The sequence below is a fragment of the Musa acuminata genome, chromosome BXJ2-10 (genome assembly GCF_036884655.1).
Source record: "Musa acuminata AAA Group cultivar baxijiao chromosome BXJ2-10, Cavendish_Baxijiao_AAA, whole genome shotgun sequence".
Lineage (NCBI taxonomy): Eukaryota > Viridiplantae > Streptophyta > Magnoliopsida > Zingiberales > Musaceae > Musa > Musa acuminata.
This window is the reverse complement of record NC_088347.1, coordinates 1,265,446-1,409,624: the sequence shown is the minus strand read 5'-3', so window position 1 is coordinate 1,409,624 and position 144,179 is coordinate 1,265,446. Positions and strand designations below refer to the sequence as shown.

At 38.4% G+C, this 144,179-nt stretch overlaps 2 protein-coding genes across 2 annotated transcripts; one reads left to right on the top strand and one right to left on the bottom strand.

The window, feature by feature from the left end:
- The first annotated feature begins 39,077 nt into the window (after nt 1-39,077).
- On the top strand, nt 39,078-99,023 carry LOC135624238 (serine/threonine-protein phosphatase 2A 65 kDa regulatory subunit A beta isoform-like). The gene is made up of 13 exons (XM_065127653.1): nt 39,078-39,254; nt 39,755-40,169; nt 41,815-42,061; nt 84,718-84,830; nt 85,147-85,226; nt 85,305-85,446; nt 85,573-85,653; nt 86,431-86,535; nt 93,627-93,809; nt 96,986-97,078; nt 98,234-98,373; nt 98,458-98,524; nt 98,614-99,023. The coding sequence occupies exons 2-13, from the start codon at nt 39,777-39,779 to the stop codon at nt 98,731-98,733; spliced, it is 1,764 nt and encodes a 587-aa protein (XP_064983725.1). The 5' UTR covers nt 39,078-39,254; nt 39,755-39,776; the 3' UTR covers nt 98,734-99,023.
- Nucleotides 99,024-122,711: 23,688 nt separating this feature from the next.
- Nucleotides 122,712-125,926, bottom strand: LOC135624237 (uncharacterized). The gene is made up of 2 exons (XM_065127652.1): nt 124,700-125,926; nt 122,712-123,491 (listed from the first exon to the last, which is right to left on the bottom strand). The coding sequence occupies exons 1-2, from the start codon at nt 125,789-125,791 to the stop codon at nt 122,880-122,882; spliced, it is 1,704 nt and encodes a 567-aa protein (XP_064983724.1). The 5' UTR covers nt 125,792-125,926; the 3' UTR covers nt 122,712-122,879.
- Between the last annotated feature and the right edge of the window lie 18,253 nt (nt 125,927-144,179).

The following is a 144,179-nucleotide window of genomic DNA, read 5'->3' as shown; positions in this document are numbered from 1 at the left end:
ATCGACACGGGCAGCACTAATAACTTCCTAAACAGTAAGGTTGCTGTCCATATGAACTTACCTATTGAGAATTGCAGCAGGTTTGTCGTTAAGGTCGCCAACGGACGGATTTTGAAGTGTGATCATAGGTGCCTGCAGGTGAAACTGTTGCTGCAGGACCAAGAGATAATTGCAGATTTCTTCCTCCTCCCTCTTGATGATCATGATGCCATACTCAGAATTAAATGGTTGATGACATTATGTGATATTTCTTGGAATTTTATGCAACTATTTATAAAATTTTATAGTAAGGAGAAACAGGTGATACTGCATGGGAAACGTGAGGGCGACGTAACGATGATTTGCACACAACAAATGGAGAAGGTTTTGTATAAAGCATTCAGGGGCTTTTTTGTATAACTTAAGCAGCAAATTAAAGGAGAGCCAATAGAATTTGAAGTTCCAAACCTATTTCCTTTGCTTGCTGAATTTTCAGATATATTTGACGAGCCGCACAACCTACCTCTTACTCGTCGGCATGATCATTATATAATGATTTTTTCAGTCAAATCTCCAGCAAATACTCAGCCATATCGGTATCCACATCTTCAGAATGATGAAATAGAAAGGATTTTAAAAGATATGCTTACAACATGAGTTATTCGGCCAAGTTGCAACCTCTACTTTTCACCGGTGCTACTTGTACACAAGAAGGACGGAACATGGCGAATATGCGTTGATTACCGAGCTCTCAATGGCATAACCATCAAGAACAAATACCTTATTCCAATAGCAAATGAATTGTTAGATGAAAGGGAGCATAAATCTTCACAAAGTTGGACATTCGATCCGGGTATTATCAAATACGAGTGTACGAAGAAGTCATACCGAAAACCGCCTGTCGAACACACAACGGCCACTACGAATTTTTATTTTCTTCAACAAAAGGTGAAATATCTTGGGCATATCATATCAGAGGAAGGTGTGATGGTGGACCCCTTCAAAATTGAAGCAATGCAAAACTAGCCTACCCCGAGGAACATAAAATTGCTACATGGCTTTTTGGGTTTAACAGGCTACTACCGTAAGTTTATGAAAAACTATGGAAAGATCAGTGCACCACTTACTTCCTTACTGGAAAAAGATGTCTTCCAATTATCGGATAAAGCCTCCACTGCCTTCGACAAACTTAAGGCAGCCATAACGATGACGTCGGTGCTAGTGCTACCAGATTTCAACCGACCCTTCATCATTAAGGCCGATGCATCTGGAGACAGAATGGGAGACGTTCTCATGCAAGATGGTCGACCACTCACATACATTAGCAAGACATTATCTCCCCCCTATCAAAACATATTAACATATGATAAGGAGATGCTCGCCATTGTGCACGCAGCAACGAGGTGTGTTGAATCTCGGATTTTGATGATAAAATCAATTGATGGGTTAATTGATCTAATCCATATTATTGAGTTAAGTGTGCAGGAGTAACTATGATAACTAGAAAACATAAAGCAAGAATACCGGAGTCAAGTTTGATGGACGTTTAAGAGTCCGAAGAATCGTTCGAGATGCTGTCGGAACCAACCAAGAAGAAATCGGGAACCTGTCGAAATTTTCGGAAGTTCGCCGAAGAGATCGTTGGAGGTTCACGGAGATCACCGAGAAGGCTCGGCTACTCGTTAAAGTCATCACAAGTTCGGGAGCTTGCTGGGAGTCCGTCGGAAGAAGTTCGTCGGAAAGCTCGCCGAAACAAGACTCGACGTTCGCGGTTGAAAACTTGCTTAGGAAGTGTTTTGTTATGTAGTTCACTTGTAATTAGGATTAGGATTAAGAGATAATCCTATATCCTGGTTAGGGGCCAACTGGGCCCAAAATTAGACTTGGTTTGGGCTAAATTTGAAGCCCAACAAGTGAACCGAACGATCTGGCGGTGGCACCACTAGATCATTACAATTGATTCATTTGGATTTATTTGGACCAATTGACACGACAAGTTTAGGGAGAAGCAAATATACATTTGTAATTGTAGATGACTACACTAGATACACTTGGACCTATTTCTTAGCTCACAAAAGTGATTGCTTCAAGTGTTTCTCTAAATTTTGTAAACTCACTCAAAATGAAAAAGGTTTCATGATTTCATCAATTCGGAGTGATCACGGTGGCGAATTTCAAAACCGTGACTTTCAAAATTTTTGTGAGGTTAATGGATACAATCACAACTTCTCCACTCCGAGGAATCCCCAACAAAATGGAGTAGTTGAAAGAAAAAATAGAAACCTACAAGAAATGGTAAGAACTATGTTGAATGAACATAGTTTACCTAAGTATTTTTGGGCCGAAGCCGTAAATATGGCTTGCTACATCATGAATAGAGTCCTAATAAGACCATCCTTATCAAAAAAAACTTCCTATGAATTATGGAATAACAAAAAACCAAATATTTCCTATTTTAAAGTTTTCGGTTGTAAATGCTTTATTTTGAATGAAAGGGATGCCTTAGGAAAATTTGATGCTAAATTCGATGAAGGCATCTTTCTTGGTTACTCTTCCGTTTCTAAGGTAGTTCGGGTTTTTAACAAAAGAACGTTAGTAATAGAAGAGTCTATTCATGTAGTTTTTAATGAAATTTCTAATTTAAAGAAAAATGATTTTGATGATGATCTTGGTTTTGATAATTTGAATTTAAATGAACCCCCTCCTCAAAATAGCAACTTGGATGCACCTTCTTCCGAAATTTCCTTACCCAAGGAATGGAAGTATATAGATGCTCATCCAAAGGAGCTAATTATAGGAGATACATCAAAAGGAGTTCAAACTCGTTCCTCTTTCAAGAATTTTTGTGCTAACGCCGCCTTCCTTTCGCAAATTGAACCTAAATGCATTGACGAGGCCATAAAAGATGATTTTTGGGTTATTGCAATGCAAGAGGAATTGAATCAATTTGAGAGGAATAAGGTATGGAAGCTTATTCCTAGACCTAGTGACCATTTAGTCATTGGTACTAAATGGGTCTTTATAAACAAGCAAGACGAAAATGGTATCGTGGTTAGAAACAAGGCTAGATTAGTGGCCAAAGGTTTCAACCAAGAAGAAGGTATCGATTACGAAGAAACCTTCGCTCCCATGGCTCGATTAGAAGCCATAAGGATGCTCCTTGCCTATGCTAGTAGTAATAATTTTAAACTATTTCAAATGGATGTCAAAAGTGCTTTCTTGAATGGTTTTATTTCCGAAGAAGTATATGTCGAACAACCTCCCGGATTTGAAAATTCTCTTCTTCCTAACCATGTATTCAAATTGACTAAGGCCCTCTATGGCTTGAAACAAGCTCCTAGAGCTTGGTATGAAAGGCTTAGTTCCTTTCTTATTTTAAATAATTTTACTAAAGGCAAGGTTGATACTACATTGTTTATTAAATATTTTGAAAATAATTTTCTTATTGTGCAAATTTATGTTGACGATATTATTTTTGGCTCTTCGGATGAATCACTATGTGAATCATTTGCCAAATGTATGAGTCATGAATTTGAAATGAGTTTAATGGGCGAATTAACTTTCTTTTTGGGATTACAAATCAAACAACATAGTGATGGTATATTTCTTAACCAATCTAAATATACATTAGAATTTTTAAAACGATTTAACATGGATAATTCAAAAGCAATAAACACCCTTATGAGTACTGCGACTAAGTTAGATATAGATGAAAATAGTGAAAATTTCGATCAAAAAACATATAGGGGAATGATAGGTAGTCTACTCTACCTCACCGCGACTAGACCGGATATTATGTTTAGTGTAGGACTTTGCGTTAGGTTTCAATCAAATCCTAAATTATCTCATCTTAAAAGTGTTAAAAGAATATTTAGGTATCTTAAAGGAACTCCAAATCTAGGACTATGGTATCCAAAATCTGAAAATTTTGATTTAATAGCTTATGCAGATGCCGATTTTGGCGGATGCAGGATAGATAGAAAAAGTACATCTGGAACATGCCAATTTTTAGGACATGCACTTGTTTCTTGGACTTCCAAGAAACAAAATTCAGTTGCACTATCTACGGCGGAAGCCGAATACATTGCTGCAAGTGCATGCTGTGCACAAGTTGTTTGGATGAAAAATACATTAGAAGACTATGGAATTCACTTTAAAAACATTCCCATAAAATGTGATAATACTAGTGCCATATGTCTTACTAAAAATCCAATTCAGCACTCTAGAACTAAGCACATCGACGTTAGGCATCATTTCATACGCGATCATGTCCTTAACAATGATGTTGTTCTAGAATTCATTGACACAAAGCATCAATTAGCAGATATATTTACAAAAGCTTTGAATGAAGACCAATTTGAATTTATTAGAAGGGAATTAGGTATGTTAAATTGTCCCTAAGAATAAACTTGTTTGAATGGATTTTCCGTAAAGTTTTTCATTCTCTCTCCGTTCCTCGGTGAATCTGATCCTTCTCTTTTAATTCTAAATGACTTGTTAAATTATCTTATCCTATCTTGAGTCAAACACCACTTCCATCTGATCAAGATTAATGATTTTATGATATTTTGAATCTCAAAATTGATTTTGATGGCTTGATTATGAGTTTCAAGTTGACGAATTGAATTTGAATAGATTTGTATTCGAATTATGATATTGACTTATTGGAGTTACTACTTGAAACTTTTTTCTTATCCCAATCTCTTCTTTGTACATCTATAATTTTTGTTATTTATAAAAAGAAGAGATTTGATAATATGGATGAATGTTGAATTTTCCTTTAAGATGAACTCTGGGTAAATATTTTAGCATACTTAATTTTGAATGATAAAATCTTTGTATGATCAATGATAATATAGATGAATGATGTATGATCAATGATAAAATCTTTGTATGACAAATTATGTGCTTCAAGTCTCATTCCCTTTTTGTTGATGACAAAGGGGGAGAAAAGTGATGACTTGTATTATTTTAATAGCATGACTTATATGAATTGCAAATGTTTGTGTGATATGAATGTCTTATATGCCTTGCAAAATCCTTGAGAATATCGCAAGATCGATTGATCATATTGAAAGCATGCCTTACATTTAAATCATGAAATTTATGTTGAAAATCTTTATCTCCTGCCATAGTAAAAATTGTCTCTTATCATTCGACTTGAAAATGATTTTCATCGAAGTTTTGTATTTACTATTGCTTAATGAGAATAACGATAAGTCCTACTGTTAGAACTTATCGGTTTATGCTTGAATTCAATGGATGAAATTCAAGTGTTTTCATCTTCTCATAATATGGCATATAGATAGGGGGAGTTATGTTTAACTCCATCATCAATTGATTGTCATCATCAAAAAGGGGGAGATTGTTGAATCTCGGATTTTGATGATAAAATCAATTGATGGGTTAATTGATCTAATCCATATTATTGAGTTAAGTGTGCAGGAGTAACTACGATAACCAGAAAACACAAAGCAAGAATACCGGAGTCAAGTTCGATGGACGTTTAAGAGTCCGAAGAATCGTCGGAGATGCTGCCGGAACCAACCGAGAAGAAATCGGGAACCTGTCGGAATTTTCGGAAGTTCGCCGAAGAGATCGTCGGAGGTTCACGGAGATCACCGAGAAGGCTCGGCTACTCGTTAAAGTCATCACAAGTTCGGGAGCTTGTTGGGAGTCCGTCGGAAGAAGTTCGTCGGAAAGCTCGCCGGAACAAGACTCGACGTTCGCGGTTGAAAACTTGCTTAGGATGTGTTTTGTTATGTAGTTCACTTGTAATTAGGATTAGGATTAAGAGATAATCCTATATCCTGGTTAGGGGCCAATTGGGCCCAAAATTAGACTTGGTTTGGGCTAAATTTGAAGCACAACAAGTGAACCGAAGGGTCTAGCGGTGGCACCGCCCAGCACTATCAATGTCTAACAGTGACAGGCGGTGGCACCGCCACTGACAGGCGGTGGCACTGCCAGCATCGGGAACCCAAAGAGAATTCAAATTTTGGAGCCCAAATTTGAATCCTCTTGAGGCCTATAAATACCCCTCAAATCTCAACTGAGATTACAACTTTTTGAGCAGCAATTATTTGAGAGAAAGGCCTTAGAAAAGTCTTAGCTAGTCTTGTTTTTAATTTGCTAGTGTTCACCTCCTTCTTTCTTGCTGAAAATCTGTAAGAGAGTGAACCGCTTGTAAAAAGTTGTAAGAGGGGTATTCACCCTTTCCTTTCAAGAGATTTGCTAGTGGAAGGTGGGAGCCTCATCGAAGAGGGGCCTCGCAAGTGGATGTAGGTCACTTGACCGAACCACTTTGAAAACGACGTAATCTCTGGTTTGCATTTCATTACTGCTATTTACATTACTGCAAACCCTCTTACTTGCTTTATTTCCTCATTACATTTGCTGCACAACTTTACGAATACGCTTTCAAGTTAAGCACTTCCGATTCCGATTTTTATCGTACGAAAGATTTGTTGAAACCAACGTTTTAAGCCGCTGCACTAATTCACCCCCCCCTCTTAGTGCCGCTCCAATCCTAACAAGGTGGAGATCGTACTTGATCAGGCGATACTTTCAAATCAAGACCGACCATAAAAGCCTAAAATATCTCTTAGAGCAGAAGATATCTTCCCCCGAGCAGCAAAAATGGGTAACAAAACTTATTGGATTTGATTATGAAATAACTTACAAAAGGTGGAAGGAGAATGTTGTTGCAGATGCGCTTTCGCAGCTACATGAGCAAGCTGAATTTTCGGTCGTTTTACTTCCAACCAGCAACTTCCTTGAGGATATTAAGATGGAATGGCGGGAAGATTCGGAGACCAGTAAGATATAAAAAAAATTAGAGGAAGCATCAAGCTCCGTGGCTCATTACAATCGGGACTCAAAAGAATTATGCTATAAGGGACGCACTGTGCTTGTGACAAATTCTACTTGCATCTTCAAGAGCAGATTTTGGACAAAGTTATTCCATAAGCAGGGTACTAAATTGAAAAGGAGTATGGCATATCACCCACAAACCGACGGCCAGATGAAAGTTTTAAATAGGTGCTTGGAGATAGCCCAAAGCCACCCACCAAATATGACTACCCAAAGAGAACTCTAGACCCAACCAAGTGCCATTATTGATCGATGGATCGTGACTCGACGACGATGACCCACTAATGAAGTGCTAATACAGTGGGCGAACCTAACAATAGAAGATGCCACTTGGGAGAACTATGACGACTTGAAGATCAAATTCCCAGAATTCACGAATCATCAGCCTCGAGGACAAGGCTGATTTGAAGAGGGGGCGGGTCTGTTAGGACTCTAGCTTAGAGAGTCCTAACTAAGAGGGACATTCATGTAAAACTGTTAGGACTCTAGCTAGGAGAGTCCTAATTGAGAGGGACATTTTGTTAGGACTCTAGCTAGGAGAGTCCTAATTGAGAGGGGCATTCATGTAGGAGGTGTTTTCTTAGAGAAGAATTAGGAGTTGTAAGGGAATATGAGTCTTGACTAGGAGTCCTACTAGGAGTTGGTTAGAAGTAAGAGTCTTAAGTAGGAGTCCTATTAGGAGTTAGGGTTTAGAAGCCCTATAAATAGCCATGTATTCCTTCTCTTTTCATAAGCAATAAATGAATCTTTTCTGCAGCCTTTGAGCAGCAACTTGGAGGGAGGAACCCCTATAGAGTTCCAAGGAGGCCGATCCCCTAAAGAGATCAACCCCAAGTTTAGAATCTACAAGGGTTCTAACATCGAGCTCCTCTGAAGACGAGGAGAAAATCAAGAAAGGCGAGGTGGCAAACTACGCCTTAACCACTTTCAATGATGAGGTAATCGAAATCCCCCTAATTTATTTTGAAATTACTTAATGCTCTCATGATGTATTTCCTTTTTTAGTTTAGAATTAATTTTCTTAAAAATTACATGTTTAAAAAAAAAAATAATTATGATCATGCCAAGTAATTTCAAAAATGATAATATTGCATATTTTATGATAAACAAATAAAATTATTTTGATTGAAAATATGAAATCATGGTTAAGAAGTAATAATGTGTATTACATTGATTTCCATTGTTATTTCTCGATTTTGATTAACAATTTTATGCATGAGATTTTAAGCTATACATGATGATAAGCATGTGTTATTTTCATGAATGTATTTGAAAAACTATGGCAAAAAATGTGCTCGAATGCATGAACTTGTTAAAATTATTTTTCGGACTTTCTTGATTCAATGTTCAAATCACTTAATTGCCATGTTGATTTTACACTATTACATGCCTTAACAACATGTTGGAAATTAGGTGTTTTGGATACAAAATTTTTTATGATCATGAGCATGTTTTATCTTTAGGATTGAACTTGAAAATCTATAGCAAAAACTTATCCGAATGCATGAAAGTGTTAATTTTATTTTCGGATTCGCTTAACAATTGGTATCCTAACAATCGGATTTTCTCATATACTTATTATGTGAAAAATATTTTTTTCTGAAATGAATTTGATGAAATGATTCCTGCTTATAAATTCCATCTTGAAATATGGATGATAGTGTTCTTACTTGCAAAGATTTGTTTCACATACATATCTCCTATGATTCATGTGTAGAGAAAGAATTTATAAATCATAATACAATGAGATTTCTTATGCAAAAATAAAGTGCTTTTGTGATTCTTTGCTAAAGAAAATAATTATTAAATTCATGGTCTTGATAATTATAACATGAAGTTCTTTATAAATCAAGATCGTTCATTATGCTCCCTACATTTATCAAAAAAGAATTCTTCAAATGAAGTGTAACTTGTCTTTTGATTTCTCAGAATCCAATGAAGTGTCATATTGATATCTTGATACTTGGAATATTTTAAAATGTGATCTTGATGAGAATGTTTCAAGTTGCTCTTTGTGCTATATCTTTTCAAATGAATCATGAGCCTTAATATCATATATTTCATAATATAGAAATAACAAGATTTCTTAGCCTTGTATGTCTTGTGTGATGATTGTACATCAATTTGCTTTATTATGAATTATATAAATCTTGATCGTGAACTTGTTAAGAAGAATTTTAATGAACCATGAATCATGTCTTTGGTATTCACAAATTGATCCTAGCAATTGATCATCATTGATATCTTTCATTGATATGATAAATTATCATCTCATGATATATCGCATAATTATGTCATGCTTTGCGATTGTATCATGTGATCTTTGCTGAATTTTCATATTGATATTCTTCATGACATGATTTCTTTGCATTGTTGTCTTGTATGCTTCATGTGATAATATGAATATATGAAACACTTATGATATGATTTTTATGCAATTCCTTGTATTCATGAAATGTTTATCTCATCACCTAATAATTCTTCTTGATATTCCTTATGTGATGATAAGAATACATGAAATATTCATTAATTTGTTTTGATGTATACAAATAAGAAGTTTCGATCATGTATGGTAGGATGTAATTTGACAAATTTAGTACCATTATGTTGCAAAATAAATGATGATTAGGAATCATGCATTAATGATGATTGATTTATTTTTCGGTATCGTGCATGAAAAATAAGGTTTTTAAAATTGTGTATGTTTTAATTTGAATATATAATGATGCACAAATAAAATTGATACTTACCTTTGTCATAATCTGAAAATTGAATAAAAAGGGTCTTCCCTTCTTTTTGACAATGACAAAGGGGGAGCAAGAATTTCTAGCGTGGACATCACGAAAAGAGGCAAACTAGCTAGCTTACACAATTCAAGATGAAAGCAAAAATTACACTCCTCTAAAGAGAAGATGCAAATGTAACACTTGTCAAATTGTTGCTTGTCTCATGTAAAATATTATCTCTTGCTAGTTTGGCATTTTGCTAGCTTGCACTTTGCAAAGAAAGCAAAAAGACACTTTTCAAAAGAGAAGAAAGAGCTCGTTATCTTGAACATCACAAGCTTGACAAACAAAAATTGCAAAAGTGCTATCTTCCCTATCTCAAGAAGCAAAACTTGCAATTTGCACATTGCAATAGGAAGCAAGAATCATAAGCTTACACAAGAAAGCTATCTTGCACCTTGCAATGGAAGCAAAATTGCGAGCTCAAACATTACAAAGGAAGCAAAAATTTGCTAGCTTGCAACTTGCATATTTCAAGAAGCAAGAGTTGCCTTCTTGAACATCTCTAAATTGCTAGTTTGCAAGTTCTAAAATGTTTTAACATTGCTAGCTTGCATGTCCTAAAAGTGCTATCTTGTATGCTGTAAAACTTGCATATCTAAAACTTGATAGCTTGAATGTTCTAAGCATGATGTAACATTTGCTAAATTTTCTGACTTCAAAACTGCATGATGATAAAACTTGATGTTATTTTTTTCATGCAATAAGTCAAACTAATATTCCAAACACAAGAATAGTTGGACTTCTCCTTTTTGTTGATGACAAAGGGGGAGAAGTATGATGTTATGCATAAGTTTATACATAAGTTCATGATGATGTGTTGCAAGTATTCTTGATGAATATTGCAATGACTTGAATTCAGTTTGAATTCAAGGTTCTATCAATATGGCATATTGATAGGGGGAGTTTGTTTAAACTCCGGGAGTTAAGTTTAACTCCGTCGTCAAGTGGTTGTCATCATAAAAAAGGGGGAGATTGTTGAATCTCGTTTTTTGATGATGAAACTACTTGATATATGTTTATGATTTAATCTGCGTTTTGATTGACACAGGATGCTTCCATCAGGATGAGACAATTAAAGCAGGAAAATCATGTGCCGGAGGAACACGTTAGAAGATTGGACGTCAGCTCGATGGATCGGTCGACGTATCGACAGAAGGCTTCAGGCCGTGGACTCGAGCATCAGGCCAAGAAGAGCATGTATTGTGCCAAGGATATCGGAGTTGTGGAGTCAACTGGCCGATTGGGCAATAGGCTGCAAGAAAGGACGATGAGCCAAAGAATCGGACGAAGCGTCGAGGGACCAATGACATGCGGGACAACTTGGTTAATTACTTAGGATTAATGGTCTCGATCGAAGTTTTGTTTTAAGTGTGCAGGATTAACTACGATGGAAGAAAGATATGCAGTAGGAGTTGTGTCGGAGTCAAGACAATGATCGTATTTCAGTTTGTGCTTATATTCTGGTTTTCATCATAACTGCAAACTGCCTTCATAGATTGACTTTAACGTCATCTCACTTGATCTTAAGTTAAAGTAATCTTAGAATCGGCTTTCATACCGAAATCGTTTTTATCGTTCGAACATTTTTTTATTGTCGAAAGATTTATGCTGCACTAATTCACCCCCCCCCCCCCCCCCCCCCTCTTAGTGCTCTTGATCCTAACAATAACTCGGTCCAAAATTTACTAGTAAAGATCCTGTCACGATTACTTACGATGGACCTTGGCATCCCATGCAATTTAACAATATTTTCTATGACAATATGGGCAATACTAGCAGCAGTGTAGGGATTTCTCGTAGCACAAAAATGAGCATATTTCGTAAGTCGATCAACCACCACGAGAATCGTACTTTAACCTTTGGAAGATGGCAGCCCTTCAATGAAGTCCATGGAGATGTCAGTCCACACTGAGTCTGGTATGGGTAGTGGTTGTAGCTTCCCTGAATTTACCACTGTTTCACCCTTGTGTTGTTGACATACATCACATTATGCCACATATTCAGCAATAATTTTTTTCATCCCTCTCCAATAAAAATTTTGCTTCACTCTTTTGTAGGTTCTTAGGAATCCAGAGTGCCCTGCTGAAGGTATGGAGTGCATTTCATTCAAGATGATTACGATGCAAGGGGAGTCAGGTATAAGCACAATGCGACCTTTGTAGCGTAGATCCCTCGAATCCCAAGTGTAGTGGGCTATTGCACTTGGATCCTCCTCCAATTTTTTTATGATGTTGCTGATCTCTGGATCCTTCTTTCATTCTTCGCTAATGTCCTCGAGGAGATCGGTGGTAGGAAGGGAGATGGCTGAAACCTTAGCATGTTCAGGTAACCGTGAGAGTGCAATTGCAACAACGTTTTCTTTCCCGTTTTTGTAAATAATTTCATAATCAAATCCAAGAAGTTTGGTTACCCATTTTTGCTGCTCAGGGGATGATATTTTTTACTCCAAAAAGTACTTGAGGCTTTTATGGTCAGTTTTAATTTGAAATCGTCGGCCGATCAGGTAGGGTCTCCACCTCGTTACTGCATGTACAATGGCGAGTATCTCCTTATCATATACTGACATGTTTTGATGGGAGGGAGATAATGCCTTGCTAGTGTATGCGAGTGGTCAACCATTTTACATGAGAACGGCTCCAATTCCGACTCCAGATGTGTCGGCCTCAATGACGAAGGGTCTATTGAAATCTGATAGCGCAAGCACCGGCGTCGTTGTCATGGTTGCTTTAAGTTTGTCGAAGGTTGCAGAGGCTTTGTCCGACCATTGGAAAGCATATTTTTTCAGTAAAGAAGTGAGTGGTGCACTGATCTTCCCATAGTCCTTAACAAATTTTCGGTAGTAGCCCATTAGTCCAAGGAACCCCCATAGTAATTTCACGTTTGTAGGTTTCGGCCAGCCTTGCATTGCTTCAATTTTTGTTGGGTCTACCGCCACTCCTTCTTCTGATATTATATGCCCAAGGTACTCTACTTTTTGCTAGAGAAAACTGCACTTTGGTTGCTTAACAAAAAGAGTATTCTCCCGAAGGATCGTCAAAACAATCCGTAAATGCTGAAAGTGAGTCTCAAGAGAAGGGCTGTAAACGAGAATATCATCGAAAAATACCAGCACAAATTTACGAAGAAAGCTCCGAAATATATCATTCATGAGACTTTGAAAGGTTGAAGGAGCATTAGTGAGTCCAAAAGGCATTACCAAGAATTCATAATGGCCAGCATGTGTGCGAAATGCAGTTTTTGGAATGTCATCGTCACATACCCGAATTTGGTGGTAACCGGATCGGAGGTCCAACTTTGTGAAGACTCGAGCTCCTTTCAATTCATCAAGAAGTTCATCCACCACCGGTATTGGGTACTTGTCCTTGATGGTGATGTCATTTAATGCTCGGTAGTCGATGCACATCCGCCAAGTTCTGTCCTTCTTGCGTATAAGTAGCACCGGTGAGGAATAGGGGCTGCAACTTGGCCGAATCACCCCTGTTTCAAGCATCTCCTTTACGATCTTTTTAATTTCATCTTTCTGGTGGTGAGGATATCGGTATGGTCGAGTGTTCGCTGGTGGCTTGCCCGGAAGGATTGGAATTCGATGGTCATGTTGCCGAGAAGGAGGAAGACCGCGCGATTCGGCAAATATGTCGGCAAATTCAGTAAGCAATTGGGCAAGATTTTGATCTTCAATTTCTATTTTCTTCTCTTTTGGTTGTGGCTGGAGATGCATCAAAAAGCCACCATTTACCTTGTGTAAAACTTTCTCCAATCGTTGGGTCGAAACAATGGTAACGTTGCTTCCGCGCTTCCCGCGTAGGATGATCTGTTTGCCCTTACAATAGAATTTCATAATTAATTTAGAAAAGTTCCAAGAGACATCACCTAGTGTAGTCAGCCATTCTATACCAAGCACTGTCTCATAGTCATCGATTGGTAGGAGGAAAAAATCGGTGATAATTTCTTGATCTTACAGTAATAGTTTCACCTGCGGGCATCTTTGGTCGCACTTTAGGATTCTGCTGTCGGCAACCTTTACATCAAACTTGCTGCAACCTTCAATATGCAGTGTCATCTGAGCAGCAACCTTATTATTCAGGAAGTTATTAGTGCTACCCGTGTTGATGAGAACAGTGATCGACTGTTGTTTGAGAAGGCCTCCAACTTTCATCGTTTGCGGATTTGAGTAGCCGGCTAGTGCGTGTATCATAATGTCGGTCGGCTGTGGCTCTTCTTCCATATCTTCTTCTTCATATTCAAGGCTCTCTTCTAGATGTTCAATGACCTCTTCTTCTACTGGTTCAATCATAAGAAGTCTACCTTTTTTACAGCGATGCTCGCGGCTCCACGGCTCGTCGCAATGCCAACATAACCCCTTCGCAGATCACTCCCGAAGTTCTTCTCTTGTTAACCTTTTTGGTGTAGGGACTCGGTTGATAGTAGGGGGGGCTGAGGGCTTTAGTATTGTAGGTCGTGGAGTGATCCTAGTCCTCCAGGCTTCATGGTTTAATTGCTCCTCTTGAAGTCATGCGAAAGAGATGGCTGCCATAAGCGTATATGGTTGTCGTGCGTTAACTTCTCCCCGGATCTCCGGCTTTAAGCCCTCAATAAAAGTCCCCAATATTTGTTTTTCAGACCAATCATGAGTTTGATTAGATAATCTTTCAAACCTAGTTTAGTACTCCTGAATGGTGGAGGTTTGTCGGATCTTTGCTAGTTGTCCGTCAATTTTCTCGTAATAAGTTGGTCTGAAGCGGATCAGTAGTCCTTCTTTGAATTGTTGCCATGAAAGGACTCCATAAGTGTGTTCAAACCAGTCAAACCATTGTATGGCATCCCCTTCAAGATGTATAGCTGCAATTTCCACCATGGATGCATCCGCAATTTTATTGTACCGAAAATATCGCTCCACACGCGAGATCCAACCAATTGGGTCTCCTTCTTCCCATCTAGGGAAGTCCACTCTCATGCGCGAATAGTTGGGGTCAGTCATAGAGCCTCCCCTCTCTTGGAAGTCATCTCTTTGGGCATGATGTGATTGGTTAGAGCTCTCTCCTTGATGTGATTTCTTCGGGCTTGGTGATCGGCCCAAACTGAATTCGGTAAGGAGAGTCTGAATCTTATCCTCCATTCGTGCCTTAAAGGCTTCAAATTTAGCATTGATTGCCTCCTTAGATGCCATAGTATATGACTCCAAATCTGTGAAGTTAAGATCTCTCTTTTGTTGACGGGTTAAAGGCATGTTTAGGTTTGATAGAAATCAGTGAAAGTTTGCTGCAGAATTGTGTTGTCTTGTAAGAGCAGAATTATCGTCGAAGAAACAGCGGTTTCTCGACGAAATCTCCACCAAAAATTTGAGAGATTTGAGGAGGGAATTGATAGTAATATCTTAGTTTATATGACAGAGAAAATATAGTATCAAGATCAAACAAACAATGCTATGCGGCTAATATTCTGCAATGTATCTTTCGTAGTAAAGATGAAAACTTTGTGACGAAAAGTTTATGCAGCAATATAGGAACAAATTTTTTTTTTTTTTTGGATTTTCGGATAGGGATAACTAAATTGCAGCAGTAGTAAGGTAGGAAACCAGAACCTGTTGCAATTCACGGGATGATCCGCGGTGGTGGAGATGATGGCGGAATTTGGCAACAATCTTTTAAGTAATTGTGGGAATTGCTTTGGACAGTTGTGGAGGGTTGATGGATGGCAGTGGAAGGGCAGCGAGATGTCAAGAATGCTGCGCTGATACCAGGTGATAGAACCCTTGCAGATTCTAAACTTGGGGTTGATCTCTTTAGGGGATCGGCCTCCTTGGAACTCTATAGGGGTTCCTCCCTCCAAGTTGCTGCTCAAAGGCTGTAGAAAAGATTCATCTATTGTTTGAGAAAAGAGAAGGAATATATGGCTATTTATAGGGCTTCTAAACCCTAACTCCTAATAGGACTCCTACTTAAGACTCTTACTTCTAACCAACTCCTAATAGGACTCCTACTCAAGACTCCTATTCCCTTACAACTCCTAATTCTTCTCTAAGAAAAAACCTCCTACATGAATGTCCCTCTCAATTAGGACTCTCCTAGCTAGAGTCCTAACAGAATGTCCCTCTCAATTAGGACTCTCCTAGCTAGAGTCCTAACAAAGCTTCCTACATCACTCAAAACGCAGATTAAATCATAAATACTATCAATTGGTTTTATTATCAAAATTTGAGATTTAACAAATAGAGGATCATCCGCTCTTAGTATCATAAGAGGAATATCTTATGTGTTCTTGCTCAAACAAATCCTTAGCCAAGTGTTGAATCTCGTATTTTGATGATGAAACCAATTGATAATTGTGTTTATGTTTTAATCTGCGTTTTGAGTGACGCAGGATGCTTCGATCAGGATGAGATAATTAAAGCAAGAAAAATCATGTTGTGCTGGAGGAACATGTTAGAAGATTGGACTCAGGAATCGGGCCAAGAAGAGCGGGTATTGTGCCAAGGATATCAGAGTTGCGGAGTCAAGTGGCCGATTGGGCAAAAGGTCGCAGGAGATGATGATGCACCGAATAATCGGACAAAGCGTCGAGGGACCAATGACATACCCGACAACTTGGTTAATTGCTTAGGATTAATTGTCTCGATCGAAGTTTTGTTTTACATGTGTATGATTAACTACGATAGAAGTAAGACATGCAACAGGAGTTGCACCGGAGTCAAGACTATGATCACGTTGGGAGTTCGAGAGTTCGACGGAAGTCCGGACGGTCGTCGGAGGTTCTACGGGAACAAATATGAGAAGTCCTAGAGCTTGCCAAAAGAAGCTCGTCGAAACTCGCCAAGTGGATCGTCACAAGTCTAGGAGTTTGCCGGAAGTCCGCAGGAGCATCACCGAGGGTTCATCGGATGATCGATGGAAGTTCGTCGAAAGCTCGCTGGAAGAAGCGATTGACGCACCGGCGCAAGTTGCAGTAAATGTCTTAAGAAATATCGTAGTTAGCACTATGATTAAGTTAGAAATAGGAGGTAATCCCATTAACTTAATCTTGGGGCAATTGGGCCCTTGACAGACCCAAATTGGGCCGAATGGATTAGCCCATTCGGACCCAGATTTCTTAGCCAACGGTGGCACCGCTTGGGTCGGCGGTGGCACCGCCCAGGGCTCAATCTCCGAGCAAGACTGGGTGGTGCAACCGCCACTGACAAGCGGTGGAACCACCTGAGCTCGGTCTCCGAGCTCTGCTAGGTGGTGCAACCGCCCTAGTCAAGCGATGGCACAGCTTGGGCTCAGTCTCCGAGCGAGACTGGGCGGTGCAACCGCCCCTGTCAAGCGGTGGCACCACCTAAAGGCTTAGTCTCCGAGCTCTGCCAAGCGGTGCAATCGCCCTTGACAGGAGTTGGCACCGCCTAGAGGCTTAGTCTCCGAGCTCTGCCAGGCGGTGCTACTGCCCCAGTCAGGTGGTGAAATCGCCAGACCCCGGAATTCCGGGAGATAATAGTTTTAAGCTCATAATTCAAACTGGTCTGGGGCCTATAAATACCCCACCCTTTCCTGCATGAAAGGGCACCGAAAGTTTGATCTTACTCTGTGATTTTAGAGCTAAAAAGTGTTATAAAGTCTAGAAGTTCTCCTCCCTCTTTTCTTCCAAGTTTTGATCTTTCAAGAGAGGAGAGAAAAGTTTGGAAGGGTTGTCTCCTAAGCCCGTCAAAAGGAGTGAAACTATAAAAGGGTGGTTGGCCTTCGCCTATTGAAAGAAGGCCTCTAGTGGATGTCGGTGACCTCATTGGTGGAGGAAGCCAAAAGTGGATGTAGATCAAGACTGACTGAACCACTCTAAATCTCGGTTTGCATTTACTTTGAGCATCTTATATTTACTGCAAACCTCCTCAGTAGCTTACTACCTTCTGCTCATTTACGAACGTGTTTCTTAGTTAAGTATTTTCTGAATCGGCGTTAAGACGAAAATCAGTTTTATAGTACGAACATCATATTTCAGTTTGCGCTTACATTCTGATTTCTATCTTAACTGCAAACTACCTTCCTTACTTTATTTCAAATACGTTTCCGTAAGCTTTCAAAGTTATTATCTGCACGAAATGACTTTTACGTTGGAATCGGATTTCAACGTACAAATGCAGTTTTAATCATCGAAAGTTTTCCACTGCACTAATTCACCCCCCCCCCCATCTTAGTGCTCTTAATCCTAACAATTGGTATCAGAGCCCGGTATTTCTCATTTCGGATTTACACCTAAGAGAAATGGCTCTTCATGGCTTTCAAGAGGGCTTTTCGGTTGTTCGTCCACCATTGTTTAACGGATTGGACTACACTTATTGGATAACTCGAATGAGAGTTTTCTTGATTTCTATGAATTTGGATTTATGGATTATTGTTGAGTACGGTTTTCAACTTCCCTCTAAACCAATGAATGAATGGTCAGATTTGGAGAAGAAGTATTTTTCTTTAAACACAAAGGTTATGAATGCCTTATTTTGTGCTTTGGATAAAACCGAGTTCAATCGGGTTTCTTTGTGCGAAACGACTTTTGATATTTGGCGAACACTTGAAATCATGCACGAGAGAACTAGTAAAGTCAAAGACTCGAAAGTTAATATTTTATTGCATGATTTTGAGCTTTTTCGAATGCAACCAAGCGAGACTATAGGCGACATGTACACCCATTTTATGGATATCGTCAATGGTTTAAAAGCTCTTGGCAAATGTTTCTCGAACTTTGAACTTGTTAGTAAAGTTTTATGATCACTTTCTAAAGCTTGGGAATCAAAAGTAACGGCAATACAAGAAACAAAATATTTAAACATTTCTCCACTTGAAGAACTAATTGGTTCGTTGATGACATATGAAATGGTGCACAATGCATATGATGAACAAAACAATCTTCTAAAGAATATGAAGGATTTTGGACATAGAACATTTGAAGACCACTCGAGCAAAAGCTCAAGTGATGGTGAACAAGAACTATAAATGAAATTTAAAAAATTAAAGAAACAAAAAATTAAGAACAAAAAGAATGGTACTACTTGCTTTGAATGCAAGAAGAAGAACATAAAGCGGGATGAATCGAGCTCCTCCGAAGACGAGGAGAAAATCAAGAAAGGCGAGGTGGCAAACTACGCCTTAATGACATTCAACGATGAGGTAATCGAAACCCCCTTAATTTATTTTAAAATTACTTGATATTTTTAATGATGCATTTTCTTTTTTTGTTTATAATTAATTTTCTAGAAAATTACATGTTTTATAATGAAAATGCAAAAATTAGGAATCATGCTTATCATTCTAGTAATTTTGAAAATAATCATGAAAATTACATGTTTATGATAAACAAAATGATTAAAAATACCTTATGAAATCATGCTATATGTGGTTAAGAAGTAATAATGTGTATCACCTTTGATTAACATTGTTGAATGGTATCATGTTTGATTAACTAATTTTTCGATTTTGATTAAATGAAATCATGTTTGATTTGAAGTAATGCATAATGATGTAATGAAAATATTAAATATTTTTAATACCATGATTGATGATTTTATGCATGAGATTTTAAAGGTTATACATGATGATTTGGTCTTGATGGTTTTTATAATAAAATTTATTTTTTGATCCTAAACGTTGATGCATGTTTTATTTGGCATAAAAGAAAAGAACATGCATGTATGAAATAAATCACATAAATTAAAACAACTAAAAAGTGGAAAGGTTTCTTCTTGAAAAATATATTTTTCTGACTTTATTGATTTTTCAAAAAGGGAAATTAATGAATCTATTTGTATTACTTTTGTGAATCTCTTGAAAATGATTTTGATTTGATGATTTAAATTAGCTTTATCTTGATTTTTTGAAATTTATAAATTGAGATTTCTTATGCTTAAGTCAAGATTTTATATGCATGAATTAATATTTTGTTCTCTTACAAGATTGAATGAATTCTATCTATATCATGATCTCTTAAGAATTCTTTTTATTTTTTATTTAAAGTGGAGATATGTCAAAATGAATCATGTCTTTTGGTATTCAAGTGATTTTATCTTTCATGACATGATGTGATTGTATTTATAGCTTGTATGCCTTGAAATGATTAAAATATTTTACACTATTTTGTTTTTCCCTTCTTCTTTCTTGTTTACAATGATAAAATGGGAAGAAATTTTGATCATGCATGGTAGGATATAATTGCTATAATGAGAAATTTACATAATTACATGCCTTAATAACATGTTGGAAATTATGTGTTTTGGATACAAAAATTTCCATGATAATAAGCATGTTTTATCTTCATGATTGAATTTGAAAATCTATAGCAAAACCTTGTCTGAATGCATGAAAGTGTTAAAGTTTATTTTCGAATCTTCTTGATCCTAACAATCGGATTTTCTCGAAACATTATTCTCTTCCGGACTTAATAAACATATGTCATATCGAGTTTGATTCATATCATTGATTTTTGACATATGGAATCAACTAGCAAATGCATCTCTCATAGACTTATCATGTAAAAAATATCTTTCGAGAAATGGATTTGATGATTCCTTCTTATATCTTTAGAGAAATCGTTTTACGTGCAAGGATTTGATTCACACATATCTTGATCCTTGTAAAAATGAAGTGTGCTTTAATATCTTATCAATTTTAACTTCATTCGAGTAAGCTCACAAGTTACTTTCCTCCTTCATGCAAAAAGATAATAACAAATAAAGAGGAAGAAGTAACGAAAGCTATCTCCATGTCATGTTTTCCTTAAGATGTTTGTATAATTGATATCCTATCACTCATTGTTGAAAAGTGATATAAACCTAGTTATGGCATGAATCATTACCGCACTTATGTTTAAAATTTGCTTATATCGTTCTCCTTTTTGTTGATGATAAAGGGGGAGAAATATATGAATTGATACTATGAGTGCATATTTGAATTTGAATTATGTTAATATATCAAAAGAAGCTTGCAACGAAATATATGGTAAATTGATGATAGAAATGCTATGATTGTCATATGCCATGTTTGCATCATGTTAAGATATCAAGAATTTACATCGTAATTTTACTTGCTGATATATTGCCATGTGATGAAATGCTATGATTTGTTGCTAAAATGATGCATGCAATACTCATGCTTTTTATTATGATGTATGTGATGTATTGCATATGATGTGAATCATGATTAAAATTGCCTTAATTTTAATTCAAGGTTTATCTCAATTATGGAATTTTGAAATAAGAATAATTACTCACCTTTGTCATGATTTAGGAATTGACATAAAGGATCTTCCCTTCTTTAGAAAGGGTCTTCCCTTCTTTTTGACAATGACAAAGGGGGAGATAGCTAGCTTGCACAATTCAAGAAGAAAGCCAAAATTGTACTTCTCAAAAGAGAAGAAATTGCTATCTTGAACATCACCGAGAATTACTAGCTTGAAATCTCAAGAAAATGCAAAAATGTTCTATCTTGCCTATCTCAAGATGCTAAACATGCTAAACTTGCACTTTGCAATGAAAACAAAATTGCGAGCTCAAACATTGCAAAGGAAGCAAGAATCATGTGCTTACACAAGAAAGCTATCTTGCATTAGCTTTCGAAATCTTTGCTAGCTTGTATGTAGTAAAACTTGCATATTGTAAAAATTGCTAGCTTGTAGTTTAAAGAGAAGCAAACGGTTGCTATCCCATGAAAAGCAAAAATGCTAAACTTGCACATCTTTAATTGCTTGATTGCATGATGATAAAATTTGATACTCTGTTTTTCATGCAATGAGTTGAACTTATATCACAAACACAATAATAGTTGTACTTCTCCTTTTTGTTGATGACAAAGGGGGAGAAGTATGTTGATAACATGACATGTTATACATAAGTTTATGATGACATGTTGCTTTGATTTTTGAATCCAAAAGTTTCTATCAATATGGCATATTGATAAGGGAAGTTTGTTTAAACTTTGGGAGTTAAGTTTAACTCCGTCATTAATTGGTTGTCATCATCAAAAAGGGGGAGATTATTGAATCTCGTATTTTGATGATGAAACCAATTGATAATTGTGTTTATATTTTAATCTGCGTTTTGAGTGATGCAGGATGCTTCGATCAGGATGAGACCATTAAAGCAAGAAAAATCATGTTGTGCCGGAGGAACATGTCAGAAGATTGGACTCGGGCATCGGGCCAAGAAGAGCGGGTATTATGCCAAGGATATCGGAGTTGTAGAGTCAACTGGCCGATTGGGCAAAAGGCCGCAGGAGAGGATGATGCGCCGAATAATCGGACGAAGCGTCGAGGGACCAATGATATGCCGGACAAGTTGATTAGATGCTTAGGATTAATTGTCTAGATCGAAGTGTGTTTTCCAAGTGCAGGATTAACTATGATAGCATGAAGGCATAAAGTAAGTTTACCAGAGTCAAGTTCGATGGGTGTTCGAGAGTCGGCCGAAAGTCCGAAGAATCGTCGGAAGTGCTACCGAAACCAACCGAGAAAGAATCAGAGACTTACCAAAGTTTTCGAAAGTCCGCCGGAAAGATCATCAAAGGTTTACGGACATCAATGAGAAGGTTCGGATACTTGTCAAAGACTCGTTAAACTCGCCACAAGACTGGGAGCCTATTGGGAGTCCGCCGAAAGAAACCCAAGGGTGTATTGGAAGTCCGCTGGAAGTTCACCGGAAAGCTCGCCGGAAGGAAACTCGAAGTTACTAGTTAAAAATTTACTTAGGGCTATGTCTTAATTTCATAGTTTACATATAATTTAGGTTAGCATTAAGGGTTAATCCTATAACCTGGTTAGGGGCCAATTGGGCCCGAGTTTGGATTGGTTTGGGGTCAAGTTTGGAGCCCAACCAATGAGTTGGAACAATCCAGGCGATGGCACCACCGGACTGGGCGATGGCACCGCCCAGAACCCAAGAGGTCCGGTGGTGGCACCGCTAGTACACTATCGGGCTAGGCGGTGGCACTGCTAGTACACTATCAGTGTTAGACACTGATAAGCGGTGGCACCGCCAACACCGGGAAACCCAAAAGCAATTTAAATTTGGAGCCCAAATTTAAATCCTCTTGGGGCCTATAAATACCTCTCAATTCTCAGTAGAGAAAATACCTTTTTGAGAAGTTAGAAATTAAAAAAAAGCTTTAGCAAAGTCTTGTTTTCAATAGCTTAAGTGTTCATTGTTAGGATCGGAGCGGCACTAAGAGAGGGGGGTGAATTAGTGCAGCGGATTAAAACATTGGTTTTGACAAATCTTTCGTATGATAATAACCGAACTTGAAGAGCTTAACTTGAACGCGTGTTCGTAAAGATATGCAGCAAAGGTAATGAGGAAATGAAGCACTTAAGAAGGTTTGCAGTAATGTAAATAGCAATAAGAAAATGCAAACCAAAGATCACGTCGATTTTAAAGTGGTTCGGTCAAATGACCTACATCCACTTGTAAAGCCCTCTTCGATGAGGCTCCCACCTTCCACTAGCAAATCTCTTGAAGGGGAAGGGCAAATACCCCTCTTACAACCTTTTACAAGTGGTTCACACTCAAACAATTTTTTAGCAAGAAAGAATGAGGTGAACACTCTAGCAAATTGAAACCAAGACTTGCTAAGACTTTTCTAAGACCTTCTCTCAATCAATTGCTTCTCAAAAAGTTGTTATCTCAGCTGAGAATTAAGGGGTATTTATAGGCATCAAGAGGATTCAAATTTGGGCTCCAAAATTTGAATTCTCTTTAGTTCCCGATGCTGGCGGTGGCACCGTCTATCAGTGTCTGACACTGATAGTGTACTGGCGGTGCCACCGCTTGGCTCTCGGGTGCTGGGCAGTTCCAGCGCCTAGCCAAGCGGTGCCACCGCTTGGTTCTCGGGTTCTAGGCGGTGCCACTGCCTACACTATTTCAGCTCATTGGTTGGGCTCCAAACTTGGCCCAAACCAATTCGAACTCGGGCCCAATTGGCCCCTACTTGAGTTATAGGATTAACACCCAATCCTAACCCTAATTAACATGCTAACTACGAATTTCAAGACATTTTCTAAGCTATTACAAAGTCCGCAAGTCAAGACTTTTTCCGGCGAGCTTCCGGCGAACTTCCGACGGTTTTCCGACGAACTCTCGGAAACCATTCTACGGACTCCCGGCAAGCTCCTAGACTTCACGATTTGATCTTGGCGAGTTCCAATGAGCTTCTTCGGCAAGCTCCGATCTTTCTCGGCAAGCTCCACGAACTTCCAACGAACCTTTCGGCGAGCTTCCGAAAAACCCTTCGGCAAGCTCCCTACTCATTCTCAGCTAGTTCCGGCAGCATTCCCGATGAACCTTCGGAGATTCGTCGAACTCTTGAACTCACAACAAATCCTTTGCGCTTGACTCCGACACTTTGTTTCGCTTTATGTCTTCGTCGTTATCGTAGTTAATCCTGCACACACAAGCCAAAACTCTACTCCGATCAAGACAATTATTACAAAGCGAATTGACATTCTGTTGCCCGGCACGTCATTGGTTGGCGCTTCGTCTGATTCTTCGATGCATCATCCTCTCTTGCGGCTTGTTGCCCAATCGGTGGTTGACCTCCGCAACCCCGATATCCTTGGCGTAATTCCGCTCTTGGCCCGATGCCTGACGTCCGAAGCCTTCTGCCATCTAATATCCTAACGTGATCTCCTCCAGCGCAACGTCAATTCCTCCTGTGTTAACTATCTAATCCTGATCGAGTAGACTTGCATCACTCAAAATGCAGTTAAACATCTAAACACAATCAATTAGTTTCATCATCAAAATCTGAGATTCAACAATCTCCCCCTTTTTGATGATGACAACTAATTGATGACTAACGGAGTTTAACTAAACTCCCCCTATCAATATGTCATTGATAGAACACTTGGATTATCCCAAATCCAAGTAACATTCATCACATGTTATGAAAAACATTTAAACCATTATGCAAATATATGTAAAATATTTAATTCAATGCATGAAGTCATCAATATACTTCTCCCCCTATGTCATCAACAAAAAGGAGAAGTAGCTCTAGCTATTTTAAAAGATATTCAAGTTTTTGTAACATGAAGCTAGATTTTCATCACAACATATAAGCACAAAAGCATAGTAAGATTCTTAAGTTCAATCATGGCAATTCAACACTTGCTTCTTGTGCAAGATTGCACTTTGCTTTTCTTTGCATGTTCTAACTAGCAAAAGCTTTCTCCCCTTTGTTTTTGTCGAAAAGAAGGGAAGAGTACAAGCTAGCTAGCATTTGCCTTGAACTAGCAATCTTTCTCCCCCTATGTCATTGCCGAAAAGAAGGAGAGGAACCAATGATTTAGACTTTTACATAAATTATGAATTTGCATCAATCAATATTTCAATCATCACATGAAATATATAAGACAAAAATGCAAAGAAATCATGTCATGAAAGACATCAATTATTAAACATGATATGATAATAGTCTCAAAATTTTCAATTTGCAATACATGTGATACATTGTGAAACTAAAAAATTTAATGCGATGCTTTTAAGGATATCAACCTAATTTTGATACAAAGCATGGCAAGAGCAATTATATTGCATGTTTTCTAAGTTTTGCATTTTTTGCTTCTTTCGAGATAGCAATTTTTTGCTTCTCTACAAGCTAGCAACTTTTACGATATGCAAGTTTTACTATATACAAGCTAGCAAATTTAAAGATGTGCAAGTTGGCATATTTGCTTTTCTTTGCAATGTGCATGATAGTATTTATTTGTAATGTTCAAGATAGCAAATTGTACATCATGCTAGCTAGCAAATTAAAGATGTTCAAGAAAGCAAGCTCTTTCTTCTCTTTTGAGAAGTGTCATTTTTGCTTCCTTAGCAAAATACCAAACTAGCAAGGGACCATGTTTTACATGAGGCGAGCAAACAATTTGGCAAGTGTTACATTTGTATCTTTTCTTTAGATGTGCAAGAAAGTAAGCAAGTTTTTACATTTTCTTGACTTATGCAAGGTAGCTAATTTATCTTTGAGATTACCCTTTACATCAATTCAAGATAGCACATTAGCAACTCTTTCTCTCCCTTTGTCATCGGCAAAAAGAAAGGAAGATTCAAGTCATGAATATCAAAATAATAATTTTATCATGAATATTTCATCATTGTGTGCATCATTATTGTACATTAAAGTATTGCATACATAATACCAAATCATCATATATATTTTTAAAACATATAAACTCATCATTATATGCATGATTCCAAATCATCATTCATATTATTTCAATCATTGTTTCAATCATCACTATAACTCATCATGCACAAAATGTAAAATCATCTAACATGATACAAACATTTATTTTCAAAATATTTATCACTATTTTCATGTATGATAATAAAGTATTCATGATACACATTATATGCATATATCATCACAATAAAAAGCAATTGCATGCATAATTTCAAATCATAAATGTTTCATGGTATTAACTTGTCAAATTTCATCCTACCATTCATGATCATAACTTTTCATTTGTATGCATCAAAATAATATCAAGAGTATTTCATGCATAATTTTATATCACCACATAAGGAATATGAAGAATAAAGTAATTAGGTGATGCGATAAACATTTCATGAATACAAGGAATTGCATAAAAATCATATCATGAAAGATTAGAACATGTGAATACCAAAAGGCATGATTTCTTTTTGAAAAACCCACTCATAAATAATCAAAAGAAAATCTTAGGAGATCGATTAATGAAAAAATCTTGATTCATAATAAATCTTAATTTGTAAATATCATGGAATCAAGATCATGATTTTGGATAAAACTCATTCAAATTCAAATCACCAAAAATCATTTTTATGGTTCACAAAATTCATAACATAAGTAGATTCATGATTTCATTAATAATATATTTTATCTTTTTTAAGTATTTCATTTTAAGTGATTGATTTCATGTTAGCATGTTTTTTCATTTATGTTAAATAAAAACATGCATCAACGTTTAGGATCGAAAAATGAATTTCATCATAAAACCATCAAGATCAATAGATTCTCATAAATGAATTGTTAGGATCAAGAAAATCCAAAAATAAAATTTAACACTTTCATGCATTCATACATGGTTTTGCTATAGATTTTCAAATTCAATCATGAAGTTAAAAATACTCATGATCATGGATATTTTTGTATCCAAAACACATAATTTCTAACATGTTATTAAGGCATGTAATAGTGTAAAATCATCAAGATACACATGCATGGATTAATCCTAAGCACTATCACATATCGTATAATTGTCATCCCTAATGTTGCATACATCATTCAATATTTCAAAACATAACATGCATAAAACCTTAGCAATATACTTTTCATGATCAAATTTTTAATTTTTCAAAAATGCTAAAAAGAGAAACATGATATAATTTTTGAAAAACCATTTTTTATTTCCTATTCTAAATTAAGCACTCATGAAAGACTTCAAGTAATTTCAAAATAATTCAAGAGAGTTGAATTACTTATCTTGTAGTCGAAGCCCGTCAAAGCCCAATTCGTCGTTTCACCTTTGGAAGTTCTTGATTCATCCTTGGTTGCCTTCCTCTTCTTTGGCCTCTTCCTCCGTTCAAGTTCATTGTTTATTTTAGATTTTTGTTTAATGAACTTATTAAGATTTAGTGTTCGAAGTTCAAGTTCATCATTGTCCTCATCACTTGAGTCATTGCTCAAGTGGTATTCATTTATCCGAAGTTCCAAATCCTTCCTATTCTTTGGAAGGTGATTTTATTCATCATGTTTATCATGTGCATTGTGCACCATTTCATATGTCATTAACAAACCAATTAGTTCTTCAAGTGGAAAAATATTTAAATCTTTTGTTTCTTGTATTGCGATTATTTTAGGATCCCACCTTTTTGTAAGGGATCTTAAGATCTTGCTTACGAGATCAAAATTCGAAAAAGATTTACCAAGAACTCTTAGATTATTGACGACATCCGTGAAATGGGTGTACATGTCGCCTATAGTCTCGCTTGGTTGCATTCGAAAAAACTCAAAATCATGCAATAAAATGTTAACTTTCGAGTCTTTGACTCTACTAGTTCCCTCGTGCGTGATTTCAAGTGTTCGCCAAATATCAAAAGCCATTTCACACGTTGAAATCTGATTGAACTCATTTTTGTCCAAAGCACAAAATAAGGCATTCATAGCCTTTGTGTTTAAAGAAAAATTCTTCTTCTCCAAATCCGACCATTCGTTCATTGGTTTAGAGGGAAGTTGAAAATCGTTTTTAATGATATTCCATAAATCCAAATTCATAGAAATCAAGAAAACACTCATTCGAGTTTTCCAATAAGTGTAGTCCAATCCGTTAAACAACGGTGGACGAAAAACCGATAAGCCCTCTTGAAAGCCATGAAGAGCCATTTCTCTCGGGTGTAAATCCGAAATGAGAAATACCGGGCTCTGATACCAATGGTTAGGATCGGAGCGGCACTAAGAGGGGGGGGTGAATTAGTACAGCGGATTAAAACGTTGGTTTTGACAAATCTTTCGTATGATAATAACCGAACTTAAAGAGCTTAACTTGAACGCGTGTTCGTAAAGATATGCAGCAAAGGTAATGAGGAAATGAAGCACTTAAGAAGGTTTGTAGTAATGTAAATAGCAATAAGAAAATGCAAACCAGAGATCACGCCAATTTTAAAGTGGTTCGGTCTAATGACCTACATCCACTTGCGAGGCCCTCTTCGATAAGGCTCCCACCTTCCATTAGCAAATCTCTTGAAAGGGAAGGGAAAATACCCCTCTTACAACCTTTTACAAGCGGTTCACACTCTTACAAATTTTCAGCAAGAAAGAATGAGGTGAACACTCTAGCAAATTGAAAACAAGACTTGCTAAGACTTTTCTAAGATCTTTCTCTCAATCAATTGCCTCTCAAAAAGTTGTTATCTCAGTTGAGAATTGAGGGGTATTTATAGACCTCAAGAGGATTCAAATTTAGGCTCCAAAATTTGAATTCTCTTTTAGTTCCCGATGCTGGCGGTGCCACCGCCTGTTAGTGTCTGACACTGATAGTGTATTAGCGGTGCCACCGCCCAGCCAAGCGGTGCCATCGCTTGGTTCTCGGGTTCTAGGCGGTGCCACCACCTACACTATTTCAGCTCACTGGTTGGGCTCCAAACTTGGCCCAAACCAGTCCAAACTCGGGCCCAATTGGCTCCTACTTGAGTTATAGGATTAACAACTAATCCTAACCCTAATTAACATGCTAACTATGAATTTAATGACATTTTCTAACCTATTACAAAGTCCGCAAGTCAAGACTTTTTCCGGCGAGCTTCTGGCGAACTTCCGACGGTTTTCCGACGAACTCTCGGAAACCATTCTACAGACTCCCGGTAAGCTCCTAGACTTCACGATTTGATCTTGGCGAGTTCCAATGAGCTTCTTTGGCAAGCTCCGATCTTTCTCGGCAAGCTCCGCGAACTTCCAACGAACCTTCCGACGAGCTTCCGAAAAACCCTTTGGCAAGCTCCCTACTCATTCTCGGCTAGTTCTGGCAGCATTCCCGACGAACCTTCGGAGTTTCGTCGAACTCTCGAACTCACAACAAATCCTTCGTGCTTGACTCCGACACTTTGTTTCACTTTATGTCTTTGTCGTTATCGTAGTTAATCCTGCACACACAAGCCAAAACTCTACTCCGATCAAGACAATTATTACAAAGTGAATTGACATTCTGTTGCCCAACACGTCATTGGTTGGCGCTTCATCCGATTCTTCGGCGCATCGTCCTTTCTTGCGGCTTGTTGCCCAATCGGCGGTTGACCTCCGCAACCCCGATATCCTTGGCGCAATTCCGCTCTTGGCTCGATGCCCGACGTCCGAAGCCTTCTGCCATCTAATATCCTAACGTGATCTCCTCCAGCGCAACATCAATTCCTCCTACGTTAACTGTCTAATCTTGATCGAGTAGACCTGCATCACTCAAAATGCAGTTAAACATCTAAACACAATCAATTAGTTTCATCATCAAAATCCGAGATTCAACATTCACCTCCCTCTTTCTCTTTGAAAAATCTATAAGAGTGTGAACCACTTATAAAAAATTGTAAGAGGAATATTTGGTCCTTCCCCTTCAAAGTGATTTGTTGGTGGAAGTTGGAAGCCTCATCGAAGAAGGCTTCGCAAGTGGATGTAGATCATTTGACCAAACCACTTTAATTTACGGTGTTCCTTGAATGTGTGAGTGTTTAACTTTCTGAATCATTTATTTTCTTAGCAGCAAACTTTTGGTTTTTATCTCCTTCCTTTACTCGAGCTATTTTTACTAAATCATCCTTCGTCGAATCGAAATATCTACACATTTACGAAATTGATTTTAAACTTACAAGTTTCAATCCGCTGCACTAATTCACCCCCCCCCCCCCTCTCTTAGTGCCGCTCTGATCCTAACAATTGGTATTAGAGCCATGGTTTTCTACTTTGGTTTAACACCCAAACAGAAATGGCTCTTTTCGGCTTTTAAGAGGGTTATACTTATTGAAAAACTCGACTGAGAGTTTTCTTACTTTATTTGGATTTGAATTTATGGCATATTATCGAATCCGGCTTTAAAAAGTCTTCTCATCCAATGAAAGATTGGAATTATTTAGAGAAGAAGATTTTTTCTTTAAATGCTAGAGCTATGAATGCTCTATTTTGCACCTTAGATAAAATAGAGTTTAATCGGATTTCTTTGTACGAAACGACTTTTAATATTTGGCACTTTCTTGAAACCACACACGAAGGCACAAGTAGTGTTAAGGTTTCAAAGGTAAATCTTTTAATACAGGATTTTGAACTCTTTCGAATGAAACCAAGTGAAACAATTGTTAATATGGACACCCGTTTTACGGATGTCATCAATGGTTTAAAAGCACTTGGTAGAAGTTTTTCGGATTTTGAACTTGTAAATAAGATTTTGCTTTCTCTTTCTAAAAATTGGAATTCAAAAGTAACTGCGATACAATAAGCTAAAAACCTAAACAACTTACCACTTGAAGAACTAATTGGTTCGTTAATGACATATAAAATGGTACACAATGTATATGATAAACATGATGAATAAAACAACCTTCCAAAGAACAGAAAGGATTTAGGACATAGAACACATGAAGACCACTTGAGCATAAGCTCAAGTGATGGTGAATTTGAACTTGTAAAGAAATTTAAAAGTTAATGAAACAAAAATTAAATAATAAAAAGAAGGGAACTACTTGCTTTGAATGCAAGAAGAAGAACACAAATTGGGATAAATCGAGCTCCTTTGAAGATGAGGAGAAAATCAATAAAGGTGAGGTGGCAAACTACGTCTTAACCACTTTCAATGATGAGGTAATAGAAATCCCCCTAATTTACTTCAAAATTATATAATGCTTTTCATAATGCACTTTTTTTTGTAATTTAGTTTTGAATCAATTTTCTTAAAAATTAAATGTTTAAAAATGAAAATACAAAAATATGATCATGCTAGTAATTTTGAAAATGACAATGAAAATTACATGTTTTATGTTAATGCAATAAAATGTTAGATATAAATCTAATGCTTGTACACCTAGTAAGATTAATCTTATGTATGTGCTTGAGAAGCAAGAATGTGTATTTTGATGATTTCCATATTGATTTTCAATGACGATGTATGGCTTTTGTATGGAAGGCTCGATGATTTTTTTATAAACCTTGTCTTTGGTTTTCAAACATAATGTATGGTTTTGGCATAAGAACAAAATTTGAGTATGCTAATATAAAGTCAATCACATAAATTAAAACTAAAGAAGTTTTAGTTATCTATAAAAATCATTCAAAATTATGTTCAATGAAACCAATGCATAATGATGTAATGAAAATATTAAATGTTTTGATACAATGATTGACGATTTTATGCATGAGATTTTAAAAGTTATACATGATAATTTTTGTGATTTTTTTTTTATCCTAAACATTGATGCATGTTTTTATTTGTCATAAAAGAAAAGAACATACATGTATGAAATAAATCACATGAATTAAAACAACTAAAAAGTGGAAAGGTTTCTTCTTAAAAAAATTATTTTTCTGACTTTATCGATTTTTTAAAAAGGGAAATTAATGAATCTATTTGTATCACTTTTGTGAATCTCTTGAAAATGATCTTGATTTGATGATTTAAATGAGCTTTATCTTGATTTTTCAAAATTTGTAAATTAAGATTTCTTATGCTTAAGTCGAGATTCTATATGCATGAGTTAATATCTTGTTCTCTTACAAGATCGAATGAATTCTATCTTTTTCATGATTTCCTAATAATTCTTTACATTATTTATTTAAGAGTAGATTTGTTAAAATGAATCACGGTTTCTCTTGATTTTTCAAAATTATAACTTGAGTATTCATTTTATAAATCAAGATTGTTAATCATGATTCTCTCATTTTATCAAAGAGAACATTTTTCAAAATGAATAATTAAGCTATTTTCTCTTGATTTTTTGATACCCATAATTTGAGAAAATGTACCTTGATGCTTGGAACATTTTATGCATAAATTTATTTTCTTTATGATTCAATACTCTTTTGTAATTATGATATGCTTGTCGCATGATATGATTGAATCACTGTTATAAAAGAAAAAAGAAATTATTAGCTTGCTAGTTGCAAAAATATATGCTAGCTTGAATGATAAAACATGAGATTGTCTATAGTGCAAATCTATTGTGATTGTCTATAGTGCAAATCTATTGTTCGCATGATGTGTAGATTGAAATAATGATTAGAATCTTGATGGTTTTTATGATAAAATTTATTTTTTGATCCTAAATGATTGACGTTATATATATATATATATATATATATATATATATATTGGTATAAAAAGGACAAAGGCATGTATGAAACAACTTAATAGAGAAAAGTACTTTTCTTGAAAATTCTTTTTCTCTATCTTATTGACTTTGATGAATCCATTTGTATTATTTTTACGAATCTCATGGATTAAGAAAATGATTTGAATTTAATGGGTTTGATTGAAATCATGATCTTGATTTCTCGAAATTATAATTTGAATTTTCTATTGAAGGAATCAAGATTGTTTTGTATTTAAAAGGAGATTTGTCAAAATGTTTCATGGTCTTTTAGTATTCATGATCTTGATAATAATGTTTTGAAACTTTATGTAAATCAAGATTGTTCATCATGATTCTCTCTTTGAATATTTAAAGAGGAGAATTTTATAGATGAATCATGATTTTGATAATTGAATATTTGATATGCATGAATTGAGATCTTGCTCGTCTACTATTCTTTTTGCTATTCACAAAAAAGAAGACTAATTATAATAAACCATGATATGCTATATGAATTTTATTGTATTCATAAAGTAATATCTCATCACCAAATTTTTTTTATATTCCTTCATGTGATGATATGAATGCATGAAACACTTATGATATGATTTTTATACAATATCGTGTATTCATAAAATATTTATCTCATTACCCAATTAATTCTTCTTGATATTCCTAATATGATGAAATGAAATTATGCATGAAATACAAATGGGGAGAAGTTTTGATCATGGTAGGATGCAATTTGACAAATTAATACCATCATGATTTGAAACATTTATGATTTAAAATTATGCATGCAATTGCTTTTTATTGTGATGATATTTGTATATAATGTGTATCATGAATGCTTGGTATTATGATCAAAATATTGATAAATACTATGATTTGTTACCAAAATGTTATATCACGTATGATATGCCCACAGTGATTAATTTATTTATTTAATGCATGAAGTAAGGATACAAATGTTAAGTTTTGAAATTGTGCATATTTTAATTTGAAAACATAATGATGCACAAATAAGATTGATACTTACCTTTGTCATGATTTAAAAATTGATGTAAAGGATCTTCCTTTCTTTTTGCCAATGACAAAGGGGGAGAAAGAGTTGCTAATGTGCTATCTTGAATTGATGTAAAGGGCCATCTCAAAGAAAAATTAGCTAGCTTACACAAGTCAAGAAAATAGAAAAACTAGTTTACCTTTTTGCACATCTAAAGAGAAGATGCAAATGTAACACTTGCCAAATTGTTTGCTTGCCTCGTGTAAAACATTGTCTTTTGCTAGTTTAGTATTTTGCTAAAGAAGCAAAAATGACACTTCTCAAAAGAGAAGAAAGAGATTGCTATCTTAAACATCATCAAGGAGTGCTATCTTGCCTATCTCAAGAAGCAAAAAGTTAACTTGCACATCTAGCAAAACTTATATTTCAAGAAGCAAAAGTTGCTTTCTTGAATATCTCAAAATTACTAGCTTGTGTGTCTTAAAATGTTAAAAAAATTTGCTAGCTTGTGTATTGTAAACTTGCTATCGTACTATCATGTATATCTATGATGATAGTAAACTTGCATGATGATAAAAATGAATATTATGTTTTTTACGCAATGAGTTGAACTTGTATATCACAAACATTTGATTGTGGTGTTTCTCCTTTTTGTTGATGATAAAGGAGGAGAAGTATATTGATTATATGTCATGATTTTATCATGACATGTTGCTTGGATTTTTTAATTCAAGAGTTTCTATCAATATGGTATATTGATAGGGGGAGTTTGTTTAAACTCCGGGAGTTAAGGTTAACTCCGTCGTCGATTGGTTGTCATCATCAAAAAGGGGGAGATTGTTGAATCTCAGATTTTGATGATGAAACCAATCAATATGTATTTATGTTTTAATCTGTGTTTTGAGTGACGCATGATGCTTCGATCAGGGTGAGACAATTAAAGTAGAAAAATCATATTGGGCTTGAGGAACATGTCAAAAGATTGGACGTCGGGCCGGTGGATCGGTCGACGTATTGACAAAAGGCTTCGAGCCGTGGATTCAGGCATCGGGCCAAGAAGAGCGAACATTTCGCTAATGATATCGGAGTGGCGGAGTCAACTGGCCGATTGGGCAATAGGTCGTAGGAGATGACGATGCGCTGAAGAATCGGACGAAGCGTCGAGGGACCAATGACATGCCGGACAACTTGATTAGATGCATAGGATTAATTGTCTAGATCAAAGTATATTTTACATATGTAGGATTAACTACAATAGCATGAAGACATAAAGCAAGTTTACCGGAGTCAAGTTCGATGGGTGTTCGAGAGTCCGCCGAAAGTCCGAAGAATCGTCGGAAGTGCTGCCGGAACCAACCGAGAAAGAATCGGGGACTTGTCGAAGTTTTCGGAAGTCTATCGGAAAGATCATCGGAGGTTCGCGAAGATCACCGAGAAGGTTTGGATACTTACCAAAGACTCGTTGAACTCGCCACAAGATTGGGAGCCTGTTGGGAGTCCGTCGGAAGAAACCCGAGGGTGTATCAAAAGTCCACCGGAAGTTTGCCGGAAAGCTCGTCGGAAGGAAACTCGAAGTTGCCGGTTAAAAATTTGCTTAGGGCTATGTCTTAATTTCATAGATTGCATATAATTTTGGTTAGGATTAAGGGTTAATCCTACAACCTAGTTAGGGTCTAAGTGGACCCGAGTTTGGACTGGTTTGAGCCAAGTTTGGAGCCCAACCAATGAGCTAGAACAGTCCAGACGGTGGCACCGCTTAGAACCCGAGAGGTCCGGCGGTGGCATCGCCAACATTGGGAAACCCAAAAGCAATTTAAATTTGGAGCCCAAATCTGAATCCTCTTAGGGTCTATAAATACCCCTCAATTCTCAAAAGGGAAAACACCTTTTTGGAAGTTAGAAATTGAGAAAAAGCTCTAGCAAAGTCTTGTTTTCAATAGCTTAAGTGTTCACCTCTCTTTTTCTCTTTGAATAATATGTAAGAGTATGAACCATTTGTAAAAAGATTGTAAGATGGGTATTTGGTCCTTTCCCTTCAAAGTGATTTGCTAGTGGAAGCTGAGAGCCTCATCAAAGAAGGCTTTGTAAGTAGATGTAGGTCATTTGACCGAACCACTTTAAATTGTGGTGTTCCTTGAATGTGTGAGTGTTTAACTTTCTAAAACATTTATTTACTTAGCAGCAAACTTTCAATTTTTTTTTACTTCCTTTACTCGAGCTATTTTTACTGAGTCATCCTTCGTCGAATCGAAATCTCTACACATTTATGAAATCGATTTCAAACTTACAAGTTTCAATCCGCTGCACTAATTCACCCCCCTCCTCTTAGTGCTGCTCCGATCCTAACAAAACATATTTGAATAAATCAAACTAGTTTAGAATTTCTTTTAATCAATCTAAACCGATCAAATATGATTTGATGCAATCAATATTTGGGTCTAACTCAAATAAAATAAGAGTAATAAACTAGACTACATAATATTAGGTTAGGTTGAGATAATCTATGGATTAGTCATATACGCTACACATAGATTGTGTATTCACGATACCAAATTGGGTTAGCTCAAAACTTATGGATTGGTCATGTGTACCACCTATGATTGCCTATATTAGGCTAGATCGAGTTAACCAATGAGTTGGGGCCTAACCAGGTTAGGTCTAACCTATTGATGAGCCTGGCTTATTAGATGGGCCTAATCTACAAGCTGTGGCCTAGCGTACGGATTGCTGATTTATCTTAATTCAAATTCTAGCTAATTCCCTTAATTTTTAAATTATGACATCATCGAATTATAATCAAAGTATTTATTCATTAGTATTTAGTCATTAAAACATAATAAATTGTAGCAGATTAAAATAATAAAATTACATATATGTTAATCAAGTTTTATTTAAATCTATTAGAAATTATACATCTAAAATAAAAATTTTATAAACTACATATGCCATAAATAATTATCATATATTTTAATCACAAAATAAAATTTTAAATTTTTAAAGGGATAAGAGAAAATTTTAGAAACTTCATATAATATAAATAATTATAACATGTTTTAATCCAACAATAAAATTTTAGACATTTACAAGAATAGAAAAAAAATTTAGAAACCACATAAAATTTGAATAATTATAATATATTTTAATTTAAAAATAAAATTTTAGACATTTAAAGGAATTAAAAAAATACTTTTCAAGAAAGGTAGGAACCTATCTCTCCTCAACATGTTATAACTCCTCGCTCCTCTTATTATTAAACTTAGTTTAGTAAAAATGGAGGAGAGAAATCTTTCCTGGAGATGAACCCTCCATATAATGTAAGATTTTTTATTTTTATATTTTTATTTAATCTTTTTTAATATTAATAGAAATGATGTCATCCTACTTGAAATATTGAATAGTTATTTTCTAAATAACATTATGCCTAAATAGTTCTTTTCTAACTCCAAGATGTCTTTAAAATTTCACTAGTGATCCTGTTATACTATTTTTGAGTTGGCCCCAAAACTAATATAAATGATACATGAGCTTATGTTTTTGAACCAAATGTTTAGGATAGCATTTTCACCTATTTAGAAGCTTCAATGTTAAAGAACATCCCATGGATGGATCGTATTTTGGTAAAAAGATTAAAAAAAGAGAAATTAGATAAATTCCAAACTGTTCATATGCTGAAAATATCAAAAAAATTCTAAAATAGAAAAATATCATATATGTTCATTAATTCAATTGTGTCTTGAGAATTGTACTATATTTTGATTAGGATTTGACCCAATTATATTTTTTTTGAGTTGACTCCGATGTAAGTGATACAAGTGTTTTCTGGACCAAAAAATTAAAATATGTATCTCCCTATTAGAACTTCAAATGTTAAAAAACTACCCATGAATGCATCATATTTTGGTAAAAAATAAAAAAAATTAAATAAATTAAAAAATTTCAAACTGTTCAGATGCTGAAAAATATTTACAATAGAAAAATATCATATATGTTAATCTGTGTGTCATTCAATGATGTCCTATAGGACTATATGTTAAAAAATATCATCTATGTTAAAATTATTTTAGGACATATATGTCTTAAAAATTTCATCATGTTTTGACTTGGATTTCACGCACTTATATTATTTATAAGTTGATCCAAAAAGAATGTAAGTGTGTCAAGGGCCAGGGTATTGTAGACTGAATTTTTATGATAAGTCTCCTATTTATTTAGATGCTCAAATGTTAAAAGAACATGTCATGGATACATCATATTTTTGGTTAAAATAAAAAAATAAAAATTAAAAGAATTTAGATTGTTCCGATGCTAAAAAATAAAAAATAAAAATATCTAAAATATAAAATATATCACATATATCTATCTGTGTGTTATTCAATAGTATCCTAAAGATTTTGATAAGGATTTGCCCACTTACATTATTTTTTTAGTTAACTTAAAAATAGTGTAAGTGAGTGAAGGGCTAGAGTATTTTAGACCAAATCTTAAGATAGATATTCTAGCTATTTAGAAGTTCAAGTGTTAAAAAATATCTCAGATATATTATATTTTGGTAAAAATTTAAAAATAGAGAAATTAAAAAATTGAAAGAGTTGAGATACCAAAAACTCGAAAAATATAAAATTATATATATATATATATATATATATATATATATATATATATATATATCTCTCTCTCTCTCTCTCTCTCCATCCGAGTGCCATTCAATGGCGTCGTAAAAGTTTTATTAAATTTGTTACATTCAATGGTGCCATTCAATGTTTTTGAGTTGACATTAAGAAATAGTATAATTAGGTCAATGACTTAGCCTTTTTTAGTTCAATTTTTTTAAAATATGATGTTTCAAAGAAATATTTGTTTTTTGACATTGGAGCTTTTAAATAGGTAGGAAGCCTATTCCAAAAATTTAATCCAAAAAACCAATGTCTTGAATCACTTATATTATTTGAATTAAAAAAATAAAAAAATAATGTAACTATGTCTTAACCTAGTCAAAACAAGATGAAACTTTTAGAAAATATTTGGGACAAATTTAACTTTTTAAAAGACAAAATTAGTAATTTTTTTAAAAAGTTAAAAAGAAAAATAATTATCATATAGACATTTCAAATTTATTTTAGTTTTTTAGATATTTAAAAAAGTATTACAATTTTACTTTTAAAATATATAAAATATATAATAATATATTCTTTATTTTATAGTTAATAAAATTTATATTTAAATTTATTATTTAATTATAGTATATTTTAATATTTATTTATAATATAATATACTATAATATATATTTATTATTTTAATATATATATTATTTATTATAATTTATTTTAAGCCAATTGAAGTTTTAGACTGATTGACTAGTTCAATTATATATGTTGATTTATTAAAAAAATAAAGAGAGAAGATATTAGTTTTTGAAAAATATAAACAGATCGAACCCTCTGTACATATTTTTAGAAATGCGGCACTCTATATGAAAAATTTTTAAAACGAAAATTATTTTTTCAGGAATTTACCTCTAGCTTTCAAAAAGAGGAATTATTGGGCTTCTATTAGCCCGAGCATTATGGTTGGTCTGCGTACAAAATAACCCGACTCAGAATCATTTGCCTTCTTCCCACATGAGGAAACATCGCAACGTAAACCGATTCCGTGGAGCATTAGACACAAAAGTCGTACCCCACCTGCGGCGGAGAAAGAAGATCGCAGAAATCGAGCGGAGGGTTTCGAGGCTCCGTCTCCGTTCTCTCTCTCAGCCGGTCGCTGCGAAGTGGAGCTAGGGTTTGGTCCGACCCTCCAGGTGCGTGTTCCTTCCTTCCCCTTCCCCTGTTCCCGGTCTGAGATCCTGGATCCTGTGTAATATGAAATGGGGACTTCTTTGGATCTTCTCTCCTCTTGTGTTGTTAGATTCATGAGCTTTAGCCACATTAGGAATTTGGTTGTCGAGTCTCGTTGTTTTTCGTGCTTTTAGACGTTCTTAGTTGGAATATTTGTTCCAAAATTTCGATTTTTTACCCGAGTGTTTTTCGCTGAAAGGGGGGACATCGGTCGTATTTTTTCGTCTTTTGTGTTGTTAGAACATGGAGTTTAGTCCAAATCTAGAGTTTGGTATTCAATTTTGTAGCACTCGTGCCTTTTAGGGTGTTTTCCTTTGGATATTTTTGTGCTAAAGTTTCTATTTTTATCTTAGCCTTTGTGGAATCCGTTGATCCTTTCTGCAGCTGGGCCAATTATATAAGCATAAGTTCTTTTGTGCATGTGCAACAGTACCATCACTATGGATATCCTTTTATTTTGCAGGTTCAACTGGCTTGAAATTACAATGGCTATGATCGATGAGCCACTCTATCCAATCGCTATCTTGATAGACGAGTTGAAAAATGAAGACATTCAGCTGCGCTTAAATTCCATTCGCAGGTTATCTACCATTGCACGGGCTCTTGGTGAAGAAAGAACTAGAAAAGAATTGATTCCTTTTCTTTGTGAAAATAATGATGATGATGACGAAGTGCTTCTTGCCATGGCTGAGGAGTTGGGCGTGTTCATTCCATACGTTGGTGGGATACAGCATGCTCATGTCTTGCTCCCTCCACTGGAAACTTTATGTACTGTGGAAGAAACTTGTGTTAGGGACAAGGCTGTTGAATCTCTTTGTCGGATTGGAGCTCAGATGAAGGAAAGTGATTTGGTAGAGTGGTTCATTCCCTTAGTAAAGGTCAGACAAAGGGGAACTATCTTTTTTTGCTTTCTATTTAAAACTTTTTTACGAACATATTGATTTAATCCTGTTCAAGTATTAGATATCATGTTCACCAGAATCTTATAGCAGGACCCAAACTTCAAACTTTCTGACTGCTACATTGCACCTTAACCGCTAGTATGTCTTCTCGTAGACATATTTGTTTTGCTAGTGCTTCATTGACTTTAATCTTCTTACGATTTTGCCTTCATCTTATCTGTTTTGTTGAGTTTGATCTTTTATTGTGCATGATTTTTATACTAAAGAAACTTGACACTCATTTCTTTTCCTTTTATGCTGTATAACTCAAAAAATATTCCTGTTCTGACTTCAGGTTTCAAATTACCATTCTTGGTTACCACTATCAATGATTATTGAAGTATCAACACCCAAAACTTTTTCAGCCAGTTCTTGATGTATGATAATGTGAACAAGTTATAAGTAAATGTATTCCTGAAGGATTTTTGGAAAGTCAGGTTGCTTTGCATGAGGATCTACTAATTCTAGAATTTGCAATTTTCTAACAATTTCCTTTTTTGTTATGGAGAATACAGTTAACTAGTTTTAATTCGGGCTTGGTTGAAACTAATCCGGACTATTATTGTCATTTTTATTTTTGGCTTCTCTAGAAAACATTTGTTGCTTACTTGCTTATTGAAAGATAACTATTATACTATAATATGCTAGATCTTGGCAGAATTTAAGGTTTTAAAGCTTGATGTAAAAAAAAAGCAAAAATCATTTGCTTAATTCAAGCACATAATTATTCAAATCATTCATGAGAAGCTAGTAGTTTGGATATAAAACAGTGGGTTCTCTAATTTTGCATATCATGTCCTTTATGACCTGAGAGATCAGGATTTGAATCTTGAAAGTAGCATTTCGAAATATAGAGGTAAGGCTACGCACATTAACCATTCTTGTACCCCACATTGGTGAGAATCTTATGCGCCAGGTTTGTCATCTTTTTATGATGTTTATTATCTAATTGGGAAAGTTTTAGTAATTTGACAATCATGCAAGTTAATTTGAAGTTTTCACTGACTACTTTCATAGTTATTTGATCAAATGTGACATCAGCATGAATATTTGATGCTGTGGACTCTCTATTTTGTTCAAAATGTTTATGTAAACTGCACTGTTCTTGAAATGGGTAACATATAGCTTGGATTCAGGCATGATGAAGTTGATGCCCTATTGGCAGGTCTAAGTCTTGTTTACAAATTCAGATCAATAGAACCTAGCTTTACTTTTATTTTTGGTTAATATTTTAATTAATAAAAGTGCAACTTCTTGTTATTGAGGAACTCTATGCCCATGGTCATGTGATTACATTTTTGTAGGAAAATGGTAATTTTGGCATATCCTGCTTGAACTGATCACTTCTAACTTTGAAAAGCCGAAAATGGTAATTAGATCTGATTGTTGAAAGAATGACTGATGTGAGAACTTGTACTTTTAACTGTTTATGGCTAGACTTTTGCCTTGTGGTTGCCTACTTATGTTGATTTCTCTTTTCAGCTGGACTTATGCTTTGTCGCTACCTACTTGTCTTAATTTATTTTAGATTCTTGTTTACCTAATCATTATCTTTGTTCATGCTTTCATATATGTTTTTCAGAGATTAGCAGCAGGTGAGTGGTTTACTGCTAGGGTCTCGTCTTGCGGACTGTTTCATATTGCTTATCCAAGTGCAACAGAGCTGTTGAAGGCAGAGCTGAGGTCTATGTATGGGCACTTGTGTCAAGATGATATGCCTATGGTTAGGAGGTCTGCTGCATCAAATCTTGGGAAATTTGCTGCTACAGTTGAACCAAACACTCTAAAGACAGATGTCATGTCTATATTTGATGATTTAACACTGGATGGTATTCAAATTTATTGTTTTTAGAGAAACTTGCTACTTCTCCAATACTTGTTTGATTCTTTTTTTTGCCTGTTTGATTTTTTGCCTCATTGATTGAACATACAGGCTTGTTAACTTGCTTTTCTATGGCAGATTTTTTCCTTTTGATAATTGATATGATTCTAATATTCCTGCACTACCTTGTCCGTATTTAGAAGATTCCATACTTGCATCTGTTATCATATTGATTCCATATCTATCAATTCCTTGATCAGGTGTAAATATTAGTTTTAATTTAAAAAGAGTATTGTCTGTTTGCATATACCCACTTGGAAAAAGCAATTTGCTGAAATTAAGACAACCCGTCTTTGATTGATCAAGCATTGTCTGTGTTTCACTGAGCTAGACATTTGTTTACTTCTCTTGATCAAACACTACTTGAGCATATTACTGAATTTAGATGTTAGTGTTTTCTTTATTTTTTCCTTTTCAAACTTGAGAGTTATGGAAGAAAATAGACGATAGAGAATTGGACACGAGTACTGCTCATTTCATTGACGATGGTATATGCCGAAGCCAAACCATATATGTCCCAGCTAAAGAAATTCACCATTAATGGACCTAATCAAGGTAGGCAATACCGAATGTTACTGTCCGGTACGGGCGGTATGTACCGGTCCGACGGCATACCGGTACGCGGACCGCTCGCTACGGGGCGGAACGAAAAAAATAATAATATATATATATATATATATATATATATATATATATATATATATATATATATATATATATATATATATATATATATATATATGCGACGTTGCTAACGAGGCGACGTCGCTTTTGTATCGTACCGAGCGAACTGTCACGGACAAACTTCTAAACAAGGTGTTTGATGTAATGCTTATGTATGTCCGTGTCTTTTGGCATATTCATGCCTTGTACAGCATGTAAAGGGGGCCGAAGGCTTAATAGTCCCATTTTAGTTGGGTTGGTGACCTCTAGGCTTGTAAATAAAGGTTGTGTCATGTGAACATGTGTGAGAGATTTTCGGTCTGTAATGGACCATTTAACCCTTTGTTGTGCCACTGTTCAGAGCTTGTAAAGTCTGTTTGTAATTTGCATTGTCTATGAAGTGTTTTTCGGAGATGTTTGCTTGTGGATCCCGATTGAGGCGTTCTCTCTAACCCGTTCTCTCTTTTGGTGGTCCTAAGGGACAATGGGAGGCTTCGGGGAGGCTGACCTTTGCGGACGGACACGCAAGGGTGCCGCACGACTTAGGCAAATCCAGCTAAGTCCGTGACACATGGTATCGGAGCGGGACAAGCATTCATAGAAACACTTAGCATGCAAACGTGGGGAACCTAGCGGGGCTGCGTTGAGGGCAGTCAGCACATGCGCGACCGTTTGGGGGAAAACGGGCATGGAGATGTAGGGAAAAGGAGTCGCTCAGAGGAGCGGGCATCCGAGATTGGCATTCAGAGGAATGGCCAACCCTTCGCGTAAGAGGCACCACGAGAACAGGCAAGCTTGGAAGAATGTGGAGCGCACAAAGGTTGGGATGGCTGAGTTTGAGTTACGGCTCAACGTTGACAACTATACTTGATGGTGCTTAAGGCAAGCGAGGCGCTGGGTAAAGGATGAGACCATCCAAGGTGGAATGAGTTGCTCAACGACCAAAAAGAGTTATGCAAAGCTCACAGAGGTGAGGGAAATTGCTAACTCGAAGAATTTGGTACTCATGCAGGGGCTTGTATGCGGACGATGGAATGTTCGTGGCCATCCGAAGGCGACCGAAACTCGGTGCCATGGAGCATTGAAACTTTCTCTTCGGCATGTGAAGGATACGTCCGTAGGAGGCTGAAGTGTGCAACGAGTTCAGCATGTTGCTAGGCCTTGAGGGGTGCAGTGGCTCCTGTGTGCATGAATTATGAAAACAGAATTGTGGCTGAAGTGTGCAACCCTTGCCAGGCGTAGGAGGCTGAAGTGTCCAACGAGTTCAGCATGTTGCTACGTCCGTAGGAGCCTTACTTGAGCCGTCCTGGACTACCTAACAAGCCATGGCGTAAGAGCTTTGCCAGGTAGGAGGTACTCCACAACAGAAATTCGAGGAAGAGACTGGATGATCCGGCCTACGCAGGTCTCGATTCCCATGCAACCTGTTGAGCTCAGGAGCCGAAACCTGATCGATGGGAGAATTTCGATCAGTTTTGAAAATTACAAAGCTGCATCAACATCCAGTAGGATCCAGTACAACAACGCTGATGATGAAACGTTCAGTGACGAAGAAGAGATACGAAGTCACACAATAGCCGTCAACATTCAACTTTCCAGTGATGAAGAAAACGAGGCAGAAGAACTGCAAAAGGATCTAAACTTTTACTTCCAAAACATCTACACTTCAAATAAGGAAGTAGAAATGCCGTATCCACAAAAACCTCAGAAGGAATTAATTGCGGCAGGGCTAGAAGAGGACCTAGTTATGGAATACCCACAACTAGCAAAACTGTCACATCAGGTATACTCATCATCCGCCATCTCAAATTACAGGCCACCAGCAGACTCAACAATGGGGCCAGTAAACTACCCTCCAGCAGTAAATATTGAATCTACAAGTCAACGACCTGAATACGAAGGAGGCTCGAGACGACCAAGGTTCAAAGCCAAAAGCTTTTCTGAAGCCTGGAACCTTCCCTCAGCTTTTCAGCAACAGGGAGCAATCTTCATAATCCCTTCCCAATTGGGAATGTTTGACGAGGTATTTATGAGATGGGAATCTATAACAAAAAATTTAGTATCTTTACAAGGATTCACAGATCCCCTAGCAAAAATGGAGTTCATAGAAAATCTTCTCGGGGAGGCTGAGAAATTGGCATGGATCCAATGGAGAATGGCATACCCAGAGGAATATCAATTACTCATAGCCAATGCAGATGGAACGGGAGGTACGCAAAATATTCTTTCCCAATTAAGAACAATTTTTATATTAGAAGATCCGTTCCAGGGATCTACCACGGCTCAGGAAGAGGCCTACCGTGATCTTGAAAGGTTGTCATGCACTAACCTCAAATATATCATTCAGTTCTTAAATGATTATATGCGATTGGCATCCAAAACAGGAAGAATGTTCTTAGGACCTGAATTATCTGAAAAATTATGGTCCAAGATGCCAGGAGAATTGGGAAAAAGAATTAAAGAAGCATTCGAAACCAAGTATAGAGGGAACACTATAGGAGTAATCCCAAGGATTTTATTTTCCTACAAATATCTGGAGGCAGAATGCAAAGATGCCGCCTTCAGACGAGCACTGAAAGACCTATCTTTCTGCAGTGAAATCCCTATCCCGGGATATTATAATAAACCGGAAAGGAAATACGGAGTGAGAAGATCAACTACATACAAAGGAAAGCCCCATTCTTCCCATGCAAGGATTGAAAAGAGGAAGCATTTACTAAGAAATAAGAAGTGCAAATGCTATCTCTGTGGCGAAGAAGGACACTTTGCAAGGGAATGTCCTAATGACAGAAAGAACATTAAGAGAGTAGCCATGTTTGAACAAATCAATATCCCTGAAGACTATGAGATATTATCTGTTCAAGAAGGAGAAAATCAAAGCGATGCTATATACTCAATTTCGGAAGGAGAGGACATTGAAGACCTACAACATGGTATTCACTCCTTTACTCATAAAATCTTTGCTTTAATAGAAGATAGTAGGACATGGTGGATTGGACCAGATACAGGCTACAGGGCAAGAATACAAGTTTCCCAGGAACAAGCGGAATGCAGGCATATATGGGAAATCAATACTGAACTACCACCAACACTGGAAGAATGCAAGTGCTGCAAAAGAAAATCACAAAGGAGGCATAGGAGACATTGTCCCCTATGCAAGATAACGTCATGCGGAATGTGCAGTATCTACTATTTTGACAAAAGAACACCCATCATGATGGAGGAACCACCAAGGTATGAACCAAAGAACCTGCTTCAAACTCAGCAAGACTTTATTAATCACTGTGAAGCAGAGATAAGAAGACTCAAGCTAGCAGTCGAGTTTGAACAGCAAAAGTCCAAAGAGCTTGAGGAAATAAATATTCAAGTTATAATAACAGCACAAGAGAATCTTCAGCTGAAAAAGGAGCTTTCAGAACTACAAGAGAAATATGGAAAATTGGAAAAAGAAATACTAGAGGTAGATCAACTACGACTGGAAAAAGTAGATCTACTAAGAGAAATACAAAAACTCGGAAAAAGAAAAGCTGAAGAAAATGAAGAAGATGAAGAGGCCTTTGTCCTCTTAGAAGACGAAACTCAAAAGATCCTCTCTATGGAGACAAGAGAAACAGGAGGATCAAGGAAGTCCAAGAACATGCTCTTCAACCTCAAGGTACAAATGGAAATTTTAAATATTCCTCCTTTTGAAATAAATGCAATACTGGACACAGGAGCCACAACCTGTTGCATAGATGAAAAGGCTGTACCAAAGCTGGCGCTAGAAGAAAATCCCTATGTAGTTTACTTCAGTGGGATTACCTCCAAAACTACCGCCAATAAAAAATTAAGGGGAGGAAAAATGACCATTGGAAATAACAGCTTCAGAATCCCATACACCTATGCGTTCCCAATGAAGCTCGGTGATGACATCCAGATGATAATAGGCTGCAATTTCATAAGAGCCATGCAAGGAGGAGTAAGGATAGAAGGTAACACTGTTACATTCTATAAGAATCTGACGACTATTAACACTCTACCTTACATCTCAGCAGCCCCAGCAATAGAGGAATTGGATTTAGAAGAAGATGATTACATACAAATACAAGAATCAGTGTTATATTCAGCAGAAGCCCAACAAAGTCATGAAATTATAAGGGCTAAATTCGGAAGCCTACTAGACCAATTGAAGGCTCAGGGATATGTTGGGGAAGATCCCCTCAAACACTGGAAGAAAAACAAGATAATGTGCAAACTGGAAATCAAAAATCAGGATTTCACAGTAGAAGACAAACCCCTGAAGCATCTAACACCGCAAGCGAGAGAAGCTTTTTCTAAGCACGTAAAGGCATTACTGGAGATTGGGGTCATCAGACCTAGCAAAAGTAAGCACCGAACAACTGCAATAATTGTCAATTCAGGAACAACGGTGGACCCCATAACAGGAATAGAAAGAAAAGGAAAAGAAAGGATGGTCTTCAATTACAAGAGACTCAATGGTATCACTGAAAAAGACCAATACAGCCTTCCGGGTATCAACACAATTCTCAAAAAGGTTAGCAACAGCAAAATTTATTCAAAATTTGATTTGAAATCTGGATTTCACCAAGTCGCTATGCACCCGGAATCTATTGAATGGACTGCATTCTGGGTCCCTGAGGGATTATATGAATGGTTGGCAATGCCATTCGGCCTTAAAAATGCTCCTGCGGTATTTCAAAGGAAAATGGACAACTGTTTCAAAGGCACTGAGGATTTCATTGCAGTATATATAGATGACATCTTAGTCTTTTCAGAAAATGAAAGGGAGCATGGACAACATCTCGCTAAAATGTTGGAGATATGCCAGGAGAATGGACTCATTTTGAGTCCAACAAAAATGAAGATAGCGGTAAGGGAAATTGAATTCCTCGGAGCAATTTTGGGAAATTCGAAAATAAAGCTCCAGCCCCACATTATCAAGAAGATTGCAGAATACAAAGAAGAAGACTTGACCACAAAGAAAGGCCTTAGGTCATGGCTAGGTATTCTAAACTACGCCAGAAATTATATACCCAATTTGGGCAGACTCCTAAGCCCGTTATATTCAAAAACAAGCCCAACGGGAGAAAAACGAATGAATGAGCAAGATTGGAAGTTGATCAGAAAGATCAAAGGCCTAGTGCAAAACCTTCCGGATTTGGAAGTCCCCCCTGAAAATTGCTTCATAATCTTAGAGACAGATGGATGTATGGAAGGATGGGGAGGGATCTGTAAGTGGAAGAAACAGAAGTATGATCCCAAAAGCACTGAAAAAATATGTGCATATGCTAGTGGCAAGTTCAGCCCGATCAAATCCACCATTGATGCCGAAATGCACGCCGTTATGAAGACTCTAGAAGCTCTGAAGATATACTTCCTAGACAAAAGGGAGATTATTATAAGAACGGATTGTCAGGCCATAATAAGCTTCTTCAACAAGTCATCTCAGAACAAACCTTCCAGAGTCAGGTGGATGGCCTTCGTAGATTATATAACGGGGAGCGGCGTGGACGTCAAATTTGAACACATTGAAGGAGAAAGTAATGTCCTGGCTGATTCATTATCTAGACTAATCAATATTTTGGTTGCAGGATGGCCAAGCGAATCTCTGTTTCTGATCCTAGAAGCCACCCAGGAGGTACAGGCCAAGCCCAATGCTCGGGTATTGGCTCACCTGAGTCAGATGATAAATCAAGTGACCTCCTCCTACAGTACCAACAAGAATTGGATAAGATCACAGCCGGAACACGTGGAGGACTTTCATTCAATAAGATGGGATTATCAGAAAGAAGACTTGGAGCGATCCAGAAAGAAGCCTCCAGACAAGCGGTCAGTGCGCTCCAGCAATTCATCAACATCCACTCAATCAAAACAAAAGAATACAAGAAAAGAAGTGGAGGAAGGGACAATTGGTACAGGGATTGGTTACCGGTCATCATCCAACAACAGCAACAGCTGGAAGATGCCTTATCCCTAGTAAAGGACGTAACGCAGAGGACAACAAACTTCAGCCTCTAAAGATAGCCAGCGCAAAAGCTTTTCTTAGCCGCCAGAAAAAGACAGACCTAGTGGACCAAGCATAGACTTTTTAGCCTCCTTAGTCACTAAGAAAATGAGCTGAGCCTCGGGGAGCCGCTCATAGTGCTAGTAATAATGGCTTGAAGGAATATTCCTTCCTTCTGCAAGAAGTCTAGCAATAATAGAGGAAAGGATAAGAATGCGATGGGGCCCAATGAGTACCCGGTTCTATCCTCTTCTTCTATATATTCGCTAGAACTAAGCTCTTGCAGGGCATCGGTCGATAACACCAGAGCCTTACTTGAGCAAGAAACTTTCCCTGTACTCACCTTTGTGCCCAAACTTTTGTAAGCAATTTAAGCTTTCTCTAGTTCTTTGTGCCCAAACTTTTCATTCAAGTTTCTGCTTTCATTCTGTTAGTTCCTCTCCGCTTTTCATTCATGCTCCGCTTTTCATTCTGTTTTCATAATTCTGGTATCAGAGCCTACTGTTTTGATATAGTCTCTTACTTTGCTTATGATATTAATGCTATATATACATGAAATTGATTTCTCTTGCAATCTGAACTTGTGAGGAGCCCGAGGAAGGCAATTAGGTCAGAGAACCACAGTAAGACCTTTGACGCAAGCCCTCTAAAGTTAAGAAAGTAAGTAGGATTAAGCTCATGCATATCTAGTATATGTCTAAGCTTTGGGAAGAATCTATTCAAAAGTGGTATACCGACTCTCATACCTCCCATCTTGATTACTTAAATCTAGCCGAGACTTCAAAACCTACCCAAAAGGAACTTGCCCACAATATTTCAGTTATTTACGACCGAACTTGTCTCTCAAGTAGAGTAAATCTAAGAAACTTTAAGCTCCTGCTTGAAGAAAACCAAAACCTTGAGCATAGGATTAAAAGGCTTGAATCCTCAGTAAAAACATTAACCTCCTTATTTGTTGAAAATAAGCCTCTCACCCAAACTGAAGTTCAGAAACTGTTGTTTGAAATAACTAAGCAATCCAGGCTTATTGAAGAAGAAGCCTTACGGCTATCACGAAACCTCGATCAAAAACTCCAAAGGATTGAAATCTTACTATCCAAAATAGAAAAGCAAATTTTTGGATGAGCCACATATCCTCAAGGAGTACCGAATCCTACAAAGAAGCTCTTAAAGCCACTGAATCCATTGATCCCCCGTCACTCGGTTTTCTTGAAACCAGTGATTGTCCGGGAACTCTCAGCCACCAGACAGCTGTAATTAAACAGCACAACGTGCAAATACAACTCTTAATACAGATAGCTGAGGACATAAAAGGAATACGAACGGAACTACAGACAATACGGGAGTTGCAACAATCAAAACCCATACAATCCCAAGTAGTACCGGACGAACTCATCTCCAGACTAGCAAACCTCAACTTGGGTCCTTCGGAAAGACCTAAAGAGGCAAAAGGAAAAATTCTGGTCTTCAAAGACCCCATAAAAATTTTCCAAGAAGCAAGGAAATGACTACCAGAACTCAAGAGGTGTCTACATCAACTCCTCTCGTGGAAGACCAAATCAGGAATTACCGGAGAAACCAGAGGAGAATATTCAACGCCAGAAGGCGACTCGGGCAGCTTATCTCCAGAAATACGAACCCAAATATACAAATTCTGGAACAACAGATAGACCCTCAAGCACAACTACAATTATCTATGAGGGAAAGGGCTACAATAGCGCCTGCTGAGGTGCTATATCATTCAAGAAGAGATGATGTACATCATAGGGTCTACACACACAGGTCTGAAGAAGCCATGTTGGTCACAAATAACCAGGAAGACAGGGCTTTTATACAAGAACGAAGTTTTGACCAACTGATCCGGAGTGGGATGAGATACATCCATCTAGGGATCCTTCAAGCAAGGATCCAGACACTCCACCGACAAGAAGAAGGAACACTAGCACTATTGGTGTTCCGCGACAACAGATGGGCTGACGACAGGTCCATCATTGCAACTATGGAAGTAGACCTGACTAGAGGGAGTCAATTAGTCTACGTGGTACCAGACACCATGATGACGGTAGGAGATTTCTACCGTAACATACAACTCTCAATACTAACCCATGGTTATGATACATGGCAGAATGGAGAGGCCAATTTATTAATCACCAGGGGATTGGTAGGGCGACTTTCAAATACCCCGAATGTCGCCTTTGCATATGAAATTTCAGGGGTGGTGGACTACCTAACAAGCCATGGCGTAAGAGCTTTGCCAGGTAGGAGGTACTCCACAACAGAAATTCGAGGAAGAGACTGGATGATCCGGCCTACGCAGGTCTCGATTCCCATGCAACCTGTTGAGCTCAGGAGCCGAAACCTGATCGATGGGAGAATTTCGATCAGTTTTGAAAATTACAAAGCTGCATCAACATCCAGTAGGATCCAGTACAACAACGCTGATGATGAAACGTTCAGTGACGAAGAAGAGATACGAAGTCACACAATAGCCGTCAACATTCAACTTTCCAGTGATGAAGAAAACGAGGCAGAAGAACTGCAAAAGGATCTAAACTTTTACTTCCAAAACATCTACACTTCAAATAAGGAAGTAGAAATGCCGTATCCACAAAAACCTCAGAAGGAATTAATTGCGGCAGGGCTAGAAGAGGACCTAGTTATGGAATACCCACAACTAGCAAAACTGTCACATCAGGTATACTCATCATCCGCCATCTCAAATTACAGGCCACCAGCAGACTCAACAATGGGGCCAGTAAACTACCCTCCAGCAGTAAATATTGAATCTACAAGTCAACGACCTGAATACGAAGGAGGCTCGAGACGACCAAGGTTCAAAGCCAAAAGCTTTTCTGAAGCCTGGAACCTTCCCTCAGCTTTTCAGCAACAGGGAGCAATCTTCATAATCCCTTCCCAATTGGGAATGTTTGACGAGGTATTTATGAGATGGGAATCTATAACAAAAAATTTAGTATCTTTACAAGGATTCACAGATCCCCTAGCAAAAATGGAGTTCATAGAAAATCTTCTCGGGGAGGCTGAGAAATTGGCATGGATCCAATGGAGAATGGCATACCCAGAGGAATATCAATTACTCATAGCCAATGCAGATGGAACGGGAGGTACGCAAAATATTCTTTCCCAATTAAGAACAATTTTTATATTAGAAGATCCGTTCCAGGGATCTACCACGGCTCAGGAAGAGGCCTACCGTGATCTTGAAAGGTTGTCATGCACTAACCTCAAATATATCATTCAGTTCTTAAATGATTATATGCGATTGGCATCCAAAACAGGAAGAATGTTCTTAGGACCTGAATTATCTGAAAAATTATGGTCCAAGATGCCAGGAGAATTGGGAAAAAGAATTAAAGAAGCATTCGAAACCAAGTATAGAGGGAACACTATAGGAGTAATCCCAAGGATTTTATTTTCCTACAAATATCTGGAGGCAGAATGCAAAGATGCCGCCTTCAGACGAGCACTGAAAGACCTATCTTTCTGCAGTGAAATCCCTATCCCGGGATATTATAATAAACCGGAAAGGAAATACGGAGTGAGAAGATCAACTACATACAAAGGAAAGCCCCATTCTTCCCATGCAAGGATTGAAAAGAGGAAGCATTTACTAAGAAATAAGAAGTGCAAATGCTATCTCTGTGGCGAAGAAGGACACTTTGCAAGGGAATGTCCTAATGACAGAAAGAACATTAAGAGAGTAGCCATGTTTGAACAAATCAATATCCCTGAAGACTATGAGATATTATCTGTTCAAGAAGGAGAAAATCAAAGCGATGCTATATACTCAATTTCGGAAGGAGAGGACATTGAAGACCTACAACATGGTATTCACTCCTTTACTCATAAAATCTTTGCTTTAATAGAAGATAGTAGGACATGGTGGATTGGACCAGATACAGGCTACAGGGCAAGAATACAAGTTTCCCAGGAACAAGCGGAATGCAGGCATATATGGGAAATCAATACTGAACTACCACCAACACTGGAAGAATGCAAGTGCTGCAAAAGAAAATCACAAAGGAGGCATAGGAGACATTGTCCCCTATGCAAGATAACGTCATGCGGAATGTGCAGTATCTACTATTTTGACAAAAGAACACCCATCATGATGGAGGAACCACCAAGGTATGAACCAAAGAACCTGCTTCAAACTCAGCAAGACTTTATTAATCACTGTGAAGCAGAGATAAGAAGACTCAAGCTAGCAGTCGAGTTTGAACAGCAAAAGTCCAAAGAGCTTGAGGAAATAAATATTCAAGTTATAATAACAGCACAAGAGAATCTTCAGCTGAAAAAGGAGCTTTCAGAACTACAAGAGAAATATGGAAAATTGGAAAACGAAATACTAGAGGTAGATCAACTACGACTGGAAAAAGTAGATCTACTAAGAGAAATACAAAAACTCGGAAAAAGAAAAGCTGAAGAAAATGAAGAAGATGAAGAGGCCTTTGTCCTCTTAGAAGACGAAACTCAAAAGATCCTCTCTATGGAGACAAGAGAAACAGGAGGATCAAGGAAGTCCAAGAACATGCTCTTCAACCTCAAGATACAAATGGAAATTTTAAATATTCCTCCTTTTGAAATAAATGCAATACTGGACACAGGAGCCACAACCTGTTGCATAGATGAAAAGGCTGTACCAAAGCTGGCGCTAGAAGAAAATCCCTATGTAGTTTACTTCAGTGGGATTACCTCCAAAACTACCGCCAATAAAAAATTAAGGGGAGGAAAAATGACCATTGGAAATAACAGCTTCAGAATCCCATACACCTATGCGTTCCCAATGAAGCTCGGTGATGACATCCAGATGATAATAGGCTGCAATTTCATAAGAGCCATGCAAGGAGGAGTAAGGATAGAAGGTAACACTGTTACATTCTATAAGAATCTGACGACTATTAACACTCTACCTTACATCTCAGCAGCCCCAGCAATAGAGGAATTGGATTTAGAAGAAGATGATTACATACAAATACAAGAATCAGTGTTATATTCAGCAGAAGCCCAACAAAGTCATGAAATTATAAGGGCTAAATTCGGAAGCCTACTAGACCAATTGAAGGCTCAGGGATATGTTGGGGAAGATCCCCTCAAACACTGGAAGAAAAACAAGATAATGTGCAAACTGGAAATCAAAAATCAGGATTTCACAGTAGAAGACAAACCCCTGAAGCATCTAACACCGCAAGCGAGAGAAGCTTTTTCTAAGCACGTAAAGGCATTACTGGAGATTGGGGTCATCAGACCTAGCAAAAGTAAGCACCGAACAACTGCAATAATTGTCAATTCAGGAACAACGGTGGACCCCATAACAGGAATAGAAAGAAAAGGAAAAGAAAGGATGGTCTTCAATTACAAGAGACTCAATGATATCACTGAAAAAGACCAATACAGCCTTCCGGGTATCAACACAATTCTCAAAAAGGTTAGCAATAGCAAAATTTATTCAAAATTTGATTTGAAATCTGGATTTCACCAAGTCGCTATGCACCCGGAATCTATTGAATGGACTGCATTCTGGGTCCCTGAGGGATTATATGAATGGTTGGCAATGCCATTCGGCCTTAAAAATGCTCCTGCGGTATTTCAAAGGAAAATGGACAACTGTTTCAAAGGCACTGAGGATTTCATTGCAGTATATATAGATGACATCTTAGTCTTTTCAGAAAATGAAAGGGAGCATGGACAACATCTCGCTAAAATGTTGGAGATATGCCAGGAGAATGGACTCATTTTGAGTCCAACAAAAATGAAGATAGCGGTAAGGGAAATTGAATTCCTCGGAGCAATTTTGGGAAATTCGAAAATAAAGCTCCAGCCCCACATTATCAAGAAGATTGCAGAATACAAAGAAGAAGACTTGACCACAAAGAAAGGCCTTAGGTCATGGCTAGGTATTCTAAACTACGCCAGAAATTATATACCCAATTTGGGCAGACTCCTAAGCCCGTTATATTCAAAAACAAGCCCAACGGGAGAAAAACGAATGAATGAGCAAGATTGGAAGTTGATCAGAAAGATCAAAGGCCTAGTGCAAAACCTTCCGGATTTGGAAGTCCCCCCTGAAAATTGCTTCATAATCTTAGAGACAGATGGATGTATGGAAGGATGGGGAGGGATCTGTAAGTGGAAGAAACAGAAGTATGATCCCAAAAGCACTGAAAAAATATGTGCATATGCTAGTGGCAAGTTCAGCCCGATCAAATCCACCATTGATGCCGAAATGCACGCCGTTATGAAGACTCTAGAAGCTCTGAAGATATACTTCCTAGACAAAAGGGAGATTATTATAAGAACGGATTGTCAGGCCATAATAAGCTTCTTCAACAAGTCATCTCAGAACAAACCTTCCAGAGTCAGGTGGATGGCCTTCGTAGATTATATAACGGGGAGCGGCGTGGACGTCAAATTTGAACACATTGAAGGAGAAAGTAATGTCCTGGCTGATTCATTATCTAGACTAATCAATATTTTGGTTGCAGGATGGCCAAGCGAATCTCTGTTTCTGATCCTAGAAGCCACCCAGGAGGTACAGGCCAAGCCCAATGCTCGGGTATTGGCTCACCTGAGTCAGATGATAAATCAAGTGACCTCCTCCTACAGTACCAACAAGAATTGGATAAGATCACAGCCGGAACACGTGGAGGACTTTCATTCAATAAGATGGGATTATCAGAAAGAAGACTTGGAGCGATCCAGAAAGAAGCCTCCAGACAAGCGGTCAGTGCGCTCCAGCAATTCATCAACATCCACTCAATCAAAACAAAAGAATACAAGAAAAGAAGTGGAGGAAGGGACAATTGGTACAGGGATTGGTTACCGGTCATCATCCAACAACAGCAACAGCTGGAAGATGCCTTATCCCTAGTAAAGGACGTAACGCAGAGGACAACAAACTTCAGCCTCTAAAGATAGCCAGCGCAAAAGCTTTTCTTAGCCGCCAGAAAAAGACAGACCTAGTGGACCAAGCATAGACTTTTTAGCCTCCTTAGTCACTAAGAAAATGAGCTGAGCCTCGGGGAGCCGCTCATAGTGCTAGTAATAATGGCTTGAAGGAATATTCCTTCCTTCTGCAAGAAGTCTAGCAATAATAGAGGAAAGGATAAGAATGCGATGGGGCCCAATGAGTACCCGGTTCTATCCTCTTCTTCTATATATTCGCTAGAACTAAGCTCTTGCAGGGCATCGGTCGATAACACCAGAGCCTTACTTGAGCAAGAAACTTTCCCTGTACTCACCTTTGTGCCCAAACTTTTGTAAGCAATTTAAGCTTTCTCTAGTTCTTTGTGCCCAAACTTTTCATTCAAGTTTCTGCTTTCATTCTGTTAGTTCCTCTCCGCTTTTCATTCATGCTCCGCTTTTCATTCTGTTTTCATTCCCGCTTTTCATTCATGCTCCGCTTTTCATTCTGTTTTCATAATTCTGGTATCAGAGCCTACTGTTTTGATATAGTCTCTTACTTTGCTTATGATATTAATGCTATATATACATGAAATTGATTTCTCTTGCAATCTGAACTTGTGAGGAGCCCGAGGAAGGCAATTAGGTCAGAGAACCACAGTAAGACCTTTGACGCAAGCCCTCTAAAGTTAAGAAAGTAAGTAGGATTAAGCTCATGCATATCTAGTATATGTCTAAGCTTTGGGAAGAATCTATTCAAAAGTGGTATACCGACTCTCATACCTCCCATCTTGATTACTTAAATCTAGCCGAGACTTCAAAACCTACCCAAAAGGAACTTGCCCACAATATTTCAGTTATTTACGACCGAACTTGTCTCTCAAGTAGAGTAAATCTAAGAAACTTTAAGCTCCTGCTTGAAGAAAACCAAAACCTTGAGCATAGGATTAAAAGGCTTGAATCCTCAGTAAAAACATTAACCTCCTTATTTGTTGAAAATAAGCCTCTCACCCAAACTGAAGTTCAGAAACTGTTGTTTGAAATAACTAAGCAATCCAGGCTTATTGAAGAAGAAGCCTTACGGCTATCACGAAACCTCGATCAAAAACTCCAAAGGATTGAAATCTTACTATCCAAAATAGAAAAGCAAATTTTTGGATGAGCCACATATCCTCAAGGAGTACCGAATCCTACAAAGAAGCTCTTAAAGCCACTGAATCCATTGATCCCCCGTCACTCGGTTTTCTTGAAACCAGTGATTGTCCGGGAACTCTCAGCCACCAGACAGCTGTAATTAAACAGCACAACGTGCAAATACAACTCTTAATACAGATAGCTGAGGACATAAAAGGAATACGAACGGAACTACAGACAATACGGGAGTTGCAACAATCAAAACCCATACAATCCCAAGTAGTACCGGACGAACTCATCTCCAGACTAGCAAACCTCAACTTGGGTCCTTCGGAAAGACCTAAAGAGGCAAAAGGAAAAATTCTGGTCTTCAAAGACCCCATAAAAATTTTCCAAGAAGCAAGGAAATGACTACCAGAACTCAAGAGGTGTCTACATCAACTCCTCTCGTGGAAGACCAAATCAGGAATTACCGGAGAAACCAGAGGAGAATATTCAACGCCAGAAGGCGACTCGGGCAGCTTATCTCCAGAAATACGAACCCAAATATACAAATTCTGGAACAACAGATAGACCCTCAAGCACAACTACAATTATCTATGAGGGAAAGGGCTACAATAGCGCCTGCTGAGGTGCTATATCATTCAAGAAGAGATGATGTACATCATAGGGTCTACACACACAGGTCTGAAGAAGCCATGTTGGTCACAAATAACCAGGAAGACAGGGCTTTTATACAAGAACGAAGTTTTGACCAACTGATCCGGAGTGGGATGAGATACATCCATCTAGGGATCCTTCAAGCAAGGATCCAGACACTCCACCGACAAGAAGAAGGAACACTAGCACTATTGGTGTTCCGCGACAACAGATGGGCTGACGACAGGTCCATCATTGCAACTATGGAAGTAGACCTGACTAGAGGGAGTCAATTAGTCTACGTGGTACCAGACACCATGATGACGGTAGGAGATTTCTACCGTAACATACAACTCTCAATACTAACCCATGGTTATGATACATGGCAGAATGGAGAGGCCAATTTATTAATCACCAGGGGATTGGTAGGGCGACTTTCAAATACCCCGAATGTCGCCTTTGCATATGAAATTTCAGGGGTGGTGGACTACCTAACAAGCCATGGCGTAAGAGCTTTGCCAGGTAGGAGGTACTCCACAACAGAAATTCGAGGAAGAGACTGGATGATCCGGCCTACGCAGGTCTCGATTCCCATGCAACCTGTTGAGCTCAGGAGCCGAAACCTGATCGATGGGAGAATTTCGATCAGTTTTGAAAATTACAAAGCTGCATCAACATCCAGTAGGATCCAGTACAACAACGCTGATGATGAAACGTTCAGTGACGAAGAAGAGATACGAAGTCACACAATAGCCGTCAACATTCAACTTTCCAGTGATGAAGAAAACGAGGCAGAAGAACTGCAAAAGGATCTAAACTTTTACTTCCAAAACATCTACACTTCAAATAAGGAAGTAGAAATGCCGTATCCACAAAAACCTCAACTTGGGTCCTTCGGAAAGACCTAAGTTGAGGTTTGCTAGTCTGGAGATGAGTTCGTCCGGTACTACTTGGGATTGTATGGGTTTTGATTGTTGCAACTCCCGTATTGTCTGTAGTTCCGTTCGTATTCCTTTTATGTCCTCAGCTATCTGTATTAAGAGTTGTATTTGCACGTTGTGCTGTTTAATTACAGCTGTCTGGTGGCTGAGAGTTCCCGGACAATCACTGGTTTCAAGAAAACCGAGTGACGGGGGATCAATGGATTCAGTGGCTTTAAGAGCTTCTTTGTAGGATTCGGTACTCCTTGAGGATATGTGGCTCATCCAAAAATTTGCTTTTCTATTTTGGATAGTAAGATTTCAATCCTTTGGAGTTTTTGATCGAGGTTTCGTGATAGCCGTAAGGCTTCTTCTTCAATAAGCCTGGATTGCTTAGTTATTTCAAACAACAGTTTCTGAACTTCAGTTTGGGTGAGAGGCTTATTTTCAACAAATAAGGAGGTTAATGTTTTTACTGAGGATTCAAGCCTTTTAATCCTATGCTCAAGGTTTTGGTTTTCTTCAAGCAGGAGCTTAAAGTTTCTTAGATTTACTCTACTTGAGAGACAAGTTCGGTCGTAAATAACTGAAATATTGTGGGCAAGTTCCTTTTGGGTAGGTTTTGAAGTCTCGGCTAGATTTAAGTAATCAAGATGGGAGGTATGAGAGTCGGTATACCACTTTTGAATAGATTCTTCCCAAAGCTTAGACATATACTAGATATGCATGAGCTTAATCCTACTTACTTTCTTAACTTTAGAGGGCTTGCGTCAAAGGTCTTACTGTGGTTCTCTGACCTAATTGCCTTCCTCGGGCTCCTCACAAGTTCAGATTGCAAGAGAAATCAATTTCATGTATATATAGCATTAATATCATAAGCAAAGTAAGAGACTATATCAAAACAGTAGGCTCTGATACCAGAATTATGAAAACAGAATGAAAAGCGGAGCATGAATGAAAAGCGGGAATGAAAACAGAATGAAAAGCGGAGCATGAATGAAAAGCGGAGAGGAACTAACAGAATGAAAGCAGAAACTTGAATGAAAAGTTTGGGCACAAAGAACTAGAGAAAGCTTAAATTGCTTACAAAAGTTTGGGCACAAAGGTGAGTACAGGGAAAGTTTCTTGCTCAAGTAAGGCTCTGGTGTTATCGACCGATGCCCTGCAAGAGCTTAGTTCTAGCGAATATATAGAAGAAGAGGATAGAACCGGGTACTCATTGGGCCCCATCGCATTCTTATCCTTTCCTCTATTATTGCTAGACTTCTTGCAGAAGGAAGGAATATTCCTTCAAGCCATTATTACTAGCACTATGAGCGGCTCCCCGAGGCTCAGCTCATTTTCTTAGTGACTAAGGAGGCTAAAAAGTCTATGCTTGGTCCACTAGGTCTGTCTTTTTCTGGCGGCTAAGAAAAGCTTTTGCGCTGGCTATCTTTAGAGGCTGAAGTTTGTTGTCCTCTGCGTTACGTCCTTTACTAGGGATAAGGCATCTTCCAGCTGTTGCTGTTGTTGGATGATGACCGGTAACCAATCCCTGTACCAATTGTCCCTTCCTCCACTTCTTTTCTTGTATTCTTTTGTTTTGATTGAGTGGATGTTGATGAATTGCTGGAGCGCACTGACCGCTTGTCTGGAGGCTTCTTTCTGGATCGCTCCAAGTCTTCTTTCTGATAATCCCATCTTATTGAATGAAAGTCCTCCACGTGTTCCGGCTGTGATCTTATCCAATTCTTGTTGGTACTGTAGGAGGAGGTCACTTGATTTATCATCTGACTCAGGTGAGCCAATACCCGAGCATTGGGCTTGGCCTGTACCTCCTGGGTGGCTTCTAGGATCAGAAACAGAGATTCGCTTGGCCATCCTGCAACCAAAATATTGATTAGTCTAGATAATGAATCAGCCAGGACATTACTTTCTCCTTCAATGTGTTCAAATTTGACGTCCACGCCGCTCCCCGTTATATAATCTACGAAGGCCATCCACCTGACTCTGGAAGGTTTGTTCTGAGATGACTTGTTGAAGAAGCTTATTATGGCCTGACAATCCGTTCTTATAATAATCTCCCTTTTGTCTAGGAAGTATATCTTCAGAGCTTCTAGAGTCTTCATAACGGCGTGCATTTCGGCATCAATGGTGGATTTGATCGGGCTGAACTTGCCACTAGCATATGCACATATTTTTTTAGTGCTTTTGGGATCATACTTCTGTTTCTTCCACTTACAGATCCCTCCCCATCCTTCCATACATCCATCTGTCTCTAAGATTATGAAGCAATTTTCAGGGGGGACTTCCAAATCCGGAAGGTTTTGCACTAGGCCTTTGATCTTTCTGATCAACTTCCAATCTTGCTCATTCATTCGTTTTTCTCCCGTTGGGCTTGTTTTTGAATATAACGGGCTTAGGAGTCTGCCCAAATTGGGTATATAATTTCTGGCGTAGTTTAGAATACCTAGCCATGACCTAAGGCCTTTCTTTGTGGTCAAGTCTTCTTCTTTGTATTCTGCAATCTTCTTGATAATGTGGGGCTGGAGCTTTATTTTCGAATTTCCCAAAATTGCTCCGAGGAATTCAATTTCCCTTACCGCTATCTTCATTTTTGTTGGACTCAAAATGAGTCCATTCTCCTGGCATATCTCCAACATTTTAGCGAGATGTTGTCCATGCTCCCTTTCATTTTCTGAAAAGACTAAGATGTCATCTATATATACTGCAATGAAATCCTCAGTGCCTTTGAAACAGTTGTCCATTTTCCTTTGAAATACCGCAGGAGCATTTTTAAGGCCGAATGGCATTGCCAACCATTCATATAATCCCTCAGGGACCCAGAATGCAGTCCATTCAATAGATTCCGGGTGCATAGCGACTTGGTGAAATCCAGATTTCAAATCAAATTTTGAATAAATTTTGCTGTTGCTAACCTTTTTGAGAATTGTGTTGATACCCGGAAGGCTGTATTGGTCTTTTTCAGTGATATCATTGAGTCTCTTGTAATTGAAGACCATCCTTTCTTTTCCTTTTCTTTCTATTCCTGTTATGGGGTCCACCGTTGTTCCTGAATTGACAATTATTGCAGTTGTTCGGTGCTTACTTTTGCTAGGTCTGATGACCCCAATCTCCAGTAATGCCTTTACGTGCTTAGAAAAAGCTTCTCTCGCTTGCGGTGTTAGATGCTTCAGGGGTTTGTCTTCTACTGTGAAATCCTGATTTTTGATTTCCAGTTTGCACATTATCTTGTTTTTCTTCCAGTGTTTGAGGGGATCTTCCCCAACATATCCCTGAGCCTTCAATTGGTCTAGTAGGCTTCCGAATTTAGCCCTTATAATTTCATGACTTTGTTGGGCTTCTGCTGAATATAACACTGATTCTTGTATTTGTATGTAATCATCTTCTTCTAAATCCAATTCCTCTATTGCTGGGGCTGCTGAGATGTAAGGTAGAGTGTTAATAGTCGTCAGATTCTTATAGAATGTAACAGTGTTACCTTCTATCCTTACTCCTCCTTGCATGGCTCTTATGAAATTGCAGCCTATTATCATCTGGATGTCATCACCGAGCTTCATTGGGAACGCATAGGTGTATGGGATTCTGAAGCTGTTATTTCCAATGGTCATTTTTCCTCCCCTTAATTTTTTATTGGCGGTAGTTTTGGAGGTAATCCCACTGAAGTAAACTACATAGGGATTTTCTTCTAGCGCCAGCTTTGGTACAGCCTTTTCATCTATGCAACAGGTTGTGGCTCCTGTGTCCAGTATTGCATTTATTTCAAAAGGAGGAATATTTAAAATTTCCATTTGTACCTTGAGGTTGAAGAGCATGTTCTTGGACTTCCTTGATCCTCCTGTTTCTCTTGTCTCCATAGAGAGGATCTTTTGAGTTTCGTCTTCTAAGAGGACAAAGGCCTCTTCATCTTCTTCATTTTCTTCAGCTTTTCTTTTTCCGAGTTTTTGTATTTCTCTTAGTAGATCTACTTTTTCCAGTCGTAGTTGATCTACCTCTAGTATTTCTTTTTCCAATTTTCCATATTTCTCTTGTAGTTCTGAAAGCTCCTTTTTCAGCTGAAGATTCTCTTGTGCTGTTATTATAGCTTGAATATTTATTTCCTCAAGCTCTTTGGACTTTTGCTGTTCAAACTCGACTGCTAGCTTGAGTCTTCTTATCTCTGCTTCACAGTGATTAATAAAGTCTTGCTGAGTTTGAAGCAGGTTCTTTGGTTCATACCTTGGTGGTTCCTCCATCATGATGGGTGTTCTTTTGTCAAAATAGTAGATACTGCACATTCCGCATGACGTTATCTTGCATAGGGGACAATGTCTCCTATGCCTCCTTTGTGATTTTCTTTTGCAGCACTTGCATTCTTCCAGTGTTGGTGGTAGTTCAGTATTGATTTCCCATATATGCCTGCATTCCGCTTGTTCCTGGGAAACTTGTATTCTTGCCCTGTAGCCTGTATCTGGTCCAATCCACCATGTCCTACTATCTTCTATTAAAGCAAAGATTTTATGAGTAAAGGAGTGAATACCATGTTGTAGGTCTTCAATGTCCTCTCCTTCCGAAATTGAGTATATAGCATCGCTTTGATTTTCTCCTTCTTGAACAGATAATATCTCATAGTCTTCAGGGATATTGATTTGTTCAAACATGGCTACTCTCTTAATGTTCTTTCTGTCATTAGGACATTCCCTTGCAAAGTGTCCTTCTTCGCCACAGAGATAGCATTTGCACTTCTTATTTCTTAGTAAATGCTTCCTCTTTTCAATCCTTGCATGGGAAGAATGGGGCTTTCCTTTGTATGTAGTTGATCTTCTCACTCCGTATTTCCTTTCCGGTTTATTATAATATCCCGGGATAGGGATTTCACTGCAGAAAGATAGGTCTTTCAGTGCTCGTCTGAAGGCGGCATCTTTGCATTCTGCCTCCAGATATTTGTAGGAAAATAAAATCCTTGGGATTACTCCTATAGTGTTCCCTCTATACTTGGTTTCGAATGCTTCTTTAATTCTTTTTCCCAATTCTCCTGGCATCTTGGACCATAATTTTTCAGATAATTCAGGTCCTAAGAACATTCTTCCTGTTTTGGATGCCAATCGCATATAATCATTTAAGAACTGAATGATATATTTGAGGTTAGTGCATGACAACCTTTCAAGATCACGGTAGGCCTCTTCCTGAGCCGTGGTAGATCCCTGGAACGGATCTTCTAATATAAAAATTGTTCTTAATTGGGAAAGAATATTTTGCGTACCTCCCGTTCCATCTGCATTGGCTATGAGTAATTGATATTCCTCTGGGTATGCCATTCTCCATTGGATCCATGCCAATTTCTCAGCCTCCCCGAGAAGATTTTCTATGAACTCCATTTTTGCTAGGGGATCTGTGAATCCTTGTAAAGATACTAAATTTTTTGTTATAGATTCCCATCTCATAAATACCTCGTCAAACATTCCCAATTGGGAAGGGATTATGAAGATTGCTCCCTGTTGCTGAAAAGCTGAGGGAAGGTTCCAGGCTTCAGAAAAGCTTTTGGCTTTGAACCTTGGTCGTCTCGAGCCTCCTTCGTATTCAGGTCGTTGACTTGTAGATTCAATATTTACTGCTGGAGGGTAGTTTACTGGCCCCATTGTTGAGTCTGCTGGTGGCCTGTAATTTGAGATGGCGGATGATGAGTATACCTGATGTGACAGTTTTGCTAGTTGTGGGTATTCCATAACTAGGTCCTCTTCTAGCCCTGCCGCAATTAATTCCTTCTGAGGTTTTTGTGGATACGGCATTTCTACTTCCTTATTTGAAGTGTAGATGTTTTGGAAGTAAAAGTTTAGATCCTTTTGCAGTTCTTCTGCCTCGTTTTCTTCATCACTGGAAAGTTGAATGTTGACGGCTATTGTGTGACTTCGTATCTCTTCTTCGTCACTGAACGTTTCATCATCAGCGTTGTTGTACTGGATCCTACTGGATGTTGATGCAGCTTTGTAATTTTCAAAACTGATCGAAATTCTCCCATCGATCAGGTTTCGGCTCCTGAGCTCAACAGGTTGCATGGGAATCGAGACCTGCGTAGGCCGGATCATCCAGTCTCTTCCTCGAATTTCTGTTGTGGAGTACCTCCTACCTGGCAAAGCTCTTACGCCATGGCTTGTTAGGTAGTCCACCACCCCTGAAATTTCATATGCAAAGGCGACATTCGGGGTATTTGAAAGTCGCCCTACCAATCCCCTGGTGATTAATAAATTGGCCTCTCCATTCTGCCATGTATCATAACCATGGGTTAGTATTGAGAGTTGTATGTTACGGTAGAAATCTCCTACCGTCATCATGGTGTCTGGTACCACGTAGACTAATTGACTCCCTCTAGTCAGGTCTACTTCCATAGTTGCAATGATGGACCTGTCGTCAGCCCATCTGTTGTCGCGGAACACCAATAGTGCTAGTGTTCCTTCTTCTTGTCGGTGGAGTGTCTGGATCCTTGCTTGAAGGATCCCTAGATGGATGTATCTCATCCCACTCCGGATCAGTTGGTCAAAACTTCGTTCTTGTATAAAAGCCCTGTCTTCCTGGTTATTTGTGACCAACATGGCTTCTTCAGACCTGTGTGTGTAGACCCTATGATGTACATCATCTCTTCTTGAATGATATAGCACCTCAGCAGGCGCTATTGTAGCCCTTTCCCTCATAGATAATTGTAGTTGTGCTTGAGGGTCTATCTGTTGTTCCAGAATTTGTATATTTGGGTTCGTATTTCTGGAGATAAGCTGCCCGAGTCGCCTTCTGGCGTTGAATATTCTCCTCTGGTTTCTCCGGTAATTCCTGATTTGGTCTTCCACGAGAGGAGTTGATGTAGACACCTCTTGAGTTCTGGTAGTCATTTCCTTGCTTCTTGGAAAATTTTTATGGGGTCTTTGAAGACCAGAATTTTTCCTTTTGCCTCTTTAGGTCTTTCCGAAGGACCCAAGTTGAGGTTTGCTAGTCTGGAGATGAGTTCGTCCGGTACTACTTGGGATTGTATGGGTTTTGATTGTTGCAACTCCCGTATTGTCTGTAGTTCCGTTCGTATTCCTTTTATGTCCTCAGCTATCTGTATTAAGAGTTGTATTTGCACGTTGTGCTGTTTAATTACAGCTGTCTGGTGGCTGAGAGTTCCCGGACAATCACTGGTTTCAAGAAAACCGAGTGACGGGGGATCAATGGATTCAGTGGCTTTAAGAGCTTCTTTGTAGGATTCGGTACTCCTTGAGGATATGTGGCTCATCCAAAAATTTGCTTTTCTATTTTGGATAGTAAGATTTCAATCCTTTGGAGTTTTTGATCGAGGTTTCGTGATAGCCGTAAGGCTTCTTCTTCAATAAGCCTGGATTGCTTAGTTATTTCAAACAACAGTTTCTGAACTTCAGTTTGGGTGAGAGGCTTATTTTCAACAAATAAGGAGGTTAATGTTTTTACTGAGGATTCAAGCCTTTTAATCCTATGCTCAAGGTTTTGGTTTTCTTCAAGCAGGAGCTTAAAGTTTCTTAGATTTACTCTACTTGAGAGACAAGTTCGGTCGTAAATAACTGAAATATTGTGGGCAAGTTCCTTTTGGGTAGGTTTTGAAGTCTCGGCTAGATTTAAGTAATCAAGATGGGAGGTATGAGAGTCGGTATACCACTTTTGAATAGATTCTTCCCAAAGCTTAGACATATACTAGATATGCATGAGCTTAATCCTACTTACTTTCTTAACTTTAGAGGGCTTGCGTCAAAGGTCTTACTGTGGTTCTCTGACCTAATTGCCTTCCTCGGGCTCCTCACAAGTTCAGATTGCAAGAGAAATCAATTTCATGTATATATAGCATTAATATCATAAGCAAAGTAAGAGACTATATCAAAACAGTAGGCTCTGATACCAGAATTATGAAAACAGAATGAAAAGCGGAGCATGAATGAAAAGCGGGAATGAAAACAGAATGAAAAGCGGAGCATGAATGAAAAGCGGAGAGGAACTAACAGAATGAAAGCAGAAACTTGAATGAAAAGTTTGGGCACAAAGAACTAGAGAAAGCTTAAATTGCTTACAAAAGTTTGGGCACAAAGGTGAGTACAGGGAAAGTTTCTTGCTCAAGTAAGGCTCTGGTGTTATCGACCGATGCCCTGCAAGAGCTTAGTTCTAGCGAATATATAGAAGAAGAGGATAGAACCGGGTACTCATTGGGCCCCATCGCATTCTTATCCTTTCCTCTATTATTGCTAGACTTCTTGCAGAAGGAAGGAATATTCCTTCAAGCCATTATTACTAGCACTATGAGCGGCTCCCCGAGGCTCAGCTCATTTTCTTAGTGACTAAGGAGGCTAAAAAGTCTATGCTTGGTCCACTAGGTCTGTCTTTTTCTGGCGGCTAAGAAAAGCTTTTGCGCTGGCTATCTTTAGAGGCTGAAGTTTGTTGTCCTCTGCGTTACGTCCTTTACTAGGGATAAGGCATCTTCCAGCTGTTGCTGTTGTTGGATGATGACCGGTAACCAATCCCTGTACCAATTGTCCCTTCCTCCACTTCTTTTCTTGTATTCTTTTGTTTTGATTGAGTGGATGTTGATGAATTGCTGGAGCGCACTGACCGCTTGTCTGGAGGCTTCTTTCTGGATCGCTCCAAGTCTTCTTTCTGATAATCCCATCTTATTGAATGAAAGTCCTCCACGTGTTCCGGCTGTGATCTTATCCAATTCTTGTTGGTACTGTAGGAGGAGGTCACTTGATTTATCATCTGACTCAGGTGAGCCAATACCCGAGCATTGGGCTTGGCCTGTACCTCCTGGGTGGCTTCTAGGATCAGAAACAGAGATTCGCTTGGCCATCCTGCAACCAAAATATTGATTAGTCTAGATAATGAATCAGCCAGGACATTACTTTCTCCTTCAATGTGTTCAAATTTGACGTCCACGCCGCTCCCCGTTATATAATCTACGAAGGCCATCCACCTGACTCTGGAAGGTTTGTTCTGAGATGACTTGTTGAAGAAGCTTATTATGGCCTGACAATCCGTTCTTATAATAATCTCCCTTTTGTCTAGGAAGTATATCTTCAGAGCTTCTAGAGTCTTCATAACGGCGTGCATTTCGGCATCAATGGTGGATTTGATCGGGCTGAACTTGCCACTAGCATATGCACATATTTTTTTAGTGCTTTTGGGATCATACTTCTGTTTCTTCCACTTACAGATCCCTCCCCATCCTTCCATACATCCATCTGTCTCTAAGATTATGAAGCAATTTTCAGGGGGGACTTCCAAATCCGGAAGGTTTTGCACTAGGCCTTTGATCTTTCTGATCAACTTCCAATCTTGCTCATTCATTCGTTTTTCTCCCGTTGGGCTTGTTTTTGAATATAACGGGCTTAGGAGTCTGCCCAAATTGGGTATATAATTTCTGACGTAGTTTAGAATACCTAGCCATGACCTAAGGCCTTTCTTTGTGGTCAAGTCTTCTTCTTTGTATTCTGCAATCTTCTTGATAATGTGGGGCTGGAGCTTTATTTTCTAGACTAATCAATATTTTGATATAGTCTCTTACTTTGCTTATGATATTAATGCTATATATACATGAAATTGATTTCTCTTGCAATCTGAACTTGTGAGGAGCCCGAGGAAGGCAATTAGTACTAGTAATAATGGGGAGTCGCAATCTAGCAAGTGCGTTTGCAGGAGACAGAACAATGCACAGCTTGTTCAACAGATCGGAGTAGTCCAAGGGGATGGTGGTCTCCGAAACGAAGAGAGATGTTGTTCCAATGGGATAGTTATCCAGGAGGGATAAGTCCCGGCTCTCTAGAGGGAGAATCATGTGGGATGGACCTCACATGTTGAGGAGGAGTACCTCAACAAACAACAACTCCACGAAGCTCGATGGACTGAGCAAGCGGCGAGGAGTCGTTGCATGATCTCGCTTGAGAGAATGCATTGGTGGATGCATTGCGAGATCAAGTGGGGGAGCAACCCAAAGCAACTTAAATGAAGGCACACTTGGAGTCGATGTGGAGATCGGACTCAAGGGAGGGCTGACCCGTGGAATGGTGGGCGCGAGGGCCACCATCGACTCAATGCAAAAACGAGGAGCGGAGCAACTTGGGTGTAACTTGGCGAAGTACCCAAGTCGCATGAAGGGAGCCAGCATAGAAGTTGGAACATGGAGCAGAGGCACAGTGCTTTTCTTAGACAGAGGTCAAGGACATGAACTCTTGTAGAGACAAGAGTAGGATCATGTTGTTCCATGGGTCCTTCTTTCTAACGGAGCGGACTCATCTTGCATGGTGCCAAAGACGAAGGGAGCTTCTGGGCACATGCACCTTATCTCGGAGGAGCATTTGATGGAGGAACTAAGGCGACTCAATTTGCGGAGGCGAAGTTGGGTTCAGAAGGCCTTAGCACGGGGCAAGAGGACGTAGAGGCGGGTACTCTTGAAGAATATGCCACAGTGTTGCCATTCAAGTTGCCATGAAGGAAGCAGTGCGGAGCGGAGATTGTGCTGGTAGGGGTAGAGGCCGAGGATCCAGACAATGGTGCACAAATTACAGTGAAGTCGGTGGACTTCGGGAGCTACTAGGCGACGGACTGTCCTAGAGCGGTGCTTCATCTAGGTGTGACTCAAGAGTGGGTGGATGAAGGTCGATTGCCAAAGGAGCGAACAAAATCGAAGGTGGAGGAGTCCCTGCGATGTATTGGCAGAGGCCACACATATGGAGGGTTCACAATTCGAGTTTATTCCACAAGGATCAGAATGCAATAGAGATGTCACCAGGAGGCGACATGGTGCAGCGGATCGTGGTGGAACAGTTCGTGGCAATGCGATACACACGAGTGAGTCCCGGGAGGGACTAGATCATATGGAGGTATGATTAGGAGCTACTGGGAGCTCCACTTCGGTGAACAACACGACGGCAAGAAGGGCTATGGATTCAAGGAGTGAAGGCCATGGTACCGCAGAGGCGGGTCTTCCGGGCGTGTATCGAATTTTGCATCGGATGAAAACCTTGGTCATCAGCATATGGGGGCTGTGTTCCACTAAGGGAAAAGTTCGAATGCAAGTACCAGTGAGTCCCATGGGAGGGACTTGATCATGCAGAGGCATGATCGAAGCAGCTGGAGAGTTGGACTGCTCCAGAGCTCATATTCGCTTAAGGGAGCCTGGCAAGTCAGAGGACAAGGCCGAGTAAGCAAACGTTGCTACTAAGGAAGCTAAGAAGAACAGAATCGGTGCAAACCCTACAACGTGATGGCAGAGGCCATGCATGGGAGTTACAGTCTGTCTTTCCATCGACCAAACAGACTGCTTGGAGAACACAGAGGTGTTGAAGCAGAGAGTCGAAAGGGGCGAGGAAGCAACACGACGAGTCCAGAGGGACTTAGCTACCCAAAGTCAAGCAATCAGTTAGAATGGAGGTGAACTCGGAGGAGTGTCACGGAAACATATCTATTGATTGTGAAGAAAAGGGATGTAGATGCGAGGCGACGGATAGTAGAGCCATGGACATGACAGCGCCATGGGCATGGCAGCGCCATGGTACCGCAGAGGCAGGACTTCCGTGAAAATCATTGATCCCTTGCTCTCATGGAGGGAGAGCGCTTGGTCGTGAAAGGGGCCGAGGAGGTGGAGAATGCAGAGGCAATCTCCAAGTACCGAGACAAGGCTGAAGGGCAGAGGCCGAAGAACTTCGTAAGACCGGTGTCAATGTGCTTCTCATCAAAGATAGCCGAAAGTGAAGGACTTCGGGTCATGCAAGAGTGCATAACCAAGGAACGAAGCAGGCAGTACGCGGTGCTGTACCTTTGCTACTCAGAGGAGTAGGCGGCAGGGTTGATGGAGAAGACGGTACAATCCCAGAGGCGACCAAACCTATGAGAGAATTACTCCAAGTTGGGGTGAAAACTTCCTGCATTCCAGAAGTTCAATGGCATTGAGAAGGTGAATCACAGTAACTAACTCAACGCAAGGAGTGCAAACACTTCAAGTGCTTCAGAAGTGTGAGCAAAGAGCAGGCGAAGGCCAGTAACTAGCTCGATGCATGAAGTACAACCTCGAGGAGGCGGGCGAAGTCAAGTAACTTTTGCCTTCTTAACCCTTAAGAGAATGGGCGAAACCGAGTACCCCAATCCTCTTATCTATCCAGCAGAGGAGCTCTGCACAAGTTCAAAGACCCTTCGAAGATAATGGAAGACAATAGTTGTCAAATCCTCACTAACGGTGATCAGTGCTACTGAGAGTAGATTGTCCGCTTCATTTCCTAACGAAATGCCAATCGAAAGCGGAAGTGATGCGAACCTACTTGGATGTGACAACTAAGTGAAAGAAGAGTCAATGAGCAGATTTTGTGGAGGAAGGACCCAAAACTTCAGAAGTTTACGAGATGATGCTCGTTAAAGCTCCAACAAGCATCCAACCAGTTCTAGCAGCATGAGAAATTTGAGAGACTGGCGCAGTAAGGATGGTCTTTTCCTTCATCTGGGGGATCCGCAGGAATCAACAAGGATCAACACAACTCAGCCAACCCCACACCAGAGTCAGAGTCATTGGTGAGTTGAAGCAGCATGGCGGATCAAAGGTTCGACTACTAAAAAACAACAGCGGAGAGTAGCAAGGAGCCAAGAAGGCGCATTGTAGCTGGAGCAGAAGATTGGAGACTCAGCAAAGGCGAGGAGTTGTAGTGTCGACAAAGGCTTCAACGAGGACGTCGAAGGAATAAGTGGGGGAGAATGTTACGGACAAACTTCTAAACAAGGTGTTTGATGTAATGCTTATGTATGTCCGTGTCTTTTGGCATATTCATGCCTTGTACAGCATGTAAAGGGGGTCGAAGGCTTAATAGTCCCATTTTAGTTGGGTTGGTGGCCTCTTTAGGCTTGTAAATAAAGGTTGTGTCATGTGGACACGTGTGAGAGATTTTCGGTCTGTAATGGACCATTTTACCTTTTGTTGTGCCACTGTTCAGAGCTTGTAAAGTCTGTTTGTAATTTGCATTGTCTATGAAGTGTTTTTCGGAGATGTTTGCTTGTGGATCCCGATTGAGGCGTTCTCTCTAACCCGTTCTCTCTTTTGGTGGTCCTAAGGGACAATGGGAGGCTTCGGGGAGGCTGACCTTTGCGGACGGACACGCAAGGGTGCCGCACGACATAGGCAAATCCAGCTAAGTCCGTGACAGAACGTCGAAACTCCGGTACGGTACAAAATTGCAGACCTTGGACCTAATACCAATTAAGCTTTTGAAAATGTAAATTGACACCTAAAACAAAGATTAATGGAAGAAATGTAGTCATGATCCAACATTTAATGTAAATTGACACAAAGATTGTCTGCTTTAACAATTAATGGACCGGTACTATAACGAACGGTTGTCGCGCACCCGCAACAACTTCGTTCAACGAATTGTTCGTCACTTTTGTATACTTGTACAGATGTTTGGCAGCATATTTTGTGTGTTTTTGCCTGTAAAAATGTAAGCTCGAACAGTTCGTAGCGCTGCAGTGCGATCCAAGGTTCGCCGTACCGTACCGTATCGGCGTTTCGACCCGGGCTCGGTACCGGTACGGTACGGTATACCGCTCGGTACACCCAGGTGTACCGAGCGGTACACTCACACGTACCGTTCGTAGCGCTGCTACAGTGTTACTGTACAGTTCGTAGCGCTGCTACAGTGTTACTGTACACTGCTACACTGCTACAGTGTCGGTACGGTACGGTACGGAGTGTCGCGTACCGCTGGCCTATCGGACCGGTACGTACCGCCCGTACCGGGCGGTACAGTCCGGTACGACAAACCTTGGTGCGATCGCTCGTCGCGCTGGGCAAAATTGCCCCAAAATGGATCCATTTTCATGTGCCACGGTCTGTTTTTTGTAGACCACAACCGCACACGAAATGTCAGCCATCTCAGCACCTTGAAACCCCTTGGGTGGCACTAGGAGGGATGGGGCTTGGGGGTAGTGTCGGGCGTTGAACAATCTTCACAAGTTCGTACGTTAACCTAACGGGAACTTGCCTTCGCGCCTGACACACGATGAGTAGTTGTTTGCGGACTTGCAACTATTCATTCAAGCTTCTAAAGTCCTTGTTTTCTCCTTCCTCTCTTGCACTCAAGGTGCTCGCTGAATTGCTTATAAAGCTTCCCTCTTTGCGAGACGTTAGGACTTGTCCATCGCTCATTTTCAAACTAATCAACTTGCTGTTTCACAGGTCCTTCGAACCTGTACGAGGTTGCAACTAGGCTGACCCTTTGCGAACGCATATATCGCAAGGGCGCTTCATGACTTAGGCAATCTCAGCTAAGTCCGAGAAGTTAGCAGCTTAGCGCAAGGGTGCTTCACGACTTAGGCAACTCCAGCTAAGTCCGTGTGACATGGGAGTGCCTAATTTGCTACAATTAGCTCGTGTGAATCTTGCTTATCCTATGGTATTTTCTACAGCCCACAATGTTGTTTCATAGCCTTTAACCTAGCCCACTCAAATATGACAACTTATGAGTATATTCCTTAGACAAAGTTAAAGCTGTTTTAAGGTGCTTTTCTTCATGACCAAGGAACGCATAAAAGGGTTAGTTACTAGTTGTAAAATACTTAATTTCGTAATTCCCTATGTATGAAGGGTTATTTCATGCACTAGTACTTATTTTAGTGTTTTAGGGTTAGAAAGGAGTTTAGGAACTGATGATATTAGAAGAAGTTCTCTTGGAGTTCTCTCTTAAACTCTGTATCTCTTGAATGTTTCCTTGAGTGGTGAGTATTTTGTTTTCAGTTCTGTATCCTTGTTTATTATCCTTAGGGTGGTGAACTTTTTGTATCTCTTTGTGATTTTAAACTTGGTGGTGAGTTATTTTTTGATTTTATTAAGGTATCATCATGGGTTCGTTCCTTTTCTATCCGAAAAGCTTATTCCAGCAAATACAATTGTACTATCAGCTTTCTTTCAAAATCTATTCTGCATTACCCTTGTATCAGTTTGGTCTCAGAGCTAAAGGTTAGAGAGCATGGTAAGGCGGAATGGAAAAGATGTAATTGGTGAAGGTAGCGACCATGAAGATGATGTTGAGTCCTTGAGGCTGCAACTACGAAGATTGCTACATAGTCTACAAGAAAAAAGTGAAATCATTGAAGAACTTCGAAGTAGAAACAACCAACATGAAGATGATGCCTAAAAGTATATTTCTGATGATGATACACCTCCTCACTCAAGGGAGTCGGGAAGATTTCGAGCAAGGCCTGGAGTCCAAGATGAGTGACAGAATAAATACAACCTAAGATTGGATATTCCGGAATTTGAAGGTAAAATCAATGTTGATGACTTTATTGATTGACTTAATACAGTGGAAAGAATATTCGATTTTCATAAACCACCAGAACAAAAGAAGGTAAAGCTTGTGACACTCAAACTCAGACGACATGCATCTTTTTAGTGGGAAAATATGAAGAAGCAAAAAGAACGTGAGGGGAAGAGTAAGATCGTAACGTAGGAGAAAATGAAAAAGGGAGTTGGAGAGGAAATACTTACCTGATAACTATAGGCAAGAGATCTTTCTCAAAATCTATGATTTCAAGCAAAAAGATCTTAGTGTGGAAGAGTATGCAGTAGAGTTTGATAATCTCATGTTAAAAGGAGAGCTTGTGGAACCAGAAGAGCAAACCATTGCAAGATACTTAGGAGGTTTAAAATATAAGATTGCTAAAATGGTTTAAATGATATGAGCAAGCTGCCTTTAAAAGTTGAAAAACAATTGAAGTTTGAAAAGAGTTCTCGGTACGAGTCAAAAGATGGCTATACGAAAGGAGGAAATTCCAAGCCTACTCTCCAAACTAAGGTGGGTATCAAAGGTGCAAGACAAGGGTAAAGGATCTGCTGGTAGCAAACACCTAATTCTTCTACCCCAAGTGGTTGAAAATGCTTCAAATGTTATGGTTTTGGGCATATTGCTTCAGATTGACCAAATAAGAGGATTGTTACTTTGGTTGAAGTTCATAGTGATGGAGAAGAAGATGAAGCCAACGACGAACCAAAATATGATGATGATGAGGAAGAGGTTACTTATGCCGATCATGGTTTATCTATTGTGTTATAACGTAGTTTACAAGTGTCCTGTGTGGCTGAGGATGAAAGTTGGGTGAGAAAGAACATGTTGGACTCAATCCCTCATCCACATCCTTACCAATTATACTGGCTGCAAAAAGGAAATGACATCAAGGTAATTAAAAGATGTTTAGTTTCGTTTTCTATTGGCAAGCATTATAAAGATGAAATATGGTGTGATGTTGCATCCTATGGATGCTTGTCATTTACTGTTGGGTAGACCTTGACATTAAGATAGGAGGGTGTTGTATGATGGCTACAAACATACTTATTCTTTTAAGGTGAATGAAAAAAAGATTATTTTAGCTCTATTACAACCTTCTGAAATCAGTGCACCAAAGAAGGAAGTTAGTTCTTTTATGTCCTATGGTGAATGCAAGGGAGAATTAGAAAGGGGTGGTCATGTTTTGGCTCTAGTACTAGTAGAGGAGAATGAACAACACAAGGAGATACCAGCAATCATGAAACTAATCCTGTAGGAGTTTCAAGATGTTGTACCGGAAGAGATTCCACATGGCTTTCCACTTTTGAGAGACATTCAACATTATATTGATCTTATTTCGAGGGTTATTCTACCTAATAAAGCAGCATACAGAATGAGTCCCAAGGAGCATGAAGAATTTCAAAGGCAAGTGGATGAGTTGGTAAAAAGGGAGTTAATTCCGGAGAGCATGAGTCCTTGTGCGGTTCCAGCCTTGTTGGTGCCTAAGAAGGATGGTTCTTGGAGAATGTGTGTGGATAGTCGCGCCATCAACAAAATCACAATTGATTATCGTTTTCCCATTCCAAGGTTAGATGATTTACTTGATCAATTGTGTGGTGCTTCTATTTTATCTAAAATTGATTTGAGGAGCGGCTATCATCAAACAAGAACGAGGCCTGGAGATGAGTGGAAAACAACATTTAAAACTAGAGAAGGCTTATATGAATGGTTGGTTATGCCATTTGGGCTATCTAATGCTCTTAGAACTTTCATGAGATTTATTAATCATATACTTAAGCTATACATTGGGACTTTTGTTGTGGTTTACTTTGATGACATATTGGTGTACAATAAGAGTGAAGAGGAGCATATGAATCATCTTAACGAGATATTTTTTATTTTGAGACAATAAAAGCTTTATGCTAATCTGAAGAAGTGTGATTTTTTTACTCCTAGTGTGGTGTTTTTGGGATATGTTGTTTCGAAAAATAGAATTATGATGGGTCAAAGTAAGGTAGAAGCTATTCTTAGTTGGCCAACACCTGCTTCATTGCATGATTTGAGAAGTTTCCATGGCTTAACTTCCTTTTACAGAAGATTCATCAAGGGTTTCGGTTTTATTGTTACTTTAATCACTGAATATCTGAAAGATAATAAATTCAAATGGACTAGTGAGGCTAATGATGCTTTTGAGCTATTAAAAAGAAAGGTGACCGAAGCTCCTATCTTAGTACTACCTAATTTTGACAAGATGTTTGAGATTGAATGTGATGCCTCTAATGTGGGAATTGGTGCTGTTTTGAGTTAAGACGGAAAGCCCATTACTTTGTTTAGTGAGAAGCTGAATGATACAAGAAGGTGTTATTCCACCTATGATAAGGAGTTCATTATTATTTATCAAGCTATATCTCATTGGAGTTAATATCTTCTTGCCAAGCCATTTGTCCTATATTCTGATCATGAGGCATTGAAGTTCATTAATCACTAGTACAAGCCAAACAAGAGGCACACAGCTTGGGTGGAGTTATTGCAATCTTATAACTTTACAATCAAGCACAAATTTAGTGTTCAAAACGTAGTTGCTGATGTATTGAGCAGAAAGCATTCTTTATTATTAGCAATGGAAGTCAAAATGGTTAGATTTGAGACATTCAAATATCTCTATGAGAATGATGTAGATTTCGGTTCAATATGACAAATTACAAATCAGGTTTTTTTCAACAATTTTCTATCTTTGATGGTTTTCTTTTTCGAGCTAATGCCTTGTGTGCTCCATCTTGTTCTTTGAGACAAGTAATTTTAGCTGAAGCTCATGGTGATTTTTTGGGAGGACATATGGCAAAAACAATGTTGAGTGTGTCATATGGCAAAAACAAGAAGTCAAAATTCTGGTTTGTACACTCCATTGCCGGTGCCTAATGCTCTATGGGAGGAAGTGAGTTTTGATTTCGTTTTGGGACTGCCAAGAACTTAAAGGAACAAAGATTCTATCATTGATTGTTGTTGACAGATTTTCAAAGATGTCTCACTTTGTTCTCTACAACAAATCAAACGATGTATCCCATATTGCTGATTTGTATTTCAAGGAGATTGTCAGATTGTATGATATTCCAAGAACTATGGTGTCTGATCGAGATTCAAAATTTCTTAGTCATTTTTAGAGAACTCTTTGGAGGAAGTTGGGTACTTCTTTGAATTTCAGGAGCTCACATCATCCATAAACCGATAGGCAAATTAAGGTAACAAACAAAAGCTTGGGAAACTTGCTTAGAAGTTATGTTGGCAGGAACATTAAACAATGAGATCTCATTCTTCTACAAATTGAGTTTGCCTACAATTATTCCATGCATCATAGCATTGGTAAGAGTCCTTTTGAGGTTGTTTATGGTGCTAATCTTACTGGTCCTTTGGATTTAGTCTCTCATTCTACAACTAAGCAATTTAATGAAGATGCTGATGAGAGGGCTAAGCAAATAAAGAAGCTACATGAGGGTGTTAAAGTAACTATTGAAAAACAAAACGAGAGGTACATGCAAGCTGCCAATAATCATAGAAAACACATGGAGTTTAATGTAGGTGATTTGGTCTGGATTCATCTAAGGAAAGAGAGGTTTTTACCAAGCACATTTGGGAAATTGAAACAAAAGGTTGATGGTCCATTCAAGGTGTTTAAGATAATTGGTAAGAATACTTATGAGATCGAGCTACCTGAAGATTATGGAGTGTCCCTAACATTCAATGTGATTGATTTAAGTCCTTGTCATAATCATGTTGATAAAACAAATGAGGATTTGAGGACAAGTCTTTTTTAACCAGAGGAGATTGACACGGGAGTGCATAATTTGCTACAATCAACTAGTGTGGATCTTGTTTATCCTATGGTATTTTCTACCGCCCACAATGGTGTCTCATAGCCTTTAATCCAACCCACTCAAATATGACAACTTATGAGTATATTCCTTAGACAAAGTTAATGCTGTTTTAAGGTGCTTTTCTTTATGACCAATGAACGCATTAAAGGGTTAGTTACCAGCTGTAAAATACTTAATTTCGTAATTCTATATGCATGAAGGGTTGTTTCATGCACTATTACTTATTTTGGTGTTTTAGGGTTAGAAAGGAGTTTAGGAACTGATGATATTGGAAGTTCTCTGGAGTTCTCTCTTAAACTTTGTATCTCTTGGATGCTTCCTTGAGTGGTGAATCTTTTGTTTTTAGTTCTGTATCCGTGTTTATTATCCTTAGGATGGTGAACTTTTTGTATCCCTTTGTGATTTTAAACTTGGTGGTGAGTTATTTTTCGATTTTATTAAAGTGTTATCGTGAGTTTATTCTTTTTCTATCCGAAAAACTTATTCCAGAAAGTACAATTGTACTATCGGCTTTCTTTTCAAAATCCATTTCGCATTACCCTGGTGTCACTGTGACTTTGCTGCAAGGGTGCCTCACGACTTAGGCAATTCCAGTTAAGTCCGTGACATTGTGGTATCAGAGCAGGCAAGCAATTCGAGCAAGCAGCGAAGAAACTTTGCAATCTCGCCATGGCAAAACATCGTGGCGAATCGAGCAAGACAAGGTAAGCCGAACCATTGCCCTAAGCAGCCGTAGGTGGGTTGCAAGTGCAAACTCGCTCTCATGCTGTTGGAGCCACTTAGGAGGAGCGCAATAACGAACGTGACGAGCGAGAAGTTGGCTGCTCTCCGCGAGTAGAGGAGGCGCAATCTGGAGCACTAACGGAGAAAAAGAACCACAAAGAGAGACTGACAACAGCAGAAACCCGCCTAGATGTTTTGAAAGCGAGCTTGGAGGAACTCTACCAAGGCCAATGAAAGCTTCTTGGGGTAGAGAGCTTGCAAGAAGAAGCTAATCTCGAATTTACAAGGTTGAGTCCCTAGTCGGTCAACCGATGGAAGACACCAAAGACTCCGTGCAACATTTGCACGAAGTCGTGACGTAACTTTCTTCCAAAGTGACATTGCTCACAAGGGCACTAAATGCGGGAGGGAGCAACACCCGCGTTGCACTGCCACAAAACTTGAGGGCACTTGAGCCTCATTGCTACGGGGGTGCCAGGGACGCAAAGGAGCTCGTGAATTTCTTATTTGACATGGACCAGTATTTTTGAGCTACAAGGCCCAATTCTGAAGATACCAAAGTTTCGATAGCAACTATGTATCTGAATGAGGATGCAAAACTTTGGTGGCGAACCCGTTGGGAGGAGATCCAACAAGGTCGGTGTCGAGTGGACATAAAGGAGGACTTGAAGTGGGTGTTGATAACTTAATTCCTACCCGAGAATACTGAGTTCGTTGCAAGGAGGAAGCTGAGACAACTCTGCCAAAGTACTTCTATTCGGGAGTACGTGAACTAATTTTTTGCACTGATGCTAGGCATACAGGACATGTCCGAAAAGGATAAGCTGTTTATCTTCCTCGATAGCCTAAAGCCGTCGGCACAATAGGAATTGCATCGAAGGAATGTCACCGATGTGATTGGGGCAATTATGGTTGCGAAAAGGCTCACTGACTTTGTTTTCTCGGAGGGCTAAGGGAAAAAGAAACAATCTTTAGGAAATCACCCACCGAAATATTCTCGAGGGAAGGAGTCTAGCAGCGAATAGAGGAAGAAGAGTTCCCACAAAGGGCTAAACTCAAAAGGCAAGGCCCCAAAACTTAGTGGATACTTCTTGTGTAGAGGACCGCACATGGTGAGGGAGTGCCCACAGAAACAAGCACTCAACACCTTAACAACTTTAATCCAGCCTCCCAAATCGGACAAGGGCAAGTCCGTCGCTCTTAGTTCAAGTAGTTCGGAATCCAACAACGACGATGAGGAGTAGCAAGCTGTTGAATGTATCGTGGGGTCAAGTGAGGGAGAACATGAAGGCAAAGCCATAGAAAGCAGGGAGTAGCAAGTTGATGTACATGGACATCAAGCTTAATGGCCAAACAACCCGTGCAATGGTGGACACGTGCGTTACCCACAACTTTATTGTCGACCGAGAAGCAAAGCAACTTGGGCTGATCTTGGAGAAGAACTCAAGTCGGATGAAGGCGGTGAAGTTGGAGGCCAAGCGGATCTTCGGGCTAGCAACGGGAGTCCCCATCAAGATCGGAACATGGTGCGGGAGCACAAACATGATGGCGGTGCCATTGGACGACTTTTAAGTGCTTCTCGGAATGGAGTTCATCCGCACGGCGAAGTTAGTGCTAATGTCGTTCCTAAACTCCCTATGTCTGATGGGAGGTGACAACTCCTGTGAGGTTCCTGTCTCTCGGAGAGGAACCAAGGACCCCCAATAAATATCGACATTACAACTGAAGAAAGGGACACGAAAAGAAGAATTAACCTTCGTGGCTGCTGTGAAGCTGGAGCCACTCGACGGGGAGGCCATTTATGAACCTACTATGGTGGTGAACGTTCTGAAGGAGTTCACAGACGTTATGCCACCTGAGTTATCGAAAACTCTGTCGCCACGCAGAGGCGTGGATCATCATATTGAGCTGGAGCCGGGAGTACAACCTCTAGTGAGACCACCATATTGCATGTCCCCTCTAGAGTTGGCAAAGCTCAGAAAGCAGTTAGACGAACTGCTAAGCGGTGGTCTCATCTGTAATTCCAAAGCACCATTCAGAGGTTCAGTTCTCTTCTAAAAGAAACAAGATAGGAGCTTCCGACTATGCGTCGACTATCAGGCCCTCAACAAGGTGACAGTGAAGAATAAGTATCCCATCCCGCTCATCGCGGACTTTTTCGACCAATTGGACAAAGCAAAGTATTTCTTCAAATCCGGCCTTCAGTCGGGGTACTGGCAAGTGCGCATTACTGAAGGCGACGAAGCGAAGACTACCTGTATGACCAGGTATGGAGCGTTTGAGTTCTTGGTGATGCCTTTCGGCTTAACCAACGCTCCAGCCACATTCTGCACTTTTATGAACCAACTATTCAAGGAGTATTTGGATAAGTTTGTGGTCGCCTACTTGGACGATATCATTGTCTACAGCCAAACGCTTGAGGAGTATGTTGAGCACCTTCGGACAATTTTCAAGGTTCTTAGGGAGAACTCTTTGTTCGTGAAAAGGGAGAAGTGCTACTTTACTCAGACGAAGATCTTATTCTTGGGGTATTGAATCAGTGATGGTTCCATTCGGATTGACAAATCAAAGGTGCAAGCTGTTGCGGAATAGCGAACTCCAAAGAAGGTGCCGGAGCTGAGATCCTTTGTTTCGTCAACTATTATTGGCGTTTCATAGCAGGGTATTCGAAGTGCGCAGCTCTACTGACGGAGTTACTGAATGAGCAACCTTGGAGATGGTCCGACAAATGTGAAGCGACATTCCAAGATCTAAAGGCTGCTGTGTTGGAAGAACTGGTATTCAAATTGTTACTATGGGAAGCCCTTTGAAGTCTATACAGATGTTTTAGACTTCGCTATTGAGGGAGTACTCATGCAGGAGGGTCACCTAGTAGCTTACGAGAGCCACAAGCTCAATGAGACCGAGCGACAATATCCGATGCACGAGAAGGAGATGACAGCGGTGGTCCATTATCTACGAGTTTGGCGGCACTACATTCTCGAATCGCGATTTGTGCTGAGGACGAACAACATCGTGTTGAGTTACTTCCAAACTCAAAATAAACTCTCTCCAAAGCAAGCATGATGGTGGGACTTCCTGGCTGAGTTTGATAGGGCAATGAAGTATAAGCCCGGAAGAGCAAATGTCGTGGACGATGCATTGAGCCGGAAAGTAGAGCCGGTGAATGCAATGCATTTGGAGGGCAAAGGCTAAGCAAGTCAGTTGCACTCTAAATTCCTTTCCAAGATCAGGGATGGACTGTACAGTGATCCTTAGGCAGTAACCTTGATGCAACTAATCAAAGAAGGCAAGACACAATGATTTTGGATCCAGGAGGGACTTGTCTACACAAAAGAGAATAGGGTTTATGTTCCTCGAGTGGACAATTTGAGGAGTGAACTCTTGAGAGAGTATCACAATTCCCTTTGGGTTGGATATCTAGGCATTCACGAACATTAGCTCTCGTGGAGAGGGCCTTCTACTGGCTGAAGATGAGGACTGATGTGGAGGAATATGTTTGAACATACTGTACTTGCCAACAAGATAAGGTGGAGCAGCGGAAGTCGGTGAGACTTTTGGAGCCGTTGCTCGTACCAAAAAGGCTATGAGAGAGCATTTCCTTGGACTTCATATCAAGCTTGCTATTAGTAGGGGTACTCGGATCAATACTCGTGGTGGTCGATCGATTTTCGTAGTATAGAACATTCATTGCCGCACCCCTACATTGTTCAATAGAGGAGGCGGCCAAGTTGATGATGAAGAATGTGGTGAAGTATTAGGGAGTACCGCACAATATCATTAGTGATCGAGATGCTCGGTTCTTGGGACGATTTTGTACCGAGCTATTCAAATTGCTAGGGTCTAAGTTATACTTCTCTACAAGCCTCCACCCTCAGACGGATGGCCAAACTAAAAGTTTAAACTCGCTCCTTGAGCAATATCTTCGACACTACGTGAGTGCCAACCAACGAGATTGGGTGAAGTTGTTGGATATAGCCCAATTCTCTTACAACTTGCAACAGAGCTTTGCGTCCAACAAGAGCCCCTTCGAGATTATTACAAGACAACAACTGTCGACTTCTCACACCTTGGCTATCGATTATACTGGGAGTAGTCCGTCAGCATATCACTTTGCAAAAGAATGACATTGAAATGCGGATATTGTGTGGGTTTACTTGGAGAAGACGGTCAAAAAGATGAAGAAGTGGGTAGACTTGGGAAGGCGACCGCAGGAGTTCAAAGTTAATGATTTGGTGTTGGTGAAGCTCCAACCAACGTCACTCCAGTTCTTTAGGCACAAAGTGCACAAAGGATTAGTGCATAAGTATGAAGGGCCCTTCCCAATTATCAGGAGGGTGGGCAATGTCTCCTACAAGTTGCAATTGCCAGCGTGGCTCAAAATTCAGAATGTTTTTCACAGTAGCAACTTGAAAGCCTACCACTCAGATCCGCAATATGCTTCCCGAAGTGTTCCAACTTGGCTATCCCTCACCAGAGCCTTATAAGAGAAGCGAGTTGAAACCATTTTAGTGGATTGTAAGATGAAACTACCCAACGGAGCTGAGCAGACCGAGTACTTGGTGAAGTGGCGAAAGCTTCCCCGAACCGAAGCCAATTAGGAGCCCGAAGACTCCCTATGACATGAAGAAGCAGCTATCAAAGCCTACCAGCAAGCGTCGACGAGGGCATCGACAGTTTAAGTGGGGGAGAATGTCACGAATGGTCGTCGCACACCTACAACAACTTCGTTCAAAGAACCGTTCGTCGCTTTTGCATACTTGTACAGATGCTTGGCAGCAAGTTTTGTCTTGGTTTTGTGTGTTTTTGCTTGTAAAAATGTAAGCTTAAATAGTTCGCAGCGCTGTAGTGCGGTCGCTTGTCATGCCAGGCAAAATTGCCCCAAAATAGCTTCGTTTTCATGTGCCACGGCTTGTTTTTTGCAGACTGCAGCCGCACACGAAATGTCAACCTTCTCAACACCCTGGAACCCCCCGGGTGGCACCAGAGGGGATGGGGCTTTGGGGTAGTGTCGGGCGTTGAACAATCTTCACAAGTTCGCATGTTAACTTGATGGGAACTTGCCTTCGCGCCCCACACCCGCTGAACAGTTGTTTGCGGACTTGCAACTATTCGTTCAACCTTCTAAAGTTCTTGTTTTCTTCTACCTCTTTTTTTTCTCTTGCACTCAAGATGCTTGCTGAATTGCTTGTAAAGCTTCCCACTTCGTGAGACGTCGGGACTTGTCCGTCGCCTATTTTCAAACTAATCAACTTGCTGTTTTACAGGTCCTTCGGGACCTGTACGAGGTTGCAACTAGGTTTTCTCTTTGTGGACGCATATATCGCAAGGGTGCTTCATGACTTAGGCAATCCCAGTTAAGTCCGAGAAGTTGGTGTAAGGATGCTTCACGACTTAGGCAACTCTAGCTAAGTCCATGACTTTACTGCAAGGGTGCCTCATGACTTAGGAAATTCCAGCTAAATCCGTGACAGTACACACCAGATTTATTACTCTACAACATTTGGAATTGAGAATCATGTGTTATTAAATAGAGCCTTGATACAACAGTGAGGTTCTTCATTGTATACTGCACTAATCGGTTCCAGTTGGAAAATAGGTGCCTAGCATGTGGAGAAGGTTATTGCCTTCTTCTCTTCATGTCGTGAGCACCTGTAGTGGTCTGACTTATGTTTGTGACCTTGGTAATAATATTAAGTTTAGGACTTTTCAGTGAAGGTAGCAACTGAGGCCCTTCCTATTGTTGACACCTTGGTGAATATGTTGGCATCTTGGAACTTGTCGTGACCAAATCCAAAGTCTTCAAGCTAGGCTGCCTTGGTGGTTGGGCAAAGAAAATATATTTTTTATGAGATTCAATAGTTGTAGAATAGAGAACAGAATATTTTAGAAAATACAAAAGAAGATAAAACTACTAGACTCACCATCCACTCAAGGTTTTAACTCTCAGAAATGGAGGTCTCTCTCCTCTATACAATGGAATAATATCATCAGAAAAAGAATGTGATATCACACCACTCACACAATATGTGGGAAAAAAGAATTCTTTATTCATTCATTTACCGATTGAGGTCCCAATTATAATCTCTCTCCTCCTCTTTACTCCCCTTTTTATATAGCTTTGGGCTTTAAATCTCATAATGCATAGCATACTCTTGGCCTAGCCCAGCCTGCTGAAATTTGGAGCTTGCCTGTTATAATTTGAAGGAAGTGCAAATTTGAGATTGTGAACCATTTCTTGAGCTGTAGTTGTCTTTTCGTGCACCAATTACTTGTTGTGATAGTCTTATTGTCTGGCCTTTTTATCATCTGAATATAGGTTCTATATCATTATTATCATAGTTTAAATGTTAGCATAATCTAATCTTCTATTCTTTGATTCAAAGTAATCAATAGCCAATAAATTCTTGTATTATTTTGTCTAAGTTTATTTCAGTTACATCTCATCATGTCAGATCAAGATTCAGTGCGCTTGTTGGCTGTTGAGGGTTGTGCTGCTCTTGGGAATTTGCTGGAACCGCAGGATTGTGCATCTCATATTCTTCCAGTGATTGTTAATTTCTCACAGGTATATATGCTTTGTTTCAGGATCATTTGTTCTCTCTCTCTCTCTCTCTCTCTCTTTGTGTGTTTGTTTTCTGTCCTGTCCAATGCTTTCTGCTGTTTGGAGACCCTTCTTTCTAGTTCTTCTAATTGTTTCTCAATGCTGTCTGCTGTTTGGAGACCCTTCTTTCAAATTCTTCTAATTCTTCTAATTGTTTCTTTTATGAACTTCTTTTCACTAACTTGATAGCACATTTTCGAGATACTGAAACAATATCATGTCACTTCTATATTGGGATTACTTCATAGTTTCAAATTGAAATAGTATTTTTTTTTAATAGGATAAATCTTGGAGGGTCCGATATATGGTTGCAAATCAGTTATATGAGCTTTGTGAAGCTGTTGGGCCAGAACCTACGAGGTAGAGAGAATTCAGTTGATCAAAGTAGCATTTCTTTTTTCTTCTAGTTCTTCTGAGATGAGTTTCATGTTGTTGAAGTTCGGATTTGATGCCTGCTTATGTGCGACTTCTTCGTGATAACGAGGCTGAAGTTCGGATAGCAGCTGCTGGAAAAGTGACAAAATTCTGCCGAATTTTGAATCCTCACCTTGCTGTTCAACACATTGTTCCATGTGTGAAGGTATTTGCTATGCACATTTTGGCGATTTTCATTTGACCCATTTGATGTGTTTGTCATTACAGGTCCAACTTTAAGTTTTTTTTTTTTGACTTTTTTGTATAATTTATATGGGTATATCTTCTGCAGGAACTCTCATCAGATTCTTCCCAGCATGTTCGCTCGGCTTTGGCTTCAGTTATCATGGGAATGGCTCCGGTTTTGGGAAAGGTATGAGAATTGTAAGATAGCAAGGGTTTGAATATATTTTGACAATTTCTTAATATTATTATGTTTCTTAACTTTTTCTGTTTAGCCCAAACTTTTGTCATTTGGCACATCATCAGTACAATATGGACTCGGTTCGATGACTTTTTAGAACTTGCCTATCATAGAGCTCTCAGTTAGGAAGTTCAGAGCTGTTAAAGGGGCTATGTAAGAGATAAAACATGGAAGCATTTCTTAGATTTTCTAGTTGGACTCATGGGTGGAAGTTGTTATGTTTGCATTTGTTATCCTTGGCAATACACTATAAATAATTTGGTTCTCTCATCTAAGGTTAGTTTTTTAACCTTCAGATAAACCACCTTACTAACAGAGTAGCATATATTTTGTTACTGTTGCTGTTTTTCCCTTTTATTTTTTTGGAAGTCTATGCACATGCACCTAATTGTTGTTCATTTAAATAATAGAATTTTAATTGTAGTATTGATATGCATTTCACTTGGTCGTGTTTTTTTCTATGGCATGCTTCCATGAAACATGTATTATTTAATCATTATACTGAAACTATTATACTCATTCACTTAATTCAATCAATATATGCCTGTTGATTAGTTTTCTTTTGTCAAGATCCAATGCATGGAGTTCCATATATGATTTAGCTTTAACAAAATATTTGCCATTGTTTCTTGGCCAACTTTTCTGCCCGTTTAGTTCTTTCTATTTTATCTTTTTTATCTGCTATGTTTTCTATGAGTTATTTAACTATTTTTTTGCATTGTGCAGGATGCAACAATTGAACAACTTCTTCCAATCTTTCTTTCTCTCTTAAAAGATGAGTTTCCTGATGTTCGACTTAATATTATTAGCAAGCTTGATCAAGTGAATCAGGTGTGTCAATGTTTAGGTTTTCATGGCTTCTTTCTTGTGCCTTACATATACCCTGAATTAAGTGTTTTCGTTGGATCATATAAAAAATTCAGACAAAATAGAGTTAGCCAAGATGACATCAACAGCCTCTTTACTGCAAACATGTTTCAAAACAAAGAAAAAAACAACATTTTTATATTTAGGTACATACCAATAATTTAATAACTGTGCTACACCAGAGATACTACCTAACATTTACCGAACTGTCACGGACTTAGCTCGTTTTGCCTAAGTCGTGCGGCACCCTTGCGTGTCCGTTCGCAAAGGTCAGCCTCCCCAAAACCTCCCATGGTCCCTTAGGACCTATAAAAGAGAAAACAGGTTAGAGAAACTACCTCACTCGAGATCCACAAGCAAACATTATAAAAAACACTTCATAGTCAATGCAAATTACAAACAGACTTTACAAGCTCTGAACGGTTACACAACAAAGGGTCCAAATGGTCCACTACAGATCGAAATCACTAACAAGTGTCCACATGACACAACCTTTATTTACAAGCCTAAAATGGCTACCAAACCCAACTAAAATGAGGCTTTTAAGCCTTCGGTCGTCCTTCTACATGCTGTGCAAAGCATGAACAAACCAAGGACACGAACATACATAAGCATTACATTAAACACCCCGTTTACAATTTTGTCCGTGATATTCTCCCCCATTTATTCTTTCGACGTCCTCGTCGAAGCTTTTGCTGACACTGCAACTCCTCGCCTTTGCTGAATCTTCATTCTTCTGCTCCAGCTGCAATGCGTTTGTTGGCTCCCAACTGCTCTCAACTATTGTTGTTGAGTAGTCGAACTTTTGATCCGCCATGCTATTTCAACTCGCCAATGACTCTGACTCTAGTGTGGGGTTGGCTGAGTTGTGTTGATCCCTGTTGGTTTCTACGGATCCTTCAGATGAAGGAAAAGATCATCCTTGCTATGCGCCAGTCTCTCAAATGCCTCATGCTACTTGAACTGGGTAAATGCTTGTTGGAGCTTTAATGAGCATCATCTCGTAAACTTTTGAAGTTTTGGTTCCGTCCTCTACAAAATTTTCCTATCGACTCTTATTTCACTTAGTTGTCACTTCCAGTTAGGTTCGCATCACTTCCGCTTTCAATTGGCATTCTCTTGGGAAATGAAGCGGGTAATCTACTCTTAGCAGCACTGATCACCATTGATGAGGATTTGACAACTATTGTCTTTCATTTAGTTTCTTCGAAGGGTCTTTGAACATGTGCAAAGCTCATTTGCTAGATAGATACGAGAATTGGGGTACTCGGTTTCGCCCATTCTCTTTAGAGTTGAGAAGGCAAAGGTTACTTGACTTCGCTTGCCTCCTCAAGGGTTGTACTCCATGCATCGAGTTGGTTACTAGCATTCGTCGGCTCTTTGCTTACACTTATGGAGCACTCGAAGTGTTTGCACTTCTTACGTTGCGTTAGCTACTGTGATTCACCTTCTCAATGCCATTGAACTTCTGGAATGCAAGAAGTTTTCACCCAAACTTGGAGTAAGTCTCTAATAGTTTTGGTCGCATTTGGGATTGTACCGTTTTCTCCATCAACCCTGCCGCCTACTCCACTGAGTAGCAAAGGTACAACATTGCGTATTGTCTATTTCGTTCCTTGGTCATGCACTCTTGCATCGACCCGAAGTCTTTCACTTTCGGCTATCTTGATGAGAAGCTCGTTGACACCGGTCTTACGAAGTTCCCTATTCTCTACCCTTCAGCTTTGTCTCGGTAATTGGAGTTTGCCTCTGCATTCTCCACCTCCTCGGCCCCTTTTACGACTAAGCATTCTCCCTCCATGAGAAGAAGAGATCGATGACTTCACGGAAGTCCTGCCTCTGCGGTACCATGGCGCTACCATGCCCATGGCCCTACTATTCGTCGCCGCGCATCTGCATCCCTTTCTTCACGATCGGTAGATATGCCTCTATGGCACTCCTCCGAGTCCACCTCTATTCTAATCGATGCTTGATTTTGGGTAGCTAAGTCCCTCTGGACTCGTCGTCGCTTCCTCGCCCCTTTCGACCCCCAGCTCCAACACCTCTGTGTTCTCCGAGCAGTTCCCCTTGGTCGATGGAAAGACGGACTGTTACTCTTGTGCATGGCCTTCACCATCTTATTGCAGGGTTCGCACCGATTCTGTTCTCGTTAGCTTCATTGGTAACAACGTTTGCTTACTCGGCCTTGTCCTCTGACTTACTGGGCTCCCTTAAGCGAATATGAGCTCTAGAGCAGTCAAGAAATACAGAATATGTTTATGAGATGAACTTCAATATGTGGTAGATAATACTATATGAGTACTCAGTTGAACACAGGTATTGGATTATTACTTGATGCAATCCAATTGACAAAGAGTTATTAGCCCTTTAGAATAGAGACAGGGCCAATAACTCTATCTAATGAAATTAGTCCTATTCCTAGTTTCTCGGTCACCATATGATGGACTTTCTCATTATTCCTATTGATATAGTACTCCGTATGTCAGGGACTTCCTTATAACGGGAGCAGCCCGTTTTATTGCTGCCGCTATTAATTAGGACTCCGGGCTAAGCAACGGCGTAAGACGTTATACGACAGTCATGAAATAGGAAGTTATTAATAAATTATAACCAAGTCCTATATCTTAGAGTTTATAATACATCTATTTGTTGCTATGTGTTTGTAGTAGTGACTTGGCAGTCTTACGCTGGTGCTTGGTCGACACCCGAACACAGGTATTGTAATAACCACTCATAAACATACTATATGTTGCAATCACAAGTGTTTTTAATAGCATTCCTAATCTCTGTCGGTAAGAAAGTTGCTTGGCTCCATTTTTCATCTTCTATGTCGGCTCCCATCATGCGGCTTGGGTACTTCGCTAAGTTACACCTAAGTTGCTTTGCTCCTCGTTTTGCATTGAGTTGATGGTGGCCCTCGTGCCCACCATTCCATGGGTTAGCCCTTCATTAAGTCTGATCTCCATATCGACTCTAAGTGTGCCTTCATTTGTGTTACCTTTGATCGGTCCCCAACTTGATCTCGCAATGCATCCCCCCAATGCATTATCTCAAGCGAGATCATGCGACGACTCCTCGTCGCTCGCTTGATTCGTTAAGCTTTGTGAAGTTGTTTTTGAGGTACTCTTCCTCAACATGTGTGGTCCGTTGCACTTGGTTCTCACTCTGAAAAGCTGGGACTTATCTCTCTTGGATATCTATCCCGTTGGAGCAACTTCTCTCTTCGTTTCCTTCTCTTTGAATGTTTCGGAGACCACCATCTCCTTGGACTACTCCTCCTTGTTGAACAAACTGTGCATTGTTCTGCCTCCTGCAAACGCACTTGCTAGATTATGACTCCATGTCAATACAGTCCTCGCTGCACCCCTCAAGGCCTAACAACATGCTGAACTCACTGCACACTTCAGCCTCCTACGGACGTATCCTTCTCATGCCGACGAGAAAGTTTCAATGCTCCATGGCGTCGAGCTTCGGTCGCTTTGGGATGGCCATGAACATTCCATCGTTCGCATACAAGCCATTGCATAAGTATCGAATTCTTCGAGTTAACAATTCCCCTCACCTCTGTGAGCTTTGCATAACTCTTTCGGTCGCTGAACAACCTATTCCGCCTTGCATGTTCTCATCCTTTATCAAGCGCCTCGCTTGCCTTGAGCACCATCAAATATGGTTGCTGACGTTGAGCCATGGCTCAAACTCAGCCATCCCAACCTTTGTGTGCTATGCATTCTTCCCAGCTTGCTTGTCCTCGTGGTGCCTCTTGCGTGAAGGGTTGGCCATTCCTCTGAATGCTAATCTCAGATGCCCGCTTCTCTAAGTGACTCCTTTTCCCTACATCTCCATGCCAATTTTCCCCTAAACGGTCGTGCGTGCTGGCTGTCCCGCTCTGATACCATCTGTCACGGACTTAGCTCGTTTTGCTTAAGTCGTGTGGCACCCTTGCGTATCCGTCCGCAAGGTCAGCCTCCCTGAAACCTCTCATAGTCCCTTAGGACCTACAAAAGAGAAAACGAGTTAGAGAAAATGCCTCACTCGGGATCCACAAGCAAACATTTCAAAAAATACTTCATAGTCAATGCAAATTACAAACAGACTTTACAAGCTCAGAACGGTTGCACAACAATGGGTCCAAATGGTCTACTACAGACCAAAATCTCTCACAAGTGTACACATGACACAACCTTTATTTAAAAGCCTAAAATGGCTACCAAACCCAACTAAAATGGGGCTTTTAAGCCTTCGATCGTCCCTCTACATGCTGTGCAAACCATGAACAAACCAAAGGACACGGACATACATAAGCATTACATTAAACACCCTGTTTACAATTTTGTCCGTGATAGAACGAGATTTGGCATGCTTGTGTACCATCTTTGTGGGCGTGCTATACCAGAGTTACTGCCTAGCATTTACTGAACAAGATTTGGCATGCTTGTGTACCATCTTTGTGGGCCAAGTTATGGAACAGAGCCATTCTTTAGTTTATTTTTGTTTCTGCATGGCCTGCTGTCATATTATACTAATGTAAGGACATGTACCTAGCTTTTTAAACATTGGTAATACATAGATAATTACATGACAAACCCAATCCTGAGCTAGAAGAAGGGAGGATTATTGTATTATAGCACAAAACCTCATCAGGAAAAGATTCATCTGCTAGAAGACTTGTGTCTTCTAGCAGAAAACTTTGTTAGGAAAATATATATCCGGACCTTTCTATGTGTTGTTGGTAGGTCATCACTTGAAATATCAGGTTGGATTTAGAACGCCAGCCAGATGCCCATGGTAATGAAGTTTCTCGTACAATTTTTGATTAATGTAGGTATCTGGCTAGTGCAGATTATGTGATTCAGTTCACATAAAATGCTAGAGCAGAAGCTTACACTAATTATTCCAAGTTAACGTCAGAAAAGTTTGATTGGAGTTGATTGATATGAATATTATGAAGAGTAAAGGTATTAATGCCGAGATGATGCTTAAATTTTCTTTTTATTTTAGACTATTGTTGTTTTTATGTTTGATAATCTAAATCAGGGTTTTTAATACCAGTCCGTATTGAGCTTGGTATGGTACGTACTGGTATGTACCGTTGGTATGCTAGGGTGTACTGAATGTACATCCTAAAACCTTCAAAATATCTCCACCTACCATGTCAAGGCATACCGATTGGTTTGCCTCGATAACGGTCAAAATCTGGGTTTGTACCGGTCGGTATGCCTTGGTACTAGTTAAAACATTGATACCATATGGTAGAGGGCGGTTCACAAACTGGTATCCTCTCAGACTGATACGTACCACCCGTACCGGGTGGTACATATCGAAATTGAGAATCCTGATCTAAATGCTTGAAGGTTTGATTACGTGTTTGATCATTGATGTGGACCGTATCATCGTGAGCCTTGACTATCTTGAATTTTAGATTGATGCTCATGCACCTAATCCATAGCAAAGGCTTTTGCCAATTTTTGCATTGCATGAAAGGCTGATGGGCTGAACAGCTATGAGTATGCTTATTTTTAAGGAAATATAAGAGCTAGCAAATAAAGTCACCAGATATCTACTGAAAGCTCATACTTGAATGCTAACACTGTCAATAAATATATATTGTATTAATCATTTCGATTTTGATTTCTTATGTTATGCTCTGGCAACTATCTTCAAAGTTTCATGGCTTTGGCATTTTAATCACATTTATGTGAACTGAATCAAGTCCAGGATTATTGTTCTACTGAGGGTTTAACATGAAATGCTATAGCAAATTTGAACTTAATATACATCTTAGATATCGGTGTTTTTTAATTCTGCATTATCTTTTTTAAGTTAGGTTGTGACTGTGGTGCAAGGTTCGCCGTACTGTATCGTACCGACGTTTCGACCCGGGCTCGGTACCGGTACGGTACGGTATACCGCTCGGTACACCCGGGTGTACCGAGCGGTACACTCATATGTACCGAGCACTGTACACTGCTACAGTGTTACTGTACACTGCTACAGTGTCGGTACGGTACGGAGCGGTCCGCATACCGTTGGCCTGTCGGACCGGTACGTACCGCCCATACCGGGCGGTACAGTCCGGTACGGCAAACCTTGCTGTGGTGATATTTGTTTATTTCCCTAGAACTAAACACAAAGATGTAATTTGGAATTATCATATAAGTTGGTTGATAAAAGTGAATATTATGGAAACAATTATCTGTCTGGAGATGTTTGTTTATTGCTTTTTATTTTTCTTGAGTATACCTGTTGTGTAACTCAGAAGGCTGTATCTTTGTTTGTGCTCTCCTCTATCCAGAACATCCCTTGGTTTCCTTTTTTTCTCTCATGTTCCTTCCTGTTTCAGGTCTCGGACTTGTTTACATGCCTGTATGATATCTGAATTAGAGTCCTTATGTCCATGAAAGAGCTTCACATCATTGTCTGATACTTAAACGTATGGTTAGGCATTATTTCCAGTTTGGTTTAGGATTGTCTGCCCTTATTAGTAAGTATAGTTTATACTTTGATATAGGTTGATTATTTGAGATGAACATAATCAGTTATGGAGTATTGTCTCAAACCCAATACAAGTGATGGGGTCGTCATAGTTGTACCCTCTTGTATAATCTGATTAATATCTATTATTTCCGTTATTTCTTCCAAAACATTCTAATATCTCAGTTCTGTAGCAGTTCTCTTGATGAACTAACAGAAGATGGACTGTTCGTTAATATTAGCAACATTTTGCTCTATCTGATTGGGGAATTTCTTGAACTCTTTCCGATGGAAGTGGTTGCTTGAATCAACAATACCTTTTTGAACAATTTGGATTTTTTTATCTGGCAGAGAGGTTTTGGTTGTTCATATGGATTAGGCACAAGGCTAATATTCCATATATTTAACATACACTGTATAATTCCATTGCTTAGCAATCAATTTGCATGTACTGAGCTTCTATTTGCTTTTCTGGTGTTTTACTAGTTAGGTTCAAGAACATATTGAAAGTAGAACTTAGTTACTTTGTGTTGAAAAATATGTTATAAAAAAATGCTTTTGACCAGAAGCTGCATGTTGTTCAGGTAATTGGAATTGGTCTGCTTTCCCAGTCTCTGCTGCCAGCTATTGTTGAACTTGCGGAAGATAGACATTGGCGTGTTCGACTTGCCATAATTGAGTACATCCCTTTATTGGCCAGTCAGTTGGGTGTTGGCTTTTTTGACGATAAACTTGGTGCTCTTTGCATGCAGTGGTTAGAAGATAAGGTATGCTATTTTCTTTTTTTTCTTTTTTTGCAGAAAGGCAAGAATAGTATTAAGATAAAGAAAAAAATAGTACAGCATAGCATAGACATGTTTCACTATTTCAAGGCATAGGGATGAAGAGAACCCAACTAAGGCCAACAAAACTCAGAGAGCATACATATCAACATCATGCAAGGCCCCAACAACTATCACTAGTGAAAAAATCATGCAGAATGTACCCCAAGCTGAGATCTGAAGGTGTCTTCTAGGCACTATGCTTTTCTACACTGAGGTAAGAAAAAATAACTGGGATCCATGGGTCTCTTGGAGGCTCGATGCTTTTCGACACCGAGTTGAAGGCTGGCAAAACAGAATTAGTATCCTCATCTACCTCTTCAGAATCCTCAACCACGTTTGTACTTGTGAGGGCACCAAATCTGTTAAAGATGATCACTGCTTTGAGACTGTCATGATACATGATTGTACAGGAAAATCACAATCTGAATCCATGTTTTCTGTGAGAGGGCCGATATCACATACATTTGACGTAGTAGAGACCGTCTCCTTAGACACAGGTGGCACAAGAGTCACTGGCACAATAGGGCCAATATCATGTTCAGCTGACACAAAAGTCGTCGCTGACACAGGTGGCACGAAAGTCCCTGGCACGGTAGGGCCAATATCATATACTACTAGCATAGAAGTAGTAGAGGGGATCTTCTACAACATAGGTAGGATAGTAGCCACTTGCTGCTTCGGGACCGATTTAGTAGAAGGTATGTGTTTCATACAATTCCTGGTTTCATACAATGTGAACATCTCATCGGTTTTCAATCGTACTCCAGTCTAATAGCATAGTCTTTGACATCGTTAAGAGTAAAATGCAGAATCAGGAAGATCGGAATCAGCAGAAACTTCAATGCATGCTCTAGTAAATCCAATACTCCTTTTTTCCAGTGAGCTAGTTCCTAAATAAAGGCTTCCCAATGCCACTAGTAATAGAGCTAAGAAATTTAGGAGTCCACATAAATAAATGAAGGTTGAATATTGTTACCCAAATTGGTATTGCTGAAAAATCAATTTTCTCCAATTGACAATCATGTTCCCAAGGTCAAAGGATAAGAAATTTGTTTTGAATATCATGGTCTAGATTCTAACACTTGGATGAGATTATCTCATTCACCAAATTAGAATATAAAGAATCCTGCTTTCATAGAGAGAACATCCAGGAACCTAAGGTCTTCCAAGAAGCATTCACGTGGTTTCTAATGGTGACGAAAGGTGGGTGAGATCCAACAAAATATCCAATAAGTGAATTCTTCCAGTACTCCTCTCCCTTGGAGATTTCTTCATCAGAAGCTTGAATACGAAGAGTGCCATCGTCAGAAAAAGAGGGAGGTTCATAGAATGAATTGAACTGTTTTGGCTATGAAATTGAAGGGAAGAGTGAACTCTCAAGATTTTTGCACTGACAGAGGAGAGTTCCATGGCAAGGAGGAAGCAGATTAGTGCTTCTTACCCCCACCGAAAGCATCTTGCATAGACACACTCAGTACCATAGTTGACAAGGACACCGCAGGGATCAATAATTGTTGTTCAATTGCAATAGGAAGAGCAGTTGACTTTTGTAAGGCAGTGGCAACGCCCACCGATGCAGAGGAACTAGGATGCAAAGCACCGACGAAGAGTGTCGATAAGGAAAAGCCACTAGGGAGGGAACTAGCAGGAGGAATCAATTCCATTTTTGGTGTGGACCCAAGTGTGTGCATTGCATTAACTTGCGCCACACCAATCGAGGTTAGTGTGGCCAGTGGGACCCCGGAGAAATCACCCATGGGGGGAATGCATCGTCGCTAGTGAGGAAGAAGAATCTTTGCCAGCCATCATGGTCCCTAAAGGCGATCGACTTCGTAACCTGCTTGACAATCGTCACAACCCCTTGAAGCCCAATAAACGAAGAAGAGAGGGCCTTTGCAAGGTTCTTGCCCTGCTGCAAAACAGGGATCGAAGCTGCTTTAGATTTACCCATCGATGGGGCTGGTATAGCAACATCCATGCCTTCCGATGTGTCGCTAGTGGTCTCCAACATGATTCTTGTTAGCTTTCGACGACCTCTATTTACCTCGTTGGCGATTCGAAGAGAGGGTAGGAACTGGAGGAATGGCGACGGAGAAGCCCGTCGTAGCAAAGGAGACCCCTTGAATGCTATGCCCCAATACTGACCCATCTAGGGCTCCACCGCTTGCTGCTAGAGAAGTCGAAAAAGCGGCAGTGGCACCAAGGAAACTCACATAGGTAGATTGAGTCGCCCGATCGTCTTGCAACGGAGATGGGGCAACGCTAGGAGAGGAAAAGGGCGCACTCCCTCTTCCAACCCCCACATGTGCAGGCAAGAAAGTGCCTGAACACACCACCGCAGGAGAGGAGGTAGTAGGAGGGTGAGGTGCGGCGGCCATAGGGGGACCTTGACTGGAAACCCTAGCAGAGGTTTTCGGACAGGTATGCTAGTTTTTGTTATATATGAACTCACATACTTATGATTCAATAGGATCTTCTATTTTTATTTCTTGTTCTATTTCTTCTAAGTGTGGGAACATAGCATTTCTAATTGTGGAGATTCTTTATAGAATTCTTTGATCATAGTTGTTATATGATGTTGTTAGAGTGGATATTTTTGGTTGGAGGTGTTCTTCGATCAAAATTTTGTAATTATTCACATTTTCTTAATATTGAAAGTATTTTGATATTAACAATTTTATTTCTTAGACTTGTCTCCATATCTTTTTTATTTTTTCCACTTAGGAATTGGACTCCTGGATATGCATTTGAATGTGATTAATGCATTTATTCCATGAAATAACCATTATGGTTTTCAAGGTTTGTGTGAATCCCCTACACTGCGTACATCTATCACTACATAAATAGTCCAATTGGTTTTTGTCTGGTTTTGTACAATTTGAGGTCTAGAGTTCTTCTTTTACATATAATACTTGTTTCCTGAGGTGATTTGTTAGCTTAGAGTAGGAACTTGTGACCTATTTTATTTCTTGGTTATGTTATAACTTTATTGTTTGTGCACAGGGTTTATGTGACATTTAGCTTAAAATTTAGCAAAGAGAGTCAAAGTTATAAGCCATTTTCTTTTGTATAGCATCAAATGGTCATGGATTACTGTTTGACTTTTGACCATCTTACAGGTTTTCTCTATTCGAGAGGCAGCTACTAATAACTTGAAGCGTCTTGCTGAAGAATTTGGTCCAGAATGGGCAATGCAGCATATAGTGCCACAGGTTTTTTTTTTTTTTGGTTCTCAAACATTGTTTGTTTTTCTGTCCTCATTTTGGTGCTTGCGGCTTTGATTTGTCATTCATGTATATATATTCTTCCAGCAGATTTTCTTTATGGAATACTTGGCGAACTGCAGGGAAACAGCCTCTCTGCTTGCAGGGGTAAGGCTGCATTCTTCTGACGCTCGCCAGACCCCTCAGCGGCAGAAGTTGTGCAATACGCTTAATTTTTTGATAATCAGTTACCTCAAGATTATCCTAGTTCTTTTACAAAATTGTTTGTGGCTCTGAAGCCAGGGAACTGTAGAGGAGTTGATCAATTTAAAATATGAGCAGCATGGCTTGCTACAAACATATTCACAAATGTATAGCATGTAATTGAACAGTTTTCAACTGGTACCGTATGTTGTTGCATGATGCTAATGAATAAACTCTCTTTGGTCTTCAGAAGATGATACAGATTATAATGCAGTAGGGTGCTACCACACCAGCTTATAAAAGTTCTATGAGAATGATTTTGTTGTGTTTTTATGTGCCTTTGACACAAATTGAAATTCAAAATTGATAAGCTACTTGTGCTGTAAACATCTGATGCATGTACTTTGGTTCTTTCAAAGCACCCTCTGAAAAGTATGATTTTGCTTTTTTTTCTCTCTCGCTTTGTGTCCTTTTTGAGTATTTCAATTCTGCACAGCAGGTGGCCAGCTCTTCTGTAAGGTTCTTTCTGAAGCACAATGGATTAGGAGAATTTATATGCTCTGCTTCTAGTCTCGCGGATATGATTTTGGTGTTTTCTCCTTGTGAAACTTTGACATAGTAAAGAAACAATTGATGAGAAAACTTTTCATGCTTTTAGGTGAAAAGTTTAAGTGATAGGAATCTCAACATTTAACTAAGGATGTATAATATTGATATTTGCCCCTTTATCTGAGCTCCATCTTAGAACTCAGAAGCACACGAGGGTACTTGCCTGCCAGCACTACTTGGATGACAAATACGAGTTTCAAATGCACTATAACCATCTCTTCTCATACAAAGCGGCTTCGTGTTAGCTAATGTTTTTGTTTCTCTGTTTAAAGTGTCACAGTTTGGTTGTGCTAATGCTTAAAGATCAGTTTGTTAATTCGATAGTCTGACGTTATACTTGAATTTTGCTAGTTGTTGGAGAAGATAAGTAATCCACATTACCTGCATCGCATGACCATTCTACAAGCTATCTCTCTATTATCTCCTGTCTTGGGTTCAGATATCACTTGCCAAAAGCTACTGCCTGTAATCATTTCTGCCTCAAAGGACAGGTAGGTTGACAAATAAGTATAATTCTATCCTTCTTTGTGTTTATTAAATTTTTAATAAATGCAAATTTGATGTGGTATATTCAGGGTACCAAACATCAAATTCAATGTGGCAAAGGTCCTGCAGTCACTCGTACCCATATTTGACCACTCTGTGAGTACTATAAAACATTAAGAGTCATCCCCTACAATAATCTCCTCAAAGATCTAAATGTGGTAAATTATGCTGGAAACTAATTGCAGGTGGTGGAGCAGACGGTTCGGCCATGTCTTGTTGAGCTTGGCGAGGACCCAGATGTGGACGTCAGATATTTTGCCAGCCAAGCACTTCAGACATGCGACTCAGCAATGATGTCAAACTAGATAATTGTCCTTGTTGAGTCCAATTTTTCCCATGGTTGATACTCAAAAGTTACCATCTCTGCTTTTGTAAGGAGATTGAGTTTACACTGATGGGTCCCTAATCATCGCTGAGTTCTCAAAGAATGTTGGTACCTTTTTTGACACTTATGTGTGTGCTTCTTTTAGTTGTTGACAGGATAATTCACGAACACAATGATTATTTCTATGTAGAAATCTGGTGCTACCAGGTTTCTGATTGATACCCCTTACAAAACATTTACATGTCTATTGATGAAACATTTGGTGGTTTCTGATTGATACCCCTTAAGAATTTTGTTCTGTAGGCATAAATCTGTTTCCTGATTATATCATAGTCCTGCTCACTATTTTTGATTACCCATCTATACATCATTCAGCTTTACCGTTCTTAATCGGAACAAGTTCTTAGAAAGAGTTTGACTATACAATTTAATTCTTTTTCCTGTTTTGTTAGAAGTTTTGTAGAGTAAGATAGTTTGACAAATGATGACTTATCGGAAGTCCATTTTCAATACATTGTCTCCGATCAGAAGTTAGATTTACTGTCATGGTGACTAAATGGAGTTATTTGACTCAAATCTTTAGTCTACTCGCACATTTATTTTGTATAAATATAGCAGCATGCGAGCCATGGTGATGAAGAGCTCAACTTGCTGTTGAGCTACAATGTACTACTGTATTGCCTTCTGTTGCTGTTAGATGTGAAAAGTTGTTTGCACAATTGCTGTCCTTTTGCAGCCCCACCTGGGAAGACATTCTTCGTGACTTGTTTTTACCTGTATTCATGCCAAGTGTTTGTTATGTTGCTCGGCCAGCCTTCCTATAGTGGTGAGATTAGCTGCATGTTGCAATTTTACCAACGTTCAAACGTAAAAAAATTATGTTAAGCTAATTAGTGCTTTTTTTTTTTTGATATAAAATTAATCTGATTAAATATTGGGACTTTGCCCAAAAGTTTGATTAGATGGGATATTTTGTTATGACATTGAGTAAATTTTAGAGGAGTAAAATTAAAAGTCAAACCACAAATCAACCCTAATCAAGAGTTGCTTTGGTACAAAACAAACAGCCAATGACAATCACTACAAGCATCGACACACGAAAAATGCTAGCAATAGAATTACAGAAACACAAAAAACAAAAGAGATTAAAAATAATAATAGGCGATTTGCCTACGCTATTACATATTTTTTTTGCTAGAGTTCTTAGGTTTTTCCTGCCGTTTCTCTACTTTTCCCTATAAACAAAAAGTAACCTTAACCATTTTTATCTTTTTCTTTAATCATCTACCTCTTAATAGAATCGGTTTAACCAACCCCAAACTTAGATCAGTCCAAAATAAATAATATTTATATATTATACAATATTAAGGGCAATTTTTCTCAAAAAGCATCTCCTATTTTCGGTTTGCCCAAATAATACCTCTTAATTCGAATAATACCGAATAGGCAATTCTCAAGATACTCCAAATAGGACCTTATAGACAAACCTAAGATACCCTATGGACTGGTTTAGACCATAGGTATAGTAGTCATGGCAAACTATCATGGCGCAATGTAGTATAAGGTTTAGACCGACCCTTCATCTCCTCTTCCTTGATTCAAAAGCACACTGTCATGGCGCAATGTAGTCAAGGTGTTCAACGCTTATCCATAATACTTTTCAATTCTTTTTTTCCATTGTTTTCTTATATTTTTAAATGTTTTCTTATCGGCAACATGTATGGGACAGAAAACATTACCGTAAGCCCTAGTTTTATTTGTCGTCAATGTTTTTATTTTGTGTTTTCTTTTGAATCTCATATTTTTACGATGAAACCAATTGATAATGTTATAATCTAATCTAGCTTCGATCAGGACAAACAAATTGATTCAAGCAGGAGGAATTGAATGTTGGGCTAGAGTTAGAATATGTCAAGGGATTGGACGTCGGGTCGGATGATCGGTCGATATATTGGCAGAAGGCTTCGAGCTATGAATTCGGGCATCTGGCCGAAAGATCGGACATTGCATCAAGGAGATCGAAAGTTATGAGTGTCAACATGCTGATTGGACAATATGCCGAATGATCGAATGAAGCGTTGTAAGATCCAATGACATGCCCAACAACAAATGATTCATGCTTTATAATAATTTATCTAGATCAAGTTAATTTAGGTCGTAATTGGGTTGATTTAGAATATAATTAAGCCAACTTAATTAGGGGTCAGTGGGCCTCGAATTGGAGTTATTTTGGGCCAAGAGAAAAGCCCATTCAGTGACCCAAAAATTGGGTCAAGTGGTGGCATCGTCGGTCCAAGTAGTGGCACCGTTAGTGGCTTAATCTTCGAGACATAATCTCCAAGACTATATCAGGTGGTAGTATCGTCAGATTAGGTGGTGGTATTGCCCAGTGTCAGGCGATGGTATCACTAGTTTGGGCGGTGATATCGCTTAGACACAGTCTTCTAGACTATGTCAGGCGGTGGTACCGCCCATTGTTAGTGCTACAGGAGATAGTATCGTCCAACACAGGTAGTGGTACTGTATGGACCCGGGAAACCCGGGATGAGACAGTTTTTTGGTCCAATTTTGAAGTTATTTGAGGTCTATAAATACCCTAGCTATTCCTAGAGATGTAAGAATTGAGTATGAGATTGAGTTGAAAAGGGGCAAAGAATACTTGAAATAATTATGTAATCTTTCTTAGGATTTAGAGTCTCTTCTTCCTAGTATTTATAAAGTTATTCTAACGGAAGAAATGAGGTCTAAGAAAGAGAGGTTGTAAAAGTTATCTCCTGAACCCATGAAAAGGAGAAGAGTGTAAAAGGGTAGTTGATCTTTGCCCATTGAAGGAAGATCATTACTGGATGCCCGTGGTATCGACGGAAGAGGAATCGGGAGTAGTTGTAGGTCACAACGACTGAACCACTATAAAACTTAGTTTGCATTTACTTTGAGCTCTTTACTTTCATTGCAAACTGTTTTACTTACTTATTCACTATGCTTCTATACGCTTTCAAGTTAACATCTTTCGAATACAGTTTTTCATTTAATGAAAGTTTTTCAAACCGATGATTTTAACGAAAGCACTAATGCATTCACCCTCTTAGTGCCAACACATTCCTAACATTTTCATCATATAAAAGTTAAAAATAGTTAGGTATATGGTACCAAGGGGAAACTGTGGAAGGAATCATATCATTCCTTTGGTTCAATAGTTGAGAAATATCCAAAGAAACTACAATCGACCTAGAGGAGAAAATTAAGAAGACTTATAATTATCTTTTTATTAATTGAGGTATGATAATTTAGATGACTAAATTTTTATCAGGACGAGGTGTAATATCATTTATTTCTTAATTATTTATGATATTAATAAAATTTTAATTATTTTAATATGATAATTTATTTAATAAAATTTTATATTAAATAATTTTATATTAAAAACTTAGTACTATGGACATAATTATGAATCTTAGAATTTGGTTATAATTTATAAAAATATTCATGTTAAGTTAGTATTAAAAAAAGAAAAAGGGGATGATTTGCAACACTACTTTCAAAAGAGGGTGCCACGCATGCTTGCTTTATGTTCACACCTAAAATAATTTTTGATGCATGCTTGCCACGTTGCATCAATAAGACTAATCTAAACAATTGTAATTGGAGAACAAAAGTTAGAGTTTTACTTGGTTAATCCCTATGCTACCATCCACCTCACACTAGAGAAGAGAAGAATTGAAGAAGAAGAAGAAGAAGAGAAATGTACTTAGTTTGGCTTGACGATTTTGAGCTAATTAAAGATCTTAGGAAATTAGCTTTTTTGGCAAGTGTTTTATCTGATCCTACAGTCTATTTGAGTTTTGATTCCTTCTTATACGAGTAACTAGTAGAGCTTTGCCCTTTTCTAATAGCATCAACTTCAACTAAATTGTAAATTTATAATTCTAAAATTTATAAGAATACTGATCTATCTTCTTTATTTTAACTATAATATTCTATACAAAACTCTAACCAAAATTTTAATTGAATGATTTGAAGTATAAATATCTGTTCAAACATTTATTTCAATTGATTCCTTGAATTCTACTAAACAGAGATAAAATGATCTAACCTATTTGTATTCAATAACCTTCAATAGCAACTCCAATTTATATAAAACTTATTTTATTAGAAACTAGATTTGTATATCTTTCTCACAATGCCTTGAATAATTTGGAGCATAATTGTTTGTTCGGATGTTTACTATAACTTATAGATTATACCAAAATAGATTGTTCTTAAACTTATCAATTCTTTCTTTTACCTTTTAAAATTTAATTTTAGCTAAAATTTGTCCTCAAATGAGTTTTGTTATGATCTTAATGACACTAAAAAGGAAGGTAAATTAGTCTTATAGAAATTTATAATCGATTTTAAAGATCGATCCAAAAATCCATATCGAAAACATGATTAATCAAATATCGAGTGGAAGTAAGGTTTGTGAGTAAAGTAAATGATAATAAGTAAGTAATCATAAACAAAAGTCACAAGCAAGGGAAAAAATATAAACTGATTTATAGTAGTTTGATCTTTCCAACCTACGTTCACTCTCTATTCCTCTTCCGTTGAGGCCACTGACTTTTACTATTAATTTTCTTTTTAACGAATAAAGATTAACTATTCTTGTTACAACTTTTCTCTTTTTTACAGGCTTATAAAAGAGCATCTACACTCACTCTTTTACAAGAGATCTCTCACCTTCTACAACTTAGTATCATAACCAAACTTAAGAGGGAGGAAGAGACTCAAACAATGCTAAAGAGAGAGCTACAACAATTCATAAACTCATGAACGAATGCTCTATTAACCAAGCATAAGTGACATATTTATAGGCCTCAAAAGGCTTAAAAAATGGAGCCAAAAAATTTAAATCCTTGAAATTTTGAGGTATGAATAGTACTACCACTAACATTGGATGGTACTACTATCATAACTTTTGATACTGTAATTCTGAACTCTGATGGTGCTACTATCATAAAATTTGAATTTTGGGTGGTACTACCATCGCTCTAGGTGGTACTATAATCGAAAAGCTTTAAATAGTACTTGTTGATTGACTCTGGTAGTACTATTACTTGGGCATGGTGGTATCACCACTCAAGCCTACTTTAGGCTATATATTTAGCTTTTTAATAGGCTCAATTTAGCCAAACTTCAAGCCCAATGGCTTTCTTGATAAGTTGACATTGTTTCGGTCTAATACTAACTCAAATTGATCCAAAATAATCTCAATCAAGACTTTAACAATTCAATCACATATCTGACATATTTATGAAACTTTTGGCACATTTTATGCTCTTTTGGCATATCATCTGATCTTCTAATACTTTGTTTAAACCTCGGATATATCATCCTTTCCTTCGGTATATCGCTCATTCCACCGGTATATCGACTTTTCCATGACATCTAATCTTCTGACGTAATATCCGATCCTTCCGGCGTGATCTCTGAATGCACAAAGTTCGCTCTCTAGTATATCGACCAATCCTTCAGCTCGACGATTAATTTTTGATATGATAATTTTTTGATATAATGTTCGACTCTCTTGCTCAATGGTTGGCCCTTGGATGATCCAAGTTCATGATTGAAATATTTCTTGTATTACTTATCTCAAAAATATATTTAGTTTAATAAATATATTAATCGATTTCTTGATTAGAATGTCCTTATTGTAGGTTAATTTGTTCCCTTTGCCAAAAATAAAAAAAGGAATTATGTTAAGTTATGGAGTCGTGAAATGCTCTTGTTAGCCCTCATTAAGTTATGGAGTGGTGAATAGAGTTTCCTAGCATAAGAGACTAATATTAATAGCCATCCAAAAAACAATGGATAATGTTATGCTATGATCTAATTTTACTATATATATTCTTCTCATATGATTCCAACAGACATGCTTATGTGTTGCTTACATTTTAATCTTTTGATATGAATGAATTGAATGAAATGTCAAATATGACTCAAGCTCATTTCTGACATTTTGATCTTAATTTACTTATAGGTTGCTTATTATTTATTTGATATAAATAAATTGAATAAAATATTAAATATAATTCATGAGCTCATGCCTTGAATTTGATCTTGATTTGCTTTTATATTATTATTTGCCCCTTTATTATGAATAAATTAAATCAAATGACAAATATGATTCTTGATCCTTATGTTATATGATTTATCATCTTTTATACCATGGATATGATGCTAGTCACAGGTACCCTACAAGCCAATCACGTGAGTAATAACACGTGTGACATGATATATGCTCTTTTTATTTATTATATTATTTGATATTTTATCACTTTATATTGCTTGTTGCATATATATATATATATATATATATATATATATATATATATATATATATATATATATATATATATATATATATATATATATATATATATATATATATATATATATATATATATATATATATATATATATGTATATTACGATGTCCATGAATCTATGCAATAGGAATCAAATCATGATGATATCACATTAATGAGACCGATTCACCTTTAAACACAAACCCTAAATAATTCCGGTCATTGGTTACTCAAGAGAGACATTGAGATAATTGGATAGACTGGTGTACTGTATACTCATCCATATGATGGAGGTGGTTGGTCTCATAGCTGCTCATGTGGGGACATTAGAGATATAGTGTAGGTGCTCATTGGAGAATGAGTTCACTGATTGATCCACTCATGGAATGCTGAATGGTTGATGATGCCTTATTGTTAGACAATGATTCCGTAGATTTAGTGGTGTATCTTGTCCTTGTTAGAACCAAGTTGGCACTAGGGGGAGGGTGAATTAGTGATTTCGATAAAATCACGTTGGTTTGAAAACTTCGTTCGATGAAATCCTATCGGAAAGACGTTTAAAATTAAAATGTTTGCAAGAGTCATAATGAGTAGGTAAAGTAGTTACAAAATAAGTAAATAAGTAGAGAAAGGGAGGCACACCAATTTTTATAGTAGTTCGATTGTCGTAACATACATCCACTCCTGATTCCTATTCAATCGAAGCCACTGGCTTCCACTACTGGTCTTCCTTTAATGGGCAAAGATCTATTACTCTCTTATAACTCTTTCTCCTTTTCATAGGTTCAGGAGATAACCTTTACACCCCTCAAGGTAACCCTCACACACCTCCCTTAGAACAATCTCTAAGCTCAAGGAGGAGAGAACTCAATCTTTTCAACACTTTTACAATTTAGAATTCTTTCCCTTTTTTTTAATTCTTGCTTCTCCATGTAGGAATAGCTGGGGTGTTTACAAACCTCAAATGGTTTCAAAATTAGAGCAAAAAAATATCTCATTTCGGGTTTCCCGGGTCCTGGCGATACCACCGCTTATGCTTTTTGGTACTATTGCCTATAGCATTGATACTGGGTGGTACCACTGCTAGTACCCTTTGACACTAGGTGGTACTACCGCCTAATTTGGTAGTACCATCGTCTGACACAGTTTAGGAGACTATGTCTAGCTAGTACCACCGCTCAGTCTCAGTCTTGAAGACTATGTCTAAGCGGTACCACCACCATACCTTGCTACATGACACTGAATGGGCCAAAAAATAGGCCCAATTTATCCCTGATTCAGGCCCAATGGCTCCCTAATTGAGTTGGCCTAATTCTAACCCAATTATAACTTAAAACTATTTCGATCTAAACAATTATTACAAAGCATTAATCACATGTTGTTTAACATATCATTGGTTCATCATAGCTTCATCCAATCCTTCGACGCATTGTCCTCTTTTACGGCCTTTTGCCCAATCGACATATTAGCCATCGCAACTCCGATCTCCTTGGTGCAATGTCCGCTCTTCTATGCCTAATGCCCGAACTCATAGCACAAAGCTTTATGCCGACACGTCGATCGATCCTTCAACTCGACGTCCAATCTTCTGATATATTCCACTCCGACCCAACATTGATTCTTCCTACTTCAATTTTCTTTTTATGATCGAAGCTAGTCCTATGTCACTCAAAATACAGATTAGATCATAAACTCTATCAATTGGTTTCATTATCAAAATTCGAGATTCAACAATCTCCCCTTTTTGAAGATGACAATTAATTGACGATGAATTTAAACCAAACTCCCCTCATCAATATGCCATATTGATAGAAATATAAATTCAGACATTAATTATGAATCCAAGTAACATGTCATCATAAAATCATGTATAATCAAAATTTTAATACATCATTCAATGCATGATCATCATAATTTCTCCCCCATTGTCATCAATAAAATGGAGAAGTGCAACTATCAAGGTTTAGAGATATGTAAGCTTAGAAATTTAACAAATTTTTCATCACTTTAGAACATGCAAGCCAGTAATTTGTTCCTTTCTTTGTAATACTCGACAATTTTTGCTTTCTTTACAATGTGCAAGCTAGCAAGTTCTTTAAGAATGTGAAGTTTAGCAAAGTTTTTGCTTATCTTGAGATAACAACTTTTTGCTTCTCTTTATATATGCAAGCTAGCACCTTTTTTGCTAATTTTTGTGATGTGCAAGCTGGCAAGACTTTCTCCTTTGAGATGTGCACATTAGCAATTCTTTCTCTCCCTTTGTTATTGGCAAAAAGAGGAAGATCTTGATTCATGTATATAAAAAATCTTATGTCAAGATCATGATTCATATATTAAAAAATTTCAAGTTATAATTCATAGAATTCACAAAAAAATCATGATTCATAAAAAAATCTCCTCTTAAATAATAAGAAGAAATGATATAATAACATATAATAAGAGATCTCGATTCATAAAAAAAATTCTCAAGTTATACATATCAAGAAATCAAGATCATGATTTAGATAAAACTGTTAAGATCGAGTCATCAAGTGAAGGAATCATGATTCATGTAACAAAAAGATTATCGATTCATGCATTTGAATAAATATTTTTTAAACCATCATTACTTCAAATTATCATGTATAATTTTAAAATATAAAACCATCAAGCATGATACAAATATTTATTTTCAAAACATTCATCATTATTTTCAACTCATTCAATTTATCAAATCATCAAAATCACTTTCAAGAGATTCAAAATGACATAAATAGATTTATCAATTTCTTATTGAAAAATCGATAAGATAGAGATAGAGAAATTCTTAAAATGCATTCCTTTTTTAATTGTTTCAATTTATGTGATTTATTTCATACAAGTATGCTTTTGTCTTTTATGCCAAATCAAAACATGCATCATCGTTTAAAACCGAAAAGCAATATGAAAATCATAAAGATATACATTATTGCTTCTTAAAATATACATAGGATTAATCTTATTAGGTGTATATGTATTAGATTTAAATCTAACATTTTATTCCTTTATAAAACATGCAATTGTCATGATAATTTTTTTTAAATCACTAGAAAGAGAAGCATGATAATATTTTTTTTATTTTTTTACTAAATAATTTAAAAACAACTCATGGAAAGCATTAAGTAATTTCATAGTAAAGTAAAACGGTTTTGAGTGAGTCATTTACCTTATCGTCGAGAGCCACCAAGGCATAGTTCACCACTTTGTCTTTGTTGGTTTGCTCTTCGTCTTCGGAGGTACTTGATTTGTCTCATGTCACCTTGAGTACATTCTTCTTCTATGGCAACCTCTTCTTTTTAAGTTCATTTTTCTTTTTTGATTTTTGTTTTATGAACTTTTTAAACTTTGTTGTTAAGAGATCAAGTTCATCATCATTTGAGTTTTTGCTCGAGTGGTCTTCTTTTGTTCTAAGTGCAAAATCCTTTATGTTCTTTGGAAGGTTGTTCTCAAGTTCGTCATATGCCACATAAGTCATTTCGTAGGTTATCAAAGACCCGATAAGTTCTTCAAGTGAAAACTTGTTTAAGTCTTTTGCCTCTTGTATTGCAACTACTTTCGAATCCTAATTTTTAGAAAGTGATCGTAAAACTTTATTAACAAGTTCAAAATTTGAAAAACATTTGCCAAGAGCTTTTAAACTATTAATAACATCCGTAAAACGAGTGTATATGTCAATAATAGTTTCGCTTGGCTTCATTCAAAATCATGCATCAAAAGATTTATCATAGAATCTTTAACTCTACTAGTGCCTTCGTGTGTGATTTCAAGAGTGTGCCAAATATCGTACGTAGTTTCGCAAATAGAAACCTAATTAAATTTATTTTTATCTAAAGTGTAAAATAAAGCATTCATAGCTTTTGCATTCAAAGAAAAAGTTTTCTTCTCCAAATCATTACATTCGTTTATTGGATTAGAAGACTTTTCAAAATCATATTTGATAATATTCTATAAATTCAAATCTATAGAAAGCAAGAAAACTCTCATTTGAATTTTTCAATAAGTGTAGTTCGTCCCATTGAACATAGGAGGATGAATGATAGAGTGACCCTCTTAAAATCCGATAAAAGTCATTTCTGTTGGGTGTTAAATCAAATGAGAAAAACGTAGCTCTGATACCAACTATTAGGACCAACTTGGCACTAAGAGGGCAGGGGGTGAATTAGTACTTTTGATAAAATCATGTTGGTTTTAATAAATTATGTTCGATGAAAACTAATATCGGAAAAGAGTACTTGACTTAGAGTAAGTGAACTAAGCAATTAACTGAGAAAGTAATAGCAATGATAATGAAAAGCATAATAAAAATTGCACAACGAGTTTATAGTGGTTCGATCATCGTGACCTACATCTACTCCCGATTCCTCTTCACTCGAGGCCAACAACTTCTATTACGGGTCTTCCTTCAATAGACGAAGACCAACTACCCTCTTACAACTTTTTTTTCTTTTGACAGGTTCATGAGATAACCTTTACACCACTCAAGGTAACCCTCACACACCTCCCTTAGAACAACATCTAAGCTCAAGGAGGGAACTAAATCTTTTCAACACTTTTACAACTTAGAATTCTTTCCCATTTCTGCTTAATTCTTACTTCTCTATGCAGGAATAGCTGGGGTATTTATAGACCTCAAATGACTTCAAAATTAAAGCAAAAAAAAATCTCATATTGGGTTTTTTAGGTCCCACCTATGTTGGGCGGTACTACTGCATACTAGTACCACTACCAGTACCCTTTGACATTGGGTAGTACCACTGCTTGACATAATCTAGGAGATTGTGTTTGGGCGGTACTATCGCGTACCACCGCCAGATCTTGCTACAGGACACTGAATGGGCCAAACAACAAGCCCAATTCAGCCCTGATTCTGTCACGACTCGAGTTTGATGAGCTAATTGGCAAATAACTCCATTTTGGTCCTTCAACCACGGACCAAAATGCTTAAGCAAGAGTTAACATAGTATACTCATCAGACCCTTATAAGCTAATCATACACATTGCCCACTTCCGATGTGGGACTAATGGGATGTTACAATAAACTCAATTAGCTTGACGTCCTCGTCAAGGCCCGACATATCCTAGATCGAACCCTAGCATAGTGCATGTGAGGTTTAACTCAGTGGTGGCTCCACGCCGTGATGAGTTCTCGACTCCATCCACGGGTAGCCCTTTCCTACTCGAGCCCTCTTACCCTGCCCAAATGCTAGGTCGGCTCTGATACCAAATGTTACGACCGGAGTCTGATGAGCCAACTGGCCAATAACTCCATTTTGGTCCTTGAACCACGGACTAAAATGCTTAAGCGGGAGTTAACGTAGTACACTCATCAGGCCCTTATAAGCTAATCATACACATTGCCCACTTCCGATGTGGGACTAATGGGATGTTACAGATTCAGGCCGAATGGCCCCCTAATTGAGTTGTCCTAATTCCAACCCAATTATAGCTTAAAATTACTTCGAACTAGACAATTATTAAAAGCATTTATCACATGTTGTCCGTCATGTCATTAGTTAGCGGTGCTTTATCCAATCCTTTGGTGCATCATCCTTTTTTACAACCTTTTGCCCAATCGACATGTTGACCTTTGCAACTCTAATATCCTTGGCGTAATGTCCGCTCTTTCAGGCCTGATGCTCAAACTCATGGCAGGAAGCCTTCTACCAACACGTCGACCGTTCCTCCAGCTTGACGTCCAATCTTCTGACATGTTCCACTCTAGCCCAACATTGATTCTTCTTGCTTTAATTATCTCTTCATGATCGAAGCTAGTCTGGCATCACCTAAAACACATATTAGATCATAAACTCTATCAATTGGTTTCATTATCAAAATATGAGATTCAACGGTCCTTAGACTTGAGATACCAAGAATATCCCATGTGAGTACTCCACTCTTTGATACCAAAATTAGAGGTTTAAAAGTTTTAAATCTAACACAGTTGATCATCGGGAGTGGCAGCTAACCTTAGGAGAGTGGCTATTGAGTGTCAATAGAGGATCATCCGCTCTCAGTGTCATGAGAAAAATATCCCATGTGTTCTTGCTCAGACAAATCCCTGGCCAGGATCATTCGGATTGAGAGAGAAAGAGTTTTCTAGGAGAATCTGATTAAAGCAAGACTCAAGTAGAAACTGTATGAGCCTAATAGCACCATGCCTAGTATATGGTCTCTGAGATATTAGATGGATGAGGGCCTATAGATATATGGTAACTAAGGACAAACAAGTCCAAAGGATTAGATTCCCCTATATTGTTTAGGGACCGTAGTGTAGTGGCCTAATGTGTCCGTAATCGATGAGTCGAGTAAATTATCATGGAAATAATAATTCATTAAGCCAAAAGGAGTTCTGACAGGAATGACTCACGACCAGCTCGATATTGGGCCAAGAGGGTCACACACATATGGTAGGTATTACAACGAATATAGATTTGGATATGAGATATCCGTTAGAGCCTTTATCTTATTGAATATCCAATAAGTCCCTAAATTATTGGATCCTATAGATGAGATCCAATAAGAGCCATTGAGAGTTTATTAGGTAAAGACACACTAATCTAAGAGGCATGGGTAGTTAGATGGAGATCCAATACCCGATATGGTAAGATCAATTAGGGTTAAGTTATAAGGGGGCCGCTATAAATAGAAGGGAACCAAAGGGCAGGCTAGGTTCTTTTTTGGCTGCCACCTCATATTCTCCTCTCTCCCCCTCCTCCTTAACCTGTATCCCCTAATTGGGGCATGTGGACAACAAGAAGGGGTAGCCCCTTCTTGATTGCGTGGTGTGTGCTATGAGGAGGATTGTGCAGTGATTTGAGGAGCGTCTTCGTAGCCCCTGCCATGTGGATCATTACTAGAGAGTAGGATAGTTTACCTCCTTCATCCTCTCTCACAGTGTTAGGATCAAGAGCACTAAGAGGGGGGGGGGGTGAATTAGTGCAGTAGAAAACTTTCGACGATTAAAACTACGTTCGTACGATAAGAGCGATTTCGGTAGAAAAGCCGATTCGTAAATCACTTTAACTTGTGATCAAGAAAGATACAGTTAAAGTCAATCTATAAGGGCAGTTTACAGTTATGATGGAAATCAGAATGTAAGCGCAAACTGAAATATGATGTTCGTATGATAAAATTGATTTACGTCTAAACACCGATTCGGAAAATACTGAACTTTGAAACATGATTGTAAATTCGCAGAAGGCAATAAGCTATTGAGGAGGTTTGCAGTAAAGATAATATGCTCAAAGTAAATGCAAATTAGAGAGCATTGCGATTTTAGAGTGGTTATATCAATCTTGACCTACATCCACTTCTGGCTCCCTCCACCGACGAGGTCACCGACGTCCACTAGAGGCATTCCTTCAATAGGCGAAGGCCAACCACCCTTTTACAGTTTCACTCCTTTTGACGGGCTTAGGAGACAACCCTTACAGAATTTTCTCTGCTCTTTTGAAAGATCAGAACTTGGAAGAAAAGAGGGAGAAGAACTTTTAACTCATACAACACTTTTGAGCTCTAAAAATCACATAGTAAGCTCAGGATTTCAGTGGATTTAGTTGCACTTTTATTGCTGAAGGAGTGGGGTATTTATAGATCCTAAACTAGTTTGAATTCCGAGCTCAAAACTGTCAATTCCCATAATTTCAGAGTCGGGCGGTTGCACCGCCTGATTGGGGCGGTTGCATCGCCCAACCTGAGCTCGGAGACCGAGCTCGGGCGGTTGCACCTCTGTCAGAGGTGGTTGCACCGCCCAGCCAGAGCTCGGAGATTGAGCCCTGGGCAGTGCCACCGCTGACCCAAGCGGTGCCACCTTTGGCCAAGTAAGTTAATGGGATCACCTCCCATTTCTAACTTAATCATCATGCTAACTACGAATTTCTTAAGACATTTACTGTAACTTGCTCTGGTGCGTCAATCGCTTCTTCCAGCGAGCTTCCAGTGAACTTCCGGCGAACATCCGACAAACCTCCGACGATGCTCCGACGGACATCCGGCAAACTCCTGGACTTGCGATGATCCACTTGGCGAGTTCCGACGAGCTTCTTTTGGCAAGCTCCTAGACTTCTCGGATTTGTTCCCGCAGAACCTCCGATGACCGTCCGAACTTCCGTCGAGCTCTTGAACTCCCAACTTGATCATAGTCTTGACTCCGGCGTAACTCCTACTGCATGTCTTACTTTCATCATAGTTAATCCTACACACTTATCTCAACATATGTATTAGATAACAAATGACAATTGACGTCATCATCAAAATCCAAGATTCAATAATCTCTCCATTTTTTATGATGACAATCAATTGATAACGGAGTTAACCTTAACTCCCCCTATTTATGTGCCATAATTGAGATAAGTCGTTCTTGAATTGAAAGCCTTTGAATTCAAGAGACATATTGATAAGTTAAAATCATTTAACCTTATCAATACTCCCATCATGATTCCCATCATGATGTATCTCTCTGAAAATAATGTATGATGTCAAGGCTTGACATCCATTTTTAAATTTCAAATGTGAATGATGGTCATGGTAGCAATTCATCATATGGTAAGATATCAACACGTAAAATTACGATACAAGTTCTTGATATCTTAACATGATCCAAATATGGCAATCATAGCAAACATGACATAATGCAAATATAGCAATCATAGTTATCATCAATTCATATATTTTTGATGATGCAGTCATAGCATAATCATAGCATCAATAATCAAATATCTGCTTCTTTCAACATAATATGGCATTTATAGCATCAATTCATATACTTCTCCCCCTTTGTCATCAACAAAAAGGAGAACCTCCCCCATTGTCATCAACAAAAAGGAGAATGATATAAACAACTTTTAAATATACGTGCGATGCCATAAGTAGGTTTATGTCATTTATATGATACAAATATTTTAAGAAAAACATGACATTGAGATTATTTACATAGAGTGAAAACTTCTTCCTTTTTATTTATTATTATCTTTTTTTCATGAAGGAGGAAAGTCATTTGTGTAGTTCAAATCGATAGGATATTAAGGCATGCTTTACAAGGATCAGGATATTTATGTGAATCAAATCCTTGCAAAAAATATCTTCCTTTTATAAGAAGGAATCATCAAATTTATTTCTCAAAGGGAATATTTTTCACATGATAAGTCTAAAAGATATGCATTTGCTAGATGATTCTATTAGTCAAAAATCAATGATGTGAATCAAAGTCCGAAAGAGAATAATGTATTCATGAAATCTGATTGGAACTGAAAATTTAATTTAACACTTTCATGCAATCGGACAAGACTATACAATCATGAAGACATGCTCATTGTTATGGAATTTTTTGTATTAATTTCCAACATGTTATTTTAGTGATTTGATCATTCAATTAATAAAGTCCGAATAATTTTAACAAGTTTATGCATTCGGACACATTAACATCATGGCAATACATCAACATTATGGTAATACATCAACATCATGATAATATTATGTCACATTAACATCATGGAAATGACACATCAATTTCATGGCTATATTACTTTCACATTTATCATGGAAACTAAGACACAAGGTTTTCAAAGTTGGCATTATAGAAACATTTAATTTCAACATAAAATCCGACAATGAGTAACGAGATTGAGCAACGTAACCTTGTATATTCTCACAAATTAATACATCAAGGAACCATATCAAAGATTAGTAGTCATCAAGGCATTGTGATCAAGGTGAGTAATATAAAAAGTTTACAACAACGTAATTGTTACGATAAGAGGTTATTGTGTCCACATATACAAGCTTATTCAGGAGGTGGAAAATTAAAGTGCCTAAATAAAGAGTCAAATTGTCGATGAATTTGCTACAGTTCAGATAGGATTTGATCTTGCCGGTGTTCAAGCCGATCTTGTCTTTGTTCAAATCAGTCCATCCGAATCCTAATGTCTTCGATAAATGATGCATGAGCTTACTCAAATGGATGTGTTTCCTCAAAGGGACATATCGGAGGAGATTGAGTATCCCTAAAGACTGGTGTTTCGGGTTCTGATTCAGGTTGAGGGGGATCGGTTCTTCTAGGCATTCTAACCCAATTACCGTTTCTATAAACACATCTCAATCGATGAAGTAGATTTTTGTTTATTATGCTAAACCTATCTACTTTCATCACTTCTTCGTCGGGTGGGATTAGAATATCGTAGGCTTTAAGTATTCTAGTGATTATACCATAATATGGAAGCATCATGTCTCTCTTGGATAGTTCTATCATGTTTTGTTGGATAAGGTATCTAAAACAGATGTTACGTCCTTTTATGATCCAATACATGGTTCCTAATTCCATTTGACTTACTTCATCATGATGATGTTGTTTAGGGGGAATGATACTAGTTAGGATATGATAAAGTACTTTAGTGTTTAGTGGTAGTAGATATTCACAGCTTTTAGGAACTATCACTAAGTTGGGATTACCGAAAATTGTTCCTAAGGCTTCAACATATGTTGTCCCAACTGTTTTATTATCCCACGATCCTCTAAAATAAAGTCCTCTATTTTTTACGGGAATATCTATTATGTCGCAAATGAATTGATCAGTAATGGAGATGTGTTGTCCTAAGAGATAGGTAGACATTCTTTCTTCTTCATCTACTTGTAGATTGTTGTAAAACAGTCTAACAAGTCTTGGATAGATGGGTTCACTAATTTGTAAAATAGGGAGTAGATCTAGGTTTGCAAACCATTTGATTGTCCCTAAGTCTCTTAGTTTATCTAAATCTACATGTTTTCCCTTATCGACACTTCTAAATTCGAAAGAGGAAAAATTTTCAGCATGATATTTTGAATCGAAAAGGGTAAGGTCAAAGTCTTCCACTAATCTCCTCTTCCCTTTGTCCCTTGAGGATCTTCTAGAGCCCATAACTACTGTTATTTAAGAGGATAGTAATGAGCAAGAGTAAATGAATCAAAAATAGAATTTAGAGGCTTCTTAGAGAATACCTTAAGTGAGATCTTCAAGAGAAGGATAAATTGTTGATCTTTTGCTTCGAAATGAGGAGTATTTGGGATGCTAAGAGGGGAGATGTGGAGGTGGAGAAGCTTTGGAAGAGTAAAGAGGGGAAGGGAGTGAGTTGGGGTCGGTTCCACCGCCGGCCCTAGCTCGGTTTAAAAGGGGCAAGATTGCGGGCGGTTGCACTGTTGGCTAGGGTGGTGCAACCACTTGCAACCCGTGACAGCCGGCGGTGCTACCGCCAGCTGGGGCGGTGCCACCGCCTGCAGGTAGTGAGCACTCGTTTTGACTGCTGTGTGGTTTGTTTTGAATGTTTTTGACTTGAGAAGAATTTTTATTTGTGGAGCAATCAACTTTACTTAAGTAATTACGTAAGAATTTTCATTTTAAGATGAGAAATTTTGCACGATCAAGATAGATCTAGTGACACGCATACTCTACTTCAAATGTCGTATTCATGTTTATGACAATTTATCCAAGTTGGTAAGTTTTGCAAGTTCATGACAAACTTTGCTTACAAGACGTAAGTTCATGATATAGTTGGATTTGAAAGTAACGAACAAGTCAATTTGATGGGTTCGGAAATCCAGAGGATATGTGAAGGTAGAATCATGGGTTTCTAATTATGAGGGATTAAATAGGTTTGTATTGCTCTTGTAATTTTAATTTTCTAATCCTTTTTTGTTATTTAGGCTAGGGAGCATCGCATGTTCTTTTTGGATCTCGGGTTATGAATATCGAGAATCCAAAGAGCAGGATATTATTTCTTGCTCCCAGCTTGGGATGGTTTACGTTTCTACAAGATAGGATAATTTTTAGGTACCCATTTACTTTTGGGTGCCTCAAAAACTGATTTACATTGTTTGTCATGTTGCATAGAGTTTATCATGGTTCCTTTAGGAACCCTAATTAATTTGTTCGGACTAATTTTCTTGAATGGACAATAATGCGTTTTGTGTCCATGCTTGCAACAAAAGTTGCATTTGCTTTGGTGTCGAACATGTAGGATGGGGCCTTTTATGAACGTGGTTGGATTTTGGTGAGGATTTCTCACAAATCCGATTCCACTTCTTTTGGGAACGTGACCCTTGTTTGTAAGGATCATATTCAAAGACTTGCTACCAACCTCGAATTTCTTCAAGGTGTCCTTAAGTAGTAAGTTTTCCTTTTGGATAGTTTCTAGATCATGGCATTTTATATAAGAACCTAAACTATCATAATATTCAGATTTTAACTTATCGAAATTACAAGTAAGACTATCATGCTCCTTTTTTAGTAATTTATATTTTCTACTAATAATCTTGCATTCATCAAATAAGTCATGGAAGGCATTTAATAACTCATCAAATGATAAATCTGCATTAATTAAATTTGTTACCTCCTCTCCGATGGCCATTAAGGCGTAATGAGCAACTTGCTCGATGTTGGACTCCTCTTCTTCGGACGCGCTCGAGTCATCCCATGTTGCTTTGAGCAACTTCTTCTTTGATGTTCTCTTCTTAGCTTGGGGACAATTACTTTTGTAGTATCCGACTTTTTGCACTCATAGCAAATAACTTGGTCCTTTTTGGGTTCAAGTTTATTTTTTGAGTCATTTTTAAACTTGTTTCTCTTAATAAATTTTTTAAATTTCCTTGATAGAAGTGCCAAGTCATCGTCACAGTCCTCATCACTTGAGTTTTCTCTCAAGTGGTCATCTAAAGTTCTAAGTGCCATATCCTTCCTGTTCTTTGGAAGGATGTCTTCTTGCTCTTCAGGAGCCTTGCATGTCATTTCATAGGTCATTAATGACCCGATTAATTCTTCAAAAGGGAAGTTGTTTAAATCTTTAGCCTTTTGAATAGCAGTGACTTTAGGGTCCCAACTCTTAGGAAGGGATCTTAGAATCTTATTCACGAGCTCAAAATCTGAAAAACTTTTGCCAAGTCATTTTAGACCATTGACGACATCTGTGAAATGGGTGTACATGTCGCCAATAGTCTCGCTCGGTTTCATTCAGAAAAGTAAGAAAGAGTGTATCAAAAGATCGATTTTTGACTCTTTCACTCTACTTGTACCTTCGTGAGTCACTTCGAGTGTATGCCAAATATCAAACGTGGTTTCACAAACCGAAACATGATTAAACTCATTTTTATCAAGCGCACAAAATAAGTCATTCATAACATTTGTATTAAGAGTGAAAGTCTTCTTCTCCAATTCATTCCAATCGATCATTGGAAGAGAAGACTTTGAAAATCCATTTTCGACAAGATTCCAAAGTTCAAAATCCATTGAAATAAGGAAGATCCTCATTTGGGTCTTCCAATAGGTGTAGTCCAACTCCTACTGCATGTCTAACTTTCATCGTAGTTAATCCTGCACACTTATCTCAACACATAGATTATACAACAAATGACAATTGACTTCATCATCAAAATCCGAGATTCAACACATGCGCCCTCACCGTTGGCTGCAAGGGAGGAAGGAGAGGGAGTGACCTATTTACCTTTATCATCCACTATAGGGGGGATGGTTGAGCTTTCATTATTGACCATAGGAAGGAGGAGTGGCTTGTGCACTCATGCCATCAACCGTATGCGCCTCTTATGTCATTGATCACAGGTGAGGAAGGAGGAACGTGACTCATAGGGTCCGCAGAGATAAGGGTCGTATAGGGAGACAAGGGCGATGGTGAAGGATGGAGGCAACGATGAATCTGACAATACATCTAATGAAGATAGGGGTAAAATAATCTTTTCACATGATCAAGATTATTGTAGAAGTATTTTTAAAGTAGGAGAGCTTTACAAGAAATTCTTAAGGTTAGAAGTTTTTTTTTTTTTTTTGAGAATTTAACTAGTTTTGGCGCAAAGCATTTTTATACTTACTTAAATGCAAAGACAAATTATCTATTTCTTTTTTCCACTGAACGCCACATTAAATACTGTTGTTTTCAATTCTTCTTATAAGAGTCCCTAATTTTAAAAATAATAATGCCATCCTGAGTCACTCATTTATTTTATCGTCAGCTCTCCTCCTTTTCAAAACCATTATATTGACACAATCCATTATATTGAACCGATCCAAAAATTAAACTGGTTCAAAATAAATAATAATTCATAAATTAAATAATATTAATATATATTAATATATATTAATAAAAATAAAAAATATGAAATTAATTTTAAATTTATAAAAATAATAAAACAAATATTTATATATTTGAAAAAATAATATATATAATATAAATTTTTGAAAATATTTAAATATTATCATTTATTTTTAAGCCTTTAAAATAGCTTTTTTTTTTATTGATATGACCATTAAAAAAATTAAATTTATTCAGAAAATACCAGAATATGCTTTAAAATACCCTTAAAATAGCTTCTAAATAGGTCTGACATCTATTCTAGAAGTTAAATAGGTCCAAAAAAAAAACATGATTTAGACTCACATACATTATATTTGGGCAATTTAAAAACATTTTAACTAGGTTAAAACCGGGTCAAAATAAGTTAAATATTTTTTTTAATTTATTTATTTTTTGACAAAATTTGACAAAAAATGTCATAATTCCATTTAATATTTTTTAATATTTAAGCTTCTTAACAGGTTTAAAATCTATTATGAAAGTATGGTCTAAAAAAATTCATGATTTAGACCCACTTGCATTATTTTTGGAGTAATTTAAAAAACAATATAACTGGATCAAAACCTGATCAAAATATAACTTTTTATATTTTATAGTATTTATTTGATTTTTTATATTATTTTTAAATTATGAATACTTTATTTTTTATTTTTGATAAAATTTAATATTTTATATAATATTTCATAATATTTGAGCTTCTAAATAGGTTTGAAACCTACTCTGAAATTTTGGTCTAAAAAAATCGTGATTTAGATCCACTTACATTATTTTTGGGGGCAATAATAGTGTGACTGATTCAAAGCCTAATCAAAACAAGTTAAAATTTTCAGAAAACCTTTGAATCGCTATCAGTCGAACAAAAAATATAACATTTCTATTTTAAGAAATTTATTTGTTTTGGTATTTTGGACTATGAATATACTAAAAATTTCTAATTTCTTTAATTTTTGAGAAAATTTCATACTTCCATTCAATATTTTCTAATAATTTAGCTTGAAATATATTATGAAAGTGCGTCCCAAAAAATCATAGGGCAACTAAAATATTATAAAATATTATATAAAAATATCAAATTTTATGAAAAATTAAAGAAATTAAAAATTCAAAACATTCATAATTTAAAATATCGAAGAAAAAAATCAAATAAGTTTCCTTAAGTAGAAAAAGCTATCTTTTTGTCTATCTGAGAACCATGAAGATTTCCCAAAATTTTGAACTTGTTTGAATTAAGTTTTGACCAAGTTACATTATTTTTTAATTGCCCCTAAAATTAGTTTAATTGGGTTTAAATCATAATTTTTTTGGACCATACTTTCACAAGAGGTTTATTTAGAAGCTCAAATATTATAAAATATTAAATGGAAGGATGATATTTTGTCAAAAATTGATGAAGTTAAAAAAAAATTCATAGTATTCACAATCTGAAAATATCAAATAACTTTTCTAAAATAGAAAAAAGATATATTTTTGTGCGTTGAGAATCAATTTAAAGGTTCTTTAATAGTTTTAACTTGTATTGATTGGGTTTTTAAATTACCCTTAAGAAAAGTGTTAGTGGGTCTAAATCATGGTTTTTTAGACCAAAATTTCATAATAGGTTTCAAATATATTTAGAAGCTTAAATATTAAATAAAAACATGATATTTTATCAAAAATTAAGAAAGTAAAAAGAAAAAAAAGATAAAAACTGGTCAAGTGTTACTTTTGTCATCATGAAAATTCGAGGCTCTCTGTCACAACTTTTGAAAAAGGGGATGCTAACTAAGAATTTTGTAAAATAAGGGGCTTTTCTAGGAAATTTGTCCATTAATTACTACTATGGCTGTAAATATGAGTTAGTTCCAAAAATTAAGACCTAAAATTTAAATTAAGTAGGGTAAATAATAAGTTTTTAACGAAAGTGTCCCTACCATTTTATTATTATTATTATTATTATTATTATTATTATTATTATTATTATTATTATTATTATTATTATTATTATTTTTGATTGATCGATTCATAGAATGAATAGGTCCATCGATCTTGGACTAGTGAAAAGGTGAACTGATATAATTCTTTAGTGTTTTTAATAAGATTATAATATTTTTTAAATATTATAAACCTATCCATCCAAAAATGTAACTCATAAGAGAAAGTCTTCATATTTATTTGTTTATGTTGATAAACCAATAAGAGTACATATTTGAAATCTTATATTTTTCATATGAGTCGGTTTCATTGGGTTTTGAGTCTATTTATTTTAGCTACAATGTTTTGATAGAGATATCTGTCAAAAACATGATAAACATAGAAAAAAAATACTATAACTAATATGTAAGTCTCTATATTCGATTGCTATTGTTTCCAAAACATATTTAAAACTTTATTTTTGTGTTAAGTTTCATTTAGTTTTGAATCCATTTGTCTTAATTATAATATTTTTAAATAAAACCTTATTTTTTTAAAAAAATACTATAATTGACATGAAAATCCTCATTCCTAAACCAGTAAGGATAATTGTTTGAAACTCTATTTTTATATATAAGCTTTAGGATAAATTGTTAATAATTTTATATATGCATGTCATAGGATGTTGGGAGGAGAAAATTGTGTTAGTTCATGATAGGGATAATCTTTTAGATCATGTTAGCGGTATTTTGGAGATTGTGAAAAGGTGATGACACCCCCATAAGAAATTTTAAAATGAGATCATCTCCGCTAAAATATTCAGAAAAGACCAAATACAAAACTATGTCTGCATCGTTGTTTAAGAAAGAGAACCACACGCCCGATGGGGATCAGGTGGAAGTCCTTCCAAGTTCTTGCAACTTGCTTGCGGTCATAAATCCAAATATTTCGTCTTCAAGAAGCATGCATTTATTGGTCAAAAGAATCTTGATGATGATTGTTTGTGGTCTTAGTGTCATTTTCAAATCTTCATCGACTGACAAATAAACATCGACCATATACAAATAACCTTTCAAGTTAATAGATGATATATCTTTGAGATCCATACAAGAAAAACTAATTACACAGAGGCAGGAATTAATGTCAAAAACTTGCAACCATGCAGCAGCAAATTGTGAATCCAAAGGAGTAGAATTGCCGCTGAACAACCACAAACATCAACCCTTATCTAGTGCACACCTTTTTTTGCAAGAATAAAACTAAGAAAAATTGTACTAAACCAAGAACCCAAAAAAGGATAAACAACTGATGCAAAAAATAGTGTACTACACTTCAATCGCGACTTGTCATCTTCCATCTGCCATTTGAATCAATTGTATCCATATATAATAGCAGAAATCTGACAAGAAGTGACATAAAAAAGAAGAATCTTAACTACTTTTCTGTTTACAAGGTTGGTTTTGCATATTATAGAAAAGGAAATAGTACATCACACTGGAAGCTAACCAGAAAACGCCCATCTTGTGTTTGCTAAGAGATAAATGTAGAGAGTATCTCATATAACCGACACAGTGCAAGTAAGATCAAATTCATCACCTAAATCTGATGTCATCTGCCCTTCCCTTTGGCAAATTTAAGTACAAGGAATACTGTTAGTGGTCAGTTCCACAACAACGGCTTATTTCAGTCGCCATACATGGAAAGGATAAATGTTGTAGGATGCTAACACAAAGGCTTATCTCAGTGTGCAAGAAATTTGGTCACCCAGCACTACGTAAATGATGCCCACTTTCTTCAGTTTTTTGGGTCATAACATCAGATTCCACTTTGTCAGTTAGCAAACCAATTGGACTAAACATCGGCCTTCGTCTACTGTTAGATAACAAAATGCATATGCGATGATGTATTGCACGTCTTCCAGAAAGAGTCGATGCTACACCACCAGCATCCTGCAATGTTGCTCCATGATCATCCTCTAATGTAGGAGGGGCATTCAGATCAATTCTTTGTACAGCAACTAGAGGTGGCAGTGATATGGATTGTTGAAAATAGGAAGTGGCATGAATATGTTCCGCAACTTCTGTTTCAGTGCCAAGACCTAAACATTCACCATTGCGTGCTCTTTCGTCAGTCACAGTACCTTGGTTTTGTGAAGTTGATGATCCATTAGTTGCGGACCTACAACAATCACAATACCAACTGCCTTCCGGTACTTCCCTCCCAAGACCAACACAATATGTATGTGCACAAGAATCACAAATATCACAGAGTAACATAAGACCATCATCTCCATCTTGTTGGCATTCTGTGCACACAACACTCCCATATGGATCCAGCATTTGCCTAATTTCTTCTTCTGAAGGTTGATAAACCTATAAAAATATATAAACAAAATGCGAGGATGAAAAAGTAACATAAGAAGCAGAGCACTTGAAAGTCAAACTAAAGCTGCATCCGTTCCCACGTAAAAAGAAACAGAAAAAAACAAACAAAAATGATATTCAACGAGTGGTTCTGTAAATAAAAGGCCCAGCATGCAGCTGCTAAATTAGAGATTCCATATAATTTATAAAACATTGCATCAGTACATTAAGAAAAGCACATTTTCAGAGGTGCTTCCTTCTCAAGCAAAAGAAGCAACTGCAAAATTTCATGTTTCAATTCAACTAATCCTCAATATTTCCCAGCACTCTGCTAATTATTGATGCATAGACACTTGAAATGAAATGATATATAGTTAAAAACAAAGAAGGTAAGTTTCAGAAGATACCTTTTACAAACAATAAACAGTCATCAAGCTTATAAATCTTCTGACAAGTAAACAAGTAAAATGAAGGTTGGCATGGTATATCCATACATATCAATCATCCGAAAGTTCATAGTGGAGTCTTAGGGCATTCTACACAATTCAAGAAGTGCAAAAACTGTAGAAGAAATTAGTCAGTACAAAAATTAAACTAAATTATGACTCTCAAACTAAACTTGTTATTAGTCAGGCTACAGTTGAAAGAAGCAGGTAAGATAATCATATTCAATGTCTTAATGACCCTACCAAGAATGAAAAATGAATACTGCATATAAAAGTTATTACGGAAGTTCTACAACAATAACTGAACATAGGAAAAACTCCATTCATGACCCTTTCTCATATTTGGAACTCTCTATCTTCTTGGACGGATCTAGACTCAACAAGACTCAAAATGAACCTAATCTAAACTTGGTCTACACTTCAAACCTAACTTCACATACATCCTCCATCCACTGACCTACCAAAATGATATGCTTAAGTTTCCAATCATATCATCAAGTAGGTCAAAGAATAATTTCTTTTATTTGATCATCATTAATATCGCATCTATCACACAGTCCATAATTCATACATGTTAACATTTTCATCGTGACTAAACTAATCAAATGCAGTAATGCAAAAAACAGATTCTGACATAATTGTCTTGAACATTTAAGCACATGGACTAACTAAATGTTAGCAGAGAACAAGGAAATGCTTCCTGAAGGAAATATAACAAGTAAAAAACAGTTGCATTTTCAACAAAAACATATTAGAGCACAAATGAAATACCTGATTGCGCACTTGGATGCTTACAACCTTCCTCATGCCAAACCCAGGATAAGACCTAGAGGACTTGGTGATAGTTGAAAACCTCCTCTTGCAAACTGGACATCTTGACTCCACTTTCGACCACTCCATTATGCATTTGAAGCAGAAAAAATGTGCGCAGCAATCCAGTTCTCCTTGAATTGTCCTCGTCCGCTCTTCTGCTAAGCAGATCCCACAAATCTGCTTCTGCAACTCATCACCTTCTTTCTCTTTACCTTTCTCTTCATCCTCGGTAGTGTTTATTGGCTTTGGCGGATTAATGGCTCCTCCAACAACCAGATCGTCCAACTCAAAGATCATGTAATCAGAATCCGATGATGACTCTGATATAACCGACGATCTCTTCCTCCTCTTTACATTCTTGAGCTTATTCCGTTCTTTATGAAATGCAATTCGATTCTTAACGAGAAGACCCTCTTTAGAATATGGGAAATCAGAATCATCATCGTCATCGTCCGATTTTCTTCTCCGTATTCTCTTTTCTGATCTCTTTTGCTTAAAAACCCTCGATTTCCGTTTCTTTGTACGCCGTTTGAGATCTCCTTTCTTTCCAGAGGCCAAGGAAACCTCCTCTTCATCGTGACTGTCATCACCGCCATCATCTGGAAGAAAATCCTCATCATGGTCATCATCGTCCTCTTCCTCCTCGGCGTAATCCAAGGCCACAAGGTTCCGCCGGCAAGATCTGAACCAATCCTTAGTCTCTTCCTCCTCGTCATCAACCAAAGCCCCGGATCTCTGCGCCCTACCGTTCCACGGCATCGATCTCGGTGACTCTATCTCCTCCTCCACGGCCACAGCCTCATCCTGGTCTTCCTCCTCATCATCGTAATCGATCTCCCGCTCCTCTTCGGAGCCGCAGGTGGATTCTCCGAACTCGAACTCCTCCTCGGTGGCATCCGCATCGAGGGATTCGCTGAAGCCCTCCTCCTCAACATCCTCATCTTCTGCTCCAAAGAGGTACTCCTTGTCTTCTTCGTCGTCGGAGGCATCGCGCCTTCGCTTCCGTTCACCATGGGCCTTTTTGTAACTAACCCCCCTACTCTTTCCCATAATATCAAAATGGCCCTTCAACAAGGATCAATCGCTAAATCTAGTAGTTTACACAGAGAAGAGGCAGAGGAGGAAGAGAGACGAGGAGAAGGGGAAGAGCAGAGAGGATGATGCTGCCTGCGGGACGTGAGAGGAGTAGAGCTGCTGGAAAGAGCACACCGATTAGCCAAAATTTAACTCGCTTTCATAGACGTTCTTTCCATGTTCCGACGGGCGGACAGCGTGTTGAATTTGACCGGTCGTGCGCCAATCCATGGGCCGATGATACCAACAGAAGTTTCTGTGCACTCACTTAACGAACTTGAGACTCAGATGCTCGTGACAGTCTCATTGAGAGAATAATAAGTCGTCCACGGAGCCCACAGGAACAGAAAGGTTGAACCACCTAAGCATGAGATATATGGATGAGATTATATTTATTTATTAAGAGATTAATAAATATTATTATATAAAAAAATTTAATATTAAAATTTAAAATTAAATATTAATATATCTAAATTTACGAGGTGTATCTTTGGATACTGTTCAAAAAATCTTTATTTGGTCTATAAATATGTTATCGTCAATCCAATATCTATAGTGATATTGTTTTACAAGATGAGTGATAAATTTAAGAAGAATTTCTAATCTAACACCTCAATACTGTGATTATAATATTTAAGTTATGTGAATAAGATTAGATTTATTTATTAACAGATCTATTATAAGCATTAAGCATCTCAATTGGGTACCAAGCACTAAAAAGTGCAGGATTAAATAGGGTAAGATAAATAATTATAATTAAACTACAACATATCATTTTTTTTAATAGTAACAAGTTGTAAATAGATATTCAATAGCTAATAGATCTTTTCAATATTACTGTGTTTACTGGCCATTTCCAGGCAGGCTTGTTCCGCTCTCAGATTTAATGCTCGACGGTCCACATTTATAATCTTAAGTTACAACTCAATTCCAACTGTAAGAAGCACAGCAAATCAAAGGTGGAGTGTGAGAACTGATTTAAAATTGAGTTAGACTTGAGCTAATCAACCGAGTCAACTAGAGATGTTGATAAAGTCAATATTTCATTGATCATCCTTATCTCTTTCTTACTGTAGTATGCAGAGACGTGTGAATTAGTATTACAATAAATTTTAATTAATATATCTATATTAGAAATGTGATTAATTAAAAATACAAATAAAGTTATGAGTAAGGTAAACGAGTAAACAACAACAAATCAAAAACAAGAGAATTAATACAAACTAATTTATAGTGATTTAGTTTTTCTAATTTATGTCCATTCTCGATTCCCTTTTAATTGAGACCGTTAATTTTCACTATCGATCTTTTTTTTAACGGGTGAAGATCAACTACCCGTGTTATAGCTTTTCTCCTTTTAACAAGCTTAGAAGCTAATATCTACACTTACTCTTTTATAAGATTTCTCACATCCTATAACTTAGAGTCACATCTAAACTTAAGAAAGAGTAAGAAGACTCAAACAATGCTCAAAAGAGAGAGCTATATCCCTTCATAAACTCATAATTTGATGCTCCATCAACTAAGCCTTAGTGAGATATTTATAGGCCCCCAAAATACTTCAAATGGGAGCCAAAAATTTTAAATCTTCGAGATATGGGTGATACTACTGCTAACACCTATCACCCCCCCTAAATTAATGCATTCAAGATGTGTGAACCTATTTTAACTCAAAAATATTGTAATTAATCAACAATCTAATCTAGGATCCAAACTAACATTTGAGAACATTGAAAAAAATATTCACTCAAACATCATTCACATCTATGTTGAATCTCATATTTTGATGAAGAAACAAATTGATAGTGTTTATTTGATCTGCATTTTGAGTAATGTAGGAAGCTTCGATCAGGGAGAGATAATTGAAAGCAAGAATAATCATGTTGGGCTGGAGTGAAACATGTCAGAAGATCGGACGTCGAGCTGGAGGATCGGTCGATGTATTGGTAGAAGGCTTCGGGCCATGAGTTCGGGTATCGAGTGAAGAAGAACGAAAATTACGCCAAGGAAATTGGAGTTGTAGAGGTCAACTAGCCGATTGGGCAATAGGCCGCAAGAGAGGACGATGCACCGAAGAATCAGAGGAAGCGTTGATAAACTAATGACATGTCAAACAAAATGATTCAAGCTTTGTAATAATTGTCTAGATCGAAGTAAGTTTTATTTGTACAAGATTAACTACGATAGCAAGGTATAAAGCAAAATAAAGTCTCAGAGTCAAGGATGCGATTTCGTTGGGAGTTCAAGAGTTTATCAGAAGTTCGGATGTTCGTTAGAAGTTCTACTGGAATTGACTGAGAAGTTCAGGAGCTTGCTAAAGAAGCTTGTCCGCCAAGAAGATCGTCATGAAGTCTAGGAGCTTACCAGGAGTTCGCTGGAACATTGCCGAGAGATCGTCGAAAATTCGCCGGAAGATCGCCGAAAGCTCGCTGGAAGAATCATAGACTTACAGACTTGTTTAACTTAGTAAATGTCTTAAATTTCATAGTTAGCACATAATTAGGATTGGAATTGGGCCAACCCAATTAGGGGCCAGTTGAGCCCATGTATGGACTATGTTGGGCCAAGTGAAAGGCCCAAATAGTGACCCAACAGGTGGCACCATCATGGCACAATCTCTGAGACTGTGTTAGGTGGTGGTACCGTCAGATTGGGTGGTGGTACCGCCCAATGTCAGTGTCAAGTGGTGGTATCGCTAGTCTAGGCAGTGGTACCGCCTAGACACAATCTCCCAAGCAGTGGTACCACCTAGTATTAGTGTTGCAGGCGATGGTACCGCCCAGCATAGGAGGTGGTACTGCCCAGCATTGGCGGTGGTACCACTAGTGTCACGCCCCTCAAAATATCGATAATATTAAAATTCAAGAAAGCAAATCAATTCAGGATCCAAACTAACATTTGAGGTCACTAAGAAAACATTCAGATCAAAATTTCACCTCTATAATCTATAAATTTATAAACCCTGTGTAGTTCATAAACATACAACACATCACTCGATGATTCATAAAATCTGAACCCAACTCACTAAAATAATAACCACAACATAAATTCACAAATTTATAAACCCTGTGCAGTTCATAAACATATAACACATCGCTCGATGATTCATAGAATCTGAACCCAACTCACCAAAATAATAACCATAACATAAATTCACAAGTGTGGGAGTTTGTATAATCATAAAACCAACGTTTACCATAAGTTCATATCGTTATACGAATTAAACTTAACATTCCATAATCTTAAACATGATAGGTCCTTTAAACTTATACAAAATCCACAAGTTTAGATTCATCATCAACATTTCATTAGATGCAGCGTGTGCTTATGCAACAAAAACATATATACTAATAAAGATCTGCCCAAAATCTTTTAGTTTTCCACTGCCCTAGCCCAATCTTAACATTTAAGCAAGCGACAAGCTATCCTGAAAAATTTATACAACAACGGGGTGAGCATATAAAACTCAGCAAGTGACTAACATATCCATGTCAAAAGAGGACAATTTCAAAAAAGATAAAGTTTCAAAATGCAAGGCAGAATATAAGAATTCATAGACGTAATATCATTAGGTGTAGAATCACAATTGTCATTTCAATCATACATATTTGGTTCATAATAGATGGGGCATAGAGTAATTGGAGCATATCAGCAATGAATGAAACGTTTCGGAGCATATCAATAACAAATGAAACATTTCAGAGCTTATCAATGACGTATGAAATGTTCCGGAGCATATCAACGGCGTATGGAACATTTCGAAGCATATCAACAATGAATGAAACATTTCGGAGCTTATCAATAGCGTATGAAATGTTCCTGAGCATATCAACGGCATATGGAACATTTCGAAGCATATCAACAATGAATGAAACATTTCGGAGCTTATCAATGGCGTATGAAATGTTCCGGAGCATATCAACGGCGTATGGAACATTTCGAAGCATATCAACGATGAATGAAACATTTCGGAGCATATAAATAACAAATGAAATGTTTCGGAGCTTATCAGTGGCGTATGAAATGTTCCGGAGCATATCAACGACGTATGAAACATTTCGGAGCATATAAAAAATAAATACCAAACAGAAGCTTAAACGTCGTCTTTGACGTTGCATTCATATCATTCTTATCCAAAGCATGTACAGAAACACATAACCAAAGCTCTGGATATCATATCAAACATACAGAAGGTGTAGTGGGACCATAGACAGAATGTGATTCATCCATTTCTGAATGACCATCAGACAGAAGTCTCCCACATCTAGGAGCTCCATCCACCCACGTCTAGGTGAAGTCAGAGGGGGCCGACAGAGCATCGCAGGCTCTATGCATAACTCCCTTTACCATTTCTGGCAAAGGTTCACATTATCCCACAACACCAAAGTACAAAAGGGTAGTATGAACAATAAATAGCATATATCGGAAGCATACGCGGAACAACAAAACGTACATGTGCCTTTACGAGTCAATACGATGCAAGCAACAATCTCTCACAAATGTATTCAGATTTGGAATGAAATGAAAGCAAGAGTATACCAGGATTCCAAGCAATCATATGTAGCTCAATTCAAATAATAAGGTTAGATGAATTCAATATCCAAAGGAATGAAACTAGAATAGGCACATATCAAAAGCAAATGCGGAACAATGGGATATACATGTGCTAATTCAATATCCAAAGGAATGAAACTAGAATAGGCACATATCGAAAGCAAATGCGGAACAATGGGATATACATGTGCCTATATGTGTCAATGTGATATAGCTTAAACGTTACACAAAAATGTTTCAAGAATGTAAATAATTTATAGGCAAGAGCAAACCAGAATTCAAGCAATAACATAAGCCTCAATTGAGCGAAGGGGACTGAATGGAATCTATTTCCAAACGAATGAAACAGAATACGCGAAATCGACCAAAGCTCGATTTCTGTTAGGATTCAAGAGGCACATTGAACAAATACTTCAGATTATCAATTATGCTCCAATACCCTTAAGAAAGCTACTGTAGAAATATAAATTAATCTATTTTCTGATGAAATAAGTTTCATACAAATCAAGGTTTCCAATAAGGAGTTACCATTGATTTAGTGACCGAAGGTCAAAAAAACTAAATCATTGTTTTGCAGAATCCATAGGGCGGAATCAATCGATAGCAGAATAGGCATTTGAATTCCAAAATTTTCAATCTATATATCAAAAGAAAGGTTTACAAATCTAGTTTCAAATGAAATTAGTTTGGTATAAATCAGAATTTCCAATAGGGACTTATAGGCATTTTAGTATCAAAAGGTCAGAAATTTTGATCCCTGTTTTGCAGCATCCATAGGCTCAATTGAAACAGACGTTTGGGTAAGTATTCGGAGTCCAAACTTTTCAAAATCAGTGTCAAAAGGAAGGTATAAGAGTCTACTTTCAAATAAATAAGATCCTGCCTAAATCCATATTTGGTGCTAAATATTATGACGGAAACAATATATAGGGGTCAGTTTACCGAAAAATTTTAGATCCATGATTTTTGTATATAACAAGAGAAATATCAGGTTCTAGGCTGAAATCTTTCAAATAATTCAGAATAAATAGAAGATCAAAGACTAATAATTCTATAGGATGGGATTAGAACACTTGCTTTTGAGAATTATGACCATAAATGAGAAGATTTGAGCAAAAAACCTCAAAGCCCCAAATTTTTTTCTTCTTCTTCTTCCCCCTTTTTCTTCTCTTCTTCTTTCTTTCTTTCTCCTGTTCTTCCACGCAGCTGCCTTCTCTGGTTCGTATTTTTGTGCTTTTTTCAGTTTAGTCCTTATATTATTATATTTACGATTAGGTCCTCAGGGTTTACATATAGGTCCTCAGATTTTTTATTTATTTTTGAACAAATCCCCCAAATCTTATGAATAATTTCTCAGATTCATATTTTGGCTCTTTTATCAAATTTAAAATAGATACTTATGTTACAACTAGAAACTTATACGAAAAATAAAAAATGAGGGATGTTACACTCTCCCCCCCTTAAAAGAAAATTTTAGTCCTCTAAATTTATCATACTTCTATCGATGAAAAGATGGGGATAAACCTTTTTCATTTCCTCCTCTAGCTCCCAAGTTGTTTCCTCTCCAGAATGATGTCTCCAAATTACTTGAACTAGAGGATGACCCGATTCCTTAAGATCTTTTCCTTATCAACAATCTGAGTGGGCTCTTCCACATAAGATAAATCTTTATCGATTTCCATCAGCTCATACTTAATGATATGAGAAGGATCAGGTATATACTTTCTAATCATCGAAACATGAAATATATTATGGATATGGCACAACGATGGTGGAAAGACAATCCTGTAAGCGACATAACCAACCCAATCTTGGGCTTAACTTTCCTTTAGGATTTGGTTCTTGATATCTAATTCATTAGATACACATACTCTATCCCTAAATCTCAATAGGCTATCCTTTGAAACTTGAAATTTTGGCTTCAATTCCTTTTCTACTTCATTCCTCAAGTAGATTAAACGTGGATCTCGTAATTGTCCTTCCTTAATTTATTGAATAAGATCATATTGCACCTGAATGGAGGCCATCAATATCATTGAGTCTTGCTCTTTCCTCATAACATTCAAATCAAAATTTTCTTCTAATAACTTTCATTGCTTCATGACCAGACTAGTCATAAAACATGTAGATTTTCTACTAAGAGCATCAGCTACCACATTGGCTTTGCCCGGGTGATAACAGATGACACAATCATAATCCTTTAGAAGTTCTATCCATCTTCGCTGCCTCATGTTTAAGTTTTTCTGAGTGAAAATATATTTCAAACTCTTATGATCAGTCAAAATTTCAAATTGCCGACCATATAAATAATCTCTCCAAATCTTTAGAGTAAAAAAAATTGCTGCCAATTCCAAATCATGAGTTGGATAATTCAGTTCATAACCTTTTAGTTGTCTAGAAGCATAAGCAATCACTCTCTCTTCCTACATTAAAACACATTCGAGGCCCTTTCTTGAAGCATCAGTATAAAACTACAAATCCCTCACTACCACTTGGAATAGTGAGAATAGGAGCACTAGTCAAAACTTTGCTCACAATCATCACCCCATATAAATTTCACATTCTTTTTAGTGAGTTTGGTGAGAGGTTGAGCGATTCGAGAAAATCCCTCCACAAATCTCCTATAATAACCTGCCATGCCCAAGAAGCTTCTAATTTCTGTTACATTTGTTGGTACTTCCCATTCATCTATAGCTTCTATTTTCTTTGGATCAACAGATATACCCTTCCCTGAAATCACATGGCCTAAGAAAGCAACTTCATTCAACCACAATTCACATTTATTAAACTTTGCATACAACTTCTTTTCTCTTAGCATAGATAATCCATTTCTCAAGTGTTCCTCATGCTCTTGATTACTCCTTGAATACACCAATATGTCATCAATAAATACAATTACATAGCCATCCAAGAGCGGTTGAAATATCCTATTCATTAGTCCCATAAAAGCTGCAGGGGCATTAGTCAAACCAAAAAGCATCACCATGAATTCATACTGACCATATCGAGTTCTGAAAGCTATTTTTGTAATATTCTCCTCCTTGATCTTCAACTGATAGTAACCTAACCTCAGGTCAATCTTAGAGAATACTTGTACATCCTGTAGTTGATCAAACAAATCATCAATTCTGGGTATGGGATACTTGTTTTTTGATGGTCACCTGATTCAATTGTCTATAATCAATACAAAGTCTCAATGTTTCATCCATCTTTTTAACTAAACACCGGAGCACCCCATGATGAAATATTAAGCCAAATAAAATACTTATTTAATAGTCCTTGTAGATACTTTTCCAATTCCACTTACTCAAATGATGTCATTATGTAGAGAGGCTTAGATATTGGGATTGTCCCAAGGACCAAATCAAAAGCAAAATCACGTTTAGAGGTAATCCAAGTAAGTCATCCTGGGATACATTAGGCAAGGAGATAAATCATGTCCAATACTCTCAAAATAAAAGATCGGCTGATCAAATATACGAAAAGTGATCATTTGTTATATAACAATCTATACTGGTATGATAAAAAGATAGCCAATCCATACCAAGTATAATATCAAAACTCTAAATCTCTAGGAGAACTAAATCAGCAAAAAGTTCAAGTTCTCCAATAATAATCATATAAGAGGACCAGATTCAAGTTCGTTATTAAAGAATCTGGTCCAGGTTCTTTCTTATTTGGTTTAACACCTAAGAGAAATGACTCTTTTCAGATTTCAAGAGGGTTTTTCAATCATTCGTCCTCCCATGTTTAATGTGACAAACTACACTTATTGGAAAACTCGAATGAGAGTTTTCTTGCTTTTTATAGATTTGGATTTATGGAATATTATCAAAAATGATTTTAAAACCTAAGAGAAATGACTAGATCCGGGTTCTTTCTTATTTGGTTTAACACCTAATATTATCAATAACTAGATCCAGGTTCTTTCATATTTGGTTTAACACCTAAGAGAAATGACTCTTTTCAGATTTCAAGAGGATTTTTCAATCATTCGTCCTCCCATGTTCAATGGGACAAACTACACTTATTGGAAAACTCGAATGAGAGTTTTCTTGCTTTTTATGGATTTGGATTTATGAAATATTATCAAAAATGGTTTTAAAAAGTCTTCTACTCCAATAAAAGAATGGAATGAATTGGAGAAGAAAACCTTTTCTTTAAATGCTAGAGTTATGAATGCTTTATTTTGCGCCTTAGATAAAAATGAATTCAATCGGGTTTCTATTTGCGAAACGACTTTCGATATTTGACACACTCTTGAAATCACACACGAAGGCACTAGTAGAGTTAAAGATTCGAAGATTAATATTTTGATGCATGACTTTGAGTTATTTTGAATGGAACCAAGCGAGACTATTAGAGACATGTACACCCATTTTATGGATATCGTCAATAGTCTAAAAGCTCTTGGTAAAAGTTTTTCGAATCTTAAACTTGTGAACAAAATTTTACGATCTCTTTCTAAAACTTGGGATCCTAAAGTAACGACCATTCAAGAGGTCAAAGATTTGAATACTTTTTCGATCGAAGAACTTATTGGGTCCTTGATGACCTACGAAATGACCAATATGGCACATGACGAACTTGAGAATAACCTTCCAAAGAACAGGAAGGATTTTGCACTTAGAACAAAAGAAGACCACTTGAGCGAAAGCTCAAGTGATGGTGAACTTGAGCCTCTCACAATAAAGAATAATATAAATAAATATGTAACTACTTGAATGTAACTACTTGCTATGAACACAAGAACAAGAAAGCACTTTGGGATGAAACAAGTACCTCTGAAGAAGATGAGCAAACTAATGAAGACGAAATGACAAACTTCGCTTTGGTGACTCTCGATAATAAGGTAAAATACTCAAACGAAACCCCCTTAGTTTATTTTGAAATTACTTAATGCATTTCATATATTGTTTATAAATTAGTATATAAAATACAAAATATAAATAAATAAATAAAAGGGGATCATGCTTTCGTTTTCTAGTTATTTTAAAAAATGATCATGATAATTACATATTTTATGAAAATACAATAAAATGTTAATCTAATGCTTGTACACCTAGTAAGATTAATCTTATGAATATGTTTTAAAGAAGCAATAATAAGTATCTTGATGATTTCTATATTGCTTTTCAATGACGATGCATGGCTTTTGTATGGAAGGCTTGAAGATTTTTGTGATGAACCTTGTCTTTAGTTTTCGATTTTAAATATGATGTATGGTTTTGACGTAAGAACAAAAATTGGGGCATGTTAATATAAAGTCAATCACATAAATTGAAACTAAAGAAGTTTAGATATCTATAAGAATCATTCAAAATTATGTTCAATGAAACCATGCTTAATGTTGTAATGAAAATATTAAAGTTTTGATACAATGCTTAATGAATTTATACTATAAATGAGATTTTGAAGTTATACATGATGATTTTTGTGATTCATGGCTTATTGATCTTTGTCGCAATAAAAGTTGCTTTTTCGGTTTTAAACAAGATGGATGGTTTTTATATAGAAAAACTTGAGCATATTTATATGAAATCAAACACATTAAAACGAAAATGAATTATCATTGGAATTAAAATGATGAATCAAATCTCTTGTTTGAAGAAGCCTTATGTTTAATGTGTTTTACTTTTTTTTTGTCTTGATGGTTTTTATGAAAAATTTATTTTTCGATCCTAAATGTTAATGCATGTTTTTATTCGGCATAAAAGGACAAAAGACATACTTATATGAAACAAACAACTTAAAATGAAACAACTAAAGAGGAAGGCATTTTTCTTCAACTTTTTTTTTCTATCTTATCAAATTTAAAATAAGAGATTGATAAATCTATTTATGTTATTTTGAATCTCTTGAACTATGAAAGTGATTTTGATGATTTGATATTTTAAATTTGAATAAATTTTTATCCAAATCATTATCTTGATTCCTTGATACTTATAAATTAAGATTTATTATGAATCAAGATTTTTCATTAATTGTTCTCCTACGATTCTACTTGGTATTTTCTTAAGAGGAGAATTTCTAAATGAATCATGATTTTTCTTGTGAATTCTTGGATTTATAACATGAGATTTCTTATGATTTCAGATTGTTTAATATGATTCTCCTTTTTGCTATTTGAGTCATCCAAAAAGAATCATAATTTTTATCTTGATTTTTTGAGATTTACAACTTGAAATTTCTTATGGATGAATCAAGATATTAAATCATTTTATCTCCTAAGATTTCGTTAGGAGATTTGTTAAAATGAATCATGTCTTTTGATATTCACATGATCATATCTTTCATGCCATAATTTATTTATGATACTCCCTTGTATTCATTTATACATCACCCAATTAATTTTTCTTGATTTTCTTCATGTGATGATTTGAAATTATGCATGAAATGTTTGGATCAAGAGCGCACTAAGAGAGGGGGGGGGGGGGGGGGGGGGGGGGGGGGGTTGAATTAGTACAGTGGTAAAATCACGTCTTCAAAACTTTTCGTTTCGATAAAATCGTTTACGTTGAAAATCGATCTCGGAAATATCTTAACGTAAAACACGTTCGTAAATGAATTGAAGGCAGTAAGCACTTAAATAGGTTTGCAGTAAGGTAATAACAAGAATAAAATGTAAACCAGAGAACATGATAGTTTTAGAGTGGTTCGGTCAACGTGACCTATATTCACTTTCGGCTTCCTCCTCCGATGAGGTCACTGACGTTTACTAGAGGCCTTCCTTTAATAGGCGAAGGCCAATCACCTTTTACACCCCTCTTCTCCTTTTACCGGGTTTAGGAGACAACCCTTACGTACTCACTTACTCTTCTCTTAAACTAGTCTAACACTTTGAAGAGGGAGAGCAGATCACACAAGATTTTAGCAGCATTTCTTTCTTTTTAGACTCTCTGTGCTTGTGTTCTTTAACTAAAGATGAGAGGGGTATTTATAGGCTTCAAGTTGATTCAAACTTGGGGCATTTATAAAACTTTCCCATCTCGGGTTTCCCGGGCACGGGCGGTACCACCGCCCAGTGTCAGTCTGACTGACATTGCCCTGGGCGGTACCACCACCCAGGTTTGGCAGTACCACCGCCTGGCACCCTGCCAAGGGCGGTACAATCGCCCAGACTAGCGGTAACACCGCCTGACACAGTCTTAAAGACTGTGCCACGACGGTGAGACTTCTTGGGGCACTATTTGGGCTTCTTATTGGGCCCAACATAGTTCTTATATGGGCCTTGCTGGCCCCTAATTGAGTTGGCCCAAATCCAAACCTACTTACGTGTTAACTACGAAATCCTAAGATATTTGCTAAGCAAAACAAGTCCCTATGTCAATTCTTCCGGCGAGCTTCTGGCTATCTTCCAACAAACTTCTGACGATCTCTCGGCAATATTCCGGCAGACTCCCGGCAAGCTCCTAGACTTCATGACGATCTTCTTGGTCAGTTTTGATGAGCTTCTCTAACAAGCTTCGAGACTTCTCGGCTAGTTCCGACAGAACTTCTGACGAACTGTTATGGACGGTCGTTGCGCACCTGCAATAACTCTGTTCAACGAACCGTTCGTCGCTTACATTCACATGTATAGCTTCTTGGCAGCATGTTTTGCCTTGGTCTTGAGTCATTTTGCTTGTAAAAATGTAAGTTCGAACAAGTTGCAGCGTTACCAAGTGATCACTCACCGAACCGAGCAAAACAGCCCCAAAACAACCCAAAAAAGCTCCATTTTCGTGTGCCACGAGCTGTTTTCTGCAGTCCACCTCCGCTCACTAAAACGTCAGCTATCTCAGCCCCTTTGAACCCCTCGGGTGGTATAGGACTGGATGGGGCTTCGGTATAGTGTTGGGCGTTGAACAACCTTTCGCAAGTTCGCACGTTACCTTGACGGGAACTTGTTGTTGCGCCCGACACCTGGTGAGCAGCTTTTTGTGGACTTGTAGCTATTCGTTCAACCCTCTAAAGTCCTTGTTTTCCCTCCTCTTCCTCTTTTCTCTTGTGCATGCAAGGTGCTTGCTGAATTGCTTGTAAAGCTTCCCCTTTTCGCGAGACGTCAGGACTTGTCCGTCGCTCGTTCTTTCGAACTAATCAACTTTCTCTTTTACAGGTCCTTCGGGAGTTGCGAGAGGTTGCAAGTGGGCTGATCTTTGCGGAGCAATATCACAAGGGTGAAGCGCTACTTAGGCAATGCAAGCTAAGTTCGCATCTTTGCCGCAAGGGTGCCTCGCGACTTAGGCAACGCAAGCTAAGTTCGCGTCTTGGCCGCAAGGGTGCCTCATGCCTTAGGCTATTCCACCTAAGGCCATGACATTATGTATCAGAGTGGGCAAGCACTTTGAGCGAGCAGTGAAGGAACTTCACAACTTCGCCATGGCAAAGCATCATGGCGAATCAAGCAAGGTGGGGCAAGTCGGACCCTTGCCCCAAGCAGCCGTAGGTGGGCTGCATGTGCACACTCGCTCTCATGCTGTTGGAGCTGCTCAAGAAGAGCGTGGCAGCGAACATGATAAGCGAGAAGTTGGCTACTCTCCACGAGCGAAGGAGGCACAATCTGGAGTGCCAATTGGGAAAAAGAGTCACAAGAAGAGACTTACAATGGCGGAAACCCACTTGGATATTCTTGAAGCGAGCATGGAGGAACTCTACCATGGCCAACAAAGGCTTGTTGGGGTAGAGAGCTCGCAAGAGGAAGCGGAGTCCAGGATCGACAAGGTGGAGGCCCTAGTCGACCGATTATTAGATGACACCAAAGACTCCGTAAAACACTTGTAAGAAGTTATGGTGGAACTCACTTCGAGAGTGACCATGCTCACAAGGGCGCTGAATGCGGGAGGAAGCAACACCCGCGTTGCACCGCCATAAAACTTAAGGGCACCCGAGCCTCATGGTTATGGAGGGGCCAGAGATGCCAAAGTGCTCAATAATTTTCTATTCGATATGGAACAATACTTTCGAGCTACGAGGCTCGATTATGAAGATACCAAAGTTTCTATAGCAACAATGTATTTGAACGGAGATGCAAAACTTTGGTGGAGAACCCGTTGGGAGGAGATCCAACAAGGTCGGTGTCCAGTTAACACATGGGAGGACTTGAACGGGGAGTTGAGAACTCAGTTCCTACCGGAGAACACCGAGTTCGTCGCAAGAAGGAAGTTGAGACAACTCTGCCAAAATACTTCCATCTGAGACTACGTGAAGCATTTTTCTGTGCTAATGCTGGACATCCAAGACATGTCCGAGAAGGATAAGCTATTCAGCTTCCTTGATGGTTTGAAGCCATGGGCGCAACAAGAACTACATTGAAGGAATGTCACCGATTTGGTGGGGGCAATTGCTACCGCAGAAAAGTTCACCGACTTCGTTTCCTCCGAACACCCGGGAAGAAGGAAACAATCTTTAAGCAATTGCCCTCCAAAATATTCTCGAGGGAAGGAGTTCGAGGGCAAACAAAAGAAGAAGAGTTCCCACAAAGGGCCAAGCCCTCGAAACCTAGTGGATGCTTCTTGTGCGGAGGGCCACACATGGTGAGGGAGTGCCCACATAAACAAGCACTCAATGCTTTAATAACTTCCATCCACCCTCCTAAATCGGATAAGGGCAAGGCTGTCGCTCTTAGTTCAAGTAGTTCTGAAGCCAACAGCGACGATGAGGAGTCGCAAGGACCCCGGATGGGAGCCATGCATTTGTTAAATGCCATGCTGTCACGGACAAACTTTTAAACAAGGTGTTTGATGTAATGCTTATATATATTTGTGTCTTTTGGCATGTTCATGCCTTGTACAGCATGTAGAGGGGCAGCCAAAGGCTTAATAGTCCCATTTTAGTTGGGTTGGTGGCCTCTTTAGGCTTGTAAATAAAGGTTGTGTCATGTGGACACGTGCGAGAGATTTTCGGTCTATAATGGACCATTTTACCCTTTGTTGTGCCACTGTTTAGAGCTTGTAAAGTCTGTTTGTAATTTGCATTGTCTATGAAGTGTTTTTCGGAGATGTTTACTTGTGGATCCCGATTGAGGCGTTCTCTCTAGCCCGTTCTCTCTTTTGTTGGTCCTAAGGGACAATGGGAGGCTGACCTTTGCGGACGGACACGCAAGGGTGCCGCACGACTTAGGCAAAACCAGCTAAGTCCGTGACAGATAGTATCAGAGCGGGACAAGCACTCATAAAAACACTTAGCATACAAACATGGGGGACCTAGCGGGGCTGCGTTGAGGGCAATCAGCACACACGCGACCGTTTGGGGGAAAACAGGCATGGAGATGTAGAAAAAAGGAGTCCCTCAGAGGAGCGGGCATCTGACATTGGCATTCAGAGGAATGGCCAACCCTTCGCGCAAGAGGCACCACGAGAACAAACAAGCTTGGAAGAATGTGGAGCGCACAAAGGTTGTGATGGCTGAGTTTGAGCTACGGCTCAACGTTGACAACTATACTTGATGGTGCTCAATACAAGCGAGGCGCTTGGTAAAGGATGAGACCATGCAAAGTGGAATGAGTTGCTCAACGACCAAAAAGAGTTATGCAAAGCTCACAGAGATGAGGGGAATTGCTAACTCGAAGAATTTGGTACTCATGCATGGGCTTGTATGCGGACGATGGAATGTTCGTGGCCATCCCAAGGCGACCGAAACTTGGTGCCATGGAGCATTGAAACTTTCTCTTCGGCATGTGAAGGATACGTCTGTAGGAGGCTGAAGTGTGCAACGAGTTCAGCATGTTGCTAGGCCTTGAGGGGTGCAGCGGGTGCTGTATTGACGGGGAGTAGCAATCTAGCAAGTGTGTTTGCAGGAGGCAGAACAATGCACAGTTTGTTCAGCAGATCGGAGTAGTCCAAGGGGATGGTGGTCTCCGAAACGAAGAGAGATGTTACTCCAACGGGATAGTTATCCAGGAGGGATAAGTCCTAGCTCTCCAGAGGGAGAATCATGTGAGATGGACCTCACATGTTGAGGAGGAGTACCTCAACAAATAACAACTCCATGAAGCTTGATGGACTGAGCAAGCAGCGAGGAGTTGTCACATGATCTCGCTCGAGAGAATGCATTGGTGGATGCATTGCGAGATCAAGTGGGGGAGCGACCCAAAGCAACTTAAATGAAGGCACACTTGGAGTCGATGTGGAGATCGGACTCAAGGGAGGGCTGACCCGTGGAATGATGGGCACGAGGGCCACCATCAACTCAATGCAAAAACGAGGAGCGGAGCAACTTAGGTATAACTTGGCGAAGTACCCAAGCCGTATGAAGGGAGCCTGCATAGAAGTTGGAACATGGAGCGGAAGCACAATGCTTTCCGTAGATAGAGGTCAAGGACATGAACTCTTGCAGAGGCAAGTGTAGAATCATGTTGTTCCATGGGTCCTTCATTCTGACGGAGCGGACTCATCTAGCATTGTGCCAAAGACGAAGGGAGCTTCTGGGCACATGCACCTTATCTCGGAGGAGCATTTGATGGAGGAACTAAGGACACTCAATTTGCGGAGGCGAAGTTGAGTTCAGAAGGCCTTAGCATGGGGCAAGAGGACGCAGAGGCGGGTACTCTTGAAGAATATGCCACGGTATTGCCATTTAAGTTGCCACAAAGGAAGCGGTGCGTAGCGGAGATTGTGCTGGTAGGGGCAGAGGCCCAAGATCCAGACAACGGTGCATAAACTACAGTGAAGTCGGTGGACTTCGGGAGCTACTAGGCGACGGACTGTCCTAGAGCGATGCTTCATCTAGGTGTGACTCAAGAGTGGGTAGATGAAGGTCGATTGCCAAAGGAGTGAACAAAATCGAAGGTGGAGGAGACCCTGCGATGTATTGGCAGAGGCCACACATGGAGGGTTCACAATTCAAGTTTATTCCATAAGGATCAGAATGCAATGGAGATGTCACCAGGAGGCGACATGGTGCAGCGGATCGTGGTGGAACAGTTCGTGGCAATGCGATACACACGACATTGTCCCGGGAGGGACTAGATCATATGGAGGTATGATCGGGAGCTACTAGAAGCTCCACTTCGGTGAACAACATGACGGCAAGAAGGGCTATGGATTCAAGGAGTGAAGGCCATAGTACCGTAGAGGCGGGTCTTCCGGGCGTGCATCGAATTTTACATCGGTGAAAACCTTGGTCATCAGCATATGGGGGCTGGGTTCCACCAAGGGAAAAGTTCGAATTCAAGTACCAGTGAGTTCCATGGGAGGGACTTGATCATGCAGAGGTATGATCGAAGCAGCTGGAGAGTTGGAGTGCTTCAGAGCTCATATTCGCTTAAGGGAGCCCGGCAAGTCAGAGGACAAGGTCGAGTAAGCGAACGTTGCTACCAAGGAAGCTAAGGAGAACAGAATCAGTGCAAACTCTATAATGCGATGGCAGAGGCCATGGATGGGAGTTGTAGTCTGTCTTTCCATCGACCAAAGGAGAGCTACTTGGAGAACATAGAGGTGTTGAAGCAGGGGGTCGAAAGGGGTGAGGAAGCGACGACGAGTCTAGAGGGACTTAGCTACCCAAAAATCAAGCATCAGTTAGAATGGAGGTGGACTCAGAGGAGTGCCACGGAGACATATCTACTGATCGTGAAGAAAAGGGATGCAGATGCGAGGCGACGGATAGTAGGGCCATGGGCATGGCAGCGCCATTGTACCGTAGAGGCGGGACTTCCGTGAAAGTCATTGATCCCTTGCTCTCATGGAGGTAGAGCGCTTGGTCGTGAAAGAGGCCGAGGAGGTGGAGCATGCAGAGGCAATCTCCAAGTACTGAGACAAGGCTGAAGGGCAGAGGCCGAGGAACTTCGTAAGACCGGTGTCAATGAACTTCTCATCAAGATAGCCGAAAGTGAAGGACTTCGGGTCATGCAAGAGTGCATAACCAAGGAACGAAGCAGGCAGTACGCGATGCTATACCTTTGTTACTCAGTGGAGTAGGCGGCAGGACTGATGGAGAAGACGGTACAATCCCAGAGGTGACCAAACCTATGAGAGAATTACTCCAAGTTGGGGTGAAAACTTCCCGCATTCCAGAAGTTCGATGGCATTGAGAAGGTGAATCATAGTAACTAACTCAACGCAAGGAGTGCAAACACTTCAAGTGCTTCAGAAGTGTGAGCAAAGAGTAGGCGAAGGCTAGTAACCAGCTCGATGCATGAAGTACAACCTCGAGGAGGCGGGCGAAGTCAAGTAACCTTTGCCTTCTCAACCCTTAAGAGAATGGGCAAGACCGAGTACCCCAATTCTCTTATCTATCCAGCAGAGGAGCTCTGCAAGTTCAAAGACCCTTCGAAGATAATGTAAGACAATAGTTGTCAAATCCTCACCAATGGTGTTCAGTGCTACTGAGAGTAGATTGTCCACTTCATTTCCCAACGAAATGCCAATCGAAAGCGGAAGTGATGCGAACCTACTTGGATGTGACAACTAAGTGAAAGAAGAGTCAATGAGAAAATTTTGTGGAGGAAGGACCCAAAACTTCAGAAGTTTACGAGACGATGCTCGTTAAAGCTCCAACAAGCATCCACCTAGTTCAAGCAGGATGAGGCATTTGAGAGACTAGCGCAGTAAGGATGGTCGTTTCCTTCATTTGGGGGATCCACAGGAATCAACAAGGATCAACACAACTCAGCCAACCCCACACCAGAGTTAGAGTCATTGGTGAGTTGAAGTAGCATGGCAGATCAAAGGTTCGACTACTCAAAAACAGCAGCGGAGAGCAGCTAGGAGCCAAGAGGCGCATTGTAGCCGGAGCAGAAGATTGAAGACTCAGCAAAGGCGAGGAGTTGTAGTGTCGACAAAGGCTTCAACGAGGACGTCGAAGGAATAAGTGGGGGAGAATGTCACGGACA

Excerpts from the sequence above, each read along its gene's own strand:
- LOC135624237 (XM_065127652.1), bottom strand. The coding sequence starts at position 125,791 with ATGGGAAAGAGTAGGGGGGTTAGTTACAAAAAGGCCCATGGTGAACGG. Across the intron at positions 123,492-124,699 it reads GCATCCAAGTGCGCAATCAG|GTTTATCAACCTTCAGAAGA; the intron begins GTATTTCATTTG and ends ATATTTTTATAG.
- LOC135624238 (XM_065127653.1), top strand. The coding sequence starts at position 39,777 with ATGGCTATGATCGATGAGCCACTCTATCCAATCGCTATCTTGATAGAC. Across the intron at positions 85,227-85,304 it reads GTTGGGCCAGAACCTACGAG|TTCGGATTTGATGCCTGCTT; the intron begins GTAGAGAGAATT and ends ATGTTGTTGAAG. Across the intron at positions 85,654-86,430 it reads TGGCTCCGGTTTTGGGAAAG|GATGCAACAATTGAACAACT; the intron begins GTATGAGAATTG and ends TGCATTGTGCAG.